The sequence below is a fragment of the Aythya ferina genome, assembly GCF_964211825.1.
Source record: "Aythya ferina genome assembly, chromosome: 1".
In the NCBI taxonomy this organism is placed as follows: Eukaryota; Metazoa; Chordata; class Aves; order Anseriformes; family Anatidae; genus Aythya; species Aythya ferina.
In genome coordinates this window covers 33,011,045-33,155,223 of record NC_140296.1, presented here as the reverse complement: position 1 = coordinate 33,155,223, position 144,179 = coordinate 33,011,045, and the positions used below count along the sequence as shown (strand labels likewise).

Here is a 144,179-nt window from a genome sequence, read left to right as displayed (position 1 = left end):
CTATACCATGAGGGTGGGGAGGCACTGGAATAGGTTGCCCAGAGAAGTTGTTGATGCCCCATTCCTGGAAGTGTTCAAGGCCAGCTTCAATGGAGCTTTGAACAATCTGGTCTAGCATCTTTGCCCATGGCAGGCAATTGTGGTGGTTTTACCCTGCTGTGCAGCTAAACTCCATCACAACTGCTCTCTTACTCTCCTTCCTCAAAAGAAGAGGGGGAGAAGGCAGCATGATGGAAAGAAAAAGGCTCATGGGTTGAGGTAAGGATAATTTAATTAAAAGGAAAAGAGAGGGGAAAAATAAAAAATAAAATAAAATAAAATAAAATAAAATAAAATAAAATAAAATAAAATAAAATAAAATAAAATAAAATAAAATAAAATAAAATAAAATAAAATAAAATAAAATAAAATAAAATAAAATGAATAGTCATGCAGAAGCAAAGAGGTGGAAAACAACAACAACAACAAAATTATTCTCTACTTCCAGTCAACGAGTGGTGTTTGATTATGTTCTAGGAAGTAGGGCCTCAATCAATACATATTGTGCTTGTTTGGGAAGACAGATGGCTTCATAACAAGAGCCCCTCTCTTCCCCCTTCTCCAATCCCTTTCCCAGATTTTATTGCTGAGTGTGACATTATATGGTATGGAATATTCCTTTGGTCAGTTAAGGTCAACTGCCCTGGTCCCCTCCCCACCTCTTGCTCACCCCAGCCTACTGGCTTTTTTGGGGGGGGAAGGTGGACAGCCTTGATACTGTGCCAACGCTGCTCAGCAACAGATGAAACATTGGTGTGATACTGTGCTGGTCTGTCTGGGATGGAGTTAACTTTCCCCGCAGCAGCCCACACAGTGCTGTGTTCTGCACTCGTAGCTAGAACAACACTGGTATCACTCCAGTGTTCTGTCTATTGCTGCATAGTGCTGGCACCACATCAGGGCTCCCTCAAAGCCCCCAGGAGCCAGTAAGCTGGGGGTGGACAAGTGATGGGGAGGGGACATCACCAGGGCGTCTGACCTAAATAGACCAAAGTAATATTCCGTAACACCTGACGTCACAGTCAGCAATAAAAAGGGGGGCTCTGGTGGTGGAGGGGGCTGTCCTCCCAAACAACCATTACTTGTTTTGAGGCCCTGCTTCCCAGGACGTGACCAAACATTGCTTGTTGATGGGAAGTAGAAAACAACCTTTTTTTTTTTTTTTCCTTCTCCCTTTTCCTTTTAATTAAGTTAGCCTTATCTCAACCATAGAGCTTTTTGTGTTGTATTTTCTTCCCCTTCCTCTTTGAGGAGAGGGGAGTGAGACAGCAGCCGTGGTGGGACTCAGCTGCCCATCCGAGTAAAACCACCACAGATACCAATGCTGTTCTAGCTACAAATACAGAGTACAATGGTGTATAGGCCACTGCAGGGAAAGTTAATTTCATCCCAGCCAAACCCAGTACAGGGGGGTTGGAAATAGATGATCTTTAAGGTTCCCTTCTAACCCAAACCATTCTATGATTCTATGTTTTTTTTTTTTTTTTTTTTTTTTTCCATAAAGATTATCTAATTTAATCAGACGTATATCAAACTCTGCCGTTAGAGAAAAGTCAGACTATTGCTTATTGGAGAAACTAAGGCATAGCCACTCTGTGTAAACAGCAGGGAAAAACAAACAAACAAACAAACAAAAAAAACACAAAACAAACAAAAAAAAAATTTGCTTGATTATCTGACAACCAGAATAGATTAGATTTAACTCTAGTCTCAATCTGAGTTAGTCCTAATGCTTATCTGAAACCCCTCTGTTTTGAAGACAAGCTGTCTTCAAAATTAACACCTCAGAAGAAAGTCAGATATATTTTGGGGGTTGCTTCACTTAACATTATTTCGGACAATTGGAACTGTATATATATATATATTTCACCTCATCCTCTATATTGATAATTGTGCCTCATAGTCATCTGTCATTCAGGTACCAAATGAGATCTCAGATCCTCACTTCATATCATATAAGCAGTGTAGACCTGGTAAGCAGTAATGAAAGAAGGGGAATGGGAAGACAAAGGAGAAAGAGGGAAGGGGGTCACTAGCAATGACAGAAATATGATAGCATTAGATGAGAGAAATTTTAAGATGACTGAAAATGTCAATATGGTTTGGATTGGCACAACCATCAAAGGTATTTTGTTGGCCTCATGATCTTTTGAAAGTAGATAGTACTCGAAGCCTTAGGCAAGTAGTTTAAATTTTTGAGAAGACATAAGTTCCTCTGTAAAATATAGTTCTTTCTCTTCAAGGTAAATCTGTTAACACCAGTAGTTAAAGAATCTCAGATGATTTAGATGTACAGCTGTACTGGGTCTGGCTGGAATGTTAACTTTCCCGGCAGCAGCCCATACAGTGCCGTACTCTGTACTTGTAGCTGGAACAGCAGTGTTATCACACCAGTGTTGTGTCTACTGCTGAGCAGCAGTGGCACAGCATTGGGCCTTTCTCTAACCCTCCTAGGGGGTGGGCAAAAAAGTGAGGAGAGAAACATCACTAGGGCAGCTGACCTAAACCAATCAAAGGGATATTCCATACCATGTGGTGTCACACTCAGCAATAAAAGGTGGAAACAGGAAGAAGAGGGGAGGGGTGGGCTCTCGTTGAGAAGACGTCGGTCCTCCTCTCGAACACCGGCTGCATGCGTTCAGGCCTTGCTTCAAGGACATGGTCAATCATCACTCATTTGTGGGAAGTAGAGAGTAATTTCTTTCCTCTGCACTTCCATATAGCTTTCATTTATTTTGTTTGTTTGTTTTCCTCCCTTTTTCCCCTTTCCCTTTTATTTCCCCTTAGTTAAATTGTTTAGTTCATGGTAGTCTTTATTTAATTATTATAATTATTTCCCTTTAATTAAATTATCCTTATCTCAACCCGTGAGTTGTTCTTTGCTTTACTTCTCCCCCTCCTCATCTAAAGGAGGGGGAGTGAGAGAGCGGTTGTGGTGTTTAGCTGCCCAGCACAGTAAAACCACCACAACAGCCAAACTTTTCTGGTCTGCAAAACTGAGCCTCAAATCTTATGAGGAATCAAAATATTAATTAAGTTTCCCTTCAATACTAAAATTACCCTGTGGGCTGCAAAAGTTCTAGAGGGGCACATGCAAAAGTTGGATACCAGCTGACTGCAGATACATGCAGGAAATAGCCATGAAATGTTAGTTTCTGTTTCACCAATGGGATAAAATAGTACAGTGTTAAGCTTGAGGAAGAGGAACTGCAGCTGGTTCCACAGTCGAGATTCAGAGCCAGCCTTAGCTTAATTTAGAAATTGCTGATAATGTGGAGAAATACACTGGATTTAGAAGGATCTCTCTTGATTGCATGTTTCAATATTAGATTTAAAAAAAAAAAAAAAAAAAAAGTTTAGATCTGGTCACCAAGATTTTTCCATTAACTGTGTTTAATTCTTAGTGGAAAAAATAGTCTACTGCAGTTTCCTATGAGATTTCCTATGAGACATTGAAATCCTGATGTGCTTCAAGTTCTGCATGTTCAAAATGGGACAGTAGAGTTTTACCAGAAGGATCTGGTCACCTTATGTAGAGTTATCAAGACTGTCAGATGAGTTGTGTTAACTGACTGCATGCATCCTGAAAGTCTGCTCCAGTTATGAAATAAAACATACAAATGTGCTTTAAGTTAGTGTTTTTAGCTCTCCTGACAGACTGAGATCAGATCTTTAGTTTAAAAAGTCTTTGATCTGGCTTCAGAGAACCAGGATTTTCCTAAGGCAATGTTTCCCTTTAAACAACAGCACATAGTACTACTTTTTTTGTGTATGTCTGAATCTCATAGGGTAGTTTTGATCTGCATAAACATAGGATCATTTGAAATGACCTAAGCTGTCCCACCTGTACTCCAGCTGCCCTACCTGTACTCAAGCTGCCCTTCCAGAAAGGTTTTTTAACTTAATGACTTATGTGGTATCTCAGAAATTCTATGGTATTTCAAACAGTAATACATTCCTATCTTTAGGTAAGTCAGTCAAGTCTTTAAAGGCTGAATCTAGCAAAAATGTGAAACAGAGACTATGATCAAAGTCAGTGTTTTCTTCCTTCATTTGAGTTTATTCCCTCCAATGCTGCACAGATGAAGTAGCAGAATGCCTAACACCTCCAGAATGGAGATGCTACCGATGCATATGAAATAATATTTTGTGTCATGCCTTTGTAAATTGTGTCTGCAAGAATTTAAAAGACAGTAATGTCATTTGGGTTTCTATTGCCGCAAGTATTAGTGCTTTCTTGGAAGGTTAGCTTCCTCCCCCTACCCCCACATACACTACCTTGTTTTAAGAAGGCATTTTATCAGGATAAAAACAGTGAAAAATAACCTTGGTGTTCCTGTAACAGTATCTGTAAAACAGCTGGCCTAATTCTGTAGTGTTTTGCACTATGTTTAATCACATACACATGTGCAAAGTTGGATAAATATCAACCACCTCAGAATGACAGTATTTTACATCCATGTGGCAATTACTCTGCATCAACATAAATGACAATCAAGGCAAAAAAAAAAAAAAACAGCAGAAAGTCTCACTCTATAAATAATTATGCAGGCTTAAAATTATATCTATCCTTGAAGAAAATAACTGCACTGCAGAGCAGGTCTGTTTAATAATACAGAAGAACTGCAAATAAGAATTCTTTCCCTCCTCAAAATCAGGTGAGATCTGAAGACTCTCCAATGTGAGCTATACATTGGCTTTAACAGATTAAGTGAAATTTCCTTCACTAAATATTTAAGAATATTATATATATTAACTAAATGAAAGAAATAAGAAGTAAATATAAAATTTCTGTCTGCGAAGTAATTCTTTGTTGATAAAAATACCAGAGATGATAAGTCTGTATTTAAATGTGAATTGTTATATATGCTTATTTTGGAAATGTATACCTAATATATAAACGTGTACATTACAAGTATATATGTGCATATTCCCTTCTTTATTTTTAACTATTTCACTTTTATTTTTATATTTATCAACACTTTATTCCCTTTTACTTAAAAAAAAAAGTCAAAGTATAGTTTTGTTTGCACATGAAATCTTCCCTTTTATAATCTGTCAAGGTGGAATGGTTTGACCATTTCTGAAGTATTTTTCCAAACTTGAAATGAAAGTAGATTTGTGAACCAAACAGTGTGTTTGATTTATGTAAAGCAGCAATTTTGGAAAGAGAAAGGTTAACTGAAATATTGTTAGAAAGTTATTAGATTATCCTCTTCCAACCAGAATCTACTCTTCACTCATATCCAGTTTGGGAAAGGAAAAAGTAACATCTAAACTGGGAGGAAGACAAACCATTCTCATCTTTTTTGTGTAAATATACCTTTCAGACTCTTGTTGATCTTTGGTTGTCAGCAGGTGAATAGAGTTAACATTTTTTAATATACTATTAAAATAATGATTAAAAAGAAGAGATTTCCAGAGATATAATGAGTAAGGACATATTGGGAGGGAATAGATACAGACAGTGAACTGAATTTGAAAGTTTAAATAGGTACTCACAATAGTAACTTCTAAAATTGCTCTAACTAGGACACTTGCCTAGAGCAACAGCAACATAACATACTTGAAATAGAGCAGGAAAACAAACAACAACAACAACTACAATAAAAATAAATACTATTTGAATTTTCTGTCTAGTAGACAGAAAACTGAAGGTCACTAGCAAGTGTCACAACCTCATCTCATCTCAAACCATCAAGTGAGATGCCATGTAACCAAAAGAAAGACTACACCACTGAAAGGTTCTGGTGAAATGTGTGACGGAAAAATAATATATAGACAAACTGTGCTAAAACTAAATGACTTATTGCCTTACATATATTTAATTCTCAGTATTCATTTAACATGTTTTATTTTATTTCATTGGCTAATATAATTGATTTAAGGTTTGGACTCACTTGAGGGGAAAAAAAAAGAATCTATTAAAATTTTTTTTTTTTTTTTTGAGTTTTCAGTGTTTGCTGTCTGTCAATCTGTGTTAGAATAAAATCTAAATCTCCCTCCATTTGGGTAAATCAAATGTGTAAGGCATGCCCTCTACATATCCATTTTGATTTACAGACTGGAGACTACAACACAGCTCAGACACAATACCCTACGTTATAGTCACCCAGCTGGGTGACTGGGATTAATCTGAAAGTTCCTGTTTTCTCTTTGAGAAGTGAATCAACCTTTTAAATTAAACAATCATTAGACTTGAAGATAGCTGAGAAATAGACTGATAGAACATAGGTAGCCAAGAAATTTGGGATAGAATAATTCATGTTCATATTGCTGCCCTGAATTATATCTGATATTCAGTCTGAGCAATGAATTAGTAACAGTTCTAAAATGGGGAATCTCTCACATCTAAGATCATTGACTCAAGAAAACTTTACTGAACTACATAAATATCTTCTTTCTTCTTACCATTGAGAATCCTTTGCTATCTGCTGTTTCCAACCAGGTTGTTAAATTTCTTGAATCTATTTCATCTTACACAAATACTGTTGTATAAAGATTCACTTTTGCAAGACATTTCCTTTCAAAACTAAATTGTGAAATTTCTTTTGTATTCGGTGATTTTTTTCTTCTTCCTGTGGAAAATATCAAATACATCTTTGAAGATTTTAGCAAAGCAAAAATCAATATTTATGTGTAACACTAAAAATGAGCAAAACAATAATGACAAAATCTGTAGAATAAAAGATGTTGTCTATTTCAAGCAGATTTTTTTGTTCCAGGAGGAGATGTAGATATTTCTGTTATCACATCTTGAATTTCAATAAGTAGAGCAAGAAATGATGACAAGCTGATTTAATGCAGAAGAAAACAAGTAAAGGTTTAGCTGTATTTTTAAAATTCACTCTAAATTAACTAACATAAATTTCTTTGAAAACTTTCAAATGTGCATATCTAGAATCAATCATCTACAGAAGGGGAGGAATATAAAGCTTTTTAGTGTTGTAGTTTATATCTGAATAGATAGAACAAACACACAAACTGTAGCATGTTTTCCTATTTATATACAGGACATCAGTGTCACTGGAAGTTGCAGAGCAAGAAAGCAGTACAGTCAGATTTTGTGTATTTAGGTAGCAGAAAGATCATTGTGCCTCATCTGCCTTCATAGTTCAACCCACAATAATCCAAGTGGTATAAACCATGCAGTACGGTTGCGGTTTAACTCTGGCAGGCAGCTTAGTACTATACAACTGTTAACTCTTCCCAGTGGGGGAGAAGAATTGGAAAGGTAAAAGTGAGAGAACTCATGGGTTGAGATAAAGACAGCTTACTAGGGAAAGCAAAAGCCACATATGCAATCAAAGCAAAACAAAGAATTTGTTTGTTACTTCCCATCAGCAGCCACTTCCAGAAGAGCAGGCTCATCATATACAACGATTTATTGGGAAGACAAACACCATCACCCTGAACATCTCCCCCTTCTCCTCAACTTTTTTTGCTGAGCATGATGACACATGTTAAGGAATATTTGATCAGTTTGGGTCACCTGTCCCAGATGTGCTCCTTCCCTCCTTCTTGTGCACCCCCAGCCTCCTCACTGGCAGGGCAGCATAAGAAGCAGAAAAGTCCTTGACAGCATGTAACCACTTCTCTACAACACCTAAAATATCAGTGTGCTATCACTGATATTTTCATCAAAAACGCCAAACACAGTAGCCTACACAAAAAAAATTAACTTAATTCCAGCCAAAAAAAGACAAGTACTGAGCAGAGAAAAACAAACAAACAAAACAAAACAAACAAACAAAAAAAGGTATTAAGCATTTTTCTTAATGCAGCTCTCTAAAGTAATAAGGTAATCATTTCATACGTTTGCCCTTCTGTCTGCCTGTGTAGTATTAATTAGTTTTGGTGAATTAAAGGTGAATTACTAAATTCACCTTTACCAACTAATACCTGATTTTATTCAGCTGAAATAGCACATTCTGTGTATGTAGCTAATGCTAACAATAAGTGACACACTAATTTTAGATGCAATGTAAGATAGGTGTAGTTAATTACTTTGTGGGAGTGCTATTCTCGTCAGTAATTACAAAAGAAGGCTAGATGTTAGATCTGACAGCTTATACAAGGCTAAAGTCAGGTTAGAAGGCTCCAATTCTAAATAAGAGATAAAAATACATAGGGCACCTTCTCCATTCATGAAGCTATCCTTTCTCAGAAGCTATAGAACACTAACACAACAAAATTTGAGCGCCATGGTCTCAAAATCAGTACATTAATTTATTAAGGCAGTTGACATTTTGAGATGAGGGTACATGCCAAACTCGTTTTGCTGGTGACAGGTGGTATAACAAAAGGCAATGACCACAAGATGCAGCTTACAAGGTTCAGACCACAGACAAGGAAAAGTCTTTCCATTAGGAAAATAGTGAAGTGATAGACCAGACTGCCCAGAAAGGTTGTGGAACCCTTCGCCTCAAAAGGCTTCAATACTTGGTTAGACAAAGCCACAGCTGACCTCATCTCATCTTGCTTCATGTGGGAAGTTGGAAGAGGTGACTCCAGAGGTCCCTTCCAGCCAACGTCTCAATCGGTCTACAGTCATTATTGAGTTTGGCCTAATTTTGTATAGATATGTCTTATCTATAATATAAAGATAATATGCAAATAATAAATACAATATGAAAATACTGTTTTTATGCTTCACAAAGGTTGATTTTACATTTTATGCAAATAACCAAAAAGAAAACACAAGGTACAAGAAACAAAGAGACATTCTGTCTACGTTTTTAGGATGATTTTCTGGACTTCTTGCAAAATCAGGGGAGTAAGAGGAGAGGAGAGTTCAATATCTGCTTCAGTAGTGTTTGTTGACAGTGCCAGGGAGACTGCAGGTATTTTCTTCACCAGTGTGAGTACTGAGTATCTTCTCAACAAGGTCACCTCTGTTGACTGGGAGAAAGAATAAGGGGTAGCTCTCACGCTCACACATATCACAATCTTCTGCTGGGGTCCATTCTATCCCACCACATAAAGTTATTCTTACTTCTCATCAGCAATTCTGAGATCAACCAACCTGGAGAAGCTTTACTTCCTATAGATCTCGGGCTCAAAATGAGTACCCATGTAGATACAGTGAGAGAAAAGAAAAGACTGCTTCTTTGCTGAAGGCTTTCATCAGCATTTACAGTGCTCCTCATCTTAAAAAAAAAAAAAAAAAAAAAAAATCTAGAGATTTGAAAAAAAAAAAAATCTATAAAAGTATTTTCAATTCTTTACCTACCTGTTGCAAGTTTTTGTTTTGTTTGTTTAAATTGGTTAGGAGACTCAAAGTAGGAAAAAAAATCTGACAGTCTTTAACACGCACAAAAAAAGAACATATTAGTTGTTTGCTTTCTTTTTCCACACCAATGTTATAGGTCTTTTTAAATACAGAATAAGTTCTTTTTGGTCATGTCTTCATTCATATTACAGCATATTTTTGTCTTCCCATTCACAGATTCAGCCCTAGGCCTCCAGCCCCACAACTGTCACATCCACCCACGCAACTAGCTGATACTAATATACAGTTCTTGTTCTTGCCATAAAGCTCTGTATCTCTCCCATCTCTTAACACACCACCCTTGATTCCCTAAATATTCTTCATGATTTCTCATTTATCCTATTTATTTCCTTACAATAGATTTTGTTTTTTAGTGCACTTTTATACTGTGTAGTACTTTCTTTTCAATATCATTATTAGACCAGACTTATGCACTGTTCACTGAATGTGGCTTCTCTATTCTTCTTCTCCTCATCTACCTTCACTGCCCAGCAGGAGAAGGGTATAGGAGCCATTTTCCTCCCCCAGACTTACCAGAGACTCAATACACCTCCCATTTCTCTCCTCCCTCTGCTAATGGCCAGGAAGTGAGACGAACAAGATTGACAGTCTCTGAAGCATGGAAAGTGCCATCTGTGCTTTGTAGATTGAAAATCTTATTAGTCTCACTTCCAGCCAAGTGGAGCACGCGGAACAGAGCAACCAGGGTAAGGAAAAGTGCAGCTAGGGGGAAGGGGACAACCAGGAGGGAACAAAGGCAGTCCCTAGGTTAAAATGCAAATAATGGAGACAATACAAGAAGATAAAGCAGCAGGTAGAGAGAAGGCTTACTATCCCACTTAATTCTTCCACCTTGCTGCCAGTTTTTCCACAACACATACCCTAGTCTAGATGTACAAATATAATTAGGTTTTGAAGTCTCACTACTGACTGATAGTACCTTCCTGACCAAGTGGCCAATAAAAAATTCTTGCTGTTTTTGGGGGGGTATTATGGCCACGACAGGCATCTCAAGTTTTATTCTTCTGTGTGTATAATATTCCATGATGGAAAAGATGGGCATCTGGGAACCTAACTGCTCCCCAGGGCTGTCAGCAGGCACTATTTCCTGCCTCTCTGCTTAGGACCTTCCATCTTGGGATATGGCTGAGATGATGTCCAAACAGGATAAGGCTCCTGCTGTAGACACATTTTACGCAGGAACCTAGTTCTAAGACAACTCAGGTAGGAAAATAAAACATGCCTCTGTGCCTCATGGGACAACACCTAGGTATCTCAAGAGATTGCAGCCTTCTTCATTGTGTCCCTGCCTTATTTCTACAGCAGCATGTCTTGAGTTTAGCTGCCTGCCTGTTCTGAGTTCAGTTTCCGCCTGTGTCTACACATGCCTTCCTTTTTGGCATGAAATGTATTCATGTTTCCCTTCAAGTTTTGCAATACCAGTGACCAAATTCTTTCAGCACTCCAGTCATACTGCTTTTTACTAGTGTAAGTATGAATGTACAGATTCCCACTTAGGTGATCTCTCTCTGCATGAGGCACAGCAGCAGCAGCACATCTCTCCCACCAAACCTTTTCCCTGCCTACCTGCCTTGAAGGCATCTCAGAAGCACACAGAGGCAGGGCAGGAGTCATCAGGACACAATGTGCCCTGGCTGTACATACACTGACAGACTCTTCAGCAACCTATTGCCAGCTGGTGCATCAGCCCCACAGCCATCATAATTTTTGCAGAGGCTGGAAGCATACTGAAGAATTAGGAAGGCCATAATCCAAATGCAGTAGCTGGAAAAAAAAAAAAAAAAGAAAGAAAAGATCAGTATTAAAGATGGAACCAGGCTGTTCTGTGCTAAAATTGAATTTCCCCCCAAAGTCCTATCTTTCTCTGTATATTTCTTATGGGCTTATAACTGTCATCACAATTATGTTTCCACTGCTTTGCAATGCATATGCTAATAGTCTCTCTGCAAGCATACCTGACAATTCTGGTAGAGCCTTGAAGCCTCAGACTGTATTTATATATTCATTCTCATTTATATTTTTCCCTTAATCCTTATATTTCTTTTCTGAATTCTTTTCTTAAAAGTCAAACAAAACTGCAGAATTTTTAAGTCTTACATCCTTCTTTTTCCTTCCTTGTCTTTAAAATGGATGAAAGAAACACACAGAGAAATGAATATCTTCTGTCTTGGAAGCTTCAAGTACAACGTCAGTGTTTATACAACTCCCCCCACCCACTCTCCAAGCTCAACATCTATCTAGTAGGCAACATCTCTACAGACTGGTGGAGGAAAATGGCAAGGGCAGTTGAACATTATGTGGATCAGCAACAAAGATGCTAACAACCAGTGCCTCAATAATTTGTTAGATTCGCGGACTGAAGACAGCACCATTGATGCAGGGTACCCTACAGAGCATGACAATAGCATGCTCTGCTTCACTCCAGTCTGAAGAACCTTATAAACCAAATATCATAAAAGTTTGCAGTGTCATTAAGAAAGATAAAGAACATGACTGCTGAGGGAACAGCCCTCTTTCAGGCCCAAGGATTTTATCTTCAATTTTGTTGACTGGAATGTTGCACATGAGATTTTTTTCTTCAAGTGCGATCTCACAATCATCTACAACAACAGCAAATCAGCCTTTCTATCGTTTAGTCTCTGTTTTCCACTTCATCCCTTGCACTCTTTGTTTTTTTTACAAACCCATTTTAAATTGTATGTGCTGAGAACAATCTCATACCTTTCTTATTTGTAACCCCAATAGCAGATCAGCTTCAAGCCCCGACAGGAAGATAGGATCACCAAATGTCAGAGATCACCTGTGTACTGCAGGACTGCCCAAATCAGCAATATGTTTTGTATCTACACTGCATCTCCTTAAGGAGCTTCTTGGGGATTCTGGCATTCCCTGAGAGACTTGGTATTGTGTGAGAACATCCTGTTGATGAAGCCATAAATCAGAAAAGAACTGAAGGATAAGGTAAGCATCTGTGATTCATCACCAACAGTATAAGGTGTAAGAGTTTATCTCTGGCAGTGCAAGAGTTTAAGGTGCATCCGCAGATTAGAATATGTTTCTAAACAGGCTTCTGAAACCTTGTCTGAAATATGTAGAGAGAAATGCAAATATATGTTACCTTATTTTGTCCTCACTACATGCTTGACACTTGCAAAGTAGCTGTGATTCAGAAACTGCGCTGTGGGTTTGTGTAACCTTATTGCAAAGCAGGGCACCATGCTGACCAAATGCAGTACAGGACACAATACCACAATACATATGACCATAGCTGGACATTTACAGTCAGTTCAGCATGCTGGGCAAAATATGTGTATTTGACTGCACTTATCCATGCAGACACACCTTCAAGTGCGTAGATCCTACCAAATTACAATTTAGAAATGATTTAAGAGAGCCTGAATCAAGCTTAGAGTAATAATCATCACTGCTGTGATTAATGAGAACCCAGTGTTTTAGAAACTGGCAGTATTCAATCACCAATCAAAATTGCATCAGGCATTTATTCCTGTGAATACAAATACATGGATGCCTGGCTTCACAGCTGGTGCAGATTGGCTTAGCACCATTGACTTCATGTAAATAGGCTTTAACTAGGCCATCTGAGGAACTGGCTCTGGAATCTCTGGCTTACCCAAAATGTAGGCCCTGTTTCACCTGGAGAGGAAGCAAAAGCCATCTAGGTTTAAGATAAGTATAAATTAAAAAAAAAAAAAAAGTGGAGAATATTTTTAATTTTTAAATCATTTTGGCTATTTTAATGTGTGGCATGCTATGAAGTCTACTGTAGGAATACATACCCCAGTACACAAGTTACCAAAAGGTTTTCCTATTACTCCCTGTATGTTTCTTTGTGTAAGCATCAGCTGCACAAAAACATGCAATATAAAAAAGATGCTTTTGAGCACATGTTGTTCAAAGCTCAGTTCTTATTTGATTATTGTGTTTTTAGTGGTAAATCTTTGAAATAAAGCTTACCTTGCCACCAGCTCCCCTCACTTTCAAAAGGAAAATGAATGCCTAAGGCAGAAACCCCACCCGAATGTAAAGGACAGCATCCTTCTTCCAAGGAGCTCTGGGGAGTTGGTACCTCTTCTCTCCATTGGGCAATGTTTCCTTTCATTTTTCCGCCCACCAAGACAATGCAGACATTATACTGATGTGCAGCAGGTGCTATTTGGAAGAGAAATAAATTGTGACTTTTCCTCTGAGGGGATAAGAAAGAATGCTCTTGGGGGCTAGAACTCTTCCTTTCCAGAGACCAAGGGGGCCACAGCTGTGCTTAAATGGGGACTGTAAGCTGAGAGGGTGGTTGAAGACTTCTTTTCTTGTGCCTTTTGTAACAACATCCACAAACAGCTCAGAGTACATCATCCTTGTTAAATAGTTATAACCAGTGATAAAAAAAATGGCAGCATCTATTTCTTTCTCTTTAATTTTCAGAAATAGTAAATACTGTTATGTTTAACCATGAAGCAGCTAAAGCCTGTAATTCCTTTTCCTACCTGCCATCTGTCTTTTCTTCTGTCAATCCTCTTCCCTTCTCCTCAACCCATCACTACAGGCAGTGCTGTTTTGCAGGTAGCTCAGAAGCTTTGAAGTTTTCCATCAGAAAGCTGATTATACAAACATTAGTATACCTGCAGCTTTAAAGCAGGTGGATCATCTTAGAGTATTTTACTAATTTTTCAGAAGGTTTTATACTGTTCCCTTTTCAGTGGGGATTTTTTCTGAGATTATAAAGAAATTAAAAAAAAAAAAAAAAAAAAGATGTGTCCAGAAGGAAAGTTACACTGACAATAAAAGCTTTTTTGATGCAAGTGGTATACTGTGACAGGATGTCATATTCAGATCTAGACTGCACCTATGCATTTGCTATAAATACCAGTTGTGCTAATGTTTTGAATAGCAAGTAATTGAAGGTTTTTTTTCACCTATAGTGCTTAGAAGAATAGCAATGTGAATAAAATTTCTTAAAAGATTTTATCAATTTCTTGAAGGAAATAATAATAACAATGTGAATAACTTCCCTTGAAAAAGATTTAGGAAGTAGACAAGGATTTTTTATTGGTGTGTTGGATGGGATAAATTGTTATGTTTTGCTTTTTTTTTTTTTTTAAAGGAAATATCCTTTTAGTTACACTTTTCTATGTCAGGATGATGCCTGTTTTGTTGTGGGGAGTATGGTTCTGAAAGTAATGTTATTCGCAAACTACACAGACAATTTTAATGAATAATATATTTTGAAATAGTTATCTTTACCTCCATCTTTTCTAATGTGTTTGAAAGCTTCTGCCAGCCCTCATGCTTATTGTTTCCTAGAAGGATTATAATATATTGGGAAGATACAATCTATATGAAGATACATTTAAAATACTTTTATCAAAAGCACTCTGGTTTATTAAATTAGTCTTTATGGAGGAAATCAAACCATACAATAAATGGCAACACCATGTAAAACAAACACACTAAATATCCAAAACTGTAAAGACAACTAAAACTGATTGCTCTCCTGCTTTACTAAGGCCTAATAACGTCTGAGATCACATGTCATAAACAAGGCAGTAGTCTTGTTTGACAAACTGACGAAGCCAGATCCTCAGAACCATCCAGATACCCAAAAGTCACTGATACCAAGAGGAGTCAGATGTTTAATTTCCACTTGAGTTTGTGCATCACTCAGGTTTAAGACCAAGATACATATCACCTTTTACTTTAACTGCCAATTCAGTTCTCCAGCTAATGCAAAGCACAGTCCAAGATGAGGTGACTGACATGTACAAGTCACAGCACCAAATTCTCTGACAGAAAAATAGCCAGGTGGCTTTCAAATGGAAAAGGACAAAAATCAGTTGGTATAGCTGCTATGTTGCAAACACAAAACCAACTAAAAGTCTGGAGCCTCCAATTTTGTTCCAAGATCATAATAAACTATTACTTAAAGAATTTATTCCACTTGTTATATTTTATTTTACATAAGTAGAAGTCAGTGTAGTGACTATCATCAGTCTTTCATATATGGCAGTAATCATACCTTTCTACATTTGTTGAGTGGTCTACTGATGACATCAAACAATGTACTGGAGATGATTATAAGCTAGCTTTTTTCTGTTCAGTGAGAAGATAAAAATAATGTAGATAAAAGGAACATATCTTTTATAAGACAGAACTCAAGTAATTTGAGGGGGAAATCCATAAAAATATCACAAGTGTTGTTGAAATGATGAGTCACTTCAGCAGCATAAAAATAATCTATTTATCTACATTTTTACTGAAGGCTTTGAAGTTCTGTATCTTGGAAAATAATATATATATATATTAAAGTGCTTTGAAAAAAGTTCAGTTTTATTTTGAGATGTGAGCCCTTTCTTGCATGTATTTTCCCTACTTCCATGCATGTCTATTTAGCTTTATATTTTACAGCTATTTTTTGCTACCTCTAGCATATACACATAAATATGTATGTGTTTTTGTGTTAAAAAATAGTAATATTGTAAGCAACAGTTTAGACCATGTGGCTCCTAATTACATTGTTTAAGATACATGCTCAGGTCTTGTAGGTGTTAATTCATAAAGCTCAGAGACCAACCAGAATTTAACCCAAACCAATCACTGATTTCTCCTGGTAGTATAATGACTTTATTTATTTATTTATTTATTATTATTATTTCTCATTTCTAATAGCCTATTTCACTCAAAGCTCATATTTCTATATCCAGTTTTTCTGTTGTAATTTTCAGCCATATATCTTCATATAAACTGTTATTCTCATCTTCAAAAAGAAACCTCATTCTCAACCCAGAAATGGGGTCACTGAGATGAAAACCTTGAAAACAACTTGCAGCTCACTAAGTTAGTTCAAACACCATAAAAAAACAGGATTTGGGAAATCTGTTTATGTGTGCATACTTCTTTAATTCTTCACTGTATAGTGCTATTTTAAATCTGTTATTTCTGAAAGCAGACAAAGCAGAAGAAATAGTTTTGCAATACTTGGCCTATATCATGCATTCATAACGCTATCTTTATAGTACCTTGATTTGTGGATAAATTCTGGCTGCTGTCTCCTCTGAGCTCTTCTGACTTTAAGTAGTATAATTTTATGCTAAGGTTTAGTGACACCACAACTGTATTGCGTAAATCTGTTCATTATGTCACTTAAACTTTGAATTTCTGTTGCAGGCTGTAGGGGGGAGAGCTTTTATCCATGTTGCAATCCACATACCAATATAAAAGGAAAATAGACACCATCCCTAGAAGATCAGATGTTTTCATTAAACATTAGATGTGTAAATGTACACAATGTACACATTAATCTTTTTTTTTTTTTTTCCACATTTGTAATTCACCTTACAATTTTCAATTTAATTAGATATGGATTTTCTTTTCTAGTTAGGTCTCTCTCTAGATAGGTGTACTAAGTAGACTCATAATCTTTTGATTCTCTCCTTCCATTTACCTCTTAAAAAGACGATACCTCATTCTGAAGCCTAATTTAGAAAAATGCAAATTTTATTCTCTTTCCACATACAAAAAGGGATTGAGAGGTGTTGAGATATGCTGCTCTGCTAAATATTTGAGGTCTCTAAGAAAATAGAAATATTAGACAGTAAGCCTCCTGAAGCAAATTACAATGGGAAGATGAAATTATATCCGTGAATTGGGAAGAGGATTTATGTAAGAATGATCCTTAATAAGGTAGAACAGACATTGTCCAACCTTCTAAAGAAGCATTTGTGTCTGCGTGCGAGACTAAAGGATAAAAAAACAACTCTGAGCCAATGCTCTGCCCCGCAAATTTTAAGCAATTCTTTCATAGTAGAAATCAGAGGTTAATGTTGCACTTTCATATCAGCTTGTGTATGCCACGTCTGCTCATCTGAGTTCGTAGCTAATTTGCATAGTGCTGCCATTCATTCTGGAATTTATTGTGGTAGGACTGCATCTCAGAACTTGGCTAGCAGCCAGAAACCACTGCTTCGTTCCCTCTTTATAGCTAATACAATATGAAAGTCACTAACAAAAAGACTTTCATGTCAAATTACAGGAAAAAAAAATCTGAATTGCCTAATAGGATTTTAAATTCTTATCATACTGGTGACTTTCTGTAAGTAGTAACATTTGAAAAGAAAGACTGAGCTGATGTTTTCTTCAAATGCTCTCTGCACATTGTAAGATTTTTAACATGCTGTGATACACTGCTATTCTGTCACTACAGAGGCAATACAGGGCTATGGATCACAGCTATATAACCCTTCACTTCTATTCCCATCCCATCGTATCAAAAAACTGGCTATGGCTATGCATAGTGAGAAATGCTCCTATTTGATATAGATATCAGGCCTATTTTTCCCACTTAAAGGAGTATGTTTTCATATTTGTGTGTATATATATATATGGTGAGTATATCAACAAATATTCAACTTTACCCACAAATGTTTGTATATATATATATATATATATCACAAATCTGTGTATATATAACGTGTATATATATTTACATAAATGTGTTCACTTGGTAATATTACAGTTTTAAATATATATATGTTATATATATATATTTATAATTCAGGGCTAAATAATGCCAACACTATTAGACTTACTACTATGTCCATAATATGACAACTACAGTTCTGACTAGACAGTTTTGTTTGCAGTACTAGTACCCAACTCCACTACACCTTTGTAATGACCTTTGCCTCCCCAGCATTCCATTTAGTTCTTTAGTTCTTTCCATTATAGTTCTGAGACCTCTCTAGGCAGATTTTGGATAAATAAAAGATGAAGCCAGGCTGTGGTGCCTCTTTCTGTCCCCACACTCTTAGCATTCCACTTCTGAGCCTTGATCCACCAAAGGCTCAGATATTCACAGGACTATGGGAAGAAGAGGTGCTGCAATGCTCTCAGATGCTGATTCACTCTTCATTATCATCTCTACAAATTATCACTGTTCAATTATGTACCTCAATAATTTCTGATGGCATAGTTCTTTCACCAGTAACAACAAGAAAGACTGTGTTCACATTGCATTATTTATCAGTAGTATATGTAGCTACATGTGACATATGTCAATAGAAATAAATGGAAATTAAACTAATATTTGATTCTATCTTTCTCATCTAAATCAAACCCTTAACACAAACTTACTTCCTTTTCTGTTTTGAACAAAATAGAACATTCTTCAGTTTTAAAAGAATAAGATATCATTATGAACTTTTTAGTTGAAATTATTGATTAAAAGTATCAGATACTGGCGGTAATAAGAAGTGTATATCATTTTTAATGCAGTTCAGACTGTTGGTGTAAACTCTCATTTTGTACAGGTAGTACAAGCTGTTTTGTTTCCATATAGTGCTTCAGAGGATACAGATTTACCAGCCACTGAAGCTACCCATCAAAAGAGGTTTCCTCAGGTAATGGAGAGAAGTCAAAATCCTCAGGTTACAACCTAAAGATTATTAAGCAGAGGTCATAGCTTGTTTACAGTTAGATGAAGTTTCCTTTAGTTACCTTCACATTATCCACTGGTGATTCATTGCCAGGTGAACAAGTATGTCATAGAAATAGATGTATCTTTTGGACATATTCTTAATCTGATATTTATCTAAATGAAATTAGGATCTACTGGTACTATATTACAGTTAAAAATAGTTGAATTTCATGTTATCCCTTTGTTTATGGTTTAACAAAGCCAACAGGCATACACACTTTGGCATACTTTTGTAGGAGACAGAAATTTAGCAGAAGATAAAATAAAACATCAGATCTTATGTGATTTACATATTATATACTACTGCATCCATTTTAACAGGAAAAGTTATTTTACTGTTCTTTCATAGTAAACTTCCCTACTGAAATACTGAGAGACTAAAATTTAGTTCTTCTCAGGTAGAAATAATATTCTCTGAGGCCCAGAGAAATCCACAGGCTTTTCTTACTCCTTGACAAATCTGATGTGGGCGTAATATGTGTGTACGTCTGGAAGAAGAGTTATAACTACAGTTCTGAGCTCATATTTTTGAGCACCTCAGTGCTCTGCCCCTCAATCTGCCAACCTTGGATTTTGGCCAACCATATGTATGTATTAATATATCTCTTTTTGAGGCAGGATATCTAGTCTCTAAATGATTTTAAATCCCTACAGAGACACATGTCTTGTTGCTAGCTGGATCTGTATTCTGAGCGGTAGATGAATTCCTTGATGGAAAAGAACTTCTGTTTTAAGTAAATCATTTCTGGCACTTCAGAGAAATTTCTTCATCAAAATCAGCAGCAGTCAAGAGAATGGTATCTTTTACCCCATAACGTCATCCATTTGCCCCCACAAATGTAACAAGCAATGTGAAGAGCATTATTTTTTCTCTGTATGTGTACCTGATTTCTAGTATCACATGTGAAAGTTATGTCACTTTTTAACACCTCAAATTAAGTTGTTTTAATAGTGATGTTTTGCATATAGTATGTCTCTCCACATTTCATGAAACTCCACTGAAAACTATTTTTTTCCCCAGCATCCCATCAGTATATTGACATTTGAAAATCGTTGATCTAAGCAACAATTAATTTCAATGAAATTAAAAAATACAGAAAAACAGGCAAGCAAAATAAATACCACAGTATATGAAAAGCTGAATGCCTTCAAAAAAAAAAAAAAAAAAAAAAAACCAACCCTGGAGACTCTTAAACTAAAATGACATACACGCACAAAGTAAATCCCAGCTCCTATTGTGAACTAGTAATGAAAAACAAGTCTAACGATAAAACCCCCAAAACAGAAGCCACAGTAGATATAATTGAGTACTATACCTCCCACTCATTTTTCCCCCTTTAAATTTAACGTGTTTTTCTAGAAAACTGTTACAGCACCATGATGGGTTCAAAATGAAAGCACTATGTTAAAGTGATATGTACCTATAATAATATCCAATAGAAAATGTTGAAGTTATATTGCAGTATGATTAGCTTGGGTAACAGTAAGCATTCTCCTACTGGCAATAAAATATAAGGCTGTCATGAACTGTTCTGCTTATTTGCCTTCTAATTTTACCATAGAATAATGGAAACCAATGATGGAAAAGCCCTGTTGGGCTCCTTAGTTCATGTCACTGTCTTTGAAGAATTGATCATTATCATATTTCTTAAGTGTTGATGGTTCATTTACAACTTCCCTTTGGAGTGTTGTAGTATCAGACATATCAGCGTGGGGAATTTTTTCATGCTTTCCAGAGTACATCTGCCTGTTCTTAATTCCATCGTCTTGCTCATATTCATGATCTCTTTAATCTCTTATACCTCTGTAAATGTTTCAGGTTTCTTGTTTATTTTGTTTTGTTTTGTTTTCCCATGATGCGAACATCTAAGGATAAGTAGGCTACATCTTGAATCTAGGAAATCTCAAATATATATGTATATAATGCTTTAGTGAAACAGAAGCATTATATATATGAAATATATATATAAGAAATATAGCAAATATTTCACATTTTTAGTTTTTTCATCTTTCATACTTTATTATTTTGAAGGGGCATTCTGAAACAGGCTCATTAGAAACATAAAAGAGGGTGAGAGGCTCAGCTTTTGGTTTTTAAAACATTGAAGGGCAGTGACCTGAGAGGACTGTATCCTCCTGGTCATAAGCCACTGAAACATATGACTATCAGAGAGAGATAGAGAGAGAGAGATGAGGAAGATGGAAGCCCACGATCCTTTTCATTTCCATTTCCCTTTGCTCCCTTTGTACTCTTTTCTTGAGTGAACATTCATTTAAACTGGCCATGAGGCATTTCCAAAGAGCCAGGATTTTCTGTGTAACTGATTGAAGTGGGGGTGATGCCACTGTGTCAGCCCTGGAAATCTTTATGAGCTTGTTATTTACTTCATGTATTGCCTTACCAAAAGCTCCTACAGAAGGACTTCTCCAGCCAATAAATAAATAAAGAAATATGAAAACAACAACAACAAATAGGAAATGTGGTAGATCAAGGTCTCCATTTTAATCAAGCCAATTTCTCAAGATCAATGCTCAGGAATGATGGAGTGAAAGTTCAAGACATATCAAAAGAAGGAAAAAAGGAGAAAGGAAAAAAGGAAAGAAAGAAGGGTTGGGGTGAGGGAGGAAGGGAAGGAGAAAGGAAAGGAAAGAGAGAGACAAAGAAGGGGTATTAAAAAGGCAGGAAGGAAAGGCAGGGTTTTGTGAGACAGTTTAGTGCTGAGTGTAGGCTTTATCTGTATGTGATATAATTCAAGGTAGTTCTGCTTGGGAAAAGAAAAAGGTGCCATTCATCAAATATTACTCTGCTTACAGAGAGAAAAGCATAACTGTTCAGTCATTTATATATGTTTCCTACCTGAGACAGTACCAGATGGTGCCATGTAGTCTCAGGTTAATCATTGTGTGAGAGACCTGGGCTAGAAGCCAGACCCACTTCACCGTCAACTGTGAGAACAAGCGATGCTGAACCTTACATAAGATTCACAAGCAGAGCCCTTGCATTTTAAACAGACATCTGTTATGACATTTCATATTTATCTGCTATAAGTGTTCAAACTGAGTCAGAATGTGGCATTACACCATGCCAGTCTTCTGTGGTTTACTTATCAATTTCTGCAAAATATAAACTTTCATGAGAAAGAAGTCTTGTGTTCTTACAATTTGGGATAAGAGTGTTCCAGGCAGGTAGCAATGCAGGGCTGAGTCTTCAAATAAACTGAAACAGTGCTTTTGGGAACCAACTGGCCCTTCACCATGCCACACAAATAAAAAGCAGGAAAAATATTGCTGTGCTTCTATTTTCCAAAGGCTTGGACACATGAAGAAACTCCCCACAAATGCATTTTGTAGCACAGAGATAATTACTTTTGGATCTACTGCTTTGTGACTGCAGAGTCCTACTTCCCCCATGAAAGGTGACAAGGAGTGAATTAATCCATTGCTAAAGTGCTTATTCAGGTTAGATAGAGGCTATGTGTTTGCTCTATGACGGTGTAGGAGCGACAGTGAGGTGGTTCAGGATTTAACCCTAATGAAGGTGGAACATTCTCCTTTCACATCAGTAGGATGTTGACTATGAAGAATAGAGATATTTTACACAGCATTACTTACTGTATTTCTGATGACAAAAAACACCTAGGCTTTTGAGACTTTGAAACTGAGATTACTAAAGAACTGTGAAAAGTACTAGCAGGTTCTCTCTCACACACTCGTGCACGCACAGACTAATAAGAACTTATCCAACGAAACAAAGCAAAGCCATTGTAATTTAAGGATAACACCTTTTCCTCAGTACTCACACTCAGTGCATGATTACCCAATGGAATTCCAACAGAATAAGTTAAGTAAACAGAGTACTGTACATCACTAAAATGAAGATGATGCACATAGACGGATACCATCTAGTTGTCTTCATTAAAATATTTTCTAAGATTATTATTATTTAGAAAGATGCATTACTTTTATTTATTTATTTATTTATAGAATTTAGGATTAAAGTATGATTAAGAATCCCATGGAAATTGAAGGGTTTGCAGTACCAGGTGTTCTGTGGGAATGATCAGAGTTGAGCTTTTCCATTTAGGCATCATGTAATAAAATTCACATACTGTTTCCAGCCATTGTGACTATGAGGCAGAACACCATTTTGAGGAGTGTAAAACTATACTTCCTTAAAATAAAAGCTATCATAGGAACTTTCTTTTTCTAGTTAGTATCAGGGGCTTATTGCTACACTACTTCAGCCACGTGATATTTCCTCCTTTTCTCCATGCTTTTTGGGGTGTCTGCTGTGGTGAGTTTGAACAACAAAAAAAAAACACTTCTGGTGGAGCTCACAGCCAGCTGGTCATCTGTTCAAGTAGCAAAATACAATCTGTCCCAAAGACTTTCATGTACATATGCATAAACATAAACACATATGTATGTATATAATTATGTGTGTTTATATGTATTAAACAAATACATTGAATTACCTCTCAAATGTTGTATTTTTTTCCTGCTTTGACCATTTGACTGTTATTAAAAATGCTTTTAAAATGTTGTAATTCTTAATAAAAGCTACTTGACAGATTTTATAGTACATATTTTATTTATCCAATGTCTTGCACAGATTAGAACCTTTGAAAAGCAGGTAATTAATAAAAAATACCCTGAGCACATAGCAGCGATTTAAAATAGTTGCATTCACAAGAGAACTATTATATTAATGGAGATATTCCAACCAGAAAGGAGGCCCCATTGTGTTAAGTGCTGTACAATCACAGAGTCAAAGACAGGCCCTGCTCTGTAATGCTTGCAGGCTAATTAGTGATAACAATAGAACATGACTTATTTTCATTGATACAGGGACACTCAGGGCCCACTCAGACTCCCACCAAGCTTAGTTGTAAGACTCCCACTAACATTAATAGGCATTGAAGCTGGTCTCCACTGTGAATCAACCAATTCTGTGAACTATCAAGCACATAAGCAAGCACAATGGGAAGAATGAAAAAAAAAAAAAAAAAAAAAAAAAAAAAGCTAGAATATCACAGAATATACTTTGTTCATTTATTTTGACAAGACTAGTTTAAATAGTTTATGAAACTTCATAGTAACACTAATGAATTTAGCGTTCAAGTAATAAAGACTTGATAATGTGGGGTCTTCATTATAACATTCTACCACTAAGCCTTTGATTAAAAGATTAAAAGAGCTGAAGCCTCCATTTCATTTATTTCTCTATTTTGGTAAGTTTACTTTGTTTGTAGATTAGTAAATTGATAATTTTCTATTGTAATGTACTGCCCCTGGCTGTGTTACATGAGACTTGACACCCCAAGACTGCATCCAATACATCGTTTTAAATGCTCATAGTGAATGTTCTTTCTACTCAACTCCAGTCTGGAAGATAATATGAGATGTCTACATTTCTTGAAAAAAAAATCTATTTCTACCTGTCTTACCAAGTGAGTAAACTGTGCCTTTTCTCTCTCTCTGTCTGGTCCCTAAACTCTGTATCCCTCTATGCACAGTGATATAGAACTGGGTAGAATAGGCAACAGTGATGATGAAGAAAATAACCTGATGCTTAAGTCATTTGCATGGACTATGAGTATATAGGGCTTCAGAGTCCTATGACTAAATGGAATGGCACAACTGTGAAAACATACTCCCTAACTTTGTCTGTCAGAAAATTAGCGATGGTCTCCTCAATATATGACATGCCTTTTAAAAAAGATCAAAAGCCATTTAAAACAGTTAAGAAACAAGTTTCTAAACCTGGTAACTTTCAAAATAATTGTTTCTGTAACTGATCTTCTTAGAGATCTGTTCTTTATAAAAATGGATTAAAAAGCTAGCACGTATTTGCCCCTATTTAAATCAGTGGGCATTTTCTGTGTTTAGATGACAAATCTAATTCATTTGTACTAAACAGATAGCATTTACATGGGAGCTAATGTGTTAACTGTGAAAGCATCTGCTCAAAAGCACATCTGTAATGATGACTGTAAGCTTCTAATAAGTGAAAGAACTGTAAAAGTAAATGATCCATACATGTTCTTGAAGGAACCCTGCTGTCATTAAGATCGGCCTCTGCATGGATACATCAATAGTATAGTTACAAATTCTGTTGCAGATCACTTCATCTTCTAGGTTATGTGATAGAGAAAGACAGAACTTATCCTGGAGTGTATTATAAAATGATTTCACAGGGGAAGTCATCACCCATCTAGATTTCTAAGGGAGAAAAAAAGAAAAAACATCCCTGTAGTTTTGTAATCCACCATTATAATAGCCCTAATTATGTACATACAGAGATTGTATTAATGAGCTATTTCTGTACACAATCATAAGATTCTAGCTTAGAACAGTACTAAACAGTAGTCAGTATATACAAATGGTATATTTTTGTCACAATTAGTTTTTGAGGGGAAAAATATTTTGACAACTCTAGAGGTTTTTCATCATTGAAACGTTCTGTGGGGAAAATGAAGACAGCCAATTTTTTTATTAATTCTAGAAACCTTTTGTCTTAGGACTTTTCAAAAATTTTGGAATTTTGCAGTTGGGGATTTTTTTTTTTAATTTTACTTGCATTTTTTTTCCTAAGTGGATGTTATTATTTATTTTATTTTGTAGTAGATTGCTAAAGCAATATGTATCTGACCTTACCATTGTAGTGGTTAAGACACTGATTTAATATTTTTTTTTAAATATTAAGAATCATCCTCTTACTGAATTTTTATACTTTTTGTTTCTGATTCTATTTTAATAGAAGGGTTGACACCTATGATGTTTATGAAATTTTAAACAAATGCTGTTAAATGTGTTGATATCTTATTATGACCATAAACTGCTATAGGCAAGCAAAATTATGACAAACTGACAAGAAATGCAGATAGAGACATATTGTCAAAGCACAGGTTTTGCAGGCTTCCTATGGGGCATCTACTTGTAAGTACTCTCAAATATACTATAAAGTGCTGTATCATAAAACAAGGTCTCATTCTGCATCTGGTGGAAGAATTAGCAACAAAGTGCTGATGTGAGCATTCTTGTTGAATTGGTCTACAGTATTCACTTTGGATGGAATTCAAGTCACTTATCTGCAACCATTTAAAAGTTAAACTTCTAGTCTAAGCAAGTTATCTAAGCACCCACAAATGGCAGTGAAGAGATGAACAGCAACATATAAGGATTCATCACAGCCTAAAATAGTTGTCTACAGTAGGTCATATGAATACTTGGGATGTTCTCTCTGTTCACTGTTGAGGGAGTCTGACAAATACCATTGTCTGCACAGTCCACATTCAAAACAGTTATCCGGTCTCCGGACTTCTATCTGCTGTAAATAATACTACAGAAACAGACATATTATTCTGGGAGGGCTTGGAGTGTTACCTTTGGTATTTATTTACAGTCTCCCTAGAGACAGAAAATGTATCGTACAGAATCCCTTTTGACATTTACTAGTATCTCCACGGATCTTGATAATTTTACATCTTGAATCATTACTTCAACAAAACTAACCAAGGAAATAGAATAGTTACCTAAGTCAGATCCTAAATGCCACGTATCTTTCTCTAGTGGAGTGAAAGCCACAGGGATCTACAGTCTGATTCCTGCATACCTGCATCTTCAGGACGGGTCATTCTTTGTGACTATGAAACATTAATATCACAGTTATATTTTGTATTGCACATAGATACATGTTGGGAACCAACAGTTTGCCATAAGATCTTTGACAAAGAGACAATAACTCCAAAATATACAAATATGTGTTCATATTTGTATATGAACACATAGGGTGCAACACCCTGCATAGAACTGGACTAGGAAAAGTTCTTCTTAGGAAAATTACTGGGGTTTCAAAGATTTCTGCTTGATTTTGAAGAAAAGAGGGAGATACTGTCCCATGAAAGCAAACTGCGAAAATTACTGAAGAACACTAGCTGTAAACTGGTATCTTGAACATTTGTTGCCACTTTGGTGAATTAATCATTCCTTAATCAACTCTTTCTAACCATTCCAATGTCTCTTTCACATTTTTCTGATTTTACCCAGACTGTCCATGCATGTATCACCCCTTCAACTTTCTGCTTTCAGTGGCTTGTATGCTGCAACAGACTTGCTGTCAGTCAGAAAGGGACTCTGGCAAAGGCGTCTCAGCCTCCTGTCTACCATCGCTGGTTATCACAGTAAATGTGTGTTCAAGTGTTGAGAGATTTCCATTTATGAAGCTCCTAGCCCATTTTCAAATGTGTAGTTCTAAGAGATGTTTAACACTGACAAGGTCTATGAAGTGCAGTGTGGCATGCAACTGGAATTGCCTATTTATTTACTAAAATACCTTTCCTCCTATGTCACATACAAATAGAAGGGGACAAGCCTAGCAAAGCTGCCTTACAGATTTAAATAGCCATTGACCAAGTAGTTGTTGCTTGTCTATTCACTGCTGAAAGGAAGCATGCCTCTTGAGAGGCAAACACAATCTCAATTCCAGCTCTATTTTTTAGCTTGAAAATAGGCCCATTTACTACCCTCTGAGGACCATGAGGTAAGTACTAACCCAGGAGCAAAGTACTTTTAAAACATTTAATTTCTACCTCTGGATCAGAAGGCACTATAAATGTTTACATGTGGTCTAATGTGGAATAGTTGAGTACCACCAGAGTTTTATAATCCTCGCTAGCCTTTTTCACTTTACTGGAAATCTACTTGTATCAAACTAATACTTATAAGGGAGAAATATTTGTTTTCCACTCTAACAATACGTAGATATAACAGCAAATGACAAACATGCTATGAGACTGTACAATAGAAAATAATAAATAACTGTATTTATTTGATAACTTTAAAATATTTTTTAAATACAATAATTCCCTTTCTTTTATTTTGACATTTAAAATACATTTATTTTTCCTTTTCTAGAAATAATTTCATTTGAGGTCACTTCATTTAAGGGTCTGTTGCCTTTCTCCAGCTTTAAAAAAACATTTTCCCTAAAGGCTGACATTTAAATCTCTAACACTTAAATCACAATTTATTTATTTTTTTCGTATCTACATTACATGTTATGTCAGAAGAGGTTCTGCTGTAATACAATGCAATATGCAAATATTAAGAGGCCATTATTATCATTTATGTTACGAAGAGTTGGTCAACCCTCTGCTACAATCTTTTTTTTTTTTTTTTTTTTTTTTTTTTTTGTACATCACTAAAAAGAATAGCCAAAAGCAATATTCCTTTAGTATTCAAAATGATGTGAAGTTTATTACAGAGATCCTTTTAAAATGATTTTTGGGTAACATTTGTATTTCCTCCTTATCACTAGATGACAGCAACAAGAATTTCACATAGCAGAAAATGTGTATAAGGGAATACCAAGACATTTTGCTCTGACCAGAGAGAAACCCTCCTACATCCAATCAAAAGGAAAAGAATAGATAATGGGGCAGTTGCAGCCCATGTCATCAGCCCCTAACAAATGCAGTACAAAATTCAGTGCAAATGAACACTAAGGTGAGAACATCTCTTTTCCGTGAGCAGAAAGACCAATATCCCTACACCAAAGGATTATAAGAATTCCCCTCTACTGATCCCGGGAAAGATTCAGGAGGTCCACAGGAAGGTAGAAGAGGAAGAATGTAGAAGAACATCATAGAAGAGTGAGAAAAAAAAGGATTCATCTTGTTACAGTTTGGTCTTTTGACAGCCACTAAAAAATGTTTTTTGTTCATTTGCTTGTTGTCCCCTGCTTCTCCAGAAGCTTCCTTTTCTCAGATGGCTTCTGGGACAAGGTAAAACCTTGAAGAATCACCTCCCCTAATTGCAACTAGCTGAAAGCTCAGTTTTTAGTTTGAGTCAGTCACCTCAGCTTTCTTGATACATACCTCCTATGTCAGATCATCTCCTCCTGAGATAACCAGCTAAAATAACTCAAATAAATTACTCTGCAGTGGTGCCTGTTAGCAGGAGCCTGACTGTCTAGGCAAGACAGCTGTCTGTGAGATGGAAACAGGAGAGGAGAGTGATCACACCCATACTGCTAAAGAAGAGATTCGTGGGTCACAAATGGCCCTGGAAGTGGCCCTGGAAATAGTCTGTAATCTCAGACCAATAGATGGGCCAGATGAATGTAACAATGAGACAAGCTCCAGGCAAATGAAGGAACTTCACAAATTGTTTTCCCCTAGATCCTTTTTTGGGGAGCTGCACTGTGGGACAGAACTATCTGGTGAGCATCCACTACCTCAAAGCAGTTCATGAGTCATGCAGAGAACATACTTAGGACTGAGTTTCAAATTCCCTGTAAGGTATTTTGGAGCAAGGCATTAAGGAGCAGAAAGCCGTTCAGAGAGATCTCTCTCAGCCTTGTTTTCCTGAGGGTCTAAGATGTGGAAACTGAGAATGAGAGATACAGTAGGGAAAAGAAGTTAATTCTGCGTAATACAAGCAAGATAAAATTTCTCTGGCACATATATACATATGTTGACAATTTGCCATGGACCTTATTGCTGAAAGAAGTATATTTTGCTTTAGAGGCTGCCCTCAGTTTTGGTGATATCCCTTCATTTGCCTTGCAGGCTACACCAGAAAGTGATTTTGATGTAATAATATAGAGCTAAACACACAAAAAAAATGCAAGTAATTTCATTTTTGAATGCATACATTTACTAAGCGAGTACAGGATGTTTAGCATCTTCCCCTTTGGCTTTATTTATAAGACATTCATTCCCTCTCCACAGGTGAATGAAAACCAAGAGGCTCACACAACCTGTTTACAAATACGTCCTGTTTTTATCTATGATTGCTTCACAGCGCTGCTGTGCTTCTCTGATGTGCTGGACTTCAGTCACAGCCCTGATATAAGCAATGCGTTACTTTCCCAACCAAAGAAAATGTAATTTAAGCAAGCTTGTCAACAGTAGGGCCCAGCAGGCAGGCGAAGCAAGGAATCCAAGAGGGTCAGATTTCTTGGTATTTCTCTGCTAGCACAGAAGATTAGAAGATAACATTTCTCGTTTGGAAGAAATGAATCAAATCTGATAAGTGCAATGCATCCTCAAAAGTTTATAGTTAGCAGAAGGTATTGGCTCAACATAAAACTAGTGCCGGTAATAAAAGCTGTATGGAAGTGACATGCTTCATAGCACGGTATACATAGTGCTGTTCCATGACCTGAAAGTCAGCCTCAGGCTTTTTGTACAAAAATATTTTAAAATTCTTACAGCTTTGATTCAGCAAAGCCTGCTCTCTCACATGCCTCTTTTCCCCATACCTCTTGTTTCATTTTCTGGATTGGGTGATGATACTTGTTTTAATGCTCCTTGCTGGGACCAAATTATCAATCTACCTGCCACCCACTTGGTAAAGAAGGCAATGAACACCAGGCAGAAGCCACTACATATTAATTCATCATTGCCTCCAGAAATAGAAATAACCTAGTTTTTTTTTATTGTTATTATTCCTCCCTTCCCCTCTCAAGAATAATTTGCCTTGTCAGCCTAAGAAACAACATCAGTAGCTCCCCTAAACTTTAGCAGAAACAGTAACTTCATGTTCTAGAAATTAATGGTTAAAGGCTTCATCAGGAAACCTCCATGAGGTAGTTCCGTTGATACTCAAGTACCAGGAATTGCTCATTGAAGGCAAAGTTCATCTGAGATCTGTTTTTGCTTTTACCCCATGTGAGTGTCTGAAATCTTTAAATCAACATTTATCTTGTGCCTTAATGATCTGTTACTGTAACAGGTGTAACAGGGTGCACGTAGTAGTCTCGGTTGAATCAGGACAATTAATTTGTTTTGCATTCTGAGGCCTCACAAGGAAGGAAAATAATGATAATAATAATAAGGCTGCCTCAAACTGTTTACCTTCCCTTGCTTATAACTGCACTTAATTTTAAATATTTGATTTGGATTATGTCATTCTGGGTTTTTGATGCAGACTAAATATTATTAAACAGTTTTGTGTTATTTTTCTTTCCGAAAAGCTTTTTTTTTTTTTTTTCTTTTTTAAGGATGCTGCTGGAGCTGTCAGACCTGGCAGACTCCTACATTCACTGTCCCTGGCTGCTGTAGCCCAGCTGGGTGCACTCTGGGGCACTGCGGGCCCTTATCATCAGCACCCATACCCAAGATCATCAAAATTCACATGAAATGTAACTGTTAATAGCCCAATCCTGTACTTCTACTCCAGCAAGCCAGGGTTGAATATCCTTTAGTGAAACATGTACCTTCACTCTCTAGATTACCGTGCACACCCACAATCACAGACTCCTCAAGTATTGGGATGGCCTCTAAGTCCATCTAATACCTATACTTAGGCCTGTTTGCTAGCTACTGTCTCAGACCCTGAGTATTCCCAGATGCACATTTCCTCCTACCAACCAGCTAATCCTGTTACTAACAATTAGCCATCTCATGCATGTACATACACTTTTGCCTCTGCAGTTGTTGTAACATGGGTGTGAGAGTCCTATGGCCTGTATCCCCCTCTCCAGCCACTGACATGTAGACCTTGCAGGATTCACACATGCTATAGGGACAGGGAGTGAGACTGCACAGGAAAAAAAAAAAAAAAAAAAAAAAAAAAAAACATTGTAGAAAGATTTAGTAAGAGGATAGGCAGATGGCCCCTTTTCCCCTCTCCCCTCTATTTTCTCGTGCTTGTTTCTTTCCAATCCACCCTGATACTTCCCTTTCCCCACCTTTGACACTTTCCCTGAACATCCTACAAAAAAGTTTACAAAATACCACAAGCCCATTTTAATATCCAATAATACTGGTGCTAGTCTTGTTTCTCCCTTTTCATCAATTACAAAGCTCAGGATGACCTTCTTCAATGCTGTCTGAGTGGTGTCTTTAATGGCCTGTGAACTGGTGACTGAGGAGTCCTGGTCTTTGTTATTGTCTCTGTTGCTGCTTTTCTAATTATGTGTCATTTCATTTATACTTACAAGTTCTTAAATATTCAATGTGATGTTTTTTCACTCCAGAAACCCATGCAACTTTTTATTGTCCATGTTTTAGAGTAAGCCTTGGCCATCCAGGATGGGCAAAGACAATAGTACAGGATTGAAGAACATGCCATTGACTGTGGGCATAGACATTCCCCCCTCATGCAGCCCACCTTTAAGCTTTGGATGACAACCAGTTTGGCTGTGCACAGCAGAGGTCAGACTGGCAGTTTTCCACCTGATCCACGGGGGCTGGGCCCTGCTTCAGCTGCAGCACCCGACTGCGCTGCAGATGTTGGATCCCTGCAGCCCTAGAGTTTGATCACTCCTCACGCAGGGTTGCTCTCCCCCTGCAGCCCTCCCAGCCCACACAGCAGCTGCGAGCAAAGAAACTCTCTGTGGTCTCACTGCTCCCTCTTTTGGAGTCTGGTGAGAAAGATATACTGTGGCAGGGGAGAAGAAATCGGGTGGAAGCAGAGGAAGGGGAGAGTGTTTGAGGAGAGCAGGGGTACATGGCTGGAGCAGCACCCAGGAAGAGCACACTGAAAAGACAGAGTGGGAAAGGGTGATAAAAACAAAATAGGGCTTGTAGGGGTTGAAAACAGGGAGAGAAAAAGGAGACGGTGTGTCTGGGGAGGGAGGCAGGCTGTGGCAAATGTAAAGGACAAAAGCAGAAGAAAGGCTGAAGCTGGATTAAAAGCTGGGCAAGGAGAGAGTGATTTAAGATGATAGCAATGTAAAATGAGCAGAGAGGGTTGAGAAAGGAGACTGAGGGAATTTGATCTGGAGAGTGTGAAATCAATAGGATAAATTCCCCACTTCAGTGTGGAATTATATTCCTTATTTTTCAGTCTCAGCAGTACTATCTGGGAAGCAGCCGTATAATTCAATTCACTGGTGAAATCCTTATCTCATTTTGTTCTCCTGGTCAATTCATATGTAAAGTAACAGTTTTTCACTATTACTAGTCACTACTAGTCATATGCAAAACTTTCCTATTAATCATTTAATTTAATACAAAGAAATATTCATAGTCCCACAGCCCATATCAGATGTGTGTGGTGTGTGTTGCAGTTCTAGCTTTAACCATCTAAGAGATTTTTCTCTCTTTTCCCCGGCTAGAAATATTTCTCTTGGACATATTTCTTTTTGCTTGTTTTTAAGTAAATGTCTGACAGTTCTGGGCTCACTTGCACTAGCTATTTTTTGTTTTGTTTGTTTTGTTTTTCTCTCTTACAAATACTTCCCCTGATGCCATTCTGACCTTTTGAATTCTCTCCATGTCAGCAGCTTCATCTTAGGAAGACAATCCTCCCAGACTTTCTCCTGCTCCCACTTTCCCCTTCAAACCAAGTACTGGGTAAATAGATCCATATTACCAACAGCAACGCACTGCAGTTCAGTCACTTTTACCATGAGCTACCTATTAAGTATTTTTTCTCAAGACTTTCCAAGGTGTCACAAGTAAATAATTGAAGTAAATGTCAAGCTGCCCTCCAACTTCCAAGAAAGGACCAGGGATGATTTCAAGGACATTAAAAGGACTATTACCTAATTATATTTCATATGCACTTTTACATAATGTCTGAGTTATACAAGTGTGGGGGTATTTATGAAGAAGGAAGTATGAATTTAGGTATAACTTTACATACATTTTCTTCTCACTTTTTTTTTTTTTTTCCTTCCTAGGATTGTTCTGGAGCATAATAATATTTGTATGTGTCATGATTGTTATTACTTTTAAAATACATAATCAATGCTGAGAAAAAAAAGAAAAAAAAAAAAAAAAAGAAAAGAAAGAAAGAAAAAAAAATAAAGATCCAATATAACTGTAACAGAAAGCATATGCATCAAGGTAACATAGTGTAGCCATCTACCTCTAGAATTTTAGCTCTATGCTACTGATTTAGAGGTAGAAGCACAAATATTTTATTGTTTCTTTACAAATGAGATGGTAACCTCTTTTTGGATAAATACAGCCTTTGTTGCATCTCAGTGAAAGACACAGTGCTGACTACACATCTTGAAGTTTCATTTCATTAATAAAGAAAGGGGGGAGAGACAAGTGCTGTTAAAAGAAAAGCCTATTCTTTTCACATTAGTAAGTGTATCACATTTGTAGGCTTTACTTGAAATTAATACCCAAACTTTGACTTTTCCTGTATTAATTGTGGTAGATTCTTGTTTTGGAAAGTGAAGTGCCTTATTCTGATTTTTAAAATACAACTGTCTTTCACATAAACTAAGATTTATTCCACTTAACTGTCCAAATGAAGTATAGTGATTCTCCTGGTAGTCAATCTAAAGATAAACAACTCTAACAAATTTAGATTAATCCCAGAAGATAAGCAACTCTAATAATTTAGATTAATCCTACTTATTTTAGGAAGAGGTAAAGATGCCTCTCTCTTTCCATTAATAAGAGTGAAGACCTAAACAATTCACTCTGATTAGACAACTGACTTCTAGATGGTTAAAGTTAGATGAGATGAATCCTAACTTTAAACTTCCTGCATCTGTTGTTTCAATTAAATCTCTTGCCAAGGTACATACTAAGGACTAAGCTGGATTATAAAACACTTAAAAAAAGAAAAGTTACCATTACATCACATTGTATAAGGTGATTTTTCAACGAGATCCTCTCACAGAAAAACTTCTGTTTTCCATTATTTTTTTCTCTGCCATTATCTTTTGTGTATAAGGAGAAGGATACAATCTGACCTGAAACTATTACATTTCCCTTTCTCTGTCATTTCACCTTAAGAGCGTGATGAAAAACACAACAGAATTCTCTTTTCTTATCTTTTACAAACCATTATACATTTAGGCATTAAGATTGGGATTTGGACATTAGGATTTTGTAACATCAAATACTGTTTATTGTAAATAAAATATTGCAATGTGTTAATAGAAACCAGTTATATCGTTTCACTTATATCTCATATCTCAATTACACATACACTTGGGTAAATAATACTAAACATTTAAAATCATAATAGAAATAGTATTAATAAAAATAACATAAATAAATAAAGCCACTACTCAGTAAATCCTTTGTTTTCACAGAAATTTCACCCTCTGTTTTTTTACTAGATATTTACATTTGAATGTGATTCTTTGGCTTAATTTTTACAGTATTTAACATTAATGTATTTTTGCAAACAAATTTCTCTGAAATATGTGAAACTTATGAAAATGACAGTGCTCCTTCAATTATGAGTGGTTGAAGGGAAGGAGGTTGGTATTTCATTAGGTGCCCACTTTTACTAAAATATTTCATCAATGATTTAGTTGATAGATGACAGCCTGAAGCTGTGAGGATCTGGAATATTGTTGAAGGGCAGGATTCAAGGATCTTGGCAAATGGGATAAATAATGGGGGGGGAGGGTGGAGAGAGAAAGGAAATTAAATAGAGGCAATTATAGATTAAAGGCTAATACAGAATGAACAACATAACAACTCTGGAAAAGGAGTTGGGAGTTACATTTAATCATGAGCTGGAGATAGAATAAGGTCAGCACCCTGGTAACAGACAAGGTGTTGGGATCTGTGTCCAGTGAAATGCTCAAGTCAGATGAGCTTGACCAACACAGCGGCAACATGATCTCTCTGACCAGGCCTGTTCTTGGTGGAAGTTTGCCTCTTGCCAGGAGTTCACATCCAGGACATTGTGGAGAGGCTCTTGAGGCTTGACCAGTCCAGGGACTACCACTCCTTGCCTTTCTTCCTTATGAGAACAAAGGTTGCTGACAAGGGGGACCTGAATTACATCAAGAGTGATTTCATTGCTCTGCGCATGATGGTGAAGGGCATGGAGGTCCTCCTTAATCCTGCCAATGAAGGGGAATGACTTGAGGGGAAGTGAGCAGATCTCATGAGTCAGCAGCTGTTTGCACAGATGATATCAACAATAGGTATTTCTTTTTTACCACTGTGGTACCCTCTTGGAGGATCAAGGACTGTCAGGAAGAGGTGGAATCCACATGAACAAGTAGGATAAAAGCATCTTTGCAAAAAATCTGGCCAACCTTCTGAGGAAATCTCTAAACAAGGAATGCTGCAGGAGGGACATGATAATCCACAATCAGGTGCGAAGGTGATGGACTGTACTGGTAAGCAAATGGTACAGTGTGATATGGGACAGCAAGAACCTGGAAAATAGCAAAACATGACAGCAGTGGTCCATCCCCAGGTCTATATGCATAGAAGTGTCTACAGAACAGCATTATGGGGGAAAATCTCATACGTTTATTTGGTATACATTTAGAGATGCCTCTCTGAAGTGCCTGTACACTAATGCACACAATATAAGGAACAACAGGACAAATTTGAGGTCCACGTGCAGTCACTGGTCTGCTATCTTCTTGGGTCACAGAGATGTTGTGGAATAGTTCACATAACTGGAGTGCTGCCGTGGTTGTATACAGGCTCATTAGGAAGGACAGCAAGGAGTGAAAGTTTCCTGTTGTGTGGGAAAGCAGTGGAAATGCAGAAAGCTCTGACTGAGGTTGCATGAACCTGTAAGGACCTTATGTGTTAAGGTTAGAGGTGAGACCAATATGGGTGTCATTGTGACAGGTGTCAGTACAGAAGGCCTAAACAGGAAGGTCAGGCCTTCTTCCAGCTAATGAGAGAAGCCACATGGTTACAGGCTGTGGTTGTTGTAGGGGACTTCAACCACCCCAGTATCTGCTGTAGGGACAAATGAGCAACACACAAGAAACCCAGGAGGTTTCCGGAGTACATTTATGATAACATCTTGACATAGGTGATTGAGGAGCTGGCAGAGACGTGAGGATGGGATGTCCTGCTGGATCTCATACCTGCAAACAAAGAACAAGGACACAAAGGCCGAGGCAGCCTTGGCTGAAGGAATCATGAGACAGATGGTGGAGTCCAGTATCCCAAGAAGAAAGAGCAAGACAAATAACTGTATCACAACCCTGGACATAAAGAGAGCAGACTTGGGCCTCTTTAGGGGCCAAGGACTTTGAAGAATTCCACAGGAAACTATGACAGAAAGAACAGAGGTCCAGGAGAGCTGGATCATTCAAGCTCAATTACCTCCTCCAAATGTCTGAACCCAACAAAAAGGGAGTATAGATGGCAGGAGATCCTCAGAGGTGAATAAGAAACTCCAGACAAATGTCAAATATAGAAAGTAAGTATACTAAAGGAATACATTGCTAAGATTACAGGAATTAGAATTGAATTAGGACAGCCAAAACCTACCTGGAGCTGAATCTGAGATGGGCTGTGAATGGCAAAGTCAGAGGCTTCTACAGGCACATTAGCAGAAAAAGAAAGACTAGGGAATATGTGGACCAGCTGTTGAAGGTGACAGGGGACCTGGTGATAAATGATGTGGAAAACACTCAAAAAAAAAAAAAAAATTTACTCCTGTCTTCAAGAATGGCAAGAAGGAAGACTAGGGAAACTACCTGCTGGTCAGCTTCACCTTAATCCCTGGAAAGGTGATGAAGCATATCTTCCTAAAAAGCATTTCAAAATATGTTCAGGACAAGAAGGTACTTGGGAGTAGTCAATACAAATTTACAAGTGGCAAATCATGCCTAGCCAACCTGGCAGCTCTCAGTGACAAAACTACTATCTGAATGGATAATGTAAGAACAGATGATATTGTTTGTCTTGATTTTAGCAAAGCTTTTGACAACATCTTCCATATAAACCTTACAGTAACACTGATGAAAAATGGACTAGATAAGTGGACAGTGAGGTGGACTGAAAAGAAGGTGAAACACCAGGCTCAAAAGGATGTGATCAGCAGCAAAAAAAATCCAATCCAATCATTAGTGATCTAACCTAGGAGTCAATACTGTTTCATTTCTTCATTAATGACCTGATGGGACCAAGTGCACCCTCAGCAAATTTGCAGGATTGTTTGCTAGAAGGATCTGATAGTTGTGATGCCATTCAGAAGGATCTTGATGAGCTGCAGAAATTAGCAGAAATGAATTTCACGAAGTTCAACATTATGCATTGCAGGCAAGTCAAGGGAGATAATCTCTGCCCTCTAATCAGCCCTGGTGAGACACATCTGGTGTTCTGGGTTCAGTTCTGGGCTCCCCAGTACAAGAGAGACATAGATATGATGGAACTAGTGCAGCAAAGGGTAGCAGATATGATTAAGGGACTAAAGAATCTGACACATAAGGAGAGGCTGAAAGAGTTGGGACTACTCAGCCTGAGGAAAAGGAGAGTCAAGTGGGACCTTATCCATGTATACGGATACCTGCTGAGTGGGAGAAAAGAAGATGGGGGAAGACTTTTCTCAGTGGTGCTTACTGGCAAGACAAAAATGAATAAGTACAAATTAAAGGACAGGAAAATCTATTTGCACATAAGAAAATACTTATACATATTTGTTTGTTTGTTTGTTTTTTTTTTTTACTGTGCAGGTGGCTAAGACCAGAACAGCTTGCACAGAGATGTTATGGAATGCCCATCCCTGAAGATATTCAAAAACCAACTGGACATGTCCTTGTTTGAGTGGGGAGGTGAGAGGGCGGGGTGAGGCAGGAGGGTGAGAGGGACACACACAACTCCAGAGATCCCTGGATTTCAACCATCTTGTGATTTGTGACTCTGTGTGGGCTATGTTACATTTTACCCACCATTTTGACCTTCTCCTTATTGTTTAATTCTGTTTTGAAAAAAAAAATACTCACACAAATCACTGTTCTACTTCATTTGAAGTAGAATATTTCATATCTTTTCACAGACATGCAAGATTTCTTCATATTAATATTATTTTTATTGTTTAGATAGCTGCTTTATTTTATCGTTACCTAATTTGGAGGAAAGCTTATATGTTGATTTATTCTGTTCTTTTGTTTTGAGTTCTGGTACTTTTTAGCATTTTCTAATTGCTTGAAGGACTTAGGAGGCCATGGAAAATGAATTGCCAAATTATAACACGGTCCTTTTCTTGACAATGATTTTTTTTCTCATTTAACTTTTTTATTATTTTGTTTTTAATTTGATCCTTAGTCCTCAATTATGTATGTCACAGATATGTTACATTGCCTATGTACAAGTACTGAAGGGGTGTAATTACCAAAACACGTGGAATTAAATCATTAAGTCCTTAGAAAGGACAAAAATGTGGAACTAGGGGCACTAAATTAAAGAAAATGTAGGGTATTAGAAAGAAACTTTCTCAAATGTATGATTTTTTAAATTGTATTGACTCAAAGAATTAAGTGGAAGCTGAATCACTTGAGTGATTTCAAATTATGCTATGTAATACAACATATCAAAAAATAAGGTTTGAGAAGGTGTCTAGACTATGTTGGATAATTTTTGTCAAACTATAAAATGGACATTAATGGAAATTTTTGCTACCACTTATGAACTATAAAATCATTAAGGTTGGAAAAGACCTCCAAGATCATCTGGTCCAACCATCCCCCTACCACCATTACCCACTAATCTATGCCCCTAAGCACCAGATCCAACCTTTTCTTAAATACTGTAGGGATGGTTCCCTAAATACCCTAGGCTCCACAACCTCTCTGGGCAACCTGTTCCAATGCCTAGTGAGTCTTTCTGAGAATTAGTTTCTACTAATTTCTAATCTGACTCTGCCTATAATGCCATAGTATTAAAATATAGTTAAGTTCTGCACACATTGTTTATCAAAAGGGTAGAGCCAGTGTTAGGAAACAATTTCCATCTCAACAATTTATAACTTCTACAAGTCTACAGACATATAAATTACAGGTTCACAGGACACTTCTGTTGTTTCAGAGGGTATTATGCTATGTCAGGATCAAAAGGATCTGCAATTTTTAAAGGCTTTATTTAAACGGTGAAATATTACTTTCCTTCCTATGTATTTGTCTGTATTTAATAAGAGAGCTATAAATACTGGTCCAATTGTTAAGCAGTTGCAGAGATTACAGATATCTGTTAGATAAATAATAACTGAAGGTTTCCTTCTAAATGGTACTACAAGTTAATGATAGCAATAGTGTAGAGATTATATAACTTTTTATTGAAGTATTTTATATCAGTGCTATATCTATAAAAAAATATCATAACTTTTGGAATCCTTTGAGAGATCCAGAAAACATATACTTTGATTTTAAATATTCAGAGAAAAAGTGAGTTCTTAAGTTCATGCTGTTTTACATCCTGCAGATTCAGCTGTCTACACTGAAATGGCTCTGTGACTCTCATGCACAGGCGTCTTTTACATGCCGTCATTTGGTTCAGATGTTATCTGCATTGTAATGTTTCATTTGCCTTGGCAGAACTCTGACACATAACTAGGAAATTGTATTGTTTGCAGATGTTGTTCAAAAGATTCAATGCCTTTTTTTTTTGAGGGACCACATCTTTCCATTCTATAAGGGAATCTGTATATCTGTAATTAAAATCTGAAACATGCTTTGGGGCAATAGTGTCCCATTGGTCCTCTCTTTGTTTTGAATTTCAAATGGCTGTGAAAACACTGTTATTGTTTTTTATTACTCTAGCTTTTACAGGACAAGATAATTTATTTATTTATTTATTTATTTATTCATTCATTCATTTATTTATTTATTTTTAATGGAGGAGAAGAAAAAAGCAGTGACTTGATACCAAATTTCAATTTAACAGAACAAGCTGTCAGCTACTACTGATAACATCAGAGAAGGCTAATCCTAAAACATAGCATAATAATCCATCTATAAAAGATTTTAAAACAATACCAAGCGAACATTCTCAATACTCACCCAAGCCTTTTTGTGATTTCTCTTTAGGTCAAAAAAACCTACAACAATATTGAAGCAGTGAGTAGCAGGACGTACAACACAACAGATATCTATAGCAAGAAAGGGAATGCCACAGCATATGGCACATACGTCACAGGACACTTTGGCAGTATGTTTGTACACCCTCTCATCTAGCCTAAGAACACTGTTACATGTTAATACCACCCCTGCATTTTGATTCCATATGACACAGCTCTTAACTGTGTTTGATTATTAGAAGTCCCACAAAAGTGTGGCTATTCTTTTATATATTTTTTATTTGTAACAGAACACTGTTGATCTCAGTCAGGTCAGACACCCTGTCAGGGTCCAATCTTGATGCATCAATGACAACATGTATCACAGCAGTCAAAAGTTTACAGCATATAATAAAAATTGAACTGAAGTCAAGCATGCTATCCTCTTGTGGCCTGAGTGGGACTGTAGGCAACCAGTGATTTGTAGGCACCATTACTTCCCAGATGTTCACTGTATCTAGCCCTTGGCAGGGTGTCAAGGACAAAGAATAATCAGTCTTTAGATATCACTTTTGAAATGTTATGCCCTACGCTTCCTTCAGGTGACTCATTCTTTCCATGTTGTCAAGAACCACTGATGAAAGCTGACTACTTTCAAAAGCCTCTGACAAGTGAAGCATTCCTGATACATGGAGAAAATGATATTGTGCAGTCAGTACTCACAGAACATACCGTGAGTGATGGATGAGTTACTGCTTTGCCAACATTGTGGTCAACTTCTCTTCCAAACTCAGGACAGAGCCACAGAACAGCTAAAGCGATCTTGGGCCCAGGAGGAAAACACTGGGAAGAGACTTGAGGAGTTTTAAAAGTGATTTCAGGGTTCCCATAAATCTAGGTGCTGTCTTATGGATGGCGACAATATCCTATCCTTACAGCAAATCCGTGCATTTAAAATAGGGTAGACACACTGCAGGAGCATGAAAATGACGTGAAAATCGATTGCACTAATGCAGGGCAGTGCTCACATGGTAATAGCTATTAAGAAGGCATTTCTGGTTTAATGTGTTTTTTAATCCTTTATATAAATAATGTATGCAGTGTAATAAAATATTACTAACAAATAGGGATTTAAGATTTTATATATATATATATATAACAATGGCTATCTTACTCTTTGCAGAAATTATGAGTCAAAAATCTAATTATATTGTTCAGAATACATAAACCCAAATGCAAACTCAGAGGAAGCTAAATTTTCTGAAGTTAGAAGGTTTAAATTTCACACTTCTTCTTTCTTTATTTATTTAAATATATATATATGTGTGTGTGTGTGTGTGTGTGTGTGTTTTTTTCCCCTTAATAATGTGTATTTGTTCTTGAACATTTCTAAGCTGAGAATGGCCTTCTAGTGTATGGTATATTTTTGCTATCCAGTGTGAAGCTTTTTCCATTATTTATTTATTTTTCTTCCTGAATCTAGCTTGTAAATGTCTCTCTTGATAATTTTATGTTATGCTGCTCATGGTGTTCAGGACTAAAATATGAACAGAGTTAAGTATGATCAGATGTGAACAAGGGATGGAGATGCTTAAGGTAGGCTTTAGGGATCCTAAAACCCTGCACATAAACCCTCTATGGGTACCTCAGTTTTCAAATAAATATTCTTTGGGAGCTTAAAAAATACATGCCCAATAGTGCTTATTTAAAAAGAAAGGGTTTAAGAGCATGCTGCTTGTTTGTGAGCAGCCACCTTGGGAGTCAATCCTACAGGCATCTTCAAGGTTTTGTCTAACACATACTAGTACCACTGAATTTATTCAAAAACATGTACAGAGAAAACAATAACACTGCTTATGTTAGCCTAATGGTCAAATAATTCGGCCCAGAAATATAGGATTTAAAATATCTTTTGCCTCCAAGGGTTTGAACCACATCTCACCAAGTTCACTAAGCTGTAGGCTTTCCCTTTTGAAATAGGACACTGTTCTGGCAGGAAAGCAAGGCCAGAGAAAAAGCATGTAAAAGGCAGCACTGTTCTGCTGCTCAGAGGTGAATGCATTCACCTGGAATGAGATAGAATAGAGCTGCATGTGCTTTCCTGCTCTTTTTGCTATGTTCATTTTAAAATGAATACAAATTTGTTTTGAATATACAATTGAATATACAATGTGGAACATTCAGGCCAGAACATATAAGGAATGATGTGGATAAAGTCACACACAACATTTGCTAATCCAACTGGACAGAGGACCTCAGATCAAACCTCCTTTGCAGACATGCCCTTTGACAGCTTGGACTGCTATCCTGGCAATCCAGTGACTGTTCCTAGGCATCATTGTGCCAGGATGCATGACAAAACATACAGTTCTGGATACTGTGCATTTCTGAAGAACTGTCTTTACTTACTCCCCATCTGTAAAATGTTCTTTCCCCCACCCCCCACTATGACTATGTTGTCTATTTAGATTAATACTCAACTACGTACTTCATATATACCTCCTAGCAACAGTGGCCTGAAGAGACGGTTAGGTTTGATTCTTCTGTCATGCAAATAAGCAAAGACCTTTTATTTCCCTTTTTCTCTATATGTGTATAATTTATGGATAGGTTTTCTTCTTTTCCAAAAGTCACTTTTTCTTTTTTTTTTTTTTTTTTTTTTTCCCATGTGCAGGGAGACTAACAAGCTGTGGGAACTCCTGGAGAAAGCAAACATATCTATGAATGCATCTGAGCATCCTTTAAACTAGGTGAGGTAACATCCAAGAAACAAACTGTTTTCTCCTGAGACACCTGATCAGTAAATAAACATATGTGAACTGTTGTTGTTGTTTTAATGTAGTTGCACAGTATATGTTTGCAAATGCAGGTCTAAACCATATGTCAACATTTGCCTTAATGTACTCGTGGAGGCTACCTACAAAGGAATCAGTCAAATAACTTCAAAACATCTATAAATACATACACCTCCCCTTACATTACACACAGTTATATGCACAGTGGTTGTCTGTTGCACTGGGCTTAATTTACTTATCTTGCCTTTTGCAAGCTAAACATATTTTGTACAGTGTTTAAAGTTTATTCTTCCAGTATTTTTTGATATTCTAAATTACTTTGTACGACACCATTTAATTTACTGCTAATATTTTAAAGATTTGAGTAAGGATCATGGTAGCCTTGTTTCCAAAAGACTTCTGTAACGAACTTCAACAATAGCTCAGTTTAACAGGAAGTTGGAGTTGCAGTTCATTACAGGAGAGTGATCTCCTTCTATATTGAATTACTGCCAGGAAATATTTACAGGCTACAGTCATAGACTTTACCCTTCAATCAATGGTGGTCTAAGGGAACACTTCCTTAAGTTTGTTAATGCATTCTGCCAGCCTGACAAGTGGGTGTAAGATAATTCTGCCAACTTCAGTATCTTCCTGAGTGCTGCTTTGAGGCCAACAAAACATCGAAGTATTTTTTTGTGAATAAACAACTCATCAAAACATATGAGAACAGAAGGTTTCAAACATAGTAAAGCAACTGGCATGTTAGAGTTAATGAGAAGCACAATGATACTTTATTCAAACCTCCTAGACCAAGGGTCATCTGCATAATAACATAACATCTCTTACAGCCTCCTTATAACTCTATAGAAATATGTATTAATAACTCTCATTTTCCTGTATCTTGAAACAAAATGGGAATATTTCAATAAATGTGAATAAAATGGAGGGGAAAAAATGTGGTTAATAGAATATGCTTTTACATTCTGTTCTATCTGTCATTGCTGCCCTCCACGTGTTTTTGGTTTGTTTTTTTGTTGTTTTTTTTTTTTTTTGCTTGATTGTTTTTTGTTGTTCTAACCTCTTTTCATTATTTTGCATGTCACAATTATTGACTCTGCTGAAGAATCCTACTTACAAAATAAGGGACCAGAGCTCTAGTTAAGTAGTACTGTTGGAAAAAAAGAACAAAAGTGCATACTTGTCTATTTCTTATTTTATTTACACATCATGGCTTTTTGTAAGGCATAAAGTGCCTTGGACTTCAGCAACTATTTCCTGTATTATTCTCCGTATCTTGCAAATAAACAAGAAAAATAATATTAATTAATTAATTAATTAAACAAATGAATGAACAAACAAACTTTATGTGCCTGCCTGTTTCTTTACCAGTGCTGGCTAGTGGGTGGAGCTCCAATTGAGTGGCAGAGGAGGAGGATGTGCAAGTGGTCAAAAGTGCTCACATCTGCCAGTAGTAAATTCTTATTCCCCCAGTCTCCAGTCACTACACTGACTGGGCAAAAGGAAAACAATGAGCCACAGTTATTTCCTGGAGATGTCCATGGAGTTATAGATGCTATGCAAGCTTCTTTATGGGTTGTCTGTATGAGACAAACTCTAACTCATATTGCCACAGGAAGTTTTAGGCAGACGCAAGTTATGGTGGAGGTACATTGTGCACCATAACAGAGAACCCATTGGTTCCATGCATCATTACAGTCATCTGAGAGTAAGATGGCTGGGACAGTTGGGTAAAATTTAGTATAAATGTTGCAGCAATACTTGCTCAGAGCCTCACAGAATATGTTATTATTCTTACTATTACTGCAACAAACAATTTGTTAAGTGGGAAATGTAGCAATGTACACTTGGGAAGTTTCTACTTATCCAGAGTAAGGCACCCTGATGTTATAAGGTAAACCTTTGGATTACTTAATCAATAATAAATTGTATAGAAGAATTTTGCCTTCTAAAATGGTACATTAAATCCTGCTAGATAACTAAAATACACATCACAGATGGTTAAGTATATAAAAAAAAAAAATAAAAAATAATGGGCATCTTTCAGCTAGGATTTATTTAAACAGAGTAATTTAGAGATCCTTGGAAATGAAGAAAAACAAACAAAAAGCAACTGAACAAAAACAACAAGCAAACAAAAACAGTTTAAATAGCAAAGGTCTAAGACATTAGGAGAAATCATACTAGTTTAGGCAGAAAAAAATCACAAATTACTTTTAATATTTGTAGACAGAATTCATTTTAAAAAATTAAACATTTCTTCTTCTTAATCCAATATATTAAAAAGCATTTATTTAGTGTAAAAAAATAAAGTCTTTATTGTTTCTGTCTACTTGGCATAACAATTTTTCCACCACACGCATTAAATGAGACAAGCAATTGGACTATTTCTAGTACACATAGCATCACTGATCAACATATTGCCCCAAGCCAATACCCTGGAATCTGAGCTAGCTTGTGCTTTCTGCTCTGAAAGCCCTGCCATCATGTCTGTCATTACCTAGGCAAGTAAAACTACAGTTTAAGAACATCGTTTTTGTTGTTGTTGTTTTGTTTGTTTGTTTGTTTTTCAATAGTTACTTTTGAAGACCAGGTGGAAGACTGCTCCAATGCATGCATTTCAATGTCAAATAGCGTCATTGGCACAATATTGACAACTCCTGGTCCTGGGAAAGCAGGTTCTTCATAAGATGGAAACCTAGATTTTGAGTAAAGAGAGTGGAGAATTGTAATTGCTCCTAAGGACCTGAAAAAGGGAAATTCTCTTTATGTATATTACATGTTCACAGCAAAAAAGACTTAACCAGTCTGTTTCTAGGGAACATTTTATATTTCCTATAAAATAAAATAAATGAATGTTCCAGGGGCAAGATCCTGACTCCTAATTTTGCCTGTGGCCTCCCTGCCATACCAGTTACCACACCAGTAGACAAGAAACAGGCACTACCTGCCTGTCAGATACATCATTGGATCTGAAAAGATTTGTAGTCCTAATCAAATTTAACATTTCTAGATTCTGTGGTGCGCTTGGGTTGAGTTTAAGTGATTCTCCACCTAATTTGGATGTTAATGAGCTGTAGATGGAAGTGGGTGATTCTCAACTTGTTCTGACTGCTACAGTTGAGCACAAAAGGAGATACAGGCTATATAGGGAGTTGTATCATGATAGAAATCTACAGAGAGGTGCAAGGCTATAAGGAGGCAAATGTGCTTGTTCTCTTCTTGACCTGTAAGGATTTGTAAAGCAAGTCTTTTTATTATTATTATTTTGTTTGTTTGCTTGTTAGGGGCCCATGCTTGGGGGATGGTGGGGGGTTATTAAGCTGTTTCCAACCCTACTTTATTAAATTTGTTTCATATGTTAACATATTTCATATGTTAACATATTTCATATGTTAACAACACGGTGGCAAAACGCTAACAAATGTCTCTGAGAAAACTGTCTTTGTTAGAAACGTTGAAACAAAATATTTTATCTGTAAGACTAGTTTTCCTTTATATTGGACTTCATGGAAGGAAATTCTCTATGTAATCATGAATCAGAACTGGTTGGGAAAAGGAACAAAATTATTTCATCTACTCATGTAGTCCCTATATAAATAAGATCATACATACATTGTCAAATGACAGCATAGTCTTTCTTTTTTTGGACTCTTGTAGACTCTGAGGACAGTAATTCCTTGTTGCTTTACTGTGACAATGGTGAATAGGCAGTGGGTGGGGTTCCTAGTTCTTCCCAGGGTCCTCTGGGTCCTAGAGGGTTTAAACCTCGTGAAATTAATCCTCAGTTATTTCAAAACAGTAAGTAAACACGTTTTTCCCCTTTCTCTTTTAAGGATTTTGTGCTGTTAATTCCTCGGTACCTAATAGGAATAACACTGAGCAGTTTCGCAGCACCACTGAGGATTTCCTATTGTATGAGGCTCTCAGGAAAAGAAGAAAGAAAAAAAAAAAAAAAGAAAAAAAAAAAAAAAGCAGGGAGGGAAGGAGAGGAAGGAGAGAAGAGGAGGAGGTTAAGAGAAGAAGGGGAGATTAAAGGAAAAATAAAACGAGTTTATTGGCAGTGTTGGTGGTATTTTTATATTTCTTGTATTTAGACAGAATTAAAACCAAACACAATTTTAATTTACATACTTACCACAGTATGTCTTGTTTAATTACCATCCTATTGTAAACCACATACCTGCCTATTTTATTTGTTCATTTCAATAGAATGAAGGAAGACAATGTCACAGAAGAGTATGAAGTAACAAATTTGTTATGATGTTCAAGCATTTCCTAAAGTACCTACTTGTCTATGTCATGGGTAATTCAGAGTTCAAATTCTCCTGCCCTTTTCTGCGATTATAAGTACAAAAGGGTCAGATTTACAAAAGTGATTAAGGACTTTAAATTTTGTGTAGATGCTTTGTAGGATTTTTTGAAAGTGACTTGCTAACCTACTCTTACTGAAATTAATGTCATTGAAACCAATAAAAATTAAGTGCAGTGACATTTCTGAGAAGAAAAAGAAAAAAAGATACCCAGGTACCTGCATATTTAAGCACTGAAATACTTCACCTTTCTTAGACACATCTGAAAATCTTACAAAGAAGCCAGGTCATCTACATATTTTTGAAAATGTTAATATAGGTCAGCCTACCAGTGAGCAAATGGTAGCAGCCTTACTGGTACCATGTTCACGATCTCAGAGAAAATTATCAAAAGCGTTATTTATTGTTTTAATAATTCTGAAAGTTAATCATAAGAGATTACAGAATATTTGGTAAATTGGGGGTCTCCCATGGCAGGTGTTAATATCATTTATTCCTCAGAGAAAGAGCTCTTTTTGAAAACTTCAGAGGCTTAAATTTAAATCACTGTACATATCTACCTTTCCAGTCTTCTCCTTGCCCAGTATTATCTACTTTCTACCCACTGCTGTTCCCTCAACACCGTTTTCTGCTTGCATGTTCCAATAACACCAATTGTTTTTCAGTCCAGGTGTCTTATGCAGACATTGAAGCCATGGAAGTAAGGCTGCACCATGCAATGTACAGAATCTTTGGATTCTCAGGGACTATCATACTTTTCTTAATGTATGGTGCAATAGAACAGTAAAGTTACTGCACCGTGAAAGCATAGCTAAAATCATGTGAAAAAAAATCAGTCCCAGAGGAAACTGTAAAGGCCTTCAGAATCTTAACTTTCCCTCAGAACTATTCTTCTGATCATCAAACCTTGTCTGTAACAATGGGTATTCACCCACTGGTATACAGATGAGCAGAAGAAACTGGAATTGCTGGCCACCTCTCAGTACCAAACCTTTTCATCATTAACTGAGCTTTTCATTCACCATTTTCTGTTAGTCAGCAATCTTTGTTTTTGTTCTCAAGAATACAGTGTACAGTTAGAAAATCATATGATAGAATCATAAACCTCCAGGATGAAAAGGCAGTTCATCTTGTGCAATGAAGGATTGTTCTCTCTCCACACAAGGGAACAATCCCTCATTTCACAAGTGTGCAGGAGAGTTCTATGTAATCTTGTCTGAAGCGATTCAAACATACTTATTTCTGTTTAGAGCTTGAATTGAAAGAAGATGGGGAGAAGTATTTAGTATTTTTATTTTGTTCTTTGTGCTTAATTGTAGATGATTTAATAAGAGACTTTTATACACACAGTGAAAAATAAGTATCTCTAATCCCACCACCACCCTGTTGACACCTATTTATTTATCTGTTTTTACTTGTTTCTTTCTTTCCTTTTTTTAAAGATTTTGGGGCTTATTTTGGATTTTGTTTACTCCAATGCACAGCAAATGCACGATTCTAATGTTAATGGATTCAAATTTGTTTACATTATATTTTTTCTTGTGTATACTGGTAAAATCTATTGAGATCTTTGGTCATCAGACAAAAAATCACAATTGTTGTCAGTTGTCTCTGACAACTTTATTATACATCACCAAAGTCATCTTGCTCCATCTGTTCCACCTTTTTCTTGGATTCTTTTGGCAATTTGCTAAACTCATTTTGTCCTTTGGTGTCAGTGCATCTGACTCAGAACAGAGCTGCAGAAGCTACACAGGACTCACTTTAATTATTTATACCCTGAATTTAGTTTGACTTTCTATGCAAAATACAGGCCTTGATGATCCTCTTTTCTTAACTGAAGTTATTGAGAGAGAAAGTTTGGAAATATTTTTCCCATTGCTTTCATCTCTGAGTAATATCGGGGATTTATGCATCAATATGCTGCATCATATTTATGCCCTTGGGTAGCTGTGTCAACACTGGACATGAGCAGTCATGGTGATCCTGGAGGAACTAAGTAACAAAGCTAGCAAAATTTACAGTCTGATAGCAGTAATTGTATAGGAGCTGGTGGTACCTGTCATTCCAGCAGCATATCATTTCTGGAATTCACATGTAAAGTACAATTAACCAACAACATCAAAAATTAGGAAGTTGTTAACGAGAAACACTCTGCAAGGCAACAGGCCTTGGAGTGAAGAAAATTATTAGTATAGGAAACAACACAAAATCCTTACCAAATAAAACAAATACAACATTCTGAACAGGAAAATAAGTTTCTTTTATTATTGTAAACTTAGAGGTGATCTAGAAATCATCTCTAGTCTTTCGAACACAGTAATTAGAGCTTTGACCCCAAATTATCAACCCACTTGCTTCAAAATATGTCTATTTCTTTTTACTTTTGTTGGCTGACTCCCTAATGTACACCAGAGTAACTTAATGAAAATCTCCAAATAGCGTTCCAATGTTCCTTCCCCATTATGCTAATACAGCTTTATTGCTGAATCTGCTAGTTGGTTGCTGTTATTTTTACTGAGGTTGTATGTCCTGTTTACTGCTCATGAAATCAAATGGCTCTGTCACTTCTGACTAAACAGGAATATCACCTACAATCATTTCTTCATGCTGAACTGTTTAGGAAAACATCATTTTAAAATGGCAGAGTCATGCAGGTGTTAATTTGTTATGTTTTTTCTGGTATATTTCCCTGCTCAGTCAGATTTTTTCTAACCTGTTTTTACCTTCAAAAATAAACAATCTTTTACAAAACTAAAGAAACATTTGCCCTTCAACAAGTCTATTTCTATTAATTGCTATTCTTTCCTGACCAGTCGGAGAAAAGTTCAGGAATCAGAATTTGAGCTCTTCTGTATATCATCATTATTCATTTGTGGGAATATATCATCATACTTAAAGTATACAGTGTGTGGGGCTTAATTTTCTGAGAATAATTGGATAGAGTAGAACCAAACACTTCATCATTAACATTCACTGCCAGAGCTCTGGGAAGATACACAGCAAAGAAAACAAAAACATGAGGGTGATAGACAAAGACAGAGTTGTGAAGGGAGGAAAGATTGTTTATTTTCTTTGTTTATCATGTATCAGATGCTTTTTTTCAGTGCATCCTAATTAAAGCAAGTGGTCTTACTTTATACCTGAAAAGACTGTCACATAACCATCTAAATTTATATCTGAAAAGGTTTTATCATTTTTCAGCATACGACAATAATGACCTTTCACATATGTGTATATATGTGTTTTGAGGACTGGCATGAGAAAATAAAATTTCTAAAGACAAACCAGTTTCCGTAACTAAGACTAGCTCCTCAGCTCATTTATGATAGCAGAACTCCATTGTCTGCTGTCCCGTATGCATTGAGAAGGGGAATTGTAAATATGAATGAGGGATTAGCTGTAGTGCCAAGATAGCTTGAAAGATAGGATAAAAAAGAAAAACAAAACAGATTTGTCCTATGAAAAAGGACAGAAATCTAGGGTAAGAGAGACTCATGTTGTTTCCTCATTTTTAATAGCTTTTTCTGCAGCAGGGAATAATATGGCCAACATTTAGCCATGTTAGAGAATAATAGATATAACATTAAAATATCTGGAATTTTACGTATATAAAAAGGAAAGCACATCCTACAGTGAAGTATCCCAACTTAATTAGACAAATGAAAACTACCCATTAAATATTTAAATCATAGTAATGTTTCCTGTACAGAGCTGTCACATTGTCTGTCAAGAACTGAGCCCTTAACTTGGGGCTGAGCATGGTCCAGTGAAGTTGGAGGCTCCCATGGACCTTTGCAGTCAGGTTGAATGGAAAGTTCTTGTATGGAATGTTTTGCCTTCAGAATCAGAATGTTTTGCCTTCTCTCTCTAATCAACTTCAGTCTGCAGCTTTCAGGGAGCGCTGAGGGCCAGTTGCTCCTCCAGGAAAGTGAAATGAGAACAGTGGAAATAAGAAGGCAGGCAGAAACAGTGACCTGACTATAAGGAGCCAAGATGTCAAGTGGCAAGTCACAGAATCATGGAGTGGTTGAGGTTAGAAGGGACCTCTAGAGGTCATCTGGTCCACCTCCCCTGCTGAGGCACCTAGAGCAGGTTGCCCAGGTCCATTTCCAGACAGCTTTTGAACATCTCCAAGGATGGAGACTCCACAGACTCCATGGGCAAACTGGGACAGTGATTTTAAGGTAAGAATTGCTCCAGTCAAGGCAGAGATCAGGACCAGAAACAGTGGTCAGTGTGATCACACAGCACGGCTACCACAACACAGTAATTCTGAGCTTGCCACAGAAAGCCATGCTGATGGGTCTATATCTATATCTGGGCCTGGATCAAGGAGTTACAAGCTTGAGCGCAGACCTAGATGCAAATCAGCTGCAGGGTAACGCAAGTGGGATGCTGGTGTTACAGAAAGAGCTTAAAAGCAGCTCCATGGGACAGGAGATGCGAGACCTTATTTTTAGCTTTTTTGTTTGTTTGTTTGTTTGTTTGTTTTGTGACAGCTCTTATCAGCAACAAAGCAACAAAGCTCACATTGGATTCAGCCAACTAAACTCTTTGGCTCAGTCAACTAATCTGATAAAAGGTGGATGCATTCCAGGCCCTGACAGTACCCATAAAGCATTGCTAATTACCACCCACTACTAGTCTGTGTAGTCTATGAAAAAATTTATTAATCTTCTAATGGAGTTTGTGAATCACAGCTGTGGGTGCCATGGGTTTTGTGTATCCTGCCCTGACCACACAAGTCCACAACCCAGCTTGGAAGAAAGACCAAGAACAACTATCAACAAAGCTGATTTTACAATGAAGCAATTGGCTACTGCATGGCCACAGGACATGGCAGCACCACGCTAAGCTGCTCTAAATAGGTTATTTGCAAGTGGAAGTCAGCAGTTCTAGATGTTAAATTTTACAGCTGTAGAGGAGAGATCCATCACATTTGGTCATACACAACTGGTGTGTTATATCGCTACTGTTTTCATCAAAAAAAAAGACAAAAGACAGCATTGTATGAGTCTCCATGAAGAAAATTAGCTCTATCCTAGCCAAAAATGTGACAGCCATGCAGTCTGCCTGCACAATTCAGCAAAATGTCAATGTTGTATCATTTTATGACCTGGACATGCACCAGCTTCCTCACAGTGTTTTATTTATTTATTTTTTCTCACTAAACATGAACACATGAGCTTGTTACAACATACCCTAATACATAAATCTACATACATGCTTAGGAATCCAGCTTTCCATCTGGAGCTAAGACACACAAAAATCATCTGTCTGAAAGTTGTATCCTGACTCTGGAAGAAATTACTCCCATCCTCAGCTTCAGTCACTGGTTGTCCTACAAAGATCAGTTCTGCCACATTTCACTTAAAATATTTATATTATAATTAATAATAATAATAAAAAAAAGATATTTTTATTATCTTTGCACAGCTTGTGATGAACTAGAGACTAGAGGTTTTCTTTGGCTTCACAAGAGTTAGTCTTGCTCATAGCCACTGCTGGCACAAGGGACCACAGTTCCTTCAACTTGAATTGACTTTTGTCTGCTGCAAGTGTTTCTTGCAGTGTTTTTCTTGCAAGTGTCTGGAGTGTTTATAAACTTACAGGACCTATGTTACTGTGCTATATGAAGAATAAAACCCTTTACTCCCAATACACAGAAAAAAATTACTACCTGTGTAGTTCTTCATGGTGGTTGGCAGATGGTAAAATCTTCAAAATCTTTCCATACCAGTAAATTCTGTGTGTTGTCAAATACTGACAATTAGAAACAAACAAAAAAGAAAGGCTTTGAAAAAGAAAAGAAAATAGTACTATTATTTTTGTAGATGTTTTCATCTTGGAATGAATGAAAAACAAAAGATGCTTGAAAAATCAGGTAACAAAGTTTCTATTGCACATGAGAGAGGAAGTGTTAATAACAAGACTCAGAGGCTTGGTCATCTGGTCAAATGTCCAGGAGAAAAGTGAAAGGCCAAGATAAAAGACTATAGCAGAGGTCAGAAAATACTGTGTGTTTGGGTTGGCTTTTTATTTTTTCTTTCTCTCTTTCTCTTTTTGAGCTACATTACAAAAGCATGCAATGTTCCAAAGAGTGTATGAGTGGGTTGAGGTCTCCATTCATTTTGTTTGTTTATTTGTTTCTTGCTTCCAAGCAGGAACTTGCTGTGACTCCTGAGATGTGCATGTGCATTTTGAACCAGTACATACCTGTAAAATTCAACAAGGTGAAACCTGCTGAGTAAGACAAGGATACTGAATGAGACAATTCTACTCTCTGGGGTGATTTGCTCATTATAACACATCCCAAGATCATTTCAACATTTTTTTCTTGCTTGCATCAAAACTCTGTATTCAAACACTTTGAACTTCTGACTCAGAATGATGAACAGAAACTCTTATATGTAGTCCTCATTGACTTAGGGTCGAGAGAGAGCAGAAGAAAAGTTACACTAATTTGAATTAGATTGAGAAAAGTAAAACAGGGAACGAGGTTTCAAAGCTTTTTTGAGATTAAAAATAAATAAATAAATACATAAAAGCACACAATAATGAAAGCTGAAAAAGAGGAAAAAACTACCCAGCTAAAATTCCTTTTGCATAGTATTTGAGGCTTTTGTCTTTTTTCCTAAAGAAACAAGATTTATTTTCTGTTATTTTTACGTGGAGAATCATATCTTTGTCTCTACTTTCTAACTTACTAGCTAATATCCAACCAAATTCAACATAGGGTTTAAGTCTTAAGGGTGCTCTTTAATTTTCTACAGTTTATATGAAAATAGGCAGATGGAAAGAGAAATTAAGTCCTCTCATTGAGGCACAGGTTGTTAGACAAACACTGTACTAATCAGATGTGAATGGCATCAAATAGAAGAAAGACAGAAAGAAGGCCCCAGATATTGGTGGAGACCTGAAGGTAGGTGCCTTCAAAACAAGAAGAAACAAAGAAACTTGTGTGTTGGGACCTGTTCATTGTGCCAACCTCCTGCTTCCATTCTCTGGGTACTCAGCAAATCCCAACACTAACAAAGTCATAAATCAAGAAATAGAAACCTTTGGCAGCATTAAGAATTTCAAACTCAGATTAGAAAGCTGTGCAATATTTTCCACTGTTGTCAATCTCTGCTGTAGAGGAAGACTCACTTTGTTATACCTGGATATCCCAGCTAAGAACCTAACAATAAGGGGTAAAAACAGTTCATGACATTCTTGCTTTTAATAAAATCTTTATTTTGAAGGATAATATTTACATGGGCATTAGCATTTTTTATTGTCTGGATTTTTATAATTGAATTACTGCCACATTGTCAGCTTTTCCAATTTTAATACAGCTTTCATAATTTTTTTTTTTTTGCAACAGCTATTAAACACAAGCAATTGCACAACAAAATTAACACAGTTGTAATTTAAAATAATGAAGGAAGTGCTTAACTCTTGCAGCTTGGATAAAAGCTTGAAAATGGTACTTGAGATGAAAAAAAAAATTAAAAAATATATGTAGATACACAGATAGAAACAAGAATAAATAAAATTTCATGATTTTTTTCTATAGGTACACAGTATACCAAATAAAATACACAGATGTCATTTAAAATCACATTATATGAACACAGTATTGTTGTATTCTGGGGGCTGCCTGATGGTTTAGTATTGACAATATTTTTTATCAATATAAACACCATTTCCTTTGCTAAAATGCTCATCCAAAACTGCAGCTAGTTTAGATTAACCTCCTTTTATTGATTTACATCTAACAAGGATCCAGCCCCATATTTTAAAATGTTTGCTTCTAACTTAAGGCACTCACAGTAATATAAATTGATTACTCATAACTATACAACCAATTGACTCATTCGGTAAATTATATTAATCCACTATTTGTAGCCTGCCAATGAAGTTCATAAAGATCCTTCTCATAGTCCATTAATATTGACTCTCAGATTTAATGAGTTCATTACAATAACCATTACTGTATTATTAAAATGCAGAAGGAAATGTGAGCCTGTTTCATGCAAATAAAGAATGGCATAATTAATCAAATGATACTTTTATTATTAGCATTGTCATTGTCATCCAGTATTTAGTAGTCCTAGTTTTTGCTTCAAGATAGCTTTGTGCTGTGCACAGCACAAAGCCAAGGAGTATATAAGCAAGTTCAAATGAGACAGAAGAGTTTAAGAATACTCTGAGAATTTATAAGTAGTGAGGCAGGCATTTGGTTCAGCCCATCACTACATAACTAATCACAGAATCACAGAATGGTTTGGGTTGGAAGGGAACTTAAAGATCACATAGATCCATCCCCCCCCAGACATGGGTAGGAACACTTTCCACTATACGAGGTTGCTCAAAGCCCCTTCCAACCTGGCCTTGAACACTTCCAGAGATGGGGCATCCACAGCTTCTCTGGGTAACCTGTTCCAGTGCCTCCCCACCCTCTGAGTAAAGAATTTTTTCCTTATATGTAATCTAAATCTACTCTGTTTTAGTTTAAAACTGTTATCCGATGTCCTGTCAATACTCTCCCTGACAAAGAATCCTGCTCCAGAGTTCTTGTAGGCTCCTTTGAAGTATGGGAAGGCTTTTCCCCAGAGCCTTCTCTTCTCTAGGCTGAACAACCACAACTCTCCCAGCCTGTCTTCAAAGGAGACATGCTCCAGCCTGATCATCCTCATGGCCCTCCTCCAGACTCACTCCAACAGGTCCATGTCCTTCTTGTGCTGGATGCCCCAGGGCTCCAGGTGGGGTGTCATGAGAATAGAGCAGAGGGGGAGAATCACCTCCCTCAACCTGCTGGCCATGCTTCTTTTCATGCAGCTCAGGATATAGTTGGCTTTCTGGGCTGCAAGTGCATATTGCCAGCTTGTATTCAGTTTTTCATCAACTATACCCCCAAGTTCTTCTCCTCAGGTCAGCTCCAAATTCATTCTCCGCAGAGCCTCTATTTGTGCTTGGGATTGCCCTGACCCAGGTCCAGGACCTTGCATTTGGCCTTGTTGAACCTTGTTGAACCCTGTTTGTGACGTTTAGTCACAAACCTTGTAATCTTTCTTTTTGATCCCTTTAGTTCCGCAGTGGTTGTTTTAAAAGAAAACTACACTTTTCTCAGTTCTTTGAAAGAACAAAAATTAAAATGTTTAAATACAAATTTTAGTTCTGTATGTTCTGAAGTTCAAGCAGTGTTCTAAGGCTCTGTCACCAAAACAGATCAGTATCCATGGCACTTAGGAGTCATAGAACATAAAAATTATAGAGGGGAGGGATTTCAGATCTCTGCCTCCTCAGCTTTCCACTATGGATATCTCTGCAACTGAAGATGTATGCATGCCTGTTTGCAAAACTAGTTTGGGTTCTGTTCTCTCCTAGTACCTGGGCAACTCATCCAGGTTTCTGGAGTCTACTGCACCTGTGTCCATACTCCAGCATTAAATATGTGTGAGAGATCTTCTCTGGCCCTGGGGCTAATGGGCAAGGGACAGCCTACAGCCATATCAGATCATCCAGATGACAGTGACTATGGCAAGAATAGGGAATGGTCCTACCTCTATCTGAAGTCATGAAATATTTGTAGAAACGTTTTGGGAGAACGTTCTATGGCACAGACAATGATCATGTCAGGGACAGATAGTGGATAGCATGGTGGATAATTAACTTCTAACACTCAGGAAATTCCCTGGTAGCATTTACTTCCCCACTATAGTTACTGTCTGTAAGGCTCAGGCACTCAAACCACAGCTTTCAAGTCCCTTACCAGTAAGTACTTAACATCTATGTAACATCTATGGCTGGATCAAACCATCACGTTGCTGTAATCACTAAAAATTATCTTTCCTTATTCTTCATGTGCCGTTTAAAATAATAAATTTAATAATAAATAAATAAATTTCATTTTGGGCAGTAAAACTGTCCTTAATTACTAACTTAATGTATAAGCTATTTACATGGCTTATAAATTACACAGAATTTTCTAGGTTGGAAGAGACCTCAAGGTCATCGAGTCCAACCTCCAACCTAACGCTAACAGCCCTCCACTAAACCATATCCCTAAGCTGTACATCTAAGCGTCTTTTGAAGACTTCCAGGGATGGTGACTCCACCACTTCCCTGGGCAGCCTGTTCCAATGCCTCACAACCCTTTCTGTAAAGAAGTTCTTCCTAACATCTAACCTAAAACTCCCCTGGCTCAACTTAAGCCCATTCCCCCTCGTCCTGTCACCAGGCACGTGGGAGAACAGGCCAACCCCCACCTCTCTACAGCCTCCTTTAAGGTATCTGTAAAGAGCGATAAGGTCACCCCTGAGCCTCCTCTTCTCCAGGCTGAACAAGCCCAGCTCCCTCAGCCGCTCCTCGTAGGACTTGTTCTCCAGGCCCCTCACCAGCTTCGTCGCCCTTCTCTGCACCCGCTCAAGCACCTCGATGTCCTTCTTGTAGCGAGGGGCCCAAAACTGAACACAGTACTCGAGGTGCGGCCTCACCAGAGCTGAGTACAGGGGGACGATCACCTCCCTAGCCCTGCTGGTCACGCTGTTCCTAATACAAGCCAGGATGCCGTTGGCCTTCTTGTCCACCTGAGCACACTGCTGGCTCATATTCAGCCTACTGTCCACCATCACTCCCAGGTCCTTCTCTGCCTGGCAGCTTTCCAACCATTCCTCTCCCAGCCTGTAGCTCTGCTTGGGGTTATTGCGCCCCAGGTGCAGGACCCGGCACTTGGCCTTGTTAAACTTCATGCAGTTGACCTCAGCCCATCGGTCCAACCTATCCAGATCCTCCTGCAGAGCTTTCCTACCCTCAAGCAGATCGACACACGCACCTAACTTGGTGTCATCTGCGAACTTACTGAGGGTGCACTCGATGCCCTCGTCCAGATCATCGATGAAGATATTAAAGAGGACCGGCCCCAGCACCGAGCCCTGGGGGACGCCACTAGTGACTGGCCTCCAACTGGACTTGGCTCCATTCACCACGACTCTTTGGGCCCGGCTATCCAGCCAGTTTCTAACCCAACGAAGCGTGCGCCAGTCCAAGCCAAGAGCAGCCAGTTTCTTGAGGAGAATGCTGTAGGAGACGGTGTCAAAAGCCTTGCTGAAGTCAAGGTAGACCACATCCACAGCCTTTCCCTCATCCACCCAGCACGTCACTCTGTCATAGAAGGAGATCAGGTTCGTCAGGCATGACCTGCCTTTCATAAAGCCATGCTGACTGGGCCTGATCGCCTGCTTCCCCTTCAAGTGCTGCATGATGACTCTCAGGAGGATCTGCTCCATGAGCTTTCCTGGCACTGAGGTCAAACTGACAGGCCTGTAGTTTCCTGGGTCTGCCCTCCGGCCCTTCTTGTAGATGGGCGTCACGTTTGCTAGCCGCCAGTCGATTGGGACCTCCCCCGATAGCCAGGACTGCTGATAAATGATGGACAGCGGCTTGGCCAGCTCCTCTGCCAGTTCCCTCAGTACCCTTGGGTGGATCCCATCTGGCCCCATCGACTTGTGCACATCTAAGTGCCGTAGTAGGTCACCAACCAGTTCTTCATGGATAATGAGGGCCACATCCTGCTCCCCATCCCCTTCCACCAGCTCAGGGTACTGGGTATCCAGAGAACATCCGGTATTGCCGCTAAAGACTGAGGCAAAGAAGGCATTGAGCATAAAGAAAGTGTCTGATCCTGTAGATCCAATTGTAAGGGGATATCCTGTAGAAAAGTTCCTTTGCTGCCAGCTAAATTGAGTACCACTTGATGAAATTGCGTCTCCCTGTGCCAAAACTATGTTGAGCAAACAGTCTGTGAAGAAAACTCTGTCCTCTGAACCAGAAGGCTCACTAGGAGCTGGGGTAAGCCTTTCTTGCCTGGGAATCGCTAATTGCCTACTTCCAGGAACAGTGTTATAGGGAGGCACTCATAAATACACAAGACAATTTTTTTACTGAGTGAACCCAAAACACAAAGTGGGTACCACTGCCTAGTTTCTCTACTTGTACAGCTAAAAATAAGCGGCTGAGAACAGATCGAGCCTGAAAGCTGATTAACTTTGTGACTTGAAAATAATGACTACAGGCACCGTTTTGGCAAGACTTGAGGAAGGAATCTGTCATAGGGCCCTCTGCAAGAGATGAATGGAAATTAAATGAATTTTCGTATTTCTGCTGATATCATAGGACAATGATGATTTCTCTGAAGACCTGACTCATGGCATATCAAAGACATTGAAAACTTTTTGCAGCATTTATAAATTTGCTCAGTAGTCCAATAATTTCTTGGATTGTAAACTTCTTCAAAGGCAAACACATACGACAACAGTAACAAAGTAAACTGAGGATAAAGAATCAGCCTTAATCTATCTTATTTTCTCTGCTTCAAGTGAAACCTAATGCTGTAAGATCTATACAATTTCCCACTGACAACTACGCAGATGAACTCTTGTACCCCTGCATGAAGCAGAACTGTTACCTACCAATTAACCTTCTGTGTCAGAATATTTCCTGCTATGTTCTTTTTTTGTTATTGTTGGTTGGCTGGTTGGTTTGATCTGTTTTGTTGTTGTTGTTTTTGTTGGTTTTTTTTTTGATTTTAGAATGTTTGTTTAGAAGCAATCCCCATACTGTGAAAACTGAAACTTCTTTGTGCTTTCTGAGCCTGATCTGTAGTTACTATCTAAAATCATGCATGGAGGGTAAGATCCAAAATTATAGCAGCTTCTTTCCTCATTCCATGATTTCTTCAATAAAGCAACCTCAGCTTACATCACCTCTGGAAGTCCCAGTTTTACTTTGACTGCACAGTGGTATAGATGGCCCCTGGGTGTACTTCAGCACTCTTAATTGCAATTATGGTCAATTGGCCAAACAGCTCCTGCTCTTCCAGCATTGTGTCAGCCAGAAAGAAGGACTTGGTGGACCACCAAGATCTTTGTCAGTCTTGTGACAAAGTAAATGGAGACATGACCCATTTTTTTATACTTCAGCATGCAGCTGATCTAAATATCCTTTAGGATGTGGACCTAGGAATGTCGTATGCTATGTCTGTTACATACCTCTCATACCATCATGTATATCCCTACCAAATTTAGACTCTATTCTTCCCTGTTAAAAAAAAAAAAAAAAAAAAAAAAAAAGGTTACGAAATACTCCGCATTATTGAACCTATTTGAGGTTCAATATAATTAATTTGTTCTGAACACTGGTGACACGAAGCACAAACTTTCTGCAACCGCCAGAAAACATTCCATAGAAAAAGTCATTCAAGATAAAAGTTATTGGCAAGGACAGAAACTGCTAACATCAGTCAAATGTCTTCCATATCTCATCTAGATGTATAATACATTACTTATTCATTTATTTATTTATCTATCTATCTATTTATTTATCAAGCAGAATGTGGGAGAAAATTATGCCCTTCAGACTCATTCATTTCTTTGTTCTGTAGAGCCTGTTGGTAACAAGAGGGATGAAATGTATAAATTTATCTGAGTATTTCATATGCACTTTGAGGCTGAGACCTCTTTCTATCAGAGACAAAAAAAAGACAGTGTCCAGTTTTTACACACCCAGCCAGTTCCAACCACTTGCCACATGCTCTGGTCATTGCAAAGCATAAGATCACATATTACTTGGAGTTTCTGACCCAGGAAGATATGCCTTCTCATTCCCTATATATCAGCCAGAAAGGGAAAAAAAAAAAAAAAAAAAAAAAAAAAAAAAAAAAAAAGCACTTTAGCAGTAGTTATAACAAGACAATTCAGTTTGTGTGTCAACAATTCCATTATGCCTTTTGGTGATGCCTTATTACCTCAAGTTAAAATACTAAATCAATTTAAAATGTGTTAGTTGATCTGCCTTTGTGATTTTTTTCTGTCTCTTCACATAATGGTTGTAAACCTTGTGACTAATAAAATGTAAAACTGGATATTGTTAAAAGTTATTTAGCAATACATGATGGATCTGATACAAGAACAAGGAAATTTTTCAGAGAACATACCAAATCCTCCGACCCAAACCATCATTCTCACAGGGATAGCTACAACCGCTTCAAAGAGAATACGAAATCAAATTAGGGATGGACATATTGGAATTGAGCAGCAAATATAAAATATGTGAGTAATCTTGGCATTATTTACTGTCCAGCATATGAGGAAAGATAGGAACTTTTTCTCTGTCTCAGTATGTTCTAAATGACTGTGTAGAATTCTCTGCCACTAAATTATGAATTATGTCAGATTTAATATTACTAGGATTCAAGAAGGAAAAATAACTTTTAAAATACTACTCTTAATTCCATATTATATCAAAGTCACATATCCTTTTAGTTACATTTCTTGGTGTATATCTGGAAAAAAATAAAAAAGACAGTACTGATGTTTGCACAGGATAACACTTTCACAGTAAAGTGGGAGAAAAAAGCAAGAATAATTCTGTATTATAATAAAATGATTGCAGGTTGTGATTAGATGGCTCCTTTCATCCAAGAAGCTCAAAATGCACTACAAACATTCACTGATCTGGAACTGATGCATAACCTATTAAAGTCTATAAGAATACTTCAAATGATTCAGTGAGCTTTGAATCAGGATCTTAACAGAGAAGTCTGAATTAAGGTTGTTTATTTCAGAGTCAAAGCCATTTATAAACAAATTATTTTGGTTTAATGCATTTAGATAAGTCTACGTAAGCAGGTCTATTGCTTGTCTAAATAAGTTTCGTTTGTTTCTATAAATGACAAAATTGTGTTAAACTACGGTAATAAAGTGTTAGACTACTACATCAACATGTTTAAATGTATTTCCAGAGGGGGATCTGCCTGACTTGAATAAATTGTTTGTAAATTGATACTGTTACTCATTGCAACTCTTCTTGTATGGACTAATCACATGGCAAAAAGATAAAAGCTAAAATTACAAAGGTATAATAAATACTTTGCTGTAACTATTATCACAAGTGTATTTCAATATACATAATAATGTTAGATTGACATATATATTATTATTATTTCCCTTTAAGCTGTTTTTACTGACAGAATATTCTTTTTAACTTAAGGGTTTTTATTTACTTCACACACACTTAAAGAAATTATTTACTAAGTGAGATGAACTGATTCATCTGTTAAAGAAAAATGACTTAATAATATAACTTAATAATATATTTTCTGATTAAAGAATGCGATTCATGAGGTTCAGCAGAATCAGGCTACCTTTTTTGATGATGTTGTCCAAAGGATCCATTTCCAGGTTTGATACTCAGTTTTGAGAAATTTCAAAACTTTTTTTTTTTTTTTTTGGACTAACAATAAAGTGTTACAGTGACATGTACTATCCTTTTGTGCTTTTCCACATTTTCACCAAATTGAAAGGACTGAAAAATAGAATGGAATTCTTTATTTACAGATAAGAAGGTACTCACTGCTTGTGATCAATAGTATTATATCTAGAGATTCAAGCAGCTCAGTTAGAACCGTAACAGGCAGAGTTTATTACTAGTAAATCAATACAATGTCTCTTAGCCATGCATCTCTTTCAAGAATCTGTATAGTATAATGATTATCATTATATAATAAAGTCCAGTCTCTCTTTTGCTATCTTCTGGTTTTGATCTTGTAAAACTGGGAATTGATTTTCCTAAAAATCAATATTATATTTCCACCATGTGGCAGATACACCACTTAGCAACAGCTCCAGGTGCCAGCCCTTGAGTGGGATTGGGAATGAATACATGCTGAGGGAGAAATTGCTCAAAAATTTGAAGATCAACATCTCCAGGCTAAAGAGCTATTTATTTTCTATGCCATGGGTGTAACACTGCAGCTTTCCCTAAGCAAACCTGATGTGCATTTCCCATTGATTTTTCTGTTTTCTTCAGCAGAATTAACTATCAGCAAGGAATATGTCTCGTTCGTATGCTGGATTTCCACAGATGTGAATAAATCCAGCTCATCTCACATGACAGAAAGTCAAGGAAAGCAGAAAGCCAGCTGCTGCCCTAAAGAAAAGTTGAAGGTTCATCTACTTTGATGACAGTCATACAAAATATCAGACATTTATGCTTTCAGCAATCCTTGTCACAACTTGATTCATTTAGACAGACTTGATACAAGAAGAGATGTAAAGAATCACTTACTTTTATACAGGTATTAAAGGGCTATAAGCCTTCGTTAGATAGATGAAGACTGATAACAAGACTGATTGTCTTTAGGCTATGCTGTGCCTCTGAGATCTCATCAGTATCTAAATCTGTCATAAAGCATGTCTAACAAAAAGAAATATTGTCTATTTGGACAAGTTGCTTTCTTCATTAAGATACTGTTATTGAATTCTTGTAGTGATAGGAGATTTTATCATTGTTATCTTAATTTTTCCTCTTCAGAGTCAAGATACTAGCTCTTTCATGACACCACCTTTATGAAGATAATTTTAAACAAACCATGCACCAACTGTTTATGTCTCCTAGAGAGAGCCCTTCCAACTGTTCATGTCTTCAGGCAAATCCCAACAGGGAAGCATAATTGTATTCCCAGTAGTTATTTTCTGAGCATGATTGGTGAAATTTATTCTCATAGTCTAAAGAAAAGATCAAGACTATTCCCATTATCTGAATTATTCAGGGTTTCCTCAACACATCTGGAAAACGTATTTATTTTCCCCTTCTTTTCCTCTTTTTTTTTTTTTTTTTTTTTGTAATTTTTTGCTGTTCAAGAAAAGCCTGACATTTCTGAAGAAATAGCAGTATAAAATAATAAATGTTATTTGTATAGGATTTAAGTATTAAGGTATTAATTATTAACTATTACTTTAAGTATTAGAATATCATTATATATTTATATATATATATTATTATAAGTATTAAAGTATTAATTCTCATATAGAGAATTAAATCAAAACAGTGCAGTGTCTTCCTTGCTTTGCCACTAAGAGTTTGTTTTGGTAATGGATTTTCCTGTGGTCCCCAGCTGGCTTCCAAATAGCCAGTATGCATTGCTTCAGCTGCATACTTATTTAGCAGATATAAAAAACTGTCCTATCACACTGAAACATTTGAATTGTTTCGACATCAGTCTTCAAGCAGCATTACCTTGTATATCACTTTATGATACTACATGTTTGGGTTGCTATGGAAAGGATGAACTATCCCAATAAATCTCTCTTTATGGGCAGTAAATTCAAACATGATCAATTTTCTGGCGATGTAAAAGCTTCGTTGGTAAAGATCTCATTCTCCATGCTTTTGGCCATTATATCATGCCCCATTACCATCTTCACTGCACAGCTTTATAGTTAGCAGTAAGCTTAATTCAGGATTGCAGTAGTTTGCTAAGATTTGGTGTCAGGATGCAATATTTAAACGTAGGTGTCTGTCTTAGGTTACTGTACTCCATCTTTTAATATTTCCATTGTTAGATAGAGTATTTTCTTCTAGTGTCCAGTGAATTTAAGACTTTTGAAATATTATTACTATCTGTGTATTTCAGTATCTTCTTTTACAGAAGTTATTTGAAATGTTTTTATATAATGTAATAAATCACATATAAAGGTGATTTGTTGTATACTCAGATTTGTTGTATACTCAGATATTTTTCACATCCATTGCTCAGTATAAGTGTTCTTGCCCCGCTTCTAAAACATGTATTTTAAATTAATGTTCCCAATTTAACATATCGTAGAATAAATCTATCTGGGACTCACAACTTCATCATTGTCATAAACAGCACAAAAATTATTCCAGATACATGTATACTGTTTGTTTCTCAAACAGAGAAAAAAAAAAAAAAAGGAAAAGAAAAATCTTATAATGCCTGACATCATCTTTATTTATAGGAAACCAGCATGTGACAATCACAGCACAAGAGATTAACTATTCTTCCCTACCCAAACATTTTTCATCAGAATTTTAAACCTCAGCATGAAACTAGTAATGTTCTCACTTGAGAGGATCAATATGTGGTTGCTGGGAAGACCACAGAGATCCTGCACCTAAAAAATATTTGATATAGTTTTTCTGTTGTTTTGTTCGTTTGTGTGTTTCTTTGTTTTCTCTTGTCTGTTTTATTAATCTGAGTTTGAATAGCATAATTCTTTTTTTAAAACTTAATTCATAAGGTTACATCATTCTAAGTCATTATGAAATATTTTTGTTTCATAAATCTGTCTATATTTGTGCAAATTAAGGATTTTTCTTAATAAATAAATAATAAATAAATAATCTATTCTTTAGTCCATTGCATACCAAGCATTTGAAGTAAAAGTAATGCCCTTTGATATTTACCAAATTCAAACACATGACAGACCCAGGTAAATTTCTTTTTACCTTCTTATTAAGAAGGTAAAATAGGACTTACATGTTTGTTTGTTTGTTTAATTTCTATTTACAAAATGGAAGCTGCTCATATGGTTAATTTCAATCAGTTTTGAGATGTGATTTTTTCTCAAAAATGAAATTGTTTCTGCATCTTTTCTTGTGATTTGTCATTTGTCTCAGCAATCTAATGGTTGAATAAGTTAAATGTGAATTTCAAATGAAGAGTGCCTCAGATAATTCTTTTGTATGATTCTAATAGCCTAGCAGCTGTGATAAAAACCTTTCTAATTTAAAAAAAAATGTATTTGCTTAATTATTTCCTTCCCACTATACATTAATCATAATTATAACAAGTTGTTAATTCTGTTTGTTTGTTTGGTCATTTCAAAAAACATTCCAGAGGGTCTGATGCATTGTAAATAAATGTTGATGCTTTTCTATTATATATAATGATCTGGCTACTTGTGCATGCTGTCTAAAGTTTCACTTCGTGTTTAAATTTTGGCATCTTCACAAACACATGGAGCTCACCAAATCTCTATAGAAATTTACTCAGGAAAAGACGGTAGACATAATGTAAGGATAGAAACATATTTGATAGACATACTAATGTCATTCAGAATTTAAGTTTTTTGTGTGTTTTTTTTTTTTTTTTTTAAACAAACAATACGTTTTTGTCTATTATATGGTCTATTATTTAGTCTATTATACACACACACACATACAATATCTACACAGAAAATGAATACAATTTAAAGCTGAAAAATCATTTCAAGTTCACAAAGGCAAAGACTTTTTACCTACAATAATAATAACCAAAAACCCCAAAAGACTAAAAGACTAGTTTCTTTTTTTTGTTTGTTTGTTTGTTTCTGCAGTTTTGCTGGCTATAGTGAAAACTCACAGCTGTGATATACAGTAAAAAATAATCAGTGTTTTCTTTCCTTTCCCCTTCCTTTCCACTTACTAAATCATATTATCTCTCAGTTAAATGAAACATGCAGAACTTTATAGAATTCAGCACAGAATATTTTCTCTGTAGAATACTACAGGAAGGATCTAATAACCTAAGAAAATGTGTCATTACCAATTCAATCTGGTATTCCTTTATAAGTTATTTCTACCAAGACCTCCCAAATCCATTTAGTATTCTAAAATGACTTTACCCTTATCAGTTGCTGTGTAGGTATTCTGATGAGAGAAGAGAAAATTTTATAATAATTTTCTTAACATAAATCCAGGTACATTATAAAGTAGAAGAAAACATAGTCCAGGTACATCATAAAATAGAAGAAAACAAAGCCGTGGTATTGCTTGTTTAACAAATAGGATAATGCAAATGTCTACAAGATCTACATCTACTGACGTGCACTTGTTTGGAATGAATGGAGATATGTAAGATTACATAGACAGAAAAGACTTGGGCATCACAGCACTGACTTCTGCAACATCTGTGATGATTCATAAAAGCCTGGTAGGGTGCCAGCAAATGCAATGGACAGAGAGAAGTAAGGAATAAGAATGTGACTCATGGCAGATAACATACTGAAAGGAAAACTTTCTAAGTTAATTAATAAAAACTCTAAGAACAAAAACATAAATTCCAACCTCCTCCAGATTACAACTGTTTTTCATCTGTTACTATAGAGAAATGCTCCTTTTTTTTTTGCATAATCTTGCAAGATCTTCCTCTTTAACGTATGGCTCCTTAGTTGTTTTCTTATAGAGAAAATGAATGGGCCATGCTCCCCTTCAAAATGAAAATGAATTGAGGTGCTGCTTCCATTTTTCTGCGCATCATCTCAGTAACTAAAGCAATTCACTCATCCTGGGCATGGGAACTACAGATGTTCTCATGTCTGAAGAAGATTAGACTACATATTTCTCATGTTCCAGAAGATGATGTTCTGCAGTCCTCTGGATGTGAAGTATTCAGAGACAGGCAGATGTAAGTAAAAAATATTCTTCCTTTATTTATTTATTTATTTTATTATTTAATTATTTTAAGGTCATTCTACCTAAGAGGGATGTCAGTAAATATTACTTGACACAGAAGTAAAAGAACTGATGCATATGATTCTGTGAGCCCAGAAAGTTATGGCAAAGTTTTTTGGTACTGTTGACTGCCAGCTATATTTTAAAAGAGAATCTTGTTGATGTTAGATCAAATGTCTGCTGAAATTAAATTTTGTATTCTGAACTGAATGTAAAGCATCCACTTCAAAGAAGTCTGAATCTGAGACCCTTTCCTTTCAATGAATCTCATGTTGCTTGACCAAATGCTTATTATTTCTCTTCATAAACAAAAGTACATGGCAATATACTACAGTTTATTACAATTGCTGATCAGATGAGGATTGTGCTACACATTTTATTTTTTTTTTTTATCCTAAAGTTTTCTTTTTGTATCAGTTAAAAAACAAATTCTCAAGATTTATGTTCTATATTATGTCCATTTTCCTTGTTAGCATTCAATTTTGACAGGAGAGTGTTAATAAGTGTTTGTGTGTTTTTTATTTTTGTTTTGTTTTGTTTTGTTTTCCTCATGTATATATAGATGTATAGAGTGTGGTATTATTGCCACAAGAGATTCTTATGATTATTTAGTTTGAATGTATGCATGTCCATTTGTCTACATAGGCCAGTGGATGTCACCCAACAAAAAAGTGTAAAAAAAAAAAAAAAGTAAACCTGAAACCAAGGTGTCATCCCATACCTTTTGACTCATTAAAGTTAAGATTTTATATTCCTTTTGAAGAGAACCATGGAGTTCCCAATGCACAGATATATGACAATATTGTAATGACACTATTTAAAAGAAGAAGAAGAATGTAAGAAAGTCTCAAGACTCACAGATGTAAATTATTCAAGAATAAGGTGAAACAAGAAAAGATGAGAAGAATTCACTTTCTTTAAAATTCTAAGGGTTTCAGTACATAGGCCCTGGGCAATTTTTTCAAAGCTAAAAAAAAAAAGTCAGGAGATTGGTTTTGCTAAAGAAGACACAAGGACAAACTTTAAGCATGATTTGGTCAGTGAGAGACTAGAAGGCAGCGTTCAAGTCATTGGTTGAAGATTTCTGAAACTAAACCATCAAATCACATCATTAAACGCATTAGTGGACCAAGGTCTATCTTAAACAAGCTAGAATTTCTTCCCTCACAATACCTATTGGAAAGACAGTAACGATAATTCCCAGATTACATGCAATTAAGATTTGTATATGTCCATTAGACACTGGGCAGGTGTAGTACCTGAAATTCAATTGTTCTTTCTCCTCTAAGTTTAACCTTCTCCTGGGGTTTTGTATTTACAAACATTTTGTCATTCCCATTTACGGTTACCTATACACCTTATAATTTTTCTCCAAACCTTTATCATATTTAGTTTAAATAATTTCACACAAAACAATATCAAATATTTCACTAATTTAAGGAATTGCTGATCCAGAAAATAAATTTAAAAAATAATTCATATCAGTCTTGTGTATTCTGTGATAGATAAATTATTTTATCCTAATTTCTGTCTACCTCTGCATGTTTATACTTTTCCTCAAAATTATCTCTAAACCAATGTCAGTCTAGCAGTCGTTAACTGTTCAGATGATTCTTTATAGATTACATATTAAAACAAACATAGTAACTTTTTATTTTTCTGTCATACATCTTCCCCCATCTATTATGAGATTATTTTTTTATTAAATCTACAGTTCCAATTATTCCATTAGGATTTTGGGATGACCTCCAGTTTGAACACAAAAGCCTTTGAGCTTGGTTTCCACCTTATGTGTTACAGTTCTCATTTTCGTATCTTCTAACATAAGATTCCGTTGCCCCATACTCAACTTCAGTAGCTTCACTGAAAAGCAAAATCAAATATTTGTTGAGGTTTTGAGTCATTAACTTTAATCTTGATCTAACCCTTGTTCACAGAATCACAGAATCACAGAATTTCTAGGTTGGAAGAGACCTCAAGATCATCGAGTCCAACCTCTCACCTAACACTAACAGTCCCCACTAAACCATATCCCTAAGCTCTACATCTAAACGTCTTTTAAAGACTTCCAGGGATGGTGACTCCACCACTTCCCTGGGCAGCCTGTTCCAATGTCTAACAACCCCTTCAGTAAAGAAGTTCTTCCTAAGATCCAACCTAAAACTCCCCTGGCGCAACTTAAGCCCATTCCCCCTCGTCCTGTCACCAGGCACGTGGGAGAACAGACCAACCCCCACCTCTCTACAGACTCCTTTAAGGTACCTGTAGAGAGCAATAAGGTCACCCCTGAGCCTCCTTTTCTCCAGGATGAACAAGCCCAGCTCCCTCAGCCGCTTCTCATAGGACTTGTTCTCCAGGCCCCTCACCAGCTTCGTCGCCCTTCTCTGGACCCACTCAAGCACATCAATGTCCTTCTTGTAGCGAGGGGCCCACAGCAACTGCATTGTACTCTTTAAAAAATTGTATGCCCCAGATAACTTTTTTTACAAATTTTGCCAGCTCATGTTTTCAAAATCATTGAAAAGACTTGGGGACCTAATTTTCAGTTTTTTTTTTTGTTTTGTTTTGTTTTAAGGAGGTTATATACCACAATTCCTGTGATAATTTTGAGAATCTCATATACCCTGCTTGCTGAGTAGCCTATTACTTGCTAGGTATTTATTTAGAATGCCAAGGTTCTTTTAAAATGAAGATTCTGGCAAATTGACTTTTTTTTTTTTTTAATTTCTTTCTCTATTTCCTTTCTTTTTTTTTTTTTTTTTTTTTTTAATATATTTTCATTTTTCTCTCTGTTAACTAATTTTATTTATTAATGTTTTAAAATTTACAGGATACATTTTTTAAAATCTCAGCCTTTCTTCTAATTTGTTTATATGTTTTACATTTAATTTTAATTCTCTCTACCCATTTGAATCTTTAGACTTCTCATGCCATGTCTTTTACATCTCTGATTTTACCTGATAGATGTAAAAGATATTAACAGTGAGAAATGAAAAAGACAAGTTCCTAAGTTCAGATTCTGACATCCAAATTTATTATTGAGTTTCTTATTTATTATTAAAAATGTATTACAGAATTGAACAAGCAGAGCACATAAGCAAAAGTTACCTGAGGGAAGGCATAAGTCATTCTGTGACATGTTACATGTACTTAAAGTAGCTATTCACTTTTTTATTCATGAAAAAATTGATAGATTCTACATTAATTGTTGAATACCTTGATGGCCTCAGCTACTTGTGCAATTCAAGGCATCTTCAGACATATTTACCAATATGTCATGTGGCTCTGTGCCCATTTTAGAAAGGATTAAAAAGAACTGTGGATGTGAAACCTCATTACAAACTTTTGTCATATTTCATTTTTAAAAGGAACCTGAACGGTGCTTACTAATTTTATTTATTAATTGGGAAACATAGTCTTAGAGAATGGGTGTTGAGGGAGGTTAACCATACCCTCCACAACAAGAATGCTAACATAAATAACAGCAAGTACATAGAATATTATTTTCAATTACACTTTATAACATTCTGCCTCTTCCCTAAAGCTGTAGTAAATTTATCAATATTATTAACTTACCTTTAGAAATGTAGTTTTCTGCTACCTGAAACTGTGTTAACCAGTAAGTTCAACATTAAGGTTAAGGCTGAAACACACTTCTATGTGGAAATTTGGAATGAAGTTATCTCTTTCAGAAAAACAAAAAGGCACAAATACATCCAGGCTAGCTTTTGTAACTGAATTGTCCCATCTGAACTACAAGTGGTGTTGCACCTGCTCAAAGGACAGCAAGGTAAGGACCCCTAGATGTAACTTGCATTTGAAGGAAGCTCTTTTGAGGTGGCTATTTCAATGCACTAGCTCTAGAATGTCCTTAAGGTAAGTCTAGAATTTGAGTTAACTACCTAAAGCTTGATAGGATTCATTCATTTAAGACATCTCCTCAGAACATATATTATTTTTATTAATTATTCATATTATCTTTTTATTAACATATGCATGCATTTCTTCACTACCCTTGATTTTTTTTTTTTTATACTGAGAATCAAGATTAATATTCAATTACCAAAAAAAGAAATTGAAAGAAAGCATCTTGAAATTTTCTTTTTCTTGTGTCTACCTAGTATATGCCAGTGTACACTTTTCTCAAGGTACAAAAGTATAGATTTGTTTAAAGAATCACTCTCTGATTTGTGCATACTGTGGCTCTGCAACCATTTCAGTAATTTAATTGTACTATCTTTTTTTTTTTTTTCTTAATCAAATTGTCCCTTATGTTGCCGAGACTATCTCTTTACCTCTCTATGAGAGGATGCAGTCTCAGTCTGAACTGAAGCAAGGTCTGTGCTTCACAGTAGAAGTGTTTATGTTTGTTTGTTTTTTGTTTGTTTGTTTGTTTGCTTGCTTTTTTATTTTTTACTTTATTTTTGACATAAAAGAAAATATCCTTCAGTCCTTTAGGAACTTCATGGATGGAAAAAGTGTAACACGGGGAAAATACAGTATAATCCCATTCTGTAGGCTTTCATAGAGAATATAGGTCAATAACTTTCAAAAATTGCTTATACCTTACAGATCTTAATCTTGAAATGTTAAATAATATATTGATTAGGGATCTTCATGTACATAACTACAAAATTAGCAATAACTCTCACAGGTTTGGTGGCAAATGTATTGTGAACCTTGCAGAAAATGGTGAGAAAACATAAACATTTTCATGTGCACGTTAGTGAGAATACCGTTTTCTCTGAGCTTGTAAATGATTTCATCATCAAACACCATTAGAGCACAATTAATGATTCCTTTCTTCTTCCAATGAAAGAGAGAAATGCATGAGCCTTCAGTGTGCCCATATTAAAATATTTTGCCTAATTTTCTCCTGACCCTGCAGTATCTGATTATTCAAAATAAAATCTATTTACTTCATTCTTTTCAAACTCACCTTTAATGAAGCCCCCTACAAATCTCACTTTACCAACCATTTGATGGGTTTATCATTCTCCTGATCTTTGCAACACATATCGTGTTCCATGATGTAACCTATTACAGCATTTTAGAAATATACAATTTATGATTTCATTAATAGCTGTATAAAATTTCATGTAAATATCTTTGTTTTCAGCTTTATTAGTGATACATTTTTCATCTAACATGAGACAGTGGAATCAACTATGTGCTGTGCCAAAGAATCCCACTCACTGTTCAGTGCTCCTAAATTTAAAATTAGAAGTGTTTCACTGCACCTGAATTGCTTTGGCTCAGATAAGTAATTCCAATAGATCGACTTTAGTGATAATCTTCTAACTTTAAATTTAGACTCACTGAAATGTCTGGTTTCTTCAGAACATAATTTTCCAGGCTGAAGAAGTTGTTCTATGGAACTGCAGCTAGCATTAAGGGGAGAGACAGATTATAAGTATTATATAGTACATGTATATTCAGTTACTCAAACCTTAAGTCATCTTTCAAGATTTTGAAATGTTCATATACAAAATTTAATTTTAGGGAATGTGTCATATCACAGTTATTAATGGGAAGAGGGACTGAATGTTCAAAAAAATTTACACAAGCAAAGAGATAATGGCGGCAAGCAAATGCAAAAATGCAAGTGAATATAGGTTAGCTAAGGAACTTATGATCAAGGCACAATATGAGCCACAAAGCAGAAAAACTCATATAAAATAATTTTTAAAAGATACTTCCAGATTCAACTTTCTGGGATAAAAATTATGACTGTGGTTTGAAATGCTGGAAAGGTATCACATTTTATGCTTTGTTGGCACATCATACATTTTGGAGTTATAGATAAAAGATGTCTAGTTTTGCCAAAGATTGGATCCCATTTAACTTTTTAAAATGTGATTAATTCTAAGATTTTTAAAAACAACTAAGGGACCTAAGGCCTAACAACTAAGGCCTAAGTGTGGATTTTGACTTAAATCTCATTATAAGCAGACTTTAGGGTTGGTAATCACCTTAACTAATTACCAATCTGAAAGCTGCAACCTGGTCTACAGGTCATTTAATTTTCTTCCATAGCCAACATGGAGAGGTTATTCCAGGACTGTTATCTTGGATGGTTCTTATTTTATGATAATGTAAATCATACTCTTTCTCTGTGACTCATCCATGCCCTTCTAAATGGTTATAGCTTATACATGTTCATCACAAGTACAAGTATTTACATAAGGTATGACGCAGAAGAAAAGAAATCTAAGGATCTACATGTATAAGGATCTAGTACAGTACATCCCTTTGTCAGTCTTGTCATCACTAGAAAAAGTTTAGTTATTTGTGTTATATAAATTTCTGTCCTTGTTTGCAAAACATTCTTTTGAACCCCAACATTGCCTCCTATCTAGATAAAAGCAAAATTTCATACTGCAAGGCTCCTTCTGTTGTTGGAAACACCCCACTTCATAGAGATGGCAAATGAAATGTCAGTTTACTAGTCAAGGTGTCTAGTTGTATGTCACTTACATATCACTTCCACTCGATTTGGCTGTCAGTTTTGCATAAACTGAAGACCTAGTTAATGTAAAACCAGAATGTATTTCCACATTTTTCCTCAGGGGTCATGGAATGTCAAAAAGTATTAGCAGGCTTAGTTGATGTCTTACATGTAAGACACCCTAGGATATTACAGTACCCTTGGGTGGAAAATTAGAGTACTTCTTTTTATAAACAAATTCATAGAGGTATGAAACAAACAAAACCACAAAAAGAAAAAAGAAAGAGAAAAATAAAAAGGTGGGGGAAAACAAGAAGAAAAATGATGGAATGAGAAGCAAGATAGAAAAGCAAGAAGCAAGACAGACAAATGCACTGAGTTCTGTAGAAAGAGCTGTACTTTGACCAGTTCGAAAAATGTCAGTTTCATTCCTTTTCAGGCAGTGAATATAGGCCATTGTGCTGAAACACTTAACAGGAGTGCTAAATGAGATAGCTTCTAAGGTAAATGAAAGGTCTAAAATGATCTCGGTCTGATAACACATTCATATGCAAGACAGGTTTAAGTGAAATAAGTTAAAGTTTACCAAACTGTTGGGTAAATTCCCCTTACTGGGCATGAGATACTCAAAGCTAGAAGGAAGTGCTGAAGAGACAACTAGAGTGGGAAAGTCAGTGTAACCCTTCTGGTAGGCAATTATAGAAGTGGGCATTAACAGCTGAATGTGTTTTGGAGGGCAAACAGCACAATATTCAGTGAGACACACTAAAAGTAAGAATCCTTTAAGAAACAGTAGGTTAAGCTTCTAATGTATAAATAAGACAAATTGATAGATGATGGTAAAAATTATACCTTAGTCATCTTAGGTTTGTTTTTGTGGTTTCTTATTTATTTATTTATTTATTAGGCTTGACAACTACCTTAACCAAATTATCCATCTGAAAGAATGAATAATTCTTTTCATAAGTATCTTCATAAAGTGAACTGAGACAAGCACAGTCTGCAAGAGCAGAAAAAGAAGAAGGAACCACATTAAAATATTCAGGTAATTATATATACAAAACTTGAAAGAAGGTGTTCACAGGAGGAAAATCACAGTATATTACTCTGAGAGGAAATCTGTTTACTGCAAAATAATCCTGCTTCACAGCGAACATCTAGCTGAAGCACCTATGTTAGAACCATAGATGTTTGTGACTCCATACAGACAGGAATAAGAAAATATATATATGTCTAGAGCACAATGCAGCTAACCACGGAGCTATTGTGCCTTTTGGAGACCAGATTTGCCCCACCCTGCTGTACATCAGATCAAGTGGGAGAGTGATTTTTTTCTTATCAATGTCATACAAGCATCAAGTGAATCACCTTCAGGGAGCTCAATGTGACTGGTGTTGACTTCAGCAATTAACATTTAAACACATGGATTGGCACTCCTAATGTAGAAACATTTCAGCAATGAGATTTAGATTGGATGAACCTCGGCTCTATAGTTCTGACCTTGTGTTGCTGAAATCAGTAGGAATTGTTCCACTGATTTAGCAAAGTCTGTGAATGAGACAGATGTTCAGTCAGTGCTAATCTAATTGGATTTCAAAAAGAACATGACCTAACAAAAAAAAAAAAAAAAAGTAAAAAAAAAGAGAGAGAGAGAGAGAGAGACCATCAAAAATATCAATTCAAACTTATTAATAACAATGTAATATGAAAGAAGAATGCTGCCTTACCACTTTAGCATCTGGTCTATCAGATCAAAACCAAAATGTATGTTAATGAAATGTAGAAGGCAAAAATCAAGGAAAGTTACACAAAAAGCTAACTACTGTTGTATCTTCTCAGATTCAATGTTTCAGGTAGTCTTTTACAATCCAGCTCTTGGTCCCAGACAAAATCTAGAAATGCAAAGGTGCATTTAATGAAAATTAACCTATTTTAGGTGGAAAGGATGAAATCAAAGAAATGGAACCTAACTGGTTTGTTTGCTTTGAGGATTTAGTCTGCTACATATTTTCTTGAAAGCACTTTACTGAAATTATTGCATATTTTATTGAAATAGGAGGATAGGACTAGATAACCTCCAGAGGTCTTTTCAAGACACAACCATTGTATAATTCTATGATTCTGTGAAACTAATTTGATCATCACTAGACAATTTATGATCCTAGGGTTTTTCAAGTTATTTTGATAAAATACTCAATTGCAAATTACTTCTCTATTGTTCATGTGTTTACAGAATAAGAATTACTAAACCAGGTGTTATTAAATTATGATTGCTCATCACTCAAAAGATAGTGATAAATTAGAAAATATTAAAACACTATTTTATACTTGTAGCTAAAAGGTAACGTAATTGCTTGAACTTTTTGAACAACTGTTTGTTTATTACTTAAGTCACAGACTAGAGTATTACCTTTAGAAGTGAATATTCTGTGCTTGCTGTGACCACTTGTGTCACCAGAAGTCAATGTCTCTGCTTCAGGATGAATGTCAAAGAAACATTTTCCAGGAAAATAACCGATTATATGCCATAGCTCTGCCACTGATTAAAACTTGTCTCCAACATATAGTTTACTTCTGTTACCTATATATTAATGTCTATGTAACAAATGTTATAAAATATTATAGAAGATAGAAAATGTTATAAAACACTAAAAGTTATATGTCTTATGGGACTGTTTCTAAGCTACTGATGAGAAATGGGAAATACAAACAATTAAGCTGCAGATCTTTTCTTCAGATATCTCTGAAGACTTCATGAAGCCTAGAGTGTACAGGTATAAAGAAAGAAAATTTCATACAATTTTCAGATAACAACCTTTTGGATGAATCTGGATTCCCCAGTTCTATTGGCCATCCTATTCCTCTTTTAGTTCTACTTTCATGTCATTTTTAGTTTACCATGTGTGCTATCAAAACAATACACCATACCTTAACAGATAAAAGCACCCCTTCTCTCCAAGCAGCTCTATAAAACTGACTGACCCTGCTGAGCTGTGTCTATTCATTTGTGTAATATTTACATGTAAAGGGCAACAGATTTGAATAATAAGTTTGAATAACTCTGGAGCAACAGATATAGAAGTTATGAAAATTTATAATAAATAACATTACCTGTTCATGACTTCATCCGGAAGATATTAGCTAGTAAATTACTAATAATAGTAACAGTTTTGTTAGAATCCATACTTAATTATACACATAAACTCCAGTTCAGTTTTCTTAAATGTTATTCTAATTAGGAATATGTGATGTTCCTGATAAATATTTTTAGGATCAATCTCTTCAACACCTTTCTTTTTTTTTTTTTTCTTTCTTTCTTTTTTTTTTTTTTCCCCTACATTACGGTATGATTTAATCGTATTCCAGTATTCAGTGAATCGTATTCAGTATTCAATGAAGTCTGATTTTGCTTTTCATAATTTAAACCATTCTAAGACAGACTGACATTGCAAGTTAAAACAAAACTGGCATTTATTCATTAATCAAATAATGATGGATGGAAATCTACCGATTGATCATTATTTCATCAAGAGCAAAAGCATGTGAATAATGTGAAATTCTTGCAGTGGTCAGTGACAGATTTTAATATCATTGCAGTCTTTTAATTAAAGCACCAAATTAAGAATTAAGACATATCTCCAAGCTCTTAATTAACTGGAATCAGTAATGATTTGAGATTGTATCTATGCATAACTTCTGTATTATTCTTAATAGTGACAATTCCCTTTTTCTACCTATATCAGGCAACACACTCTATTTTGAAAGCATTGCTTGTCTATTTTTCTGTTGTTTTTTTTTGGCCTTTATGAATTTCCATCCTTACAGAAACACCACCACACAAAGGTGTAGTTTATCTTAATGAGCAAACAGATTTTAAAGGTCTACAATAGGGAAGATCAGCTAGGTGAGATCTTGATCACATGATTGGGCTGATGCCTCCTTGTTCTTATGCAGTCTCCATGACCCGTGGCAGCATGCCATTGCTTTCCTCCTGGATTCATAATGTTTCATCAGAAAGAGGTAAGAAATAATGCTCTCAAAATTTACCACGCAGAAGATATGTATTCCATGACCCTCAGTCTGAATCAGATCTAGAACAATGGACTCTCATTTATGGGGAAAGAGCACTAGCCTCTAAGGTATTCTGGAAAATGTAGGACCTGGAATGCTATCTTCTTGCTTTTTAAAAAATTGGTCCTGTTCTGTTGGACACTATGACAGATTAGAACCCAAGTGGGTATATATTCCCATCATTGTTCATTGTTCTTTAAGTAACCTACATTTGATGGACCTGACTGCCATCTGAAGATCTTCAGAAATCTTAACAGGAAACTTAAGCATTTGTTTTGGGAGAATTCTACAGGAGGAGATGGCTAATAAATATACAGATACAACTTTAAATTAGTGCCTCAGACACTGCATCTCAAACAGCTTCCCTTAGATTTCACAATACAGATGCAGTTACTTAGTACTCATTGTTACTGAGCTTACTAGCTAGACACCTTGCAATGCTTTCTGTATGTGTAGAATCAGAGAGCAAGTCAGCTAAAATCCAAAATGTTTTGTTTGTTTGGTTGGTTGTTGTTGTTTTTTGTCCTACCTATGACCTTAATCAAGAAAATCAAATGCTACTATATAAAATAGGTAGCTTATATTTGACAAACCCATAGTAGGAAAATGAAAAGACAGAAGTGGAGTTTAACTCCACAAATGTAACCTAATGATAAGGTAAAGAACTTATTTACTAAGTTTGAAAAAGGCTTGTAAATAATGTTGAAAATGAAACTCAAGCTCAAGTCTCTGTACAGAGCTATCTAGTCCTTCTGTGGTGAAGAAATTAGTTTCCAAATCACCTCTAGAAACAAGATTGTATAAATACAAAGAAGAAAATATGTTCAGAAGTACCATGGGGGGGGTGTGTGGAGGGGGGGTGGAGGAAGGGGGAGTAGATTTATTATGATGGAATCAAAGTCAATTACAATCTGAATGTTAAAGACAAGAAGCACTAATGATGAGAAGCGAAGGGGTAAGACAACATGATAAGGGCCATCTGAAAATCTGAGACTCTTTTTGAGTCTCAGAAAAGTCTTTGAGTCTTCTGAAAGAGGGGAGGGGATTGGATGGCAGGGGAGGGCAGGGGAGGGCAGGGGAGGGGAGGGGAGGGGAGGGGAGGGGAGGGGAGGGGAGGGGAGGGGAGGGGAGGGGAGGGGAGGGGAGGGGAGGGGAGGGGAGGGGAGGGGAGGGGAGGGAAGGGAAGGGAAGGGAAGGGAAGGGAAGGGAAGGGAAGGGAAGGGAAGGGAAGGGAAGGGAAGGGAAGGGAAGGGAAGGGAAGGGAAGGGAAGGGAAGGGAAGGGAAGGGAAGGGAAGGGAAGGGAAGGGAAGGGAAGGGAAGGGAAGGGAAGGGAAGGGAAGGGAAGGGAAGGGAAGGGAAGGGAAGGGAAGGGAAGGGAAGGGAAGGGAAGGGAAGGGAAGGGAAGGGAAGGGAAGGGAAGGGAAGGGAAGGGAAGGGAAGGGAAGGGAAGGGAAGGGAAGGGAAGGGAAGGGAAGGGAAGGGAAGGGAAGGGAAGGGAAGGGAAGGGAAGGGAAGGGAAGGGAAGGGAAGGGAAGGGAAGGGAAGGGAAGGGAAGGGAAGGGAAGGGAAGGGAAGGGAAGGGAAGGGAAGGGAAGGGAAGGGAAGGGAAGGGAAGGGAAGGGAAGGGAAGGGAAGGGAAGGGAAGGGAAGGGAAGGGAAGGGAAGGGAAGGGAAGGGAAGGGAAGGGAAGGGAAGGGAAGGGAAGGGAAGGGAAGGGAAGGGAAGGGAAGGGAAGGGAAGGGAAGGGAAGGGAAGGGAAGGGAAGGGAAGGGAAGGGAAGGGAAGGGAAGGGAAGGGAAGGGAAGGGAAGGGAAGGGAAGGGAAGGGAAGGGAAGGGAAGGGAAGGGAAGGGAAGGGAAGGGAAGGGAAGGGAAGGGAAGGGAAGGGAAGGGAAGGGAAGGGAAGGGAAGGGAAGGGAAGGGAAGGGAAGGGAAGGGAAGGGAAGGGAAGGGAAGGGAAGGGAAGGGAAGGGAAGGGAAGGGAAGGGAAGGGAAGGGAAGGGAAGGGAAGGGAAGGAAGGGAAGGGAAGGGAAGGGAAGGGAAGGGAAGGGAAGGGAAGGGAAGGGAAGGGAAGGGAAGGGAAGGGAAGGGAAGGGAAGGGAAGGGAAGGGAAGGGAAGGGAAGGGAAGGGAAGGGAAGGGAAGGGAAGGGAAGGGAAGGGAAGGGAAGGGAAGGGAAGGGAAGGGAAGGGAAGGGAAGGGAAGGGAAGGGAAGGGAAGGGAAGGGAAGGGAAGGGAAGGGAAGGGAAGGGAAGGGAAGGGAAGGGAAGGGAAGGGAAGGGAAGGGAAGGGAAGGGAAGGGAAGGGAAGGGAAGGGAAGGGAAGGGAAGGGAAGGGAAGGGAAGGGAAGGGAAGGGAAGGGAAGGGAAGGGAAGGGAAGGGAAGGGAAGGGAAGGGAAGGGAAGGGAAGGGAAGGGAAGGGAAGGGAAGGGAAGGGAAGGGAAGGGAAGGGAAGGGAAGGGAAGGGAAGGGAAGGGAAGGGAAGGGAAGGGAAGGGAAGGGAAGGGAAGGGAAGGGAAGGGAAGGGAAGGGAAGGGAAGGGAAGGGAAGGGAAGGGAAGGGAAGGGAAGGGAAGGGAAGGGAAGGGAAGGGAAGGGAAGGGAAGGGAAGGGAAGGGAAGGGAAGGGAAGGGAAGGGAAGGGAAGGGAAGGGAAGGGAAGGGAAGGGAAGGGAAGGGAAGGGAAGGGAAGGGAAGGGAAGGGAAGGGAAGGGAAGGGAAGGGAAGGGAAGGGAAGGGAAGGGAAGGGAAGGGAAGGGAAGGGAAGGGAAGGGAAGGGAAGGGAAGGGAAGGGAAGGGAAGGGAAGGGAAGGGAAGGGAAGGGAAGGGAAGGGAAGGGAAGGGAAGGGAAGGGAAGGGAAAAGTAGCCATTTTGCTCCAGAATAAAAGGATTGCAATTTATTATATATTTGCACAGAGAGTTTGTCCAGCTTTCTTTCCCTTTGTCATAGCCTATAGATAACAAACATCAGACTAATGATGACTGTACAGTGAATGCAGTTTAGGCCATGTTTGCTGTATATAAATAGTTAACTGGAAGAGAGGAGGCATAAGGAGTTTGTGTTTCCGAAGGAAATATTTTCAACATTGATGCAGTTGTGGGATGATGGATAGACATAAGTGCAGCAGCTGGTGTTTGCTGGGATTGATTGCATCCAAGATGATCTAAATAGCCTGCCAGAGAACCTGGTGTTGTTTTCTGTTGAAGAAGTCTTATGCAGATGATGGTAAGCACTGCTGTCAAGTAAAGGATATTTGTAAGTTGTGTACAGAAGCAGAAGAGCCATTGAGACTCCTATCAAAACAATTGGCTTTAAAGTAGTCATTAAAATCAAAACAGGTAGGAAAGAGTATCCAGACAAGGCAAAAGAGTCTCTCCCCTTGAGTTTCCTCCTAGAGTACCTCTCCATGTTCCCCCAAGAGCCTTTGCCTTCCTCGGAGCTATATGTCTCCAAATATCTTTCCTAACTTGTCTCCTTCAAAGAGCATCTCACCCCCATTTCTTGCCCCTGGCAGCTGTGCTCTTGCTTAAACATCTGGGGGAGGTGTCTTTTGTATTCTGACATGCAGTGTATACTGTTACTCTGCACCGATCGATGTATTTTTTGGAATCAAAAACTACACCAAAACTGGTTTGAACTGCATTCATGGCATAGTAATCATTAGCTCTCTAACACAGTTTAGTGTCTATTCTGAAACAAATCCATACAATCAATTTAGTCTGTTTTCTGCATGTGATTTCTGTAAGCAAGCAGACAATATTTAAATGGAATTTGATTTCTGTTGTTATGATTATTATTTTTAAATAGATACTTTTACTGCATGTATCGGTGTTCAGTGTTTTAAATTCATTCCCTATCATAGGTCAGATAAAATTGCACATCATTGTTCATGTTTGGATGAGCGTGGAAGCAATTCTGTAAAAAATCCCCCTGTGTGTCAATCAGTTTGTGAAAATACATGTGACTGAAATTTGCTTGTGTGTGTGCCCCTGCCAGCTAAATTTGATTGCCTGAAGATATTCAAGTTAGTTAAGAGAAACGAGCATGGGTAAAGAAAAATCATCTACAAATGTGAATATTCATGCAATTTGAATATTCTCCCCCCTGTAATTACAATTTCCCCCCAAAATGTGTACTGCATTTAAAATGGATGGATAAGTATCATGTCTTTTTCTGCATACATCTATTCACCAATCAGATTAGTTTTTCAAATACGCCTGACTTCCATGGGAGATGTTGGTTTCTCAGTAACTTTTGCAAATCAGTTTACTTAAATAAATTCCTAACCTAGGCTATTTGGGTAGGATTCAATCTGAGATTAAGACATCTACGTTTAGGGGGTTGTTTCTACTGCTTAAACACAGATGTCTATGCTATTTCAAACACTAGTCATATCCTGTCTAGTTGCTAACAGATACTTCAGAAGGTCATAAGTCTCCCATAGGTCCTGTGTCATATCCGTCAGCCTGTGCAGATGCCTTGGATACTCTAGGGCCTTCTGAAATTGCACTAGAAACCTGTGTTTAGGCAACTGAAATGAGTCTTTATAGCAGAAAGCTAAGCTCCTCTGAATATTTTGAGTAGCTAACCAAGTGAGACTCAGTTATCTAAACATAGGCACTCAATGCCATTTGAAATGCCTTAGGACATTCAAAACATCTGCAAAAAACTGGCAGATTTGACACAGGGCCTACAGAAGATCTCAGTATTTCAGAGTGGCATCTAGAGATTAAACAAGACATACCACAATGCAACTGAACCTTTTTCCATTGGCTGTGATGAAATTTTATAAACTTACCTCCCATGTAAAGACCTGTGTAGAGGCACCTAAATTAGGTGAATTCAAACTGAATCCTCCCACTTTTTCTCTACTTGTATTAAACACTTCAAACTTTTAATTCTTCACTTTGTTTTGTAAATCATAGAATATCCAGAAAGAAAAGGAACCCAGAAGGATCACTGAGTACAGCTCCTGGCTCCACACAGAACCACCCCAAAATCAGACTATGTGTCTGAGAGCGTTGTCCAAGCACCTCTTGAACTCCAGCAGGCTCAGTGCTATGACCACTGTCCTGGGGAGCCTGTTTCAGTGCCCATCCACCCTATTGGTGTAGAACCCGATGTCTTCCCTGGATTTTTTGAAATGTTTACACCATCTCAAATTCACAAAACACAAATAATACCCTAATATGCAAACACTGCATATGTTCATGTTGAATCTAATTGATGTTTGTGTATGGAGTAAAGAGTTAGTTTATAAAAGTTAGTTAGTTTAACATATGTTAGTATGTATCCATGCTCATGTTCAGATAATCTCTTATCATCATTCTACAATTTTTGGAACCTATTTCTTTCGATCTCCTTTCCTGTATTACCTTGCCTTTAGCAGAAGTTCTCTGGCAGGCTGCTAACACCTGTCTGGTGTTTGTACCATTGCTTACCATGGGGTCTATTCCAGTTTCTGCAGCACTAGCCCTAGAGTGCCAAACAGCACTGAAAGACAGCTAATGCTCAGCTATTATTAGGTAGCTGGAGGGAACACTCAAGATTTCTGCCAGAGGAATGACTTTTTTATTGAAATACCCAATATCTGCATTTATATGAGGACAATTTGAAGAGCAGAAAGGACTTTAATTAAACTGCCATATAATGCAGGCAGTGATGGACAATGCTGTTCTCAGAATCAGTTCAAGCTTTGGTTTGTCATTCACTAAATTTTGGGAGCATGCATGCTACATATATTTGCTCACAGTCCAGTTCCAATCTGGAATACGCCAAACGAGTTTCTAAGAAGTCAGAACCTTAGCACAAGGTAGACATTTGCTCATTTTGCCTCCTCCAATAAGTATGGGCACTAGTTAAAGTTTCTTGGCACTATCCATTTCAGCCTGAATCTGAGCAGAGGCACAGCAGAAGACAGCATACTATAAAATTAGGAATGGCAAAAGTGATTCCAGAAACTGCAGCCAGAAAGAGATTAAATAAATGCTGTCTATGTGTTCAAGCAGGAAGCCAACATTCTTATTCGTGAGCAACATAAGCGCATGCCTTTTCTTTCACAGTTCTGTTACATTAGTTGAATATATTGCATTCTTATTAACATTAAAATGTTGGACAAATCACTGTAGACTTTGTCACAATGGCTGCAGTAGTTGGAAAAGTTTCTCACATATGTCATTTATGGCAGGTAGTCCAGCATGGACACCAAAAAGGAAAGAAAGATAATTTTGCAGACCTATATATCTTTGTCTAAAACCACTTTACTTTTAATCAAAACCTCCAGTGTTGGATTTTCTAATTCTTTGTGCAGAAGGATTATAAGGTGCTCAAATATGATTTCTGGGCAAGGCACACTTCCAGAATCCATTGATAGCTTTGCAGCCCACTCCATTCCTTGTTAGGCTGTTCAGTGAGTAGGCAATGAAAAATCTCCTCTGCAGAGATAGATGGATTCCACCAGCAGCCTGGAAAATGTGCTCTCTTCCCTCTGGGACTTGCAGAAGATTAATGCCCTCCAAGGCTTGAATAGCCTTAAATAACATTGAAAGAATAAGAATAGCAAGTTCCCCAGTCTGATTTGCCCTAGCCCACAAAATTAAAACCCCTCAAAAAAATAACTGTCCGAATGAATTAAACTTGAAATATTAATCCAATTGTCTCTGCTTATGTATCCAGAAGGAGTATCTGAACAGCCCATAGTCCCAATTTTTCAGAGGTATCCTGTCATCGTGAAAACATTATGTTTGCAGAGAAGTGGGAGGAAGGCTTAATTTTCTTTTTGTCCTTCTCTGGATAGAAGATAGATGTATCTTAAAAATGCTGGAATTTTTCTATTGGATCACACCAATAATACATTGAGTCCAGTACTTTGTCTCAGACAATGGCAATGAGAGAGGCTATTTAAAGAGAGTGTGTAAGCCTTCTCATCCTCTGCAGTCCATCTCTGTTGTACTTCTTCTATATCTACAAATATTGTATTGGAACTACTTTTACTGTCTTATTGCTCTACAGGTGGTTTTTGCTTTGTTTTATTTGTTTTGTTTTGTTTTCCTTCTCCTCAGTAATGAGCTTCTCTCTCTAAATTGTTTTTGAGAAAATCATGTGTCAAAAGCCTTGTTTTTTATTTATTTTTTTATTATTTGTTTTATTTTTTCCCCCCAAGGTACTTCCAAGACATATGCTCCAGCACTTTTAGAAGTGCTGGCAGATCTAATGATTACTTTTATATTTTCCTATAATGGAAAGACTAGTTTTCTTAGCTATCCAGACTGCCTTGACCTCTGGTGAAAATCCATGACAGGAGTCCAAACTGAGTGCATGGGCTGGTTGTGAAGGCCACTTCTTTGTTCAACAACTGTAAGATTTTAGCTATTTCTTCCTTTGACTTCTGTCAAGAATAAGTTGTGTACCTTGCCTCCTGACTCATTGTCCTTAAGAAGGGGTTTCACTCTCATTTTTCTCCCTCTCCTGATCTTGATAGATAAACAAAGAATCCATAAACGAAGATTTAAGACCAGATGCTATAACTGAAAAGAATGAAAGTTTCCTCTAAGTCCAACCAGAGGGGTAGGATACATGATGACAACTGTCTAAAGGAGTAGGTGAGTATAAACTTCATGCCAAGTAGTATGAATTCACAGGCTAAATATGTTTTCTCACCATATTGCCCTCCCCAACCCACAGCAAATCCATGTCTGAACAGACCTTCCATTCTTCTCTGCCACTCTGAAAGGTGACAACATGAGAGCACAAGGCATACCTTATTTCCTTTACTTCAGCCACAGTGATAAGAATTTCTTCATTGCTTGAACCAAGTCAAAAAACATCAACTCAGCTTGCATCTACTCATTGCATTCTAGCTCAATGAGCACAGATGATTTTTTTTCTTTAACAGTGTGCAGAATGTATCACCAAGTACAGGCAAAATTTGCCCAGCTGGCACATATATTTCTGTAGCTTATTCCAGCTTACCTCAATCAGCAGAACAAGCACATCATCATCCTGCAGAAAACAAACAGCCCAGATTAAAACCTTTTATAACAGTTGAATTTATTTATTTATTTATTTTTTAAATACACAGCATAGAAAAGCTGAAAGGCTCTCTGATATTGCTGGTACACTTTTAGCCATGCTCTGACATATATATGTATTCTGAAGGCATGTTCAAAGGTGCTTTTTTTTTGAAAATGTATTAACAAAATAACAGAGGTAGGCAGAATGAGTCAATAGATGGAACAAGTTTTAATGCATGATATTGAATAAGAGGCAATACACACAGTGAAGAAATGCAAAAAAAAAAAAATTATATAATGAGGATGGGGGTGGTGTGGTGGTGGGTGCAAAGTATTTTAACTTAGAAGAGCAAGGAAGAAGCAACAAAGGCATGCATCAGTTATGGCATAACCAAGAAAAATTGGGGAAAATTATTATTATAAATGAATATAAGTGGGGCAATATTATATTTTTCAAGGCTAGGGAAAAGAATGCTATCCACACTGAAACAAGAGACAGTCTAAATGAATTTTAGATTTACTGAGCCTTCAAGTTTTAGACCTGGTCAGGATCTCAGCATCTATATTAGAAGTTGCCAATCTGTCACTCCTCAGCATTTCAGCAAGACTGTCGTGCCACAGGGGCTGCTTGGGAGACCATACTAAGACCTCTTGCTGTGGCTACAGACAGCTGAATATCCAGAGTGCTTGCAGTAATGAAGACTGTAGAAGAGCGACAAAGGAACAGAAGGAGACATCAAGGAAAGCTGCCAAGGCAGTTCTTAAAGTGTTCACCAGGGCAGTAGCAAATGTCACTGTGGTTCTTCAGTCACCGCCCTGATTATTTATCTTGCCTCATGTAAAACCAAGCTGATGGCATGGACTACTAAATCCCATAGGCTGAATCCAAACTGTAACCTTTGAAGAGGCTTTTTACATATTTTTTACATACGCATTTTTACATATAATATCCTATGCATTTTTACGTATAATATCCTATCAAGTTTGCCAGATGGTCAAGCCATTTATGTTTTGAATTATAACCTGAAAAGCCAGACTTCAGAGGTTGGACTATAGTCTGGTCCCTGTGTTCCTTAATTCTCTGTATCTGGACATAATAGATACAAATCTGCACAATAGACAAATTTGTACTTTGCACATAGTTTTCCCTCTGAAAACATTGATTTAAGATCATATTATCTCAAAGCTGTTTTGAATATATTACTTTATTACTTTATACTACTTTTGGCATCTTGATGTTAGCTATTGATCATTACTCTAATGACTAGAATATTTGCATCACCAACTGATGAAAACACTGAATTAAATGCCTTTTGTATTACAGTTTCTCATCTTAAATGAACCTGAAATTCTCTGAAAACATGTTTTAGGCATGCTGCCTAATATTTATCAGCAATTTTTTGTAAATTTTTGGTTCCTTATAAATAACTGATCTATTTGCTCAGGTGTCCAGTAAAAGAGAAATTTCATTTCTCAGATTCTGTTTCAATTAGTACTCATCAGTCATAAGTCAGGTTTTATATGACAGACTGAATGCTAGTATGAGATAAATTTCTCACACCGTTTGGTGTTCATTCTACATCATGATATACAGCACTGTAAATTCTAGTTGTATTTGTCTTTGTTTTGTCTGATTTCTAATCTCATTGACTTTTTTTCATGCTGCCATGAACATTTTATCAGTCCCTCTTGTGCTTTTACATTAAGTGTGCAGAAAATGTATATCTGAAATATCTGTCAGGTTACTGTCATAAGCTTCTGTCTGAAGTTATCAAAAGGTTTGTAATGGTTTTGGCTGAGAGAGAGTTAATTTTCTTCTTAGAGGCTGTTTTATATTTTTGACAAAAAGAGTGATAATAACACACCAATGTTTTTAGTTGTTGCAGAGCGGTGCTTACACAGAGTCAAGGACTTTTCTGCTTCCTGTGCTGTCCTGTCAGCGAGGAGGCTGGGGGTGCACCAGGAGCTGGGAGGGGACACAGCCAGGACAGGTGACTCAGACTGACTAAAGGGACATTCCATACCATATGGCATCATGCTCAGTGATAAAATCTGGGGTAAAGAAGGGTAATGTTATTTACCTTCCCAAGAAACCGTTACCCGTGACAAGCCCCGCTTTTCTGGAAGTGGCTGAACACCTGCCTTCTGGTGGGAAGCAAGAAATGGATTCCTTGTTTTGCTTTGCTAGCACAAGTAGCTTTTGCTTTACCTAGTAAACTGCCTTTGTCTCAACCCATGAGTTCTCACATTTTTACCTTTTTCTCCTCCATCCCACCTGGGGAGAGTGAGCAAGCAGCTGTGTGATGCTGAGCTGTCTGCCAGGGTTAAACCACAACAAGGTTACATGATGTTCTTAAGATTTTGTGTATTAAGTCTGTTTATATACATCAGCATCCCAATTATTGTTGTTATTATTATTTTGTCTGAGAAACAAAGAAGGGTATATCTGGAGGCTGAAATCAAGCCTCTTGCTGATTCTCTGAAATGAAATTTGTTGACTACTTCTGTTCAGAAATGTGTACTGTTGTATGCAATATTCATAATATGGATAGATACTTCATACAAGAATAATTTAATTGTCTGTTCTGCTCAACCATTGTTTAATGAATTCCTAACAACCTGACAACAAGCTGTCGGAGGGCCATTATTAAATTTCGTGTTTGCTTTGCAGTTTTGTTCACCATTGCTTCACCTATTTAGAATTAAGATGACATTAACTTCTTTTTTTCTTCTCAAATAAAACTTGGAATATTTTGTAATTTAAAAAATGCAATATTTAATCTTTCACTGCTGAAGCTTATTGGTCATAAAAAATAAAAAGTAGATTTTTACTTAAATCATTGTGTTGTGGTTTAACCTGGCCGGCAGCTAAGTACCACGTGGCTGTTCGCTCACTCTCTCCCTCCCCCTCTGGGATGGGGGAAGAGAATCAGGAAAATGAAGCCTGTGGGTTGAGATAGAGACAGTTTATTAGGACATAAAATAATAATAATAATAATAATAATAATAATAATAATAATAATAAATATGTACAAAAAAAGTGATGCACAATGCAATTGCTCACCACCCTCTGACCGATGCTCAGCCTATCCCTGAGCAGCTGGCCCCCCCCACCCCAGCTAGCCACCCCTACATATTGTTTAGCATGACATCAGATGGTATGGAATACCCCTTTGGCTAGTTTGGGTCACCTGTCCTGGGTCTGCCCCCTCCCAGCTCCTGCTGCACCCCTAGCTTGCCCACTGACAGGACAGAGTGAGAAGCTGAAAAGCCCTTGGCTTGGTGTAAGCACTGCTCTGCAACAATTAAAACATCAGCATGTTATCAGCACTCTTCTCATCCTAATCCAAAACATAGCACCCTACCAGCTACTAGGAGGAAATTAACTCTGTCCTAGCTGAAACCAGGACACATTGACAGCCTGTCAGGAAAAATATAGAAACCTAAGAGAAAAATATGTAATAAATAGTATAGCACACAGTAGGAAAATTTCCAAAAAATGCAGCAAAATTATTCCAGTTAATTTTATTAGGTATTTATTTGTTCTAAAATTATGTATTTATGTGAAAGGGAAAGAACCAGATGACCAAATGGGATGTCATTGACTATACTATTGTTAAATATAACTCTAGCCTGCCATCTTTTATTTATCTCTTCTATAAACTAAATTGACTTAATCTTTTTGATCTCTCTTTCAGTAGAAGTTTTCTAAATCTGTAAGGATTCTCATTTCCCTTCTTTGGACTGTTTCTCTTCTGCTGTATCTTTTCACATCAAAATGAACACTGTAGCAATGAATACTGAATTTCTGAAATATGTGTCATCAGTATTGTTCTATTCTGTATCTGACTCTTCAAACAATCATACGTCTTTGAGGTATCTCTTGTGGTTATAGAGCACTGAGTGAAGGTTTTCATTTTCACTGCTCCAGTGACACTCAGGTCTGTTCTGTAAAAGTCTGCAGCTAATTACACATCCATCAATGTGTAGAAGTAGCTTGTATTACTCATTCTAATGCACAATACTTTCTACTTATCTATAATGATCTTCATCAGCCATTGGGTTACCTAATTGTTCAGTTTTCTTAAGTACTTTCACAGTTTGTTTATCTATATATACAGGTGTTTTAATAATGTTCATTATTAAAATATCAAAACACCTCCTAGACATTACTGACTTCTGAATAAAAATGAATAGATTATTTTCAATTTAAATGTTCTATTTGTTCAAAAGCTGCTCTTTTACTCCTTTTTTTTTTTTTTTTTTTTTTGAAATTATTGGTTGAATAAGTATTTCTGTGCTTGCTTTATGTAGGCAGGTATGAAGAATAGCAAAGTGAAGGCATTACTAGACTATGGGTTAAGTGCAATAGAGCACCTAAGTAGAGCATGTGATGTTCTTAGTGTAAGATACAAGAGAGGAAAGAGGTGCAAGTCTTTGCCTCAGTTTCCCCACTGGGTATTACATCTTTCTTGAGCTCTTACTGCAGGTCAAGAATGCAATACTTTCCAATGCACAATTTCCATCATCAGTTAAAACTCTCAGCCATACTAGTATTTGTATTTAATTAATTTAGAAGTTGACATGAAGTTAATAAGTTGGTTCCAGGAGAAAATAATGCATACCAGAACATATATATTTTTTCTATCAAATCTTAAATCAGCAGTTAAGATGGAGTTCTTAACCATTTTTTTCCTACACCCCTAGGTATCCCAAATGATTTCCCCTGACTGTCTACAATTTTCATATAGATTTCATAACTAGAATTATTTTATAAAAACATTTTAGTGTCTGGATGTTTAAATTTTTGCACGTGTGTGTGTTAAAGTCTTAGATTGTTAGTAATGCCTTAAAGATGTTGTGACAGTCTTTTCTTCTGTGGAGAAATGGAGTTATTAAGACTTGCATGTAAATTAAATTGTATGTTATTCTATTCACTAATCCAGAGATCCAGTCCTCTGTTTTCCCTTCCCTTCCCTTCCCTTCCCTTCCCTTCCCTTCCCTTCCCTTCCCTTCCCTTCCCTTCCCTTCCCTTCCCTTCCCTTCCCTTCCCTTCCCTTCCCTTCCCTTCCCTTCCCTTCCCTTCCCTTCCCTTCCCTTCCCTTCCCTCCTCTATTTTTCCCTGGTGCATCTTTATTGAAATGTATAAACTTAAGCTTAGCAAGGCAAACTATGCACTTTCAGTCAAAATTAAGCCCAAACACTGTGAACATAGATCAGTATAGAATTTGGGTTGTTCTCTAATCTCTTGCTTGTATTAGACACATATACAAAGCTGAGATTTAGTAATGAAAAGTACATGTTTTTTGTATGAACTGGATATGAATCTTTAACAGCAATACACACAATAGCTCCTTCCCTCTGTTATAGCATGAAACATTTGATATCCTGAAACTCAATGCTTTCTCTAGAACAATAAGAAGTAGGCAAGAGAAAGATGGTTCCAAGACCTCAAACCTCACAGTCAATCCACAGTTTTGAAAAGTCAGTGAAGTCATTATAGCCCAAGACAATTCCACCACTCTACCACTCTAATCGTCTTTTTTGGGCCCTAACAATAGAAATAGTCTAAATGCCAAGCTGAGAATCTGAACTTCCTATACCTCCATAACTGGTGAACATAAGTAAATATATCCTGTGTTTTCAGAAAAAAAAAAAAAAAAAAAAAAAGTGAACCTTCACTGCTGCATTGCTGCAGTCTGAATTTATACTGAGTAGATGGGTAGATAGCTGGATGTATAAAAATACCCTTGATTTGAAAGTCACATAATTCTGTAGTACTCCAAGAATTTAATAAGTATAAAGAAATATCTACCTTTCTTGTCTGTCTTTTCAGCATTGTCTGCAAGGTGTTGACTCTGTGTACCTATGAAAGATGGGATGCAAAACTGAAGTTATTCACTGAGATGAATATTTTACTTTTAATGGAAAGGTTAAAATTCAGTATTTGTCTCATGTACAATACATATGCTATTCTGTTAGCAAAAATCAAGCCACTTTTCTTTTGCTTGGCACCTTCTAAGCATGTAGGTGAACAGTAAGAACGGAGAAAGGATCTGTCATACTTATTCTCCTTTGAGTCAGAAATTCTGCTTTCTCAAAGTCTGAGTTTCCACAGGTGGGATATCCATTCATCAACAATCCACAGCTTTGTGACAGAAACTGTGCTAAAACAAGCAATTTTAAAGTTTTGGAAGTTTTAGTTCTCCTTAAGATGAGGGTTTAGGCTAAATTTTAGGATTCCCTTTTCTTCACTGAGTGCTCTCACTAGTAAGCCACTATACAAGATGTCAGCATCTAATAACACGATGTGTTATTACAACTCAGCTTCACTGAGGTGCCTACATACCACTTTAAGAGAGCTTTTACGCCCAGGCAGGGTGTGCCATTTCCCTGCAATTTGGCATGCTCTGCTGGCGTCCCAGCATTCAGTATGTTGGCTGTTAGGATTCAAGGACTCTCAAGTTAGTAATCACTGGAAGCTACAGGTGTTGTGACAATGAGTCTTAAAACACTTACAGAAGCACCTGGATGACCAGGCTGTCTGCTCACTAAAGGCTGTGTTATTACCAAGCACGTGCAACAGAATTACTGTTGTGTGGCTGTTTTGTTGTTTCAGGAACTGTATAGTTTTGACAGATTTTCTTGAACATAGATGCTTAAATTTTTCCTAGGTTGTGCTTTAGGTACAGCTTTTACTTGAATCATGGGGAATTAGGCATTTCCCTGGTTTCGGAAGCCCAAATACTTATGTGGATCTGGTTCATGCATGACTAATAGTTCATGAAATTGAGCTGAACTTCAACTGAGTAGGAATTTGAGTACTTTCAGCAGGGTTGAACACTTTTTGTTAGCCCTAGTGATATCTCCTTCCAAGTGCCTTCAGGCTAGAGAAGAACGTAGGCAGAAGGAGAGAGGGAAATGCATATTTGAAACATTTTCTATATTTGTGTGTATGCGCATGCATGTGCACTGTCTGCAAGCACTGTTATATGACTGTTACAAATAAAAAAATCCTGGGTCATAAACACCTGACAAACATATCAACCATTTCTAAGAAATCACCAACTCATATAACTGAATTGTGAAACTGTTCAAGCAGTATGTCAAAACAAAACACAGCACAATAAATAATGTTTTACATTATATCAGGTTAATAAATACAAAGCAATGGAATATTAAAGAAAACATTTTATTAGAATTATGATACTGGCTACACACTTCAAAGAAACAGAATTATGTATCAGCATATTCTATCAACAAAAGGGGGAAAAAGTTTACTTTTCTCAAAGAAAATTATTTTTTTCTGAAATAATTGACAGAACATTTTGTGTTTATTTTGTCTCTCCCAAAACAAGGATAGGAAATAGAATGTTTCTTAAAATACCTTGTAAAGGTAGTATTGTTAACAATCGCTATTATAGTGTTTTCTCTAGTTTAAGGTCATTTATATGAACAATGGAATGATTAGAAACCAAAAAAAATTCTACTCAGTTCCTTTATGAGATAGTGGCATAACAAAAACGTTTGTCTCCTCAGAGAGATACTTTACAAACAAAACAAAAAAAATAGACTTCCAAAATAAAACTGGAATTTAGATAAGGCACAAGACTCCCAGCCCCATAGAAATGTTCAGCAGGACTGTGTGTGTATGTAAAAAGAACAGCTATCACTGCTCTTTGTCTAAGTGACATTCAAAAACAATCCTCCCTCTTCAGGCATCATTCTCATGAAATATGCCTGTAGGACTCAGAAAATATAAGCATAAGAATAGCAATTAGCACAGTGAGTGCTGCTCCCTGCTTCCTCCCACCTGCTGTCCACCCCTTTGTATGTCCATCTCTCTAGAAACTCTCTGGCACTCTCAAGTGCTGATCCCTCATGCACATTCTGGCCACGACTTAACCTCCACTATCAGGCTCTCAGAAGACTGCATGGACGTATGCAATGCATGCCAGAGTTCCTTTACAGCTGTACGTATTTATGCAGAGAGCCTCGCCTTGGGCCATGGCTTTGTGTCACAACTATATGTTAGGCCGTGTAGGCCAAGCTTAGCCCCAGTTTAATAACTAGAGCAACTTCAAAGGACTTGCCTCAGTATGATATGTATTTTGCAGAATGGTGCTTGCTCTCCCTCGTTCTTTCAAATCCCTCCTCTTAAGCATTCAATCATTATCTGCTTTTCTCCCTCATGCCCTACATGTTCTTAAATTAAACCATCAGCATTGCCATGTTTCATTTATAACACAATGAGACTCGTATTATCTTTGTCGTAGCACTTACCCCATCTTGCATCAGAGATGCTTTCGTCTCTGCTCTTCATATATTGTCTGATGTAGACTCTGGGGTGGGAAGGCCTGGGCTTTTAAATCTCTGTGAAGTACTATTTGAATTTGAAGTGATACATACATATTTAATTAGAATATGCATAAAAATAATTACCAATATTCTTAGCTGGCCTGAATGCAAGACGATATGCTTTTAAATCTAAGCTCTTTTTCTCTTCAAAATATAAGCACAGACATTTGCATCAATATTTTAAAAAAGAGATTTGGAAGAGAATATCTCTAAAAATATACCAAATATATATGTTTATACATAGGAAAGTATTTTCTTCCATCATAACTCCATCCCCCTCATTCTTTGAAACTGTACAAATCCTTACATGTAACAAAATAGGCTGTATAAACTAAGGACAGCAGGTTTATTGGGGGTCATACAACAATCTCATAGCCTGCCATTCCAGCTGTAATTGTCTGTCTACAATCTTTTATGGTCAGATACAAACAAATTCTGACTGACTCTAAACCAATTGGAGTCATAGAAGACACAGATGAAACAAAGTTTCCCTGTAATAAGTTGAGTAGTAAGGCATTAAAAGGGCTACTGAGTCTATATATCTTCTGGCTGGCTGCCAGAGCAGAATGATTCCATGTCTCAAAAACAAAACCAAAACAAACAAACAAAAAAAACAGTCTTGCTTTACATACAAAAATATGCAGAATCTCTCTTCAGTGACCAGAGCACATAGGGACTGAGTGAGCCAAAATCTGTGTGGGCAAGTTCTCAATAAGGTGTGATATTGCTGAATCCAGATTCAGACCTAACAGTATTTTTCACCATATACCTCCAGCAATGTTTTGTGGAATCCTTTTTACCTGCTTCCCAAGCAGTTTCCCTCGATGAAGCAACACAAATTGAACAGTATTAGAATATTTGTGAAACATAAGAAAAGGTATATTAATAAAGAAAGTAAGAAGGAGAAAAGATTAGAACTGAGAATTTCTTAGCAATACAAAACTTCAGAGTTGAAAAAAAATAAAAATAGAAAAAGAAAAAGAAAAAGAAAAAGAAAAGAAAAAGAAAAAGAAAAAGAAAAAGAAAAAGAAAAAGAAAAAGAAAAAGAAAAAGAAAAAGAAAAAGAAAAAGAAAAAGAAAAAGAAAAAGAAAAAGAAAAGGAGATTATTATAAAAATTTTTATATATTTTTTTTATTATAAAAATTATTATAAAAAAAGAGAGAGAGAGAAAGATCCACACTGTGAAACCAGAATAGCCTAGACAGGATAAATAGAAAAGGTCAGAAAAGGGGCCAAAGATGGGTATCACAGGTTGATGGATAGATTGTTTCTGATTCCATTTTGCTGCAGTTCTGTTATGCCACTCTGAATCTGGGGGAATAGAAGGGAAAAAAAAGGCATGGAAATAACTTGTGTAAAATGTGATTGAATAACTTGTGTAAAATGTGATTGAATATTTTCATACTATTATGTGAAGAGGCTGATTGACATTCAGATATATGGTTACAATTGGCTTAGCCCAAGGGTTTGTCTAGTCCATTTCTTTGTTTCCAGGGAATCACAGTGGCATGCCTAAGACTATAGATTGCATTTCCTTATGATGTTCTCCTGGCTTAGGCCATTTATGTTTGTCTTTGTAGTAACAAGCAATGTTACTAACACTTCCAAGTACTTTTTTGGTTTCCCTTTGAGCACTGGTAAATTTCTTGCATCTACAATATCCTCACTGAGTGAAGAATTGCTTCATTGGGTTTATTTATTACTGCTTTTTATTGTTGTTTTGTTTGAAAGTTAAATTTTCATGGCCACATTCAGTGACTTCTTTTTTTTTTGTGTTGGAGAAAAGGAACAGTTAACATCTACCAGTACATGCCTTTTGCATCCCTAACTCATCTTTTTCATGACAGAGTCCCAGCCTACTCAATCTTTCTTCCTGAAGTTGTTATTCCACACCTTAACGTCCTTCTCTACACTTGCCATTTTATTGGACACTGTCCCAGTCTCATAAGTCTATCTTCATTACTTCACAGTTTTCTCTCATTCTTACTACACAGGACAAATCCATATTTGGACAAATTCATGTTTTCAGCAGACTGTCCTCTCCCTGCTCAACCCCCTCCATGTTGTCAGCAAAACTTCATGATTCCCCTCACCAGAACTTTTGTTCGGTGCAGTGTCTTCTGCATTTGTTCGCCCTTGGAAGAAAATAGAACTTACTCCCTCCTCTCCTGTTTTCTGGATGTGGTAATTATTTGCACCCATAATGCAGGAAGAGAGGCAGCAATCCAAAGTAAGCACTCATCTTAAATATAAAGTCAGAAGTGAGAGGGTTGTTTTGTTTTGTTTTGTTTTGTTTTGTTTTGTTTTGTTTTTGGGGGGGTGGTTGGTTGGTTTTGTTCTGCTTTGTGTGTTTTGTTTTGTTTTAAGAAGATGATACAAATTCTTTGAAGCATACGTCATTTTTCCATAATTGCATATTTGTCATATTCTCAAAGAAATTTCCATTACTCGATGCATGAGAAATTCAGATCATCATTCATGCATCCTGTCAGTCTGGAGGTGGGTCACTAACAGTGCACTGGCCAGGCAGCATATTTCCAGAGCTGTTTTGTTTTTCCAGAATGATATTTCTTCAAGAACTCTGTGGGGCAGTTCTTACAATAGGAGAAATATTAGTTCAATAAATGGAAACTTACTAACCTCCTCTTAAGAAAGTTTACTCTCTTATAATCTCCTTTTATAAACTCCCCCCTAAATACAGCATCCTTTTAAGGTACATTGCTGTCATTGTCAGGAAATAACCCATCCATGTCCTGCTTGATCACAACTTTATTGATGGCAGTCTCTGGTGGAGAGATGGGAAAGTGCTTCACTTCTATTGCCAGTTGCATTTTGGGGCAAAGGGGATACAGTCATAATCTACCTGTGGCATGCCAGACAACAGCTCTACTGAGACCTGAGGTGGCCATCATGCCTCACGACTTAAAAAACACAAAATTAAGAGGGCTGACTTGCTTCTGATGGAGTAAATCATTGAGCCTGATGTTATTTTTCCTATTTACAGAAAGTGGAGCAGCTTTGTGGAGCATTTTTGTCTTTCCAGCCTTCCTTTCCTTCATATTGACCTTATCATTAAACACTTTGCCAGTTTCAGAGTATACTGCAATAGGCTGTGGCCTTTATCAGTACTGTATACTTTATTTACATACCAGCTAGGGTAAAATTTCAATAAAAGCAAGCTTGCATTCTTTTATTTAATACAAAACACTTTTTTTCCCCTTCTTTAGCTGAAGTAAAGCTTCTGTTTTATGGCATTTTAAAGCACATTGCTTATATTGCTTTTCTTTTAATTAAGTAGGTGTCACTAAATGTGACTTTAAAGTATTTTTAGATTCTCTGATCTGTACTTTTGCCATCTTAGATAAGCTCAATATATCTGAACTGATAGATTGAGGAAATCTATTTAGTTAGTTTGAATGTTTAATGTATTTTTTCCAAATAATGTGGCAAGATCCTATGATGCAATGCCCCATTCATATAGAGGGTATGTCAACATTATCCAGAAAACTACAATAAAAAGGGTTGATATGGATTTTGACTGACAAATTGATGGTATAACTGGTACTTAAAGCACTTATATGTACTCAGGATGTGTATTGTCTACGTGATACATGTGAGTATATGTAATTCCTAATTCTGTGACGCTCCAGTATACTGTATCTTACTTAAATTTACAAACACTAGCTAAATTCTCTCTCTCCCATTTCACTGCTACATTATAGTACAGATTATTTAATTTGCTCTTCTAAAGTGTGTAGTGGCTGAGCATGAACACATGTATTATTAAATAGGTTACTACAATTGATTATAGTTCTTGGCTTGTAAGGCATCTTTATGCTATCCTTGGCCTCAGGCCCTACCCAACTCATGTCCAATTTTCTTCCAGTTTCTCTCAGATTTCTAAAAAGTATCTATTATTTCTTATATAATGTAAGGAGCCAGATCACATCATGGTAATATTCAGTTCTCTAGATAGTGTTTAGCTTAAGGTAGAAGTGTTTAGCTGTAAGGTAGAAGTGTAGAAGTGTTATGAAGGTTAGGTTCATAATTTGAAAATTCCTGTGGGCACTTACAGTGGTATACAGATGGCATATAAGCAGCTAAGTCAGAGAACATTAAAACTACTTCTGTGCCCTTCAGCCTTGTGCATAGTGTTATGGTGTCTATTGCATTAGGTATAGCTTGGGCAGTTCATGAGTTCAAGGCTGAACATGGGATATGATAAACCACACTGTTTCATTGTAATCTGTCTTCCTGGCAAGGTCTTGGCACATGCCAGGTAAGATCTTTCTAAAAAAACTTCTGGGCACATTTTAAAGTATAGCATAATAGAATCAGAATCCCCAATATATAAAGCAGATGAGGCCACCCTATTCAAAGGGAAAAAAAAAAAAATCTTATGCAATTTGACCTCAGAACTGTGTTAGACACCCAAACTAGTCTTACAAGAATGAGGGTGAGCCCACAGTGCAGTTCAGAAGTGCACAAAGCTATTGGTGAAGCTAATGGTTTGGTGAAGATGGTTTGCTTCCACTTCCAGAGATGACTCAGATCCACACTGCTTTTTAGAGAGATCACAAATATGAAATGGTTTTGTTTTTATGTGTGTTGTTTTTTTCCTAAAATGTACAAACTGTTTTCTACAATTTTTCTATCATGTATGTCTAGAAGTGAGGCAAGCATCTAGCTTTATGTCTTATTCATTAACCAGCTGGATATTTGGATATCATTTTAGAGGAATCTGAGAGTTCAAGACAAGAAAGACTCAAATCCTCATTTCCTTTTTTACTGGATTAATATTTCTTTTACCTGACAAAATGCTACTCCTTGCTTTCCCTACAGAGGAAATTTATAAAAGAAATAGAAATGTGAACTCCCATTTTGAAAGGTGCAAAAGTAAAAAATCAAGGAAGTCATATATAAATAATGAAATTAAAGACTGACCTTTCACTAAAGTACATCTGCCTTCAGAATGCTTTCATGACAGTGTAGGGAATCAGGCTGATAATTAGCATGCTCATTTCATTACAGTTTGTAGACGTGGGCTAAAGTGAACACCTCCTACCCATTCTGTCCTTTATGTTAGGCATATACTGTCCTCCAGATGGATTTCTCTATTTCTCTAAAACTATTTATGCATGCATACTTATGTTTCCTCTCTTCAGTTGCTTAATTATACTCTATACCTGTAATGTGAAAAAATAACCAAAATCATTAATTAAATCCATATTTAGACAATTACTTAAAAAGTAATCTGATTTTCAGTGACATAAAGCATCAACAACTCTACAAGATAGAGGATTTTACAGATACCTTCACAACTTTGGAAATATTTGGCTTTAAAATTACCTGTTGCTTTTAACCTGACCTTTTAAAATTACCTACATCTCTCTGATTTCCTTAACTTCAAACACTGTCCATATGTGGAGGTGCCCAAATTATTGCCCCTAGTGTGTGTTCATCAAGCTTCATTCAGAAGCACACTGACAAGTTTCTTTCAGGTCCACAGTAAACTGCACATACAGAGTGTGGTGGAAAGCCACATCCTAGAAAAGTTAGATTCAGGACATAAATCTAGATGTGTGTTGACACAAAGTCAATTCTTGCCTTAAAAATAAACTGCCTGGTTCAAGCTAAGTTATGAAAAATAACACATTTTTTTCTATACTCACTATCACATCAGTTTGCTCACAAGCAAGGGACATGAAAACACACAACGGATGAAGAACACGTCTGCCCTTCTCTGCACTGCTTTCTTAGTAGGTCTTTGCAGTGGCCTACATAGTCCAAAATAAGCCAGTTTTCATGGGCACTTCAGCCTTGCAGGTATCAACTACTGAAAAGGAACACTAGTAATTTTAAGACAATTATAGCTGTAGAAGCCAAAATATTTTACCAGACCAAATGACAGCTTTCCCTAACACTTCAGACATTTCCGCTTTTCCAATATTTATCTCATTCATCCCTATCTCTCATTTTTGCCTTTTAGTCTCCTTTTTTTATTAGGTAATGTCTATGGAGTGATATCACCTCTCTAACTCATTTGACTGCTTATGGTTCCAGGTAGGAGGTTGTTTTAAGAAGTTACAAGTAAGCTCCTATACTCTTAACTTTCCCACCCTGAAGAAAAAGAAGGAAGGGGAAATATATATATATGTATATATATATTATTTATTTATTTATTTATTTATTTATTTATTTTTCTGCTCCATTCAATCTAAAAACTCCTTAAGTGAGCTGCTGACTTATGCTGGTAGGACTTCATTCTAGATAACTGTTTCCTTGATGCCTTCTCATCTGCTTTTTGCCCTCTCCATCAGCTACCCTACTACTTTTTAAAAGCAATTCACAGCCTTGGTTTTTCATCCATTTTCAATTATAGGTATTAGTATTCTCCTCTGCTTTGTACTGACTGAGGTCTTCCGCTCTGAGTTTGCCAACTGGTCCTTAGTTTTTACCCTAAATCCTTTCAATGTTGGTTTTGTCTTTGGCTTTTATACTACTTGATTGTAGGATTCACTTCCATCAGACATCAGAATTGTCAAATCAACAAAGTTCTTTGGGGGAATAAAATAAAATAAAATAAAATAAAATAAAATAAAATAAAATAAAATAAAATAAAATAAAATAAAATAAAATAATAAAAAAGAACTTTTCCATTTAATTTTAAGACTCACTTCTCAATTTCAAGTTCAATACAGTTCTAAGTTTTTGTTTAAGGTATTTTTAATATAAAGTGCTTTGAAATATTTTGTATGGGCAGCATTATATAAATTTAATTTATAGCTGTACTGTAAGGTGAACTTAATTTATTCTAAAGCCAAAATGCAGATTTTGCTTTATCTGGTCCTGTAATGACAGTTTTTCTGCCAGACTTTGTATCGAATCTTAATAAATGAAACTTGACTCAGAGATACTGGAAGGATCTGACATCTTGGAAAAACATGTCTGATGAATCATAGACATAAATTAGACATATAAACTATCAATTAGGTCACCCATTTTGTCCTAGAGCCAGTAAAAAATATTATAGTCCATTTGCATCGTCTTCTAATTTCTAGTCTAGTTTGCAACGGGCAAAGGTGTGCTGAATCTGAAACGTCAATTTGGCTCAGGTATTCTTTCCTCACTCATATCAGCTTGTGCATTTCATACCAAGTAAATTAATCAAAATCACTTTTGATCAAGTTTAACTGGAGGCAGCGTTAACTTACAAGTTAATCAATAGCTTTATTCTCCAAAACTTATTGGAATTTTACATACACTAACATCTCTGAAGACACACTTCCCTGCAGTAATATGTAGGGTATTTTTCTGTCTTAATCTGTAATTACTGCTAATTATGGACTATTCCAGTAAATAGTTTCATGCACATATTTTAAAGCATAGTAAGAATCTCATGTAAACCACATGTCATGCCTAAGTCCTCATCTGGCTCTTGCAGTTTTCAATATTCATATAACCCACTATCGTTTGAATAAGATATATTTTAATCTTTTTTTTCTTTTCATCTGTCATTGAACATTCTCTTCACATTTCTAATCAGTGTAATCAGTGTAGATAAATGTAAAGTGATACACATGGGAGAAAACAATCCTAACCTTACATGTGGAATGACGGTCTCTGAGATAGATGTTACTACTCAGGAATACATCTTGAGTTATTATAGATGGATCTATGAAAACATCAAATTAATGCTAAGTAACAGTTTAAAAAAAAAAAAAAAAAAAAAAAAAAAAAAGCAGCATTGATATGTGACTGTATAAATTCATTGTCTGCTTTTATCTTGAGTACTATGTGAGTTCCCCATCTTAAAAAGGATATAGCAGAACAAGAACATGGAGAAAAGGAACAAGGATGATCAAGACATGGGATTCCTCAGACTGGAAATAAACAACTGAATGAGAGTACAACAAAGGTCTACAAAATCATACACAGAATGAAAAAGATAAACTCAGAATTATTTTGCACTCTCTATTCCAGTAGAAGGCCTGAAAAATCTGAAATGACACTAGCACAGGAGGCTAAGCAAAGGAGTTATTTTGTAATATAGCTAATTAAGCTATGGAACTGTATTCCACTAGATATTGTGTATTCTAAACATTCTCAAGAGTTCAATAGAGAACAGACAAATCCATGATTGAGTGGGAAATAACATCAAGAACTATAAAATATTAAGATAACTTCTCTTGCTTAAAAAATAAAAATAAAATAAAAATCTTCCAGTAGTAATTGATAGGAGCTAGAAGAATAAGAAGCTTACCTCTGCTGTTGCTACACAGGAGACAAGATAATGAATGAACAAGATCTGTTGGTCTGAAGCAAAGTATGCTATATTTTGGTTTTAATAATTTATTTTGCTTATTTTTTAGACTATTGTATATATATAGTATATATAACTCTTATGGGTTTTCCAAGGTTTGCAATTATGCATTTCTTATTACAATACATCAAGTTAAATTTCTCCATAGCCCCTTAATATATAATTCCCACTAAATCGATTAAAATTAGTCATCTGATTTTGCAAAATGATTTGCTGCATTTGAAAACCCCAATTGGCATCTTAGTGTAACTTTGACAAATAAGATTCAAAATGCTGCCCATTATTTTTTGTGACATTCTCCTTAAAGTTTATTTAGTCTTTCTGCAATATGCAAACAAAGTGATTAATCTAGATGTCTAATTCAGGGTGAAAATATATCAACATTTTAAGCACAGAGCTGTGAAAGGTTAAATCAGTCTTAACAAAGGCTTAAGTTAGCTAAGCAGTTCATCAAATGAATTTGCTTCAGGAGGCCCACATTTTCATTTAGTGATCACAGTATTTAAGGAGTTTAAGGAAGACCTATTGTTCATGATTTGCAGGAAAACCTATTACATGTTGGTGGTCTCTAGTTTAACTTCAAGTGCTTACAAAAAAATGACTGTTGAGCTAGCTGTCCAGATTCCCTCTATAGCTATTAGGAGAAATGTATCCTTACAAGTGTAATTACGTTCCAGTTTAGAAACACAAATTATGCAGAAACACCTAATGGAAATGTCCACTTCTGTCTACTGGTGATGACAGTATCCTGTACAATTTGTTCAAAACCAGGTAAAATGAGTTTCCAGCAACCCAATCCCAGTGAACTACATCACTCTTTGCAAACTCTTAAAGGTAGTTCCATTGACTACATAAGGCAAGTGGATTTACTAAGTTATTGGGGTTTTAGTATATGAATTGCAGCCTCTTGGGGGTTGCAAAAGGGTTAAAATTATCTAACAAGTATTCAAAATAATATAGTCCAGTTTATCTAGGACAGCAGGATGAAAACTAGTTGAAATTTCTATGGAACATGCAAACACAATCATCTTTCACTCATCTTTTCACATTTTCTTCCTCAAGATCAACACTGTGGAGCCAGACAAGAGGGACAGATAGGCATGGGTAAACTAAGAGAAAGTACCAAAGAACTGCAAAAACACTGATTTAGATTGGTCTTTATTTCCTTCTAACACGAAGATATTTCCTAATGTTTAGTGTAGCTAAGTGAGCCAATCAAATTGTCCTTGGTCATAGAAGTAGGCTCAGCGTAACACCAAATCATAATTTATGTAACACTATAATGTGTTCCGTGACGAGTAATCCCCCACCTCCACCACCCCCTTGTGTTGCTTTGCTTTGCTTTTTGTTGGTTTTGAACTCACAAATACTTCAGTAGTGGGAAAAAAAAACTATCTCCATGGAATCATACTGCTTAATCTGGCTAACTACAGTCAAGGTCTAGACCAACTGAATAATATTCAAGAGTTTTGTTTCTGAGAAATTAACAGAGCAAACCAGTTACACAGTGGAGCAGAGAGACTTCTAAACTATGATAATATCTCAAATAAGCTATTTCTGCATTATACTATTTCAGACATTTCCAAATTATTTTGTCATTGTTCTAAATTGAATTAATTGCTAAATTTATATGAAAACTGTGCTGGGTCTCACAGTTCCTGTGACTTGATAATAATTGGTATAGAAATGCCTTAGGGCTAACTGTCCTTAATATCCAAATGGGGGTATAGTATGCAATGAGATGATATATAACAACATTTGAAGAATAGTGCTGTGGTGTGAAAGATACAGCAACATTCTCAGTAAAAGAAAAAGCAGACACATTAAAATTCAAAATGTGTTTCTGAGTAGCATACCTTAATACCACAATAAATTTTAGTTATATTGGATTCTGATGTGTTAGAGTTTGAACTCCCTTTAAATTTTACAGCAATTGTTAAAGGCCAATGGTTGCAGCTGCTTTACATGGGAAAAAAATATTTGGATTATAATATTATTTATTTCCTTTCCCATTCCGTTTCTATCTATGTAGATCCTTTGTTATTGCTCTGCACTGATGACACTGTTATTTTTCTGCACTGATGTCCTGTTCCTGGTTACAGGATAGGAAGGAACCGTTTTCCTTTCTGTTCCATTCACTACATGGCAAGGCAAATCATCCAGGGTTTACACTTGAATCCATAAATCAGAGATGTCAGGGCTAGATCCAGTAGAAAACTAAAGTGTTTTTTTGTTTGTTTTGTTTTGTTTTTCTGGGACATGTGGTTGAGCATGTAATTTAGTTGCCTAATTTATGTTGTGGTCCATGGAAAATGAGTCTGCCAAAATAACTTTTAGTTTCTACTATGGATGGAAAATACACAACCCTATTGCCATAGCCTGCCATAGACATAAAACCACAACCTCAAACCTACCTTAAGTTCCACAAAAGTACAAAAATCTGGAAAGGGCAGAAGATGCATGAGATAGATGTCTAGTTTAGACATTTGCAAAGGAAATTCACTGGTAATGGTTTATTTCTGAAGCTGGGGATCCTTCTTGGCTCAGCTACAGTTAGCCGCAGATCTCCAGAAACAGTTTCCAAAATCAATTCCTAGTCTCTAGAATATGCTGGAGTAAAATCTTCATCATACCTGTCCTGTAAGCTGATCAAAAACTATGTTAGAAAGGGAGAAAGAGAAAGAGGAAAACTAAGGACATATTTGGGGGAGCTTTGTCCCCAGATTCACCTTTTTTTTTTTTTTTCTTTTCTTTTTTTATTTTTTTTTTCCTTTTTGTTTCCCTCTCAATAGCACTACTTTAATAATATTTTCTTTCATTATTTTGCTATTCCTTCCTGCATGTAAAATTATTGAGGCATGTGGTAGGTTGCAGAATGCAAGGAGTTATTCTGATCAGTACTGAACGCTGAAGTTACCTAAGGCTTCTGATAAGAATGCACAAGTGATGATTTCTTTTCAATTGTGAATGCAGCAGCATTGAAATTACTGATCTCCTTGCCTAACCCAGACTTATTTAGAGAAATAAAATTGTATTCTGTTTCTTCTAATGAGAGAGCAGAATACTGTCCACATCGTATAGTAATCCTTTTTAAAGCAGGGACACTGTGTATAATTTTCTACATAAATGGGAAAAAAAAAAAAAAAAAAGTAATCTTATCTACTGCATATTCTCCTTTCAGCGTTATGCCAGTTTAGTCAGACTAAAGTTGTTGACAGAAATTTCTCCACTCAGATGAGAAGCAAAGATGAGAAAAGGCATTGCAATGGTGATGGAAAAGCTTTAAATAATGAGACAAATCCCAGAATCTCCAGGGAACTCATTCAGCAGTGGAAACCATTTCATGTTTCTTTCATTATGGGAATGATATCCTAGCTATTAAAAGTACAGAAGTGAGATTGTCCGTGCAGTTGTTTTAATAGGATGATTCTGAGCGGGTCACCAGTTGGTTTTGAAAACAGGAGTCCACATGGCTATTTTTCAACTGCACCATGCTTCAAGCAGTTCCAATCTATCACGGGATGGTGGCTTTAGAACCTCTGATTGTATAAACCTGTCAAGGCATCACAGCATAAACAACACAATCTACCAGGGCTGCAAAACTATTATTCGAGGAGTCCATTTAGTTTCATAAACTTCCCAGTTCTCTGACACCTTAAACAAAATATGACAGGCATTTATATTGTATAGAATACAAGAAAGATCACTTACTGCTTGAAAAACTTATCTAGTGGCTTTACCAATGAAGAGAGAAAAGACAAAATAATGGAAAGCAGGAATCATTTTGTGATACATTGTATTATTTTTTGAAGCGAACCAGTAAGGTCATAATTCCTTTGATCTTTGTGAAGATAACTTTGCTGTTCAGTTATACGCAAAGAGGGAGATTGCCTATCAAAGATGTACAAAGATGCCCATGCTGCAGTAAGCTGAGGCAAGTAGAGTTGTTTCTTCTGAAGAGTCACCTTTTATTCCATTTTGTTTTATTATGTGTTATGTTTTCCTGTTTTCTTTTTAGGGGTTTATTTCACTATTATAAAAGATGTTTTCCTCACATAATCTGAAGTGTAATGTCATATATCCTGACATGTCATCCTGTCTGAGGAGAGGATACTAGCTAATCTTTGGGGGGAAAAAAATTAAAAGTAAAATCCCTGAAGCTCAAGGCAAAACATTGCTTGGCTCAAATATCTGTTTTCTATACAGTAATTACCCTATGTAAACTGAGCTTTCCTAACAGAAACATACCCTGAGGCAAGCTTGAAATACAGCACTGTAGTCTATAGAACTGGACCAAATTTCTCAAAAACAGACCATTAAGAAGTCTCCCTGAGTATTGACTTGAATAGTACAGGCTGATCACACAGGAGAGCATGCTGATATGAAGAGAGACAAGTATACTTTCAAGGGACTGAGATTTGAAATATTGATTCAGTCACATTAATTGAATTTTTGCCTTGAGAAGTGATTACAAAAATGTTTCTCCAATATTAATTTGTATCTGCTTTGGATAAGATTAACATTAATTTCTTCACCAGTCCCCATTACTCTTTTATTATTCATTAGCATCTCCCTTTGCATGTGTAAGAGACCTTGATGAAGCATGTTTATTCATAGACTAACCTTTTTAAATAATTCTAACAGCTCTCTAACAGAAACCTTCCTGGCATGCTGAATATCTCGTCTTTGTTTCATTATTCAATCCTTGTGCTCTATCCTCCACTTGAGATGCTGAACATGAATCATACTGCTCTTCCTACTGCTCTCTTCCTCCCACTGAAATGTCCTCTGCAGTCTGATCCCACAGGATAGCTCTGTTCACAAAATACTGCAGCAAATTGTCTCCTGCTAGAATCTAGGATGGTATAATTTCTACAGAGCTTGAGTGCAATTATTGATTTATGCTGTCCTTAGTTCATCACATAATTTTTATCATGTTTTAAATCATTGTTCATTTACCTCTCATTAGAATATTTGGTGTGAGCAAGTCTTTGATGAGAGCTCTGGAGGCAACATTTCATTTTTTCCTTTGTACTTACAAACTTGTGACTCTACCTTTTCAAGCAGACAACAAAGAGAAAAGAGGGACCTAACAAATCAATTAATTTATTCTCTCTTTACAAAATCTATATGCATAACTCTAGCACTTGCTAGGTTTTAATGAATATGCACTTGAAAATTCACTACTAAAACTTTATTTTAAAAAACAGGATGCATACATGCTTTCACTTTTTCATAAATCCTCCTTCCACAGCAATAATATGCAGCTGCCTCCAGCAAAATGCTGTCATCCCTCACATTATCTTTTTGTATTTATCTTGCTATAATACCCAAAGGCCCTAATCAAGAAGGTGTTACAAATGCAAAAATTTGCTTCCTGCTCTAAAGAACTTACAAATATTAAATTTCTAACTTAGAAATAAATTGGTGGGTGATTTATTTCCTGTTCCAATTAGGTTTAGGGAAAACTCTGGAAAATATATATTGACAGTACACTCAGTTTTAAAATATCTGGAAAAATAATCTATTTCACGGTGGAGAAATAATACGCATTTACATACATTTTTGAAGTGTTTAATAGGAAAGTAGACATTAAAGTATCCACAGCTGAAATCCCTCTTACAGCACTCAGAAGAATGGGATTAGTTTCCAATATGCATTGTTGAAAAGCACTTGATATATATTTTATATATCTTTCCCTAAAACAAACAAAAAAATAATATGTAAACCTAATAATCTTTAGGGTTAGGATGAGGAGGAGAGGAAAGATATGGTACCTTGAGAGAAAATTCAATATTGGGAAATTAAATTCCAAGTGACTAAGTAGCAGGCAAACAAAAAGAAAGTGTTAGCTTTTCAAAATCAAATTTTTTAAAAGCTTTTAATGGAAAAAAAAAAAAATACTTGCAAAATGGAAGCAAAATCCTCTGGGGTACATGAATTGAGGAAGAATACATGCAGAGCTCAGTAAACATACCATTCTCTCTCTCTCTCTTGTTAAGCTCATATTATCTCAACATGCAGAAATTTATATCTGTGTTTCTCGGTAATGCTAATACAAATAGTAACTTTGACTACCAGCCTCCCACAGACTTTAGAACACACTTTTCCCTCTCTACACACCAAGTCATAAGCATGGATAGATGAGTAAAACTAGGCATCTTTTAATTTTAAATGTAAAATAATTGAAAACTGAAGTGAGCAGTCAGAATAATGAAGTGCTTGCCTTGGCTAATAATTGGATTGTATTCTGCTTATCCTTAAATGCAGTTACTGACACAGCCTTTCCACTAGTTTAAATAAGCTGTCTTCTGAAGAAGTAATTCATAAACTTCATTAGACCATTTATTTACTTTTTACTTTCAGTTGAGGCCTTTTCAAAAGGACCTTCTATAAGCAAAGGAAAAAAAAAAAAAAAAAAAAGCATTGAAATGCAAAAATTATTATTTATGCCATGGACAGTTGGACAGTTCTGTGTAATTTTCTGATAAAGCAAGAACTGCACCCATGCCCTACATAACCCAAGACATGAGTATTTAAAATCCTTCTTTATTAATGCACTACCTTACAGCTGTGATGTCTGTGGTAAGACATTTGAAACCTGTAGGGTTAAACGCAGGCCATCCTTTGTGTTGGGAAAGGTGAGAGAAAAAAGCCTTGGTTTATAGAAACACTTCTTCTGAACCCTTCACAGCCTGTGTGGAAGGCCACAATCCTTATGTTGTTTGTAGATGTCCTCTGCTTGTTTAATCACCCACTGCAGAATTTATATTTTACCATCCCAAACGACGGATTTATTGCAATAATTACTTAGAGCTACTGACAGCCAATCTAATTTTCCTCTATTGTTTTTTTTCCATTGCCAAAGTGTCTTTTCCAGCACAGCACGTGTGCACTTTGCGTTTTCACAGACCTTCTCAGACTATAACCATTTTGTTTCATTTTGGAGTTTATAGCTTTTTAGTGTGGGACTGTCTTTGTCTAAAGCAAAAAGAGCACACAGCATATAAAGCAGGTGGTTTTGGCTACTGAGTAGATTTCTGACATCAGGTTTGTAAGCAATTGTTTTCTTTGCTGGCTTGCAGACTTTGGACTTAAAAGTCTTTTAACTTAAAAACTGTGCATTACTGAAGGATTCTTACAGATATATGCATACTGGAGAATTAATTTTAATTCTAACCTTTTCTTTTATGAATAGAAGTCAGGCATGTAGTGGTAAATTTTCAAAGCTCTGTGTAGTTTTTTCAGCTGCAAGACTCCTATTAAATTCAGTAGGCCATATGTTCTATTGGCTTGCAGGCTGCAGAGGTTAGTTTCATGATATAACTTATTGCAAAAATTGCTTCAACAGCTCCATCTTTTGAGAAAGGGCACGGACTTTGGATTCAGGAAACCAGATTAAAGCTCTTAGCCTATCCACGTTCCCCTATCATCTTACACTACTCCTTTTATGAATGCAATGTTTTTGTTTCTTTACCTGACAATTTTCTTTCCTGATCGCAGTAAGTGAAGATGAAACAGCACAGCTATGACAACAGAACCCACCAAGCAAAGAATGTGGTAGTGTCCAAGTAAATGGACAGGCAAGTCTGGATTTGGCCCACTGGAAATAAATAAGTAAATAAAAATGCAGAATAAATTAAGAGAAATAACGGGATGGAGAGGAGGTGGAGTAGAGGAAGCTTGCTTCCAGAATGAGACTTTCTATGGGAATTTTCATCTAGTACAACACTTTTATGGGCATATTTTTAATCTCTGAACATAGGGATTGATAAAGGAAATGCTGACAAACCTTTTGGTGTTCACAGGACTGTAATATTCTGTTTAACACAACCAAAATTGCAAGGTATGCTTTTTATCCTTTTCTGCTAAGAAGGCAATTACACAAGCATCTTGTTGAAGTAGTTTATAATATGATTAAATAGGCAACATTAAATCAACTGGTGATTGAATCCTCAAGAGAAAACATATTTCAGTTAAACTTGAGAGTTACCATACTTCTTTATACTTAAAAGCCTTTGAAGCAGGACACATTATGGTGTGATACTCATCTTCAGGTTGAAAATGAAGGTCCTCAAAAATATAAATATTCTATTTTTTCTGCTCCTGCTATCTTAATTTTAATGTTTACTGAAAGTGATGAAAGCTGGCTATATTTGCATTTTATTTAATCTTAGGGAAGACTAAACTTCACACATCTGGTGGAGGCAATCTTCTAAAGTGTTTGCTTATGTAAATTAAAAATAAGATTTCACCTGCTACATTTCTAAGCAATTTGTTTGTGCTCACAACTGTAACTAACAAAGATTACGCTTTTGAATCCACATAATTCAATTTGTAGTTCCCTTTAATTCACTTCATATTAGTATTTTTTTTGTTTGCATCCACATAGTCCTATGTTCATAAATATAAATTAAAAAGTTTGCTTGAAAAAAAAAAAAAAAGAGAGAGAGAGAGAGAGAGAGAGAGAAACAAATCAAATAATTCTTCTCCGTCATGCGTACCTCTTCAAGACTAGAGACAGGTTAATCATAAAATTCAGTCAATAAATTAACTGTAAAATTCTGTGGTTTTGAAGGAGTTCTTATTTCAAGATTATGATTCCAGTTCAAATATTTGTATTAATCTATTTTTCTGTAGCTGATACTGAGGAAAACAAAAATATTTAGATCCACTAATCATTCATTATAACTCAATTTCTGTCACCTTGTCCTAATTGTTGTCGTCTTTCTTTGAATGCCCTTCAAATTGTCAATGTCTCTGTTAATGCAATGTCCAGACCTCTAGGCAATGTTCCACATGAATAGCATTAGGCCATCTATATGCAGACTCTTCTTACCTTCCTGAGCTGTGAAATGAACATGCATGTTGAAATTAATTTAGCCTGATTTATTTATTTGCTGCTCAATTGTATTATCAACTTTTATGTTTCTGTCTTCAGACTGTCAAATCAATATAACTCCTTACCTTTCACAGCCCATCATGATTAAATTTCATCTGAGCATTGCACTCTTTGCTGCTGACTTCTATCTCTGAACTACTGAAGATATGTAGACCTGGGAGGTCTTCTGGGTAGCCCTTTAGAATATACCTTGGTGCCTTATTATTTGCTGCTTATCAAAAATCTCCATTTAATGTTCTACAGCCCCTTTTCAAACCATTTATCACTATTCATACTCCAGTATTTACAAATTGATCTGCGGGTGAGATTTTGCAAGAGATCTGAAAGCTTTATTAAAATTGAACTACAGTGCATCTGCCATTTCCCTTCACTCAAAAAGTTAGAAAATCTGTAAAGCAAGTAAGTCTGGTAAATCTGTTTTTGTTTGTTTGGTTGTGTTTTTTGTTTGTTTGTTTGTTTTGTAAATCAAGCTGCAAGCTGCATATTGTTCATGATTATATTTTAGACAAAAAATAAAAATCTTATGTTCATCTTTATAAATCTTCTAAAAATATAAAATTTTACAAAAGAGAGGTCAAGTTCTTACATAGCTCTAGGTTTGTCCTTATAAACATCTGAGAGATGGAATTTCTACATATAACTATTGAATTTCCAATAAAATTCAATAGAGAATTGAATCTCATAACATAATTATGTCATAAATAGTTATAATTCAAGTTATTAATTAATATCTATCTTTGCTGGTCATCATCATAAGGCTTCTGTCAGCCTGTTCCTCCAAGCTTGTCAAAGTTCCCCTGAATTGCAGCCTTGTCTTGCATTGTACTGACTACTCACACTAATTTTGTATCTTGTGAACTTGATGATAGTATGCTCCATCCTGTCAGTGATCTAACTGATGAAGATGTTAAACAGCATCAGCTCTCCAATCGCCCCATGAGGAATGCTTCTCATACAGTCACTCATCTGTTCAACACAAAGAAATTAAAATTAATATTAGAAATTTTACTTTTACAATACAGCTCATGAGGGTTAAGATTAGTTTTCTTAATGTTGCAGAGCATTTCAGAGTGAAAAGAAATCTAGATCAAAACTTTACAGTCTTTAATAATTTCATTCAGAAGCCTACAGTGTTATTGTCAAACATATAACGTAAATGTAAAATCAGGAGAGAATCAAAGGTTGCAACCTTTAATAAGTTGCAATCTTTAATAAGTTACTATCCATATGACTGGATTGAAAGAGTGATTTACACATACACATTTAACTTCATTCACAACAGTATTTTCCTGAATTTAAGGAAGCAATCAGTGGTATTTAAAATAAATAAATAAATAAATAAATAAATAAATAAAAATTTGCAGAATTCAGATCTCTGTTACATATTTGTTATTTCATTCTTTAATAAATAGTTTGCACATTTGTGACAGGAATATTAAGGCAATTTACTAGAAGTGTTCTTTTCCTCCTTTCAAGTTTTGTCCAAGCAGTAGCCCTTGACTAATATAAATTATCATAGCTCCGTGGTTATTGTACACTTTAAAATTTACATTAGGAACCTCACAAAAGCAAAGATTTACTGTTGCAGAAATTTTAAAGTTATTATAGTCATCCTGTCTTCTACAGACTGTGTGTATAGAAAACACTAATAATAATCCTAAAATTCTACCGTAGTAGGTCATTTTTTTTTTTTTTTGTGGAATCACTGCAATGCTTAAAATTATATGAACAGGTCATACTTCAGCTCAGGGAAACAGCTACATTTCCAGGAGTTTCTAAATATAGGACTCTCCATAGCTGAATGATAGCTAAAGGAAATGTTTTAGGCTCTTGTCCCCACATTCCTGAAAACAGTTTTGGGGGAAGCAAATCTATTTGCCTTTCTTACTTTCCAGCTCAAGTGGACTTTGTCCTGGCTCCTACACATATAAACATGCATTCTGTATTTTGGGTCAGATAAACCAACCACATATTTTCAATGAGAGAAAGAGATGTTTTTGTCTGTTTGTTTTTCCTGTTGCAAGGATGCGAAATACCAAGATTGTAACTGAAGACTTATTATCACCTTTGCTGTTGAATTTTCCCAGGTTGCTACAAAATTGTGGCATAAAATATTGGCTGTATCAGAAGCAATCTGCTTTGGAAAATAAGTTTTCAAACCTCACACAGTATAATAGGTGGTAATAATCCAGCCTGTTTAACAGGTCAACTAAGCTCAGGATAAAACAGTCTCCTCCCAGAGGCAGCTCATCGTATTTCCAATTGTAACCTACCTCATTCATGCAAGTATATGAAAAGTATACCCTCACACTAAGCATGTTCCTATTAATGACAGCTCCCATTTTCCTCCCTCCTATTAAATTAAAAAGTGAAAAGAGATTGGAAGTAAAAGCCAAGCAGAAAGTGTATGAACACCTATAATATGCAAGGCCTAACTTTCTTGGGCTTTAGAGCTTTAGTAATGCTTTTGTGACCAGTTAGCATATCCTACTAATCAGCATAATTATACATGATCAGAGGCTTTTGTAAAAGCATTAAAATATCTACATGTCTCCAGAAAAGCTATATGTATGTTAATCATATTAGCTTTATATTTAGGCTGTAGCATATTGGTAGAGTATCTCACTTGTCAAATGCCTGACTTGGTAGGCTCTTAGATCTCACCTTTTAATCCTGTGATTTTGCACTAAAAGAGCAAGAACACTCACATAATGACTGCAGTAATTTTCAAATATGTCCATGTGATGTCTAATGTTTCTCCCTACTTCATCCTTTTAGCATTGACAAATTGCCAAGAATCACAACAGATATTGCATATTGGTGCCTTGTGATTCTGTTTGCTGATTTCATATGTTATAGTAAAAATAAAATTTGCAGCTTTTCTCATCTTTGAAAGACAGGAAGAATCTCCTATCCTGTTTCACTGAGAACAGGCTGGAGATTAGCAATGTCCATAATGTGCTAAACAAACTCATTAAGAACTACGACAGAGTACTAAACTTCTCTAATATATTCTAACAACATTTTTTTTCTGTGCCTGAACAGACATCTGTCTTTAATCTTTACCTGTTGAGTCAAAATGTCAAGTAAGATGATCATCAAATCAAGCATCACAATGCTTTTTTACAGATGAAGGCTGACATATCAGATGACAGCCTTTCTTTCCAATTCCCAAATACTAATTGCATTTTAATCACATAATTGCCAAGAGCCTACCAACGGTTTATAGGACTTTCCTGAACTATCACATGGAAGAGGAGGGCTAGAGTTACCAGTGCCTTTTAAAGGAGAGTCTTTTTTAGACAGAAAGGAAAAGCAGGACATCTTGAACAGCAACACTACAGGAAGGTTTTGTTTTGTTTCAAGTGTCTAAAAAGCAGGATTTCCCTGTCTAGTACTTCTGACATTTCCTTTTCAGCGTGTAGGATAGATTTCTCACAGAAATAGTCACTAGAACTTCCAACACAGAGACACTACTGTGTTACCTATAAATCTGTCCTGACATGTCTCCTTCTGTCTATCTTGCTTTCTCTGATTCCTTCTCTTGTATTTCATTTTCCAAGAAGATTATGATAGAAGTAATTGAAGATATAAGAAAGTAATGCACCTGAGGATTCAAAATAAAGAAAAAACCTGTAGCTAAAGACAAATTGGCCTGTTCATAGATCTGCCTGAACACAAACAAAGCATGCTGGGAGACCAGTAGCCAATTGCAGTCATCAGCCAGTGAAGTTTGCCTGAGAGAAATAAAAGTTTCTCTCTTCCACCCTATTTTTGTTAGTTTTATTGCACTTAAAAGATAGTTATAAGCTTCAGCTCATAATTCCCTTTTAAAACCATTACCAGAGAACTCACCAGTTGATTTCCTCTCAAGTTGAAGGGACATCACTGTGTGTGATTCACTATTTGTACTATTCACTGATAGTGTATTTCTGTTTGTTTGTTTGTTTTTTAATTGTCTTATTCAGGAGCACCCAGCTCTAATATCTAGCAAGAACTAGACCATAACATTGATATTAATGCCTAATAATAATAATAATAATAATAATAATAAAATTTCACTGTATTATGTTTAATGATGCAGTTTAGGTCTGAGATATATAGCACTCTTCCAGACAACTGCACCACATGGTTTGGTGAAAGCAGAAACAAGAAGTAATATTCCCAAATGACACTTTGGCACAGCTACCGCCTTTCAGCTGAGGCAGCTGAAATGTATAAACCTCAGCAACACCACATGCCCTCAGAGGCAGCAAACAGACTTTGGCACTGTTAAAATAAATATACTATGTAAGCTTGTTTTATGTGGGTAGGTGTGATGATGGCAATACCCAGCTGTCAAGACACAACAGGGCCCAGGGACTTCCCTGGGACTCAGCGCTGTGGGGACACCCCATAGGGCCATCTGGGCAGGGCCAGGCAGCCAGGGCCCATTCAACCACTCCAGCCAGGGGCACAGCTCTGGGATAGTGCCAGAACTGAGCTTCAGGCACATCCCTGAGAAACAGGACAAGCCAAGGCCAGGACATGGGCCTGCAGGTGGGCCTAGCTCAGCAGTGTCCATGGCAGGGCTATGAGAAACTACAGAGTGGCCCTGCTTCAGCCTGGCCTGGGGCAGCAGCTCACATAGGGTCCTGGGCCGTGGGTAGGTTGGGGAACTCTGGGTGCCTAGGAAAGAGCAATCAGGCTCATTTGTGCCCTCACAGCCCTGGCACCAGGAACAGGATAGCTCCGTTAGGGAGTTATTCCCACAAATATTTATATTCATAGGTAATTCAACAGGTTTTCTTCCTCATAATGTATGGAACCAACATGGACAGGAAAAGCCACAGCAAAACTGCTGACATTTCTGCATGCCTGTGCAGCCTTCTATGAAAAAAGCTATTTATTTTGAACGTGAAAATCTATGAGTTCAAGTAAAGATCACCATAAAGGAGGTGACCCACAAGATACTAAAATTGCCTCTTCTCTCTTCTATTAGCACCTGAAGGCCTCCACCATGAACAGTTTCCAGAGTGACAGTGAGCAATAGTAAAATTAGAGTAAAACTGACCTTTCTTTATGCACATGCTGTAACTTTTGATTGTCTTGCTGAATCAATAGCCTGTGACAAAAGTAGCATTTAAAACTATAAATCATGGACTACTGTGTGAGCCTCACAGGTATTGGGGATCTTATGAAATACCCATATCCAAAACCAAGTGTCGTGGTTTAACCCGGCCGGCAGCTAAACACCACGCAGCCGTTCGCTCACCCTCCCCCCTCCCTCTCTGGGACGGGGGAGAGAAATGGAAAGTGAAGCCCGTGAGTTGAGATAAAGACAGTTTAATAAGACAGGAAAATAATAATAACAAAATAATAATAACAATAACAATAACAATAACAATAACAATAACAATAATAATAATAATAATAATAATAATACAATGGTGATAATAGGAAAGTAATAATAATATGTACAAACAAGTGATGCACAATGCAATTGCTCACCACCCGCTGACCGATGCCCAGCCTAACCCCGAGCAGTCCGGCCCCCTCCCCCCGGCTAGCCACCCCTATATATTGTTTAGCATGACGTCAGATGGTATGGAATACCCCTTTGGCTAGTTTGGGTCACCTGTCCTGGGTCTGTCCCCTCCCAGCTCTTACTGCACCCCCAGCCTGCCTGTTGGCAGGACAGAGCGAAAGGCTGAGATGTCCTTGGCTTGGTATAAGCACTGCTCTGCAACAATTAAAACATCGGGGTGTTATCAGCACTCTTCTCATCCTAAGCCAAAACACAGCATTCCACCAGCTACTAGGAAGAAAATTAATTCTGTTCTAACTGAAACCAGGACACCAAGGAACACACATTTCAGCAGGCAACATTTACACACTCCAGGTCAATAATACTTTTTCTGAAGTACAGATACTACTAAATTTCTTACAGCTAAGATTTTGGTGGAAGGAGTTCATTTGATAATTACTTTTTTTTTTTTTTTTTTTTCCATTTTATTCAAACTAAGTGCATATGAAAGAGTCTTCCTTGTTACAGAAAAAGTGCATAAAATATCCAGTAATACCCCTAGGCACAGCAACGTAAAATTTTCTTTCTGTGAGTATCCATGGCAGTAAACATGGATTGTTCAGATCATTTTAAGCAGAGAGAATGCTAAAGGAGCATAGTCCTGCAAAGTATTCTCAGAATTTTTTGTATTGCATCCACTGCATATTGTAGTTAATAGTCACACAAAAATTATACTGTGCTCTGACTGTAACTCAAATAACCTGTCAATAGATATGGAATTAGCATTATAATGCTAATGAATCATATATAAGGAAATCATTCCTAAGGGCAGGGGCACTTTACAATAACCTGTTATCCTTGGCATTAAAATAAAGCAAGAGTGCTCAGAACCCTCAGGTCAGTGGTGGTAACTTTTGCGTAGGGGGTGATGATTGGTCAAGCCACCTGAATAACATCACCATTTCTTATCTGAGTAAACCCAGCATGGGTCACAGACAGCAGAACAGTGGGTCTGACTACCTACCTATAGCAACACATTTGCAGAATAATAGTTTAAGATTGCCACTGACCAGAATTTCAATGCTCACATTACAGTTTTATGAAGCTTCATAAGCCAGCATGGTACAAGTTCTCCAAGGATTTTTCCTGCTATCCCCAAGAAAGTAGTGAGAAGTAATTCTGTTACCTGAGAGCAGAGAAAAAGAAGGTATGAAAGAAAGGTTGAGTTTTTTTTTTTCTATGTTTTTTTTTTCTTCTAAAAAATAAGCAGTAAAGAGCACTATTTTTCCCCTCAGAGTTCACCTTTAAGCTCAATTACCAGTTTAACCAACCTGCCAAATTCCACTTCTGAAACTATTCTAATTCTGTTTTGCTTTAGCTTTAGTACTAATTCAAGCTGCTGCACTTCCTTTAGTTGAGGCAAACTGCTCTACTGAATTTCCTGGAAAGAGTTTGTTTTACTGTTTCCAAAGGAGACCTGAACCATGCAGAATTGTCTGTAGAACAGAAAATGGTAAGCACTGTGCTTGTTTTGTTTCAATCCAAAGTTATGAAATTATGAACTCCATTACAAAAAAAAAAAAAAAGATAGAAAAATCATGTCATATGTACTAAAACAGAAAGACTCCTCTGAAACAGAAGGAATACAGAAGAAACAAAATATGTGACAGGGCAAAAATAAAGTTAAAAATTTCCAACACCAACTAAATATAATTGATCCTACAGTGAAATAAAAACCTGAGAAAGATCTAGATACCATGAAACAGTGGCAGGCATATGGAAGAATGATTTCACAGAAAGATGTAAAAATTAACTATAAATATATGAGAATATATATTTATATTGTTACTCAGATCTAAAATTAAAGTGACAAGTTTAACTTCCTCTTCCCTTTTCTACTCTTCTGTAAAGATATATATGTATCTTTTCTGTAAATGTGGGAAAAGATATGTATAAGTAGATGTAAGTGGGCTTTGTTGGCTATACGAAAGCATTTCAAATGAAATTATGAGTCAACAATAATATAATTACATTAGTAAATAAGCACAAACGTTTAATGATAGTAAGAGGTTTTACGGAGCTTAAGGTTGTTAAGAAACTTAAAATATTTCATGTGGAATAGCACTGAAAATATTACAAATATTTCCTACTTGCAATTTGCAAATAGTGATTTCTGCACTGCTACTTCTACCCCTATAGATAAAAAATAAATAAATAAATAAATAAAATTAAAATAAAATAAAATAAAATAAAATAAAATAAAATAAAATAAAATAAAATAAAATAAAATAAAATAAAATAAAATAAAATAAGTGGTAGTTTCATAAGTATATGAACATTTAAATAAAATATTAATCATATATTCTTTTGGATAGTGAGATCTGTTACGCAGCTGATAGTCTCCCAAATTCGAAGTCCCAGTGACTTTTCTTAGGAAAGTTCAAAATCTACACAGATCAAGCACCAAAAAATATACTATAATATTCACAATAGAGAACACTGCTGTATTGGTGGAAAGATGAACTGTTTGACTTCATGAAGCTTTTAGTTCTGTAACATCACTTCTGAGAAAACGTGAGAAAATAATGTTAAGTACTGCGAGTGTTGTATTAATAGTAGATGAGTTGGGGGTCTTCATTTGATACCTCGGGATCCATATGCAGTATCTAGTGGGCTAGGCAAACATATATTTGTGTCTAAGTATTTTCAGCTGTCAAACTTACTTGATCAGTATCACTACTGCACTCCTTGTGCTCATAGGGAAAAGTGCTCCTGGAAATGACATTACAATTGCTATAAAATTGAAATGGTTCCTGGAAAACACCTCCAAGTATCTGAGATACCTCAGTCCCTTTATAACATGTTAAATTATTTCTGGTTGGTAGCATTGCAGGGTAAAAATGCTATTTCCATTGCACAACAGCAATTGCTGATCATCAGGGCAATGCATGGAATAAAAGTTCACCTCAGTGATAGAGATACATTTTCAAATATTCATAACTCTGTGGAAGAAGTATTTCTAGGCTATGAAATTCTACACAAGCATTCAGTCTGCAAGTAAGTTCTTGTGTATATACATGAACAAAGCTACCCATTAAGGGTATGTGGAAAGAAAGAAAAAATGATTTTTTAATGGGAAAATCTGTTCATTCCTGGCTCCCAGGGATTTGTACAGATGAGTCAGTTTTGTTTGTGAATGCACCGGGTATATCTAGTATTTCAAGTCTAACATTTTGTGAAAGTGCTTCTAAAAATGGAGATTTCAATATCTGAAGTTGGGATTTATATAGCCTAATTTTAGTCACTGAAATTGGAATTTTGGGTTTCTTGTTCAAAATAGAAGAAAAGAAATCCCTGGAGTGCACTTCAGAGAATCCAATTTAGAGTCCTGTTCCAATTTTCTGTTTCCTTCTACTGACTACATGTCAGAAAGGTACATGTTTACTGTGGGGCTTCAAAGGACTCCCTTTTCCATTCAACCCACTCCCCATCCTGTCACACATACACACAAAGGTGCACACATGCACAAATTCTCTAGGACCACCTTTTGAAATGTGCCTTTATTCTGTTGTTCAGACTGTCATTTCTTTGTGATGCACAGTCCTCTGTCTTCCCCATTGTTTTTTGTTTTGTTTATTTTTTTAGCCTCTTTCCCTATCTTATAGCTGTAAGAAGAGAAACAAGCCACTGGAGATGGATGCTCTAAAATAGGTGGCCAAATAGGCACTTTCATTATAACTGGTTAAAAAAAATAAATAAACAACACAATCCATTTTTGCTCAGGAAATTTCCATTCCTTTTCAACTACAGTGCTGCTGTTGTCAACAATAGACAAAGACAGAGTGATAGGTGGGCTATACACATCCCCAAACAAGCTCTTTATTCACCCTTCTGTGTTGAGCCTCAGCATCTAGCCTTCTAACAGATCAAAGCTGATCTGACACATCTCTTTAATACAGTGCAGGGACATGGCAAATGTATGTTACAGCCTTGGGCTGTCTTCTCTAGTCAAAGTAATGGCCAGTACAAGGATGAGTATGAAGGGGCCTTGCATCATCAAAAACTTTAGGGAGAATCCTCAGTGATTCAGGTGAAATGCTTAACATTCTCAAGCAGCAGCAACAGTTCTACTGCCCTGTAAAATAGCTGTATGCCAACAATAGCATGATTCACGTAAGGGATTTCTGAGGCACTTGTTAGCACACCTACCAGCTTCTAAATTGCAATGAGATAAGAATCAGGTGTCTCTCTGGACTCAGTGGGAAGGAAAAGAATTTCCCACTCTTTCCTGAAGGGCCAAGGAAATTTTAAAAAGTATGAGAAAAAAGAACATGAAAATGAAAAAGATGACTTGATACACTAGTTCTCCATCAAGGATTCAGAAAACTGTGTCATTGATTCATCCTATTATTGTGTTTCTTTTGAAGATCCATTTTTAAAAACTACCTGCAGCTTAAGTACATACTAGTTTCTGAAAAGAAAAGAAAAGAAAAGAAAAGAAAAGAAAAGAAAAGAAAAGAAAAGAAAAGAAAAGAAAAGAAAAGAAAAGAAAAGAAAAGAAAAGAAAAGAAAAGAAAAGAAAAGAAAAGAAAAGAAAAGAAAAGAAAAGAAAAGAAAAGAAAAGAGGAAAGGAAAGGAAAGGAAAGGAAAGGAAAGGAAAGGAAAGGAAAGGAAAGGAAAGGAAAGGAAAGGAAAGGAAAGGAAAGGAAAGGAAAGGAAAGGAAAGGAAAGGAAAGGAAAGGAAAGGAAAGGAAAGGAAAGGAAAGGAAAGGAAAGGAAAGGAAAGGAAAGGAAAGGAAAGGAAAGGAAAGGAAAGGAAAGGAAAGGAAAGGAAAGGAAAGGAAAGGAAAGGAAAGGAAAGGAAAGGAAAGGAAAGGAAAGGAAAAAAAATAAATAATAAAAAATAATAAAAAAGCACCTTAGCTTACTCCTGGATAATGAAAATAATAGTTCAAATCTATCTATAGGCAAGTGTAACTGTGCTACCAGGTCTTCAAATTTACATCATTCTGAAAAATGTAATGGGTTTCTTAACACCATGAGTGACTCTGCAGATATTTGGCACTAGGCTTAACATTTTCATATTAATTTTAATATTGTGTTGTCTTCATTCTTTTGCTATCATTGTAATCCCCTACTTCTGAAATTCTGTGTTTCAAAGTCTACTTGAAAGTCTCATTTCAGTTAGAAAAACATTTTATTTTTTCCATTGTAACTGGGTGATGAAAAAATACTGCCAGTACAAGGTTCTTGTTCTATACTTGCAAATGTCAATATCATAGCACCATCATGAACATCTTGCCTTCACTTCATGAGCAATTCAGGAGTTTTACTTCAAACACTTTGACACTGCACAAAGGCAGATAGAAGATGGATGAGCATAAAGGAATGGTGTCTCTCTTCCCTTGTGGGTCTGCAGACTGAATTTGTCCCACAAGTTGACAGCAATGAGATGCTCTTCAAAATATATAATTTAGCTATTCAGCATAGAATTGTATGCATCATTCAATCTCTGTTGTTCCCATGGTTTATATCCATAGCTGATTCTGATTACTGCTACATTTTCAACTGAGGAAAAAATATATGCATCAGCAAACCACCCAAAGACTTCTCACTTCTGGAACAAAACTCAGACAATATGTCACAGGAGACCAGCTTTCTCCTTCCCCTGATCCAACCCTGCCAAAACTGCATTTCTCTTAGGGGAAAACACAAATTACCTTTGCATTTAAAGCAACGTATGGGAGAAAAAGAAGCTGGGGAATGCTAGCATATCCGTTATATGGACAGTGGAACGGAGAAGATATGTTCAAAGTGTTTGGACTAAGCAACTCAGATGGTAAACACAATCATACTTTACTGCTGAGGCATCATACTTTCATTTGACTAATGCTCTGGTTTTTCATTTAATGCTTTCAAAAAGGCAGCAGGCAGAAAACAGTTTTAGGATTTTTTTAGTAGAGAAATTTTCTTTCTTCATGGGAAAAAAAAAACATTCTGCATTGTTACAGTTATTTGAAAAATAGCAAATCACAAAGCACTGTTTTTTTGAGGATTACCTTGCTGTTTTGAGATGAACTACTATATAAGCTTTAACTCAGATACTATTCAAGTTTTAAGACACTAAGTCGTGCCAAGTGGATAACAAAAGTAAAGGAATATTGAGTGCCCTCTCACTTTCTAACCCACTTAACTTTCTTGCACGTACTGAAAAATAGATGATCTAAACAACACAAAATGATCACATGTTAAATACAGTCTTTAAAGATATTTCAAGCCTGATCACTTCCTACCCCTCTGCCATTCATGAAGAGATGGTGTTCCATATCATGGTCTAAGCTAGTAGTCAAGACAAAACCACAACCAATGATCCTCAATTATTATCTTGATAGCTTCTCAAGAGCAGTTCATCAACATGATGGTGGTCACCATGTTAGTCAGGCAAATGCTCAGAATACAACAGTCATGACCTTACTTTAGGCATGGTTGGATATTAGTTCTGTTCACTGCTCTGGCAGAGACACACTATTCCAAAATCGGCATACAGTAAATAGAGGTAGAGGTAACTTAACCCAGATATTTGTTCTTCTATCAAAGTACTCCAGAAACAGAAGGCAAAATTTAACTTTCTTTCTTTGTTTAAGACTCATATAGTTCCTATCTACAGAACTTTAAAATAAAGTACATAAAGGCATGTAAAAGGAAATGATTTATTCAGTGCAGGCATGGTAACTCAGAAGTCGTTTTTCAGGCATATTTTCTCTGGTTATCTCTTTCTATTCACAGCAGTGCCATTTTCTGTCCAAATAAATAGAGGTTATGTAAGAAAAGAATTATCGTAGTGTGCTCTATGGAGGCATCTCTTAATACAAAACAATAGGTATTATACAAACCAACATGCTACTTAAGCAATGTGGGATGCTAAATCCGTTTGGTATCACACAGATCAAACCTGGGTGATTAATTACAGACCTAATAGGAAAGGTAAACAATCCATCCTCATTGCAGAGCAGTAAGCATACATCTTCTTAATCACAGTGGGATTACAACATCCCACTCTCCACAGGTGTGTAGCTTTCTGTCACCAGCATCTGCTATGAATCATATGGAGTTATTATTCTCATTTTACACTAAATACAGAGATGAAAATAACTATACACTATTCAATTTCTATTTGCACAGAGAAAAGGAAAAAGAAAACTTATCTTATGTGGATTTTATTTTATTTGGACTGCAATATTTCTTTTTGGTTGTCTCATTTGGCAACATATTTTTTTTCCCAAATATTATAATCAATGTGCTATTCATAAAATCACATATCACTGATGTTTGAGTTTATTAACTGAACATAAATGAAGGCACTGAAGAACTACAGAGCACACAAGTAAGTATCATTGTTTTCCTCTTTATATCACACTGTAGTATTGCTGCTAAGAACAAGCATTGAACTAAGCATGTTCAGCCTAATAATAGAAGATGTAAGGTTTTGTTTTTTTCTGCTTTCTTTTAACTTGAAGGCTGATTTTTTTGAGCTATTTGTAACCCTTTCTACTTTATCCTTCTAAATGCTGACTCCAGATCTGAAAGTTATGTTCCTCTCTCAGCACCCAGCATGTGTTATAAACTGGAGAATATCTTAAATTACTTGGGATCCAGACTTGTTCCCAGTTATATCAGCAGAATAGATCCCCAGAACTTCAGAGCAATTCATGTCTTCTGTGGTCTTAACCAAGACCACAGAGGTTGTAGCTGTAACAAGTGGATTTCATTTCGGTTTTACATTTTCTAGAAGTTTCTTTCAGTGTATCTTATATTTGTTTGTTTTTGTTTGTTTGTTTTTTAACCATAATGATATACAACAATGAACATCTGAATAAAAAAAAAAAATGAAAATAAACTGTAGTTATACTGTAAAATTACAGGTCATTATCACACAAAATAAGGCTGGAATGGACATAAAGGTCATGTACCTTTCCTTTGCTTTCAGACAGAAACAGGTGTATCTACATGTTTCCTATCCTAGTCACAATATATGTATTTTAATTTATTGCCAGGAGAGGAGAGGAGAGAAGGGAAGAGGAGGGGAGGGGAGACACAGAACACATACATACACCACGTGATATATACATGTATATATATTTCTTTTGTATGTCATCTATGTATCATATGTATACGTGTATCTATGAGTCTATATATCTACCTACTTGTGTATCTGTAAGTACATCTGGCCATACAGATCACAGACACCCAGAGCACTCATACAAACACAGATAGCACCAATGACTTTATCTTGGTCTGAACAGGACAGAGGTCCACCAGTGAAAACATATATATACATATATACAGTGTGGATCCCTCCAGAAGCTGGGCTTGAACTCAGTCTGCCCAGTAATTGATCCTGGATCCCAGTCTCCCCAGTTGTTGGCACTTGCACATATGAACCTGTGGTGGTTTTACTCAGGTGGGCAGCCGAGCTCCACCACAACTGCTCTCACTCCCCCTTTCCTCAGAGAGGAAGGGGAAGAAAATACAACACAAAGAGTTTGAGGTTTGAGATGAGAATGGTTTAATTAAAGGGAAAGGGAATGGGGAGAAAAAGAAACAAAAGAAACAATAAGGCCACGTGGAAACACAGAAAGAAGGGGAAAATATATATATATATATATATATATATGTATATATTCTTTACTTCCCATCAAGTGATGTTCGGCCATGTCCTGGGAAGCAGGACCTCAAAACGCGTAGAGGTTGTTCAGGAGGAACAGTTCCCTCCCCTCCCCCACGAGAGCCCCCCTTTTTATTGCTGAGTGTGACACCAGGTGTTATGGAATATCCCTTTGGTTGGTTTAGATCAGCTGCCCTGGCAATGTCCCCTCCCCATCACTTGCCCACCCCCAGCCTGCTGGCTCTTGGGGGCTTGGAAGGAGTCCTGATGCTGTGCCAGCACTATGCAGCAATAGACACAACACTGGAGTGATACCAGTGCTGTTCCAGCTATGAATGCAGCGCACAGCACTGTGTGGGCTGCTGCAGGGAAAGGTGACTCTACCTCAGACAGACCCAACCCAGAACCCCCAAAGGTTCAGCCCCACTTCCATTGCTGGTTTGAACCATCACATGTCCACTCTCCTGGTTCCAGTCCAAAAGACAGCTCCCTTGTGCTTTCACCCACAGGCATTCTCACACTCAGATATGTCCTTTAGAACATCTACTCACCCCAAAGCTCCCAGGACACTTCACCTGCTTGCAAGTATAGCTTGAACTTCACTAGCACTCACACACTCCCCAACACTCGCTCAAGTTGCTGACACCACAGGCTCCATCCCCCATGCACACAGAAAAAAGAATCCCTCACCCAAGAAAGAGTTACAAAGAGGTTTAATAAAACAGAGCAAACCAAGATGATCAGGAACAAGATATAACCTTGACAGGGTACTGATTAGCCAGCTATTTACATGCAACCAGCCCTTTTTATCCCCCTGCTCTTCTATTTCTCACATTTGTTCTTCCCCAAATCCCCTAAATCCCTATCATTTCCTAACTTGGGTTCCTCCTTTAAACATACCATAATAAATCTTGAGCAATCCCCAAAATGCTCTTTGTCCACATCCCATAATGTGTCCCACATGTCTACACAGCAGCCCTCTTAGTCTGAAAGGTGATTCAGAGAGCTTCTCACTTTCACACCTTGACACACTATAGCTGAGGCTCCGCTCGGACACTCCTGGGAGTGGTCTAGACAGTGTGTGTGTGTGTGTTCCTTGGAGTCCATAATTTGGGTTTCTTCCTGCCCTTGTGCTCCTATGCTCCTCTGGGTTGGTGGAAATGGGCCTCTGATGGGCTGATGACACCTGTGATGGGCCTGGGAGCAGCCAAGTGTACTGGGTTTATATGGCAAGGATTTAGCAGCATGGGCTGCAGGGGTGGCCTCTGTGAGAACAATCCAGAAGCTGCCCCATATTAGATAAAGGCCAGTTTCAGCCAGCTCCAAAAGGGACCTGCCACTGGTCAGAACCAAGCCAATAAGCAGTGTTTGTGTCTCTGTGAGAACAGATTTAAGAAAGGAGAGGGGAAAAAAACTGCTGCACAACAGCAGCTGGGAGAGAGGAGTGAGAAACAGCCCTGCAGGGCCAAGGTCAGTGCAGCAGGAGGGCAGGAGGTGCTGCAGGCAGGCAGCAGCAGTTCCCCTGTGGCCTGTGGAGAGGCCCCTGGTGGAGCAGGCTGTCCCCCAGCAGCCCATGGGTCCCACATGGAGCAGATCTCCACGCTGCAGTCTGTGGAGGAGCCCCCAGTGGAGCAGGTGGATGTGGCCTGGAGGAGGCTGCAGCCCATGGAGAGCCCCCACAGGAGCAGGCCCCAGGCCAGAGCTGCAGCCCATGGAGAGGAGCCCACGCAGGAGCAGGGGGTCTGGGAGGAGCTGTCGCCCGTGGGGGACCCGTGCTGGAGCAGCTTTCTCCTGGGGGATGGGCCATGTGGGAGCAGTTCTTGAAGAGTTCCTTCCTGTGGGCAGCCCCTGCAGGATCGGGAAGGACAGCATCCCGTGGGAGGGACCCGTGTGGAGCAGGGTCCTTATCTCAACCCTCAAGTCCTCTCCATTGTATTTTGTCCCCCTTTCTCTTTGAGGTGAGGGAGTGAGAGAGTGGTTGTGCTGGAATTAAGCTGCGTAAAAGGGTAAAACCACCACACTGGGTCAGGGTAGTATTTGGGCTTCTTCACCTACCGTTGTGTCTCTGTACAACTTTGTGGATATTTATCACATTATTTTGTGGACTTTTATCACATTACTTAACACTTCTCTTGTATCTCTGAGTGATATTTGGGGAAGTTTAAAACCTGAATCCATCTAATGGCATGGTATTGTAAAACGGGGAAGAACTGTACACAGATTCCCCACAAGCAATTGGCAACATGACCTGGATTTAAAAGGATATTCTATGAAACATATCTTGTGTAATTCTAGGTAACACAGTAACTCAGGATCTGATCCAAAGTTCAGTTAAATATTTTCTCATGTGCATTTGCATGTGGAGGATGCAGTAGTGGCTCTGTCTATCTGTGAATCTCATCCATGAATCCAGATGTATTAGTCTTTTAGCAACAGCATGCTTGGTTTTAACAATTATTTTTTAAGAAAGATGTTTTCCTCACATTTATCCCAATATAGGGTTATCAAGTATTTGGAGTAGACAGCTTAATCAATGTATGTTTATATATATATGTAAATATGAAAGAACAAAGTTGGAGATCAGATCTGCACTTAAAGTACAAAATAAGCTCTTGTAGAACAAGAGATCTTGACAATTTGTTACCATTTAATACTTGGTAATTGACTCAAAGGAAGAAAAATTCATGTGCTGATTCAGGTAAGAGAAGTGGTAAATGCCAAATCCACCCTTTTTAATAATAGAAAGCCAGCATTCGATTAGGGGTAGCTGGTTACTGTTCTGCAGGTTCAGCTAGCATTGCAATTATTGTTGTTTCATTCTGTTTCAAGTGAGAGAACATGGTGTCTTGTTGTATTTTAAAATGAATCCTTTCTGTCAATTTTGCTTTTCCTGCTTCATAGGTTCCTAATGATGGGTTGTACTGAAGCGTAGAGAAAGATATATACTGTGTTTGGGAAACAATATATATATATATTTTTTTACAATACAGTAAGATTCAATATTCAATATTAGGTGCTTGCAGTGATCCAGACCCTACAAAGTTGGTGCAACTGCAATTGCTTCATGGAACAAAAAGGTACCCAAAGCATCTTTTCTAGGGGGTGTCCATCAGTGGCTCCATTTTATCCTTTTCAAATTAAATGTAAAGCCTGTAGCATATATGTGTCAAAACTGGGATATAACTCAATATAGTTTACTTAGCACACTCAGGTCACCTTTGTTAAACATCTCAGTTGGGGGAATATCACATTTTCCCTTTTTGTAGATCTCCTAAATATACAGAAAAAAGAAATTATTTTATGAACTGGAAAGAGGTTGAGCATTGCCAATTAACTGAATATGCCTTAAGCAAGAAGTACACCCCTTACATACCAACAGTTCTTTAATCTGACTTTTTCTTTTTGATGTTTTTGGTTGCTTGGTTTGTTACGTTTTCCTTACCATGTATGAGCCAGGATTGTGCCCCTACCTTCAGCCAACTGTGTAGCAGTGCTTTCTGGAGATGCCATGTCACTAACACGCTGCAAATCGGATCTGCAGACAGATCCTTGAGCTAGGGAGAAAGCAGTCTGTTTTGTGACTATATGATTATAGTTTGTTTGGCTTTTCTGATTTTTTATATTCCATGCCCTCTTGACTGGCAGATCTTTAACTACCTACATCAGGTTGACTCAACAGTTTTTAAATGTTTCCACCAATAAAAATACCTTTTTTTTTTTTATCATGACTCATCAAAAAAAGTTTTTTCTTTATAAAATGATGAGTCTTCTGTATTCTTTTGAATGAGGTTTTGATATTGAAGTAATGTGTCTATTGCCTCTTTATTTTGCTGCTGGTAACATAACAAAATCAAAACTTAATTGCATGTACTTATCTTGCACAAAGTAGATCAATCTGCTCCATTAAATGTGTCACATGAGAAAAACAGTCAAGTCTAATTGATTTCAAAGTTTTGTGGCACACCTGTCATTATAGTATTTTCCCTAAGATGGTCTCAGTCAATACATTTACTACTTTTTTAAAGTATTTTGTAAAGTATATTGTGTTTGCTTGTTTGTTTTGTTTTGTTTTTACACCACTTGACTCATGCATATTAGAAAGAACCTAGAAAAATGTGTTTTGAGTCCATCAAAAAGTATAAGAATCCAAGTACATATTCTTCCTGGACTTAAGACTTATGTTTTTGCATTGAATCTTCCTAACATGTTCTCACACTCAGCCCCATCAGTCTTACTACCAGCTCTAAGAGTTCCTGGAGTATGAGGCAAACTTGCATGAGCAGATTATTCCATAAAAGTTAAAATAAGATGGTTTTAGAAAAACTAAGTGGTTCCATATCTTATCTCAAAGATCTGTAGTTCAAGACAGAACAGTTCAAATAATTCATTGCTTTTTTAATTTGATGAAAATGTAGGTGCTAACCTTTGGGGAAGTTTTTTTATGCAATGTTAGCAGCAAATCCAACCTGTCAGTACAGCAGTACTTTACAACTGCTGCAGTTCACTTGGTGTGTGATAGGGAAGAGAGTTGCAAGAATGATATCCAGACTTTTCCAGGACTGTAAAAAATGCAAGATATAAGTGATCAGTTATAAGGATAGTTTCAAAATATGGTTGAATGAGAACAGCTTCAAGGCAAAGTAGGTAATAAATAGAAAAATGATTATGAAGTGGAAAAGTTCATCTGTAATATGAGAGCTGGTTCAGGGCACATGGGCTTAATGACTTCCTCTGTCACAGACAGCCTCAGAGGCTTTAGGAAAATCATTTAATCTGTTCGTAGCCATGATATAAAGAGTGTAATTTTTTCTCTTGATTTTTTTTTTAACATTTCTTTTCATAGAATCATAGAATATCCCAAGTTGGAAGGGGCCCATAAGAATCGTCAAGTCCAACTCCTGGCACCGCACAGGTCTACCCAAAAGTGTAGACCATGTGTCTAAGTGCACAGTCCAATCACTTCTTAAATTCAGACAGGCTTGGTGCAGTGACTACTTCACTGGGGAGCCTGTTCCAGTGTGCAGCCACCTTCTCGGTGAAGAGCCTGTTCCTGATGTCCAGCCTAAATTTCCCCTGCCTCAGCTTAACACCGTTCCTGCAGGTGCTATCAGTGATGTTTATGGAGAACAGGTCACCTGCCTCTCCATTCCCCCTCACAAGGAAGTTGTAGGCTGCGATGAGGTCCCCCCTCAGACTCCTCTTCTCCAGGCTGAACAGGCCCAGTGACCTCAGCTGCTCCTCATATGTCTCCCCCTCAGTTTTCAGTTTAGATTTGAAAAGAAAGTAGGATGGTTGTGGGTTTTTTGTTTGTTTGTTTGTTTGTTTGTTTTGTTTTGTTTTTTTCTCTTTATGATGCACCTCCATAAGTCCTTTGACATAGTCTCCCCGTATTTCCATTATATCGATGAAATGGTAAAGTCTAGATAAGGTTTATAAAAGTCTAGATAAACTTTACATACCTAGACAGACTAGAAAAATGGATAGAGTTATGGACAAAAAATAGCTGACCTGTCAGGTTGAGAGAGTTGAGACCAGTGGTACAAAGTCCAGCTGGAAGGCAGTCATAGTGATGTCCCCATTTGGAGGGGAGACGATATTGGGGCGATAATGGCCTGGATGATGTGGCAGAGCACTGTCAGCAACTTGCAGGTGATACAAAACTGGGAGGAATAGTTGACTTTGTTTATGTGTGGGCACGTGGATGAGCCCAAACCAGAACAGTTAGAAGAAGGGATTGACACCTGTGGATGATTCACACCAGAGCACAAGAAAAGAATGAGTGGGACAGAGAAGCAGAGAAAAAAACACTATCACCTCTTGCATCACTGGTTGTCTCAGGTTGTCTCACCAAGTGTAACCTGCATCACTAACAAGGGAGGAGAGGAGTCTGCAGTAAAGCTGAGCCTGGGAAAGGCAGAGGAGAGGTGTCTTTCTTAGGTGTGCATTTTTGGTTTTTGGTTTGTTTGTTTTGGTTTTGTTTCCCAATACCAGAATCAGTACTCAAATATTTATATGAAATGGCAATAAACTAAGCCAAAAGGCAAGTCTCTTCTGCCCATGTTAGTAATTGGCAGGTGATTTTCCTGTCTTTATGTTGATCCACAAGCTTTCTCACTCTCATTCATACTATTTTCTCCTCTCCTGCTAGCTGGGGGAGAGAGGGCAGTGAGTGAGTAGCTGTGGAGGGCTTGGCTGTGTAGTGGGTTTACGTGGCAAGGTTTTGGTAGCAGGGAGCCATAGGGGTGGTTTCTGTGAGAAAGATCTAGAAGCTGCCCCATGTTTGGGAAGGGCCCCATTGTTTTCCAGATCCGAGCCAATAAGCGATGTTGTTTTGCGCCTCTGTGAGAGCATATTTAAGACAGGGAAAAAACGCTGCGCCACACAGCAGCCGGGAGAGTCAAGGGAGTGAGAGAACAGCCTTGCACATGCCAAGGTCAGTGTAGAGGGAGGGGGAGAGGTGCTCCAGGCGCCGGAGCAGAAGTCCCCTGCGGCCTGTGGTGAGGACCATGGTGAAGCAGGATGTCCCCCTGCAGCCCATGGAGTGCCACAGTGGAGCAGGGTTCCACGCTGCAGCCTGTGGAGGAGACCATGCACCAATGGAGGCTGCCGCCTGTGGAAGACCCCTGCCAGAGCAGATTCCAGGCTGGACCTGTAGCCCGTGGAGAGGAGACCACGCAGGAGCAGGTGACCTGGCAGGAGCTGCTGCCCATGGGGGACCAAGGTAGGAGCAGTTTTCTCCTGAGGGATGGACCCCGTGGTATGGACCCATATCTGGAGCAGTTCTGGAAGAGCTGCTGCCTGTGGGAAGCCCACGCTGGATCAGTTCATCAAGGACTGCATCCCGTGGGTGGGACCCCACAGCACAGGGGACGAGAGTGACTGAGAAGGAGCGGCAGAGAAGAAGTGCTGTAGACTGACCATAACCCCCATTCCCCCGTTCCCCTGCGCTGCTCGGGGGGAGGAGGTGGAAGAGGGTGGATGGGGGGGAAGGTGCTTTTGGTTTGCTTTTTCCTTTGTTTTCTCACTTCTCTCGCTTGTTAGTTGTAGGCAATAAATCTTACTATCTCCTTATGCCGAGTCTGTTTTGCCCGTTACAATAATTACTGCGTGATTTTCTCGTCCTTATCTCAATCCTTGAGCCCTTTTCATCATATTTTCTCCCCATTCCTCTTTGAGGAGGGGGAGTGAGAGAGCGGCTGTGGTGGAGCTCGGCTGCCCACTCGAGCGGAACCACGACAGGCTGTGAGCTGGGGCCAACCTACCACATTGGTGCACCAGGCAGTTGTGCTCCATTCAGAGGGACCCTGATGGCCCAGAGAAATGGGCAGAAGGGAGTCTCATGGAGTTCAACAGGAAATGTCAGGTGGAGAGAACCTGGAGAGAACTAATCATATGCAAGAGCACAGGCTGGGGCCTGATCAGATGGACAGGAACTTTACAGGAAAAGGCTTTGAGCATCCTGGTGGACAACAAGTTTAACATTTCCTATAAGGTAATGTGTTTTTTTTGTTGTTTTGTTTTGTTTTGTTTTTTGTTTGTTTTTTAAATAATTACCAACATTTATGTTAAATCAAAGGCATCCCAACAAGCATAAATGTCAAAAAATATGGAAGATATTTTGGATTAAAGGAACCCTTGTTCTTGTAATGAAGCCAAGGGTATAAACTTGCTTCTGCAGTTACTGCATTGAGGTGTACAGATGTCAAAATTAAAGTATGCTGGCCAAATATAGAATATTCATCATACAGACAAGGTGCAAGGTCATCTTCCAAAGGGTGTAATAGTACATTCTGCTGACTTTTTAATTTACTTGTTGAATATTCTCAATGACATTTTCTACAGTCATTCTTCTCAATGGATCTAACCAGCCCTTTTGAACTGATTCATTTTCCCTGTCCTCCAAATATAGATATGTTTGGTATAAAAATAGAAGTATTATCAGATTCATTCAGCAGACTCTGCTCAAATGTTAGAACTCATATAATTTAGGCATACTGTTTTATAATAACAGCAATGTCTTTTGGAAACTATTTGCTGCACCTTGTATTCTTAGCAAAGATTTGAAATTTAGCTTTCTTGCTGAGATGCACTCTCTTGGGGGCAAATTCTTAATATGATTCCTGGTCTAAGTGCTACTCACAGCTTTAATGCAGGCAACTTCCTACAATAAACGAGAAAAAAAAAATCATTTCATCCAATGTATTATATTTTCTACAACAATGTAGTCTTCCATGGTTTACTTCCAATTCCATAGCTAATTTCCACTTTATAGTTTTCATAGAAGGGGAAAATATATATAATAAAGGGGGAAAAAAAAGCACCTTCCATGGAGTATTTTTACTACTTTCCTTCTTATTGCAATCCATATCAAAAATGTACAATGCAGCTTTCTCCCGAAACATAAAAACTATGACCTGTGTTCAAATATGTGGCATAAATTGTTATGAAGATTAGATTTTGTTTCTGTTTTGTCCTGATCACATCACTATTGTTCCTTTCTAACAAAAATAAGGTGTACAGCCTCTTTATTTTCCCTGTTCATTAATTATTTTCTAATTTCTTGACTGTTCTTTATCTTTTCATCCTTTGACTCCTTTCCATGTCTCAGCAGCATTGTTTCTTTCACCATCTCTGTTCCAGTTTCATCCCTATATCTTCTCCATTCTACTTGCTCCTCTGTATTTTTAAACTACTCACTGATAGATAGCTGTAGATTTATTTTCCTACTCATTTCAGTTTTCTGCCATCAGTCAGTCATCCTTTCAAGTATTCCTGTGTTTGCTTAATTTCAAGGACCAGTATTATACCAGTAAATATGAAACTCTGTCTTCTTCATATTACAAAGATACTTCTTATTTTATACCTTTTTTATGTTTTGCATTTAGTTGAGATTTAGGATCTCTGAGTATTTCAGAATATTTAAGATTATTGTGAATTTAGGAGAGTATAAACATAAAACGTCTAGAAGAAAGAATAACTAAAAAGAAAAAGAAAAGAAAAAAAAAGAAAAACCTTGGATTCTGGGTTATGTAGAGAAAGTGTAAGAAAAATATCCACTGAAGTCTTACATTTCTCTGTGTGGTACTATATGTGATTAAAATACGCAGCTTCCACTTCCTACTACTTTGTTCTGTAGTAGGAAGCTTTCTGTGGTCTGTAGCATATTTCCCATTAAAACAGATGAAATAACAGCAGGGCATTGGAAATGTGGTTCTGTGTCACACTGAGGGCATTGTGTCTGCTAGCAGCTGACCAACCAACTGGATTTAGCTTTTCATCCAAGATGAGATCCTCAGTTGGTATGAATCATTAGGGTTTAGCTTAAGACAAAAGAGCTATGATATTTTACACTGGCTGGGTAGCGCTTTTCAGGGCAGTTTGCTCTCTCCACAGGTGTCCAACACATTCTACCAGCTACACCAGTTGTACTAAAATCTGCCCTTCTGTGTCCGGCCTAAGTAAGAACTCTTTTTAACTCTTACATAGTTGTATATATTAAAAATAAATAAATTAAATAAATTGAATGTGCCTCCTTCATGTGTTATATAGTAGGTTTATATATATGCGTACACTGTGAAGTAGGCTTAGATTAGAGGTGTAATAGATGAGAGACCAGGGAAATTCAGGTGAAATTTATACATTTTTTATTAATGTGTCACAGGCTCAGAACTACATTCAGCATTGGGATGGAATGTGTAAGGAAATGAAAAAAAAGTTAAAATACATTGCTTATATATATTGGCATTTTTCACATTCAGTGATTATTGATGAAAAAAAAAAAAAAAAAAAAAAAGAGGAGAAGGGAGGAAAACAAGGGCATGCAGATACTGTGGCATGAACTACTAAAGCAAAAGCAGTTGCAGCCTTCAGAAACTAAGCTCTGTTCTCTCCAGCCTCCACCTACCTTCTCCTGCAAGTCCATTTTTGCTCTATCTGCTACAAGCAGGTAAAACTTTCAGTGTGTGCTGCAGGACTGTCAGTCTAGGTGATGGCTTTTTTTTCTGTTGTTCACTCTTTATACACTGCTGAGATGTATGAACCTAACTTAAAAGCTAAAACTATCTCAGTAACATTTAATTATCTCTGATAGTATTTTTAAAATACCATATATTAAGTTACTGAAAAATAACCCTAAGCTATAAAAGAAAGAAAAACAAAGGCCCTTGCAGCAAAACTGTTTGTTAGGAAGTACAAACTATTGAAATCCAGGATTCCTGAGTTTGAAGAGTGAGATGAAGTCAGTTTTAGTCTTTAAACAAAGATGTGTTTAGTTTACCTAGTCTGCTTTCAATTTCTTTGCTGCTTTGTGCTGGAGGTAGTTGAGTCCAATTCTTCCCTCATCCACATGTTTCTGTAGGAAAAAGAGTGCCCACCTGGGCTCCAATTGCTCCTCTAAAAGTATACAGGTCTTACACAGGTCCAGGGAAGACCCTGGGCGCACTAGCACACCTTAAATGTCTGTGTGTAAAGAACAGAACTTTTTACTTGGATTTTTTTTTCTCCCTTTTCTTCTTGAAAATAGCCGTGTAAAGATTTGTTTAAAAATTGCTACTCACAGCACATGGAAAACTATTTGATCGTATCAATTCTATGTAAAACAGAAATTTAAGCCCTCCATAGGGAATGAAAACATTTATTTGAATGCTGATAGATATATTGTATTCTCGAGGCAGGGGTTAAAAACATTAAGGTTTTGTGTTTTCCTTTGTTTTGTTTCTTTCCCAAACCTATTCTTAAACAAATCAGGCAAACAACTCACCTTACCAAGCACCATGGGGAAATGAATATAGGGATTCATAAGTACTCTCCTAGTTTGTATGCATGACTCACTGTCTGGTGGCAAAAATCAATTTGCCTCTTTAAAAAGGCCCCCTTGGGGATAGAAGAATGCAGAGCTGTAATGGTTTACTGTCTTGAGTGTCTTTGTCTGATGACAAACAGAACTGGAATTGACAGCAGAGAGTTATACTCAGGAGCTGAAATGATTCATGTATGGTGACTTTTTCCCTCACCTGGCTTTACAAAACTACACCTGCAAAACAGTGCATCTATGTCATTTATGTAGTCACCTCAATTGCATGCATCTCTGGTATTTACAGGCGCTGACAGTACTTTGTGTCTCACTAGCTATTTATGTGCTCTGATATCCTGTTGCACATCAAGCACTCTGCTGTCGGTGTGAATGTACAGGCATTCCTAAATATTAGACCATGCACAGCTGAGAAACCACTGAGGATGTTTTAACCTGCATGTCACACAGTGAAGTGTATGAAAGAAAAGATGGGGGTGCACACAGAGTAGAGACAGTGTCAGACACAAACTCTGGAAAAATAGGTTTTATTCACAGTTCAGTCATTGATGTTCTGTATGACTTCGGACACACATTTTCACCTGTCTGTGACTGCTGCCCTTCTTCCTGGGCTTTCTCTCTTTAATTAAGAGAGGAAAAAAAAATAAAGCATTGTCCACTTATATTGTAGCTAGTGCAAAGGGGCTGCTATCTCTTACACAAGCTACTTATGTATTACAATTAATAACAGAAGTACATAACATTAATAACAGTAGTACATAATCCTACTTAATTTGTATATTCCAAATGTCAGTAGAAAATTCTCATTGATACCACATCAAATTCTGGCCCAGTACATAGTTTCTTAAGCTTATATACAGATAATGTGAATTACTTGTTAAATTGCGCTTTAATAGAATAAATAGGACATAGGAGATCAAAGTCCATGAAAATGGAGTGCTGGACTTGAATTCCTACTTGTTCAGTGTGTAAATTCTGGAATCACTTATAGGTTTCTTGATAAAGTGAAAATATTTTTTTATTATTATTTTTTGGAAAAGGAAGAAGAAAAGATTAAGAAACCCTTCCTCTCTCTCCCCCCCCCCCTTTTTTTTTTTAAATGATAATCATATAAAATCAATAGATTGGAACCTTTTGCTTTTGAATCTTGTTTCAGTTAAATAACAGAAAGGGGTGGTTAAAAAGAAGTAAAAAAAAGCATCTGTCCTCTATGAAAATACTCATGGAAACAAAATACATCTCAAGTTCATGTTATGTTCAGATGTAGGCTGTCAGTGTACAGATGATATGTTTTATTGGCATAAGATGCAGAAAAAAAAAAAAATAGAATCCAATCCAGTGCAAATCAGTATTATGCATAAAGATATTCTGGATTGATTGTGCAAGCAGATGCTCTGTGAATTCAATCAAGAAATGCTTTTTGTCACCTCTGTTCAAACAGGCAAGCCAGCTTCATTCCCAGTTGAGATGAGAACAGGAATCCATTGCTTACTCTATTAACAATAGACAATTTTTCTAATAAAGAATAGATTTTTTCCAGTCCTCTGATGAGATTGCTGAGTGCCAGATGTAGCTGTGTGAATTTGAGTTTTTCTCTAGAGAGGGGGCAACAGTTTAATTTTGGTCTGAAGAGCTTATTTTAAATGCATCTGAAGCAGGAATAAACTTAACTGTTCACTAAGTAGTATCTTCCAAAAATCAATGGTACATCCCTGTCTAACAGTGCAATGCATATATCCTGGTTATAGGCTAAGAAAGAAGATAGGAGGTTTAAGCAAAAATCAACACCATACAAGCATGAATTTATTTTCTGCAAATTCACACGGATCCAGGCCCACTATAAATTACCACTGATAAGGTACAGTAATAACAAAATGTTCATCTGCTCGCCTGTGTTTTCTCTGTTTATAAATTGAAAGATATTGAAAGACACTCAAGGCAAATGAAAAAAAAAAAAAAAAAAAAAAAAAAAAAAAAACCACTTAGATTTATAGACCCAGACTTTTTTTCCTAATTTGTATACTATTCTAATCTCAAAACTTAAACAGAACAGAACAGAATAGCCTGACTTGAAATGGACCCACAGGATGACCAAGTCCAACTGCTAGCTCCACACAGGACTTCATAAAAACCAAACCATCAGTCTGAGATTATTGTCCTAATGCTTCTTGAACTCCAGCAGGCTCAGTGCTGTAACCACTGCACTGGGGAGCCTGTCCCAGTGTCCAGTCACCCTCTGGGTGAAGAACCTGTTCCTAACACCCATCCTGACCCTCCCCTGTCCCAGCTCCATGCCGTTCCCTCGGGTCCTGTCACTGTCCCCAGAGAGCAGAGCTCAGCGCCTGTCCCTCCGCTCCCCTCGTGAGGGAGCTGCAGGCCGCCATGAGGCCTCCCCTCAGCCTGCTCTGCTCGGGGCCGAGCAAACCAAGTGGCCTCAGCTTCTCCTCACACATCTTCCACTCTAGACTTTTCACAATCTTTGTTGCCATCCTTTGGATACTCTAGTTTTATGTCATTAAGCCGTGGTGCCCAAAACTGTATGCAAACCATAAGGTGAGGCTGCACCAACACAGAGTACAGAGGCACAATCCCTTCCCTCAACCAGCTAGCAATGCTGTGCCAGATGCCCCCCAGGATACAGTTGGCTCCTTTGGCTGCCAGGGCACAATGTTGACTCATATTCATCTTGCCATCAACCAAAACCCCCAGATCCCTTTCTCCAATGCAGCTCTCCAGACTCTCATTCTCTGTCTGTAAATATGTCCAGGATTACCCTATACCAGGTGCAGACATTTATTTATGGTCTCAAACCTGCTATGGGTTTTGAGGTACTCTTCTCTTTTTCTCCCTTTCTTTTTAAACAATGTAAGTCCTTTTACCAGTACAAATAACCAGAAATAAAAGTCATCTTCACTTTGCCCTAACACCCTGTTCCTAAACCTGTAGCTTTGCCCTATGAATAAAACTGTTACGAACTGGCATTGCATCATTTCATATGCCTTTCCCTCAGAGAGGTTTCAGCATATGCTACAGTAACAAGGTCATTCATAAACTTTTTATGGCAGATTTGTAGAACAGAGTTTTCTTGAAGAACCAACCACCTCTAAAGTTAGTGTGTTTTTTTTTTTTTTTTTTTTTTATTATTTTTATTTTTTAAAGACCTCTCTGATCATAATACACAGTCATCTTGCTTAACAAGCACATCCCATGGCTGCCTGGGCCAGCATAACTTAGTAGGAAAGGGAGCTGCTGCTGGGAAAATGTGCACAAGAGAGATGAGCTGTAAAAGTGTAATTGACACACACACAGCAAAATATCCCAGAAGACTCAGAAGACTTCTCAGTCTTGAAAACATTTACAACCAAGCACAGTGATTTATACCGTGATTCCAGTGGAATTACTCATGAGAGCAAGTAATATGCTCAGTAGTAATTAACAAGCTCAAATTTTCTCTGTTATTTACACCAACTCTAACGCCTCTTCACACTGTCAAAGAGGTGTGAAAGAAGAAGGCCTGAGAACACGATTTTCTTTCATATTTTTTCCTCAAAGATGTTTTTTGTGCTATTAAGTCAGCTTTGCAGAAAAAATGTCACCAGCCAAGTAGAATCAACAGAAGTGTAAACCCATGTGTCCCCACCTCATTCATCTCATCATGTGTTCTCTGACAGTTCCCCAAAACAGCATGCATCTAAATAAGTTGTGAACTTCAAAGTCTTATCAGAAAAATTTAAATGCTAAAATGGGCAATTTATTTGTCTATTTAGTTCTTTCTTTTCTTTTTTTTTTCATTGTGTTTTTCCTCCAAACCGCATGCACACGAACCCTCAAACACAAGACTGTATACATAGCTTGCTGCCTTACCTCAGGTGTGCAGATCTGGTTAGCAAAACAATATTCATAACTGCTAACAACTGGCTCTACCAAAGGATAAATAGAATTGCTCTTTTAGATTTTAAACCAACAGTTTAAGGTACCCTATTCAAAATAGCACTTAAGCTTTTGTTGAGCTCTCAAGCTTGTGCTGAAGTCCAATTAAAGTCAATGAGACAAGCGTGCACTTAAACAGTATCTTATTCAATTTCCCCAAACCAAGCTCTGTTTTAGCTACTTAAATGTGGTTTCAGGGCTAAAGCTGCCATATAAAATGAAATATTATAAAATTACTTTTCACACTGTATTCCAAAGGGAGTGTGCATGACAGATCTCATTTAATATTGCACTATGCTTCCATTACTAGGCAAAATAAGCGAGGAAGTTTTGGCTGAATTCAGACAATATTTTATGTGAATTTGTAATTGTAGTTGTCAGGAAAGTTTTCTTCTCTTCAGATACAGAGACTTATTTGAGTTAGAACAATATAACTTGAAAAAAAAAAAAAAAAGTTTTTTTTTTTTTTCTACAAACTTAGTCCCTTTTTATGAATTTTCTTTTATTTCCCATCTTTTCTCAGAACTTTAACCCAATTTTACAGCATCTTTTTAAGTCTTTTTTTTTTTTTTTCAAATTGATGTTTGTGTGATTTATAAAGCCTTTTGCAATGATCACATACACAGTTGTGTATGACAGATTGACATGATTAATGTTCAGATGTACAGTATCCATTCCAAGAGGAATCTATATGGCATTTTTTTGTCCTCGAGATACTTTGGGTTTTCAAGCTATTAATTAGGCCCAAGGAACATTCTGTTATTTCTAAGCCTAGTTAGTAATAGACTTCTCTTGCATTTCTCATGGATTTTAAATATTGATAAACATCTTTCTTTCAAAAATTCTACCACTTAATTTTCCATAGCAGAAATAGTTTCATTAAGTCTTTACCTTTATACATCTCAATATTCAAAATCAGTAATGTAGATGAAGCAAAGTTAATTAAAACAGTATTTTTCAGTAACCAGGGATAAAATCCTTGACTATCATTCAGCTCTGTGGCATGATGACCTCTCATTTCAGTGCAGCCAGGATCCAAACCAATTTGTGAGATTTGTGAGACTATTCCAGCCAGTATTTGATGATATTCTTTAATAAATACTGAATCTTGGATACAGTCCCAAGAAGAAATTTGACATGGCAAGTTAGTTGTTTTTGGCTGATACCTTCTTCCTCCTCATGGTGGATGACCCTGAAGAGACTGGCTGCAGCAGAGGTCCCATTATGCCACCTGGTTATATCAGAATAATTCTCAGAGAGGAGCAAATCTAGGGTAGTAGCTTCTAACAATTTCTGAAGTAATATTTTTCTTCTTTTTCTGCTGTGCTCCTCACTGTTTTCTTCCAGCCCTATACTGCCTCCAAGACCCACCACAGCACTCTTCCAACCCCAAGGCTGAAGGGAGTAGCTGGAGAACTCAGGCAAAGATGCAAGAAGCCAAGTAGCTAAGGCAGAGACTAGTGTGAGGCCACTGACAGGAATTTCTCAGCTCCTGCTGTCCTCCTCAGTTTCTGCTGTGAAACCTTTGACGGTTCTGATCAGAGAGTAAAGTGAGAAATGCTCAGGTAGGACCTTTCTAATCAAATAAACTCAAGGTGTATCGGGACAAGGCTTCCAGGTGTTGCTGTTAGATTGTGTTTTCTCATTTTCACAGCAACCCACATCATGATGAAGATTTTAGAAACTGCTATTTAAGACAAACTGCATCAGGTTACCAAACAGATTGTTATGTAGATAACACTTCACAGAGAAAGGCTGCAGGGAAATATGATTTGTTGTTGTTTCCATTCTGAATGAAATGTCCAGACAGGACTTTCAGGTAACATATCACCTTTATTCTATCACAAGGTTGAAAAGACTTCACCATTGCTTGTGGTGGTTTTACCTTGCTATGCAGCTGAACTCCAGCACAACTACTTTCTCACTCCCCCTCTTCAAAAGTAAACAGGAAGAAAATATGATGGAAAAGACTCACAGGCTGAGATAAGGACAGGGAGATCACTCAACGATTACTGTCACAGGCAAAACAGACTCAGAGTAAGGAGTTTAATATAATTTATTTCCTATCACTAACAAGCTAGAGCAGTGAGAAACTAAAAGAAAATGAAAAACACCTTTCTTCAATTCACCATCTTCTACCTTCTCCCCCGGGGCAGCACAGGGAAACACGGAATGAAGGCCAAGGTCAGTCCCTAATGCTTCATCTCCACTGCTCCTTCATGGTCACTCTCTGCCCCACGTGGGGTCCCTCCCATGGGATGCCATCCTTCCCGAACGGATCCTGTGGAGGCTTCCCACAGACAGCAGCTCTTCAAAAATTGCTCCCACATGGCTCTGTACCACAGGGTCCATCCGTCAGGAGCAAACTGCTCCAACACAGGTCCGCCATGGGCGGCAGCTCCCCCCAGACGCCCTGCTCCTGTGTGGGCTCCTCTCCACAGGCTGCAGCTTTGGCCTGGGGCATGCTCCACCGGTGGCTCCTCCACTGCTGCAGCGTGGAGATTTGCTCCATGTGGGACCCATGGACTTCAGGGGGACAGCCTGCTCCACCAGGGGCCTCTCCACAGGCTGCAGGAGAACTGCTGCTGGGTGTCTGGAGCACCTCCTGCCCTCCTTCTGTTCTCACTCCTCACTCACCCCTCACTCTCCCTCCTCACTCTTCCAGCTGCTGTTGCACAGCACATGTTTTTTTGTTTGTTTGTTTTTGTTGTTGTTATTTGTTCTGCTCTCACAGAGGCAGAAACAACATCACTTATTAGCTTTGCTACTAGCAGCAATGGGACTGTTTTGAAGTTGTCTGGAACTGTCCCTTATCTGACATGGAGCAGCCTCTGGGCCTTTCTCATAGAGGCCACCCCTGCAGCTCCAAGATACCAAAACCTTGCTGTGTAAATCCAATACTTGGTTTCCATTCCTGCTTTATAAGAAAGTTTTGCTATAGCACCATGGAATACCTTCTTCTGAATTCTGCCCTTATAAGCTGTGTAGGTACTTCTAAGGACAGATTTTTCCAAAAGTGTTTCAATTTTCTCTTTTCAATGACCTAATATTATTTCACTTGAAATAATCTGAGTACACTTGATAGCACTAGATTTTGATAAAGAATGCTGTTTGAAAAAAATATATTTTATGCCTAAGTCACACTGTCACTTTATATTAACTTTCTTATTCATTTCACCTTTATACTGTCCTCTGTATTCATTCATTTTTAACTAACTTATCTTTTTCAGCCCTGAAATAGATTTTAAAGAGAGAGGAGT

The 144,179-nt window shown here is 37.1% G+C and overlaps 1 protein-coding gene across 1 annotated transcript; it reads right to left on the bottom strand.

The window, feature by feature from the left end:
- Positions 1–45,808: 45,808 nt before the first annotated feature.
- Positions 45,809–117,844, bottom strand: LOC311445746 (uncharacterized protein). Its single transcript, XM_084538146.1, has 7 exons — positions 117,499–117,844; positions 112,846–112,974; positions 94,708–94,807; positions 92,240–92,290; positions 86,384–86,413; positions 53,294–53,376; positions 45,809–45,995 (listed from the first exon to the last, which is right to left on the bottom strand). The coding sequence occupies exons 3-7, from the start codon at positions 94,717–94,719 to the stop codon at positions 45,812–45,814; spliced, it is 360 nt and encodes a 119-aa protein (XP_084394272.1). The 5' UTR covers positions 94,720–94,807; positions 112,846–112,974; positions 117,499–117,844; the 3' UTR covers positions 45,809–45,811.
- Between the last annotated feature and the right edge of the window lie 26,335 nt (positions 117,845–144,179).

Coding starts and splice junctions, on each gene's coding strand:
- LOC311445746 (XM_084538146.1), bottom strand. Junction 86,414..92,239: donor TGAAAAGACAGACAAGAAAG/GTAGATATTTCT, acceptor TGTTTTCTGCAG/GATGATGATGTGCTTGTTCT. Junction 53,377..86,383: donor TGCTTGTTCTGCTGATTGAG/GTAAGCTGGAAT, acceptor TCTAATTGTCAG/TATTTGACAACACACAGAAT.